This window comes from Miniopterus natalensis, chromosome 12, assembly GCF_054644295.1.
Source record: "Miniopterus natalensis isolate mMinNat1 chromosome 12, mMinNat1.hap1, whole genome shotgun sequence".
Lineage (NCBI taxonomy): Eukaryota > Metazoa > Chordata > Mammalia > Chiroptera > Miniopteridae > Miniopterus > Miniopterus natalensis.
Genome location: NC_142092.1, coordinates 36,417,787 through 36,561,965, shown reverse-complemented (window position 1 = coordinate 36,561,965; position 144,179 = coordinate 36,417,787). Strand labels below are relative to the sequence as shown.

Genomic DNA, 144,179 nt, shown 5'->3' with positions numbered 1-144,179 from the left:
TAAGGTTGGTAAACAGAAACTATGCAAGTGAGTAAAAAGTCTTTAAATCTTACACTAGTTAAGAAATCACAGCTTTACTTCCAGATGAAGCATTTGTTTCATTCTTTGAACAAGTTCAGCCAAAGGGGATTATGATTTAGTGAGTGAAGAGTACTTTTACTAGGTGTTGGAGCAAAACAGAGAGAACATCACTGAGACCAATAGCTGCCAGCCTTAATCAATAGATGACAAAGAAACCAAAGACAAATTATCAATAGGGCAAAACCCTGGGCGTTTTATGATCATTTAAGAAGAATGAGAGTTAAGATGACGCCAAGTATGAAAGGAGGCAGATTGTTAGTTCAGAGTAAAGGGAAAGTTGAAAGCAGAAAACCTTAGCCTGGGCTGATATCTGGACTAAGTCACAACACACTAAGGTAAAAGCCCTCACATTTGGGTTTGGTGGGGGTGGGGTGGATGGTGTTGTCACGGGACACAAGGCCACGTAAAGGAGAATAGGCCTTTATATGGCTTTGGATGATAGTTACTCCCATTGTCTTTCATTTGGCTTTGCATAATGGTAATGATGGAGAATACCTTCTCTCTTTTTCTGGATAGACTGGGGACACTTAAAGCTCCCACCTAAGTTTTCATTACATAGATCTCATTAAGAAGGGAGCTTGTCCTTGGAGCATGAGATTTCTTTCTTTCTTTCTTTCTTTCTTTCTTTCTTTCTTTCTTTCTTTCTTTCTTTCTTTCTTTCTTTCTTTCTTTCTTTCTTTTTTTTTTTTTTGGTCTCTAGTCAGAAATGCAAAGAAGGACATCTAAACACATAAAAATAAACTCTACATACTCATCCATACATCCCTCAAATCTCTATAGATGAACATTCACAGAGAAGCTGTTGTAAATAGCAGTTGGGCTCTACATCATGGATGAATTCAGTTACAGGTGCAATGATCTTTTGTGTGATATTGTTAAGGACCTGGTTATTATTTCCCACATTTTCTTCTCCAAAGGGGAAAAAAAAATCTCCAAATAACTGATTTACAAATTTTAGGACCCACGAAAGTGGGAACTATCTGTCCTCAGATTTAACAATCTTAGGTGCTGGTGAGAAGGGTGAAGTGTGCAGCCATGCAGACTAACTCAGAAGCACAGCGTGACACATACCCATTTCTTCCAAAACAAATTAGAGAAAGATGACTCTTGAAAGACAGAGGGGCTGATCCTTCAGTTACTCATGTAAAGTGTTTAACATGATGTCCATCCCACAGTAAGGGTTCCATCAATCTTCACTAACAAAAAAGGAGTATTAGGAAGCACAGTCACGGGGAGTGTCAGGAGAGGATGGCCAAATATTGGGAGAAAAGAATTTTGAGGAGATAGCCTTACTCAGTCATCTCAGATGACATAGAATCAATCAACATGAAGACCAAAAAGGGGCCTCTAGATCTGACAAGGAGTTCATTAGTGACCTTGAAGATAACAATAGTCATTAGAGTGGCTGAGACTGGAATCAGATTCCAGTGAACTAAGGAAAAGAATGAAGGCATAAAGGAAATTTTATTTATTTATTTATTTATTTATTTATTTGTTTGTTTGTTTGTTTAAAATCTATTTTTATTGATTTCAGAGAGAGGAAGGGAGAGGGACAGAGAGTTAGAAACATCAATGATAGGTTGCCTCCTGTATGCCCCCTGCTGGGGACTGAGCCCACAACCCAGGGCATGTGCCCTGAACAGAGATCTCCTGGTTCATAGGTCAATACTCAACTGCTGAGCCACACCGGCCAGGCCATGAAGGAAATTTTTGCAGGAAGGAGAAATCAGGGCAGATTAAGGCAAAGTTCTTTAGGACAGGGCAGAATTAAGCAGATAAGGAAACAGTTACTGTGGTAGCTATATAAAGATATATGCAATGATATTATATGTTAGTTGGAAGGGCTAAACCATATAGTTCTATCATATTAAGAATGCATAAACTTGGGACTTTTGAGGAATCAAATCTAGAGTCTAGATTTAGGTTTGCTGCCAGCCCAGGCAATTAATTAACTCTCCTGGGTCTCAACCCTTCAATAAATAATACCAAACATAAAGAGCGTATAACACTATATCCCACAGCCATTTACCATAAGAAATATATATGTACAGAAATTCATATATATATAGGTTATATACATATATGTATGTAAGGGAGTGCTGACTGTTATTAGCCAAGTGAGTGTTGCAATGATTGCTACTGTGTACTGCTTTCTACTAATGGTATTATACATTCTGGTTTTTCAAATTTCAAATGTTGGGGCTCTGGGACCTGGTTAATACCAGAGTAGGAAAAATTAGTATTCTTACCAGTGTGTCATCTTTGAAGCAAAGCAGTGACTTCGGGAATGAAGAGGTCACAGTAGAAGCCACAGACTAATAATGCTTCAATAATCAGCAAAATTATCTTGAGATAATGAATGTTTCAAGGAGCGGTGGGCGTGGGGGACTAGAGGAAGGAGGTGATGAAAACGGCCTAACTAGATTTCCTTGTAATAGAGTTATGAAATAATCTTAAATTAGTAGAGGTAAAATACAGAGTAAAAATCTTAATTCTGGTCACGTAAAATCTCTCTTCCCTGAAAGCATCTTTTATTTTGTAATTATTCTTTCAAGGAGAGTTTATGTAAGCTTTGGGCATTCTTATTTTTACTTTCCAACATACTTTTTGGCCTTCAGGTAGCTACTGAAACGTTAATAAAGTGGCAAAGTTATACCTAGTCAAAAAAGAAAGTGTGGAGAGAGCATGAGTGGCGGGGCTGGTGAAAGGAAAGGCAGAGGGTTGACATCCTTCAATCCTTTCAAGGCTTTAATAGAAACAGTTTTATAGCTGACACTTTATAATACTGAGTGCTTACCTGTGCTTCCGTTTTACATGATTGCTAGCTATGGAGTAGATGCTTTTATCACTCCCACTTCACAGGTGAAAAAACTAACACTCAAGGAGCTTAATTTGCCCAGGTCACATAGCCAGTAAGCGGCAATACCAGGGCAGCCAAGCCTAGACCCAAGTACACTCAGGCTCCCGAACACTCGTGCTTCCCCGGTGCACCCTAACTGCGGGTCACTTTGCACGGCCAGCATTTGGTCCTCAGGGCCTTTCCCAGTGGAAGGTCGCAGGGCAGCTGGGCACGGTGCTAGCCATGACTCACCCAGCAGCAGGCTAACTTTTCCATTGTTGACGTCTTCCCGGCGCTGTCTGCAGTTGTTTCCTCCTATTTATTTTTCGTAATGGAAACTAGAAGCTAAGGCTGTTAAATGCATTCAAATAGAGCTGCTCAGGGAAGCAGATTTTTATGAAGGCCATGCCCCTTAAAAGGAGATCAGAAGCCTTTTTTTTTCTTCTGAACATAACAGAGGGAAGGTGAGAAAAAAGAGAGAGACAGAGACAGAGATTGAAACTCAGATTCTATTGTCTGAACCTGGGCAGCAGACGGTCCCTGCACATGAAGAATGGGCTGCTGCCCCCTGGCCGGTGTGCCTCAGTGGATTGGAGCATCGCCCCATATACTGAAAGGTTGTGGGTTCGAAACTTTACTCTTATCTCGCTCATGGCTGGATACCGTCTATCCCCATACTTTTCCTAAATGCTGATGGTCCTGCCTTGACTCAAAAAACAGTCATGAGTGCTAACCCTGTGTCAGGCTCAGTGCCATGAGGATACACAAATAAACCATCCTGGACCACAAAGTAATGCCAGTCATTAATGATCAAGGCCACCAGAGAGGCACAGATGAAGGCACTTAGAAGATGGGAGACGACATTGGGAGGGGGACAGTAATTGAACCAGGTGAAGGTACAAGATGGAAGTACAGGAAAGGGGTGGGAAATAACATTCCAAGTAGAAGAAAGGGCGGGAGCAGGTGTAGAGAGGTGGGATAGCATGAGATACATATTTAAAACAGCAAATGGTTTTCGATTTAGAACAAGGATTTATAAGCTATGACCCATCTATCTTGCCATCTGTTTTTGTGTGACTCCCAGACTAAAAATGGGTTTTTATATTTTTAAATAGTTGGAGGAAAACTCAAAAAATGAAGAATAATGTGCCACATGTAAAAATTATATAAATTCAAACTTCAGAGTTATAACTAAAGTTTTATTGAAACACTGCTACACTCATTCATTTACAGGCTGTCATGACTGCTTTTGTGCTAAACTGTCAGTACGACAGAAACCATACGGCTCAAGAGCCTAAAATATTTACTATCTGAGCTTTATAGAAAATGTTTGTTGACTCGTGTTTTCAAAGAAACGTAAGAGGCATAAGGACGAATAGCGGAAGAAGACGTGCTGATTCCATATTCCCACTCAGCCCTTTGCAAGAGCCCACATTCTTGACTTTGCCTAGTTTTGTTTTGTTTTTACCACCCATCTAAATATACTGTCCTAAATCTCACTCTCTGAAGGCCTTATTTGGTTATTGCTAAATTACTTGGTAGCTAATTTTGCAATTCCCTTTAAGCTGTTTTTGAATCATAACATATTAATGTGTAACTTACTACTCCTTCTAGGTAACATGTTCAGAACTTTAGGAGAACCCAAACCACGGACTTGCTCCCCTAGAAGGCTGGTGGGACAGAGATATTTCTAGAGATGAGCTTTTCTTCAGCTTTCGTGATGCACCACATAGGCAGCCAATTCTTCTGCCAACCAAAAACAAATTTTAATTGGCTGTTAGTTTTGTTATTTTTTATTTAATTAGTTAATTGGAAAAAAGTTAATAGTGAGCCACTTGGTGCTAAATTGCCCCTTGGGGGAGGGGGAAAATGGCAGGAATCACCTTGCAATGATTACCAACCATTGAGAGTTGAGTTTCTGTGCCCCCTTTAGTTAATAAAGCAGCCCTGGGCAGCGATTATGAAGATGGTGATTTTTCCATGAAGGGGGAAACAGCTCCCTGATGAATTGGAGCCAAGATTAGAAATGCTGGAAGCAGTGTTCTCAGACTTTAGCATAGGAAAATACTGCCTGTTAAAAATGCAGATTCTCCAGTCTCTCCCTCAGAAAATCTGTGGGTCTTCAGTGGAACTCAAGGCTCTGCAGAAAGAGCTAAAGAGGGGGGGGGAACTGAAGACTCCAAACTTCATCCCACAAAGGAGCCTGTATATTTTGTTCTTCACTTGCTCCCAGAATCCCTAAGTTGTTATAGTTACAGACAATCAATATAAGTAGTCTGGGCAACATTCTGGATAATTTTTCTACTCTCCCATTCTGTTTAACTAACTTTATTCCTAGGTGGTAAATATGAATCAGTCTATAGTCTAAGTAAGAAATAACCTGATTTGAGAGAGGGGATGGGTCTTTGAAGGCAGTTATACATGCAATGGAATATTATTCAGCTTTTCAAAAGAGAAGAATCCTGCCATATGTGACAGAAGGGCTGTACCTTGAGAACATTACACTAAGTGAAATAAACTAGTTACAGAGGACAAATTCTGCATCATTCCACTTATATGAGGTCCCTAAATTACTCAGATTCATTGTGGTTGTCAAAAGCTCAGAGAAGGAAATGAGGAGTTGCTGTTCACTGTGTATAAAGTTTCAGTTATGCAAGATAAAAAGTTTCTAGAAATCTGCTGTACAACATTGCACTTATTAAATAATAATGTACTGCACACTTAAAATTTTGTTAAGAACGTAGATTTATGTTATGTATGTATGTGTATGTGTTTAACCATAATTTTAAAAATATGAAGGTGTTATAGAATAGAATTAAGAAGAGAACTCTAGAGAGACTGCTTGATTCAAATCTCACCTCTGTCAGCAATGCTGTGAGCTTGACTGAGTTCCTGAATCTCTCTGTACCTTAGTTTCTTCATCTGTAAAATGGGAATAATAATATGACTTATGTAGTGGAGCAGTTAGGAGCATTAAATATGTGTTCAAAGAGCATAGAATAGAGACTGAACCATAGCACATTTCAGTAAATATGAGCACTTAATGAAGAAATTCTGTGTGATCTCACATACCTCCTAAGAATTAGGAAATGTTAATATATTTTGAAAATGTATCTTTATTGTTGAAAATATTAAAGATGTTCCCCTTTTCCCCCCATTGATCCCCTCCACCCTGCACCTACCCCATCCCCAGGCTTTCCCCATACCAATATCTGTGTCCATAGGTTATGCATATAAATTCTTTGATTAATCTCTCCCTACCCACTCTTCCACCCCTACCTTCCCTCTGAGATCCCTCAGTCTGTTCCAAGGAAATGTTAATATTTAAATAAGTTATGATTATACGACCTACTCCAAGTTAGCCAGAGACTTGTTTCTTAGATATCACTCTCATTCTCTATATTTATCCATGAAAATGATCTCCATATTTATAAATCTCATATTTAACCATACTTCCATTATTTTTTTCATACTTCCATTTTTAATAACTAACATATATTGAACATCATATGTGAAAAACTGCATTATGTGTTTTAGCTCATTTTTTTTTTCCCCTCTCATAACAATTCCATGGATAAGTACTACTGTCAGACCCATTTTACAGATCAGGAAACTGATGTCACACAGCTGGTAGGGAGGGTGGAGCTGGGACTCAAATATAGGTCATCTGACCCCATTTTTCTAGAGCAGTGGTTTTCAACCTGGAGTGATTTTTGCCCCTCTGGTAGGCTGAATAATGGATCCCCAAATATATCCATGTCCTAAGCCCCAGAACTTGTGAACATTACCTTTATGGGAAAAGAGACATTGCAAATAAGATTAAGTTAAGGATTTGACACTGGAAGATTAACCTTGATTGTTCAAATTGCCCCATGTGATCACAAGAGTCCTTACGGAGACAGGAGAGTCAGAGCGGAGAAGGTGGTGTGATGACAGGAGCAGAGATTGGAGTGATGTACATTGAAGTTGGAGGGAGGCGCCACTAGCCAAGGAATACAGTAGCCACTAAAAAACAAAAAAGGGGGGGGAGGGGGCCAAGAAAGTGGATTCTTCCCTCAGAGGTCCCCAAAGGAACCACCAGTCATTTCAACGCCTTGATTTTAGCCCCATTAGGTTCATTTTGGAGCTCTAACCTCCAGAACTGTAGAATAAATTTGGATTGTTTTACACCCCTAGTTTGGTTGTAATTTGTTGCAGCAGCAATAGGAAACTAATACAGTCCTCCAGAGGATATATTGCAATGTCTAGAGACATTTTTGTCTTTCACAACGCAACTGGATAGGTAGAGGCCAAGGATGCTGCTAAATGTCCTGCAATGCACAGGGTAGCCCCACAGCAAAGAATTATTCAGTCCAAATGTCACCGGTGCGGAGGTTGAGAAGCCCTGCTCCAGAGCACTGCGCTGGCCCACCGCGTGGGACGCCAGACACCTGCCATCTTCATTTTGCCTCTGTCCAGTGTCACGCAGGCTGGTGATCTTTAGCACCTCATACATGTGGACATGGGCTTTCTCTGGTTTATTGTTAACCCACTCAAGTTAATTACAGTATCATAGGACACTTTTTATCTGCAGGGTAAAATTCAGGCCCCTCCCTCTGGTTTCGAAGGCTCACCGCAGCTGACCCCCAACCTATTTTTTCAATATTATTGCTTATTAGTCCTTCCCAACCAAACCACCTTGGGAAAGGGCTACTTCGTGTAGCTCAGTGGCTGGAACCAATGAACTATCTTAGTGAAATAGTTCCCTGCTGTTCCAGCCATGGGCTTTAGATTAAAATTCCACAGGAAGAGTCTGGTGTTCTCACTTAGTCATATGCTCTCCCCTAAACTAATCACTGTGACCAGAGGGAGGGAGGTCTATTCTCACTCTATTTGGAGAGAAACACTGGAGACTTTCAAGATACTGTTTGTGTCTATTTCATCCTGGAGTTTTCCATAGCACTCTCTCTGTCTAGTGCCTGCACACAGCACACATGAAAATACCGGTTGAATAATGACAGAATGAAACACTAACTCTTTGGGACTTAAATCTTGACATTTATCTCTGTCCCTTATTTTGTAATTATAGCATGTGATTGTCAATTTTTGTGACAGATTTAACCTAAGCATTATGTAGCAAAAACTTTTTTTAAAGGTAAAGTTCAGGTTCAGGAATATGTTACTATTAAACTAATTTTTAGAGCTTTCCTTTTTGTAATAAAATTGGACAGAGAGTGTTGAGAAGGAACCAGACTAAGATTTACTTTCATAAATACATAACTTATTTAATAAATCAACCAAGAAATGAGTTCATAGTTGATCAGTCAGGGCTCACTACATATTTCTGTTCACCCTAGTAAATATATTCAATTTTTTAGAATTATGGCAAACTACAGCCCATAAATTAAAACTAGTTTGTTGTTTCTTTTGTAAATAAAGCTTTACTGGAACACGATGATGCTCTTTAAAAAAATGTTTAGTCTGTGGCTGTTTTGGAGCTATAATGGCAGAGTTGTGCAGTCACAAAAGCAATCCTGTGGCCCATATGCTAAAATGTTTACTCTCTGACTTTTTACAGAAAAGTTTGCTGACTCCTGATTGAGATCTATAAACCTCTTTTTTTTTTTTTTTAAATATATCTTTATTGATTTCAGAGAGAGGAAAGGAGAGGAAGAGAGAGATAGAAACATCAATGATGAGAGAGTCATTGATCAAGCCCGCAACCCGGGCATGTGCCCTGACCGGGAATCGAACCCTGATCACCTGGATCCCAGGTCGACGCTCAACCGCTGAGCCACGCCGGGCCAGGCGAGATCTGTAAACCTCTTTATTGGTGATGTACTCCAACAATAAGAAAACGCTCAGCCTTTTTTCCCACTCCAAGAGTAGAAGATTGTGATCTGAATTAAGGACAGATGAAGGACACACAGAGGTTACAGAGGAGCTTTTGTTGAGAGGGGAAGGAAGCCAAATTATTTCCTATTCATGATTTATTTTCTCTCCCTCATGTTGTCTTTGCAGGTAGCTTGCAGAAATAATGTGGGGCCAAGGTGGGTAATGGAAAAGAATCATGTGATTGTTTAAAGCAGATTTAGGTTTAAGTTTCTAAGGAGTAAAGATCACAGCAGTGTCTATGCAGTTTGCACATGGCCCAGCCCAGTTGACCAGGATGGGCACTGGGGCCAAGCTGGGAATAAAGAGTGAGCCTATCACCAGCATCACCACTGTGTTCATTCTCTAGCTCTGTTCCATTATGGGAAATTTTAAAATATTACAAAATTTCCTTCTCACAATGAACAGAAATTCTCTTCATTGGTTGGTATTGATTCATTCCTCTATAGCTTTCTTTTCCATGTGTTATGGGCTCAGTTGTGTCTCCCTCAAATTTATATGTCCTAATCTCCAGAACCTCAGCCTGTGTCATCTTCCTTGAAGATAGATAAGGTCTTCAAAGAGGAGGTACTTATGTTAAAATGAGGTCATTAGGGTGGGCCCTAATCCAATCTATCTAATCTCCTTCTAGGAACAGGAAATTAGGACACAGACATACACAGAGGAAAGGACATGTGAAGACAGGAAGAAGACCATCTACAAACAAAGGAGAGATTCCTCAGGAGATACCAACCCTGCCACCATCTTAATTTTGGACCTCCAGCCTCTAGAGTTGTGAGAAAGTATTTCTGTTGTTTAAGCCACCCAGCTTGTGGTACTTTGCTATAGCACCCTAGCAAGCTAATATGTCATATATCAGCCTTCACATACAAGTTCACACCTCTGAGTTCATTGTCATCTTCTCTGACCTTTACAGTGCTGCATTGCTGTTTCCCTCTTATAAAGACACTTTTGGTGACATTGGCCCACCCAGATAATTCAGGATAATCTTCCCCTGTTAAGATCTTTAACTTACTCACACCAAATCCCTTTCCATGTAAGGTAACATTCCATTTTACCATTTTACCTTACAGGTAATTTCCCTGTAAAATAATATTCACAAGCTCTGGAGATTAGAAGATAGTCATCTTGCCTTAGCATGTTTGGCTCAGTGGTTAGAGCGTCAGCCACGAACTGTAGGGTCCCAGGTTCAGTTCTGGCCAAGGGCATGTTCCTCCATTGCAGACTCGATCCCCAGCCCCAGTTGGGGAGCATGTGGGAGGCAACCAATAATGGATGTGCCTCTCTCACATCAATATTCCTCTCTTTCTCTCTTTTCCACTCTCTCTGAAAAGCAATGGAAAACATATCTTCAGTGAGGATTAAGACAAAATTAAAAATATTTAAAAAAGAAGGTAGACATTTTCAAGGAGATATTATTCTACTTACCATACCTGGAAACACCATCTTGTTAACAAGATGTGCCTTAGTCTTGACATCTATTAAAAGAATAGAAAGATGTCCTCACTCATAAGGGTTCTATGAAAATTTATAGAGTTTATTCATGTGAGTGATGCCTGGAACATAGTGTATGATCAGTAGTATTAGCTATTTTATAACTGTATAGTTATCTATTTATCTTCTTTGCCCCACACTAGACTGCTAGTTCCTTGAAGAAAAGAACAGTATTTCTAGGGTCTAGCATAGGATCTGGAACATAGCATGTGCTCAATAAGTGTTTGTTAAACTGAATTTCTCTACCTAAGAGATTATTTTTTAGCCAGTAAAAAATGATAGAGAATTTGAAATATTATGAAAAACATCATTCTATTATGTTGTCATATTAAGTGATAAAGGCAAAATAAAATATGCATAGATAATCACAGCTGTTTTAAATGTGCAGAACTAAAAATTATGCATAAAAATAGACCGGGAAGAAATATGTCCAAACTTTAACAGTTGGTGGTCTTGGAATGGTGGAATGATGGATGACTTTTTACTTCCTATTTTTACTTTCAGACATTCTCTATTGAGCATATTTATTTTTAGTATGTATAAATAATTTACATCTGATTTACACACATGCATGCACCTCTTGCTCATTAAACATTAGAGGCGACATTGTACACTGAGTCAGAGCTCAGGCTCTGAATTACCTGGGTTACAGTTCTGGTCCATCATTTACAAGCACTGGGTACACTGAGGCAAACTGTTGTGGTGGATGTTGTTATTGTTGTGTTTGTTGTTATCGTTGTAGCTGGTGTGTTTCTGCTTCACTGTCCCTCCCCACCTGGGAACTAAGAATGATTGGCTGCAGTGGGCCCAGTGAGATAATGCACTTTATCGCCCAGCACATCCAGTGACACACAGTAGGCCCTGAATAAATGTTAGCTAGTCTTACGGAGAGGAAAATACTGATTCAAATACACATCTAAAGAGTTATAGGTAGGCATTTGTTCAGAGAAGGGAAGCACAGAAAATGGGAAGAAAACCAGCTTGCAGGATCTCAAGATCTATAAAGTTTATTTCATTTAAACCCCTCTCAGGTAAGAATGTGTTAAATCTGATATTACAAGAGTGCTTTTCAATTCTGTTTTTAGCAACAGAACTCTCCTCCCCCACTAAAAAGCACTTATGCTGATCCCCCAGATATAAACCAGATCAAAACAGCTGCTCTGGCAAAATGGGGGTCAAGCCATGTGTTCAGAGCTCCATGTCACCCTCACAGGTCTGAGGCTCCTCAGATAATAATTTGGAAAATGCTCTTCCAACACAATCCTAACTGGTTCACAAACTGTAACTTTGCAAACTTCTTCTGCTCTAGGGGGCATGGTGTCACTGGCACTCTATTGTGGCTTGAGAGGGCACTGGGGGTCAAAGGGTACATTAGAAACAGCTGTACCCAGGCTCCTGAACTACTTGGCACCGCATCTGGATGTGTCCAAGTCTGCTCCTTAGGAGCTGTGCCCTTGTTTCAGCCAGGACTACACAAAGGCATTGTCCTCAAACACTGGCCCTCCTTTCTTGACTGGCTCTTGTTTACCCATTCAGTAGCAGGTGGCAGCTGAAATGCTCCCCTTTGATTTTGTGGCTCAGGAGCAGCGGGCTAAGACCTGAGCTGAATAAACATCATATCATTTGGCACTGGCAGGATTCCTGGTAGCCCGGGTCAGGCAAGGTTTAAGGAGGATTAGGTTTAGATTAGAAAAGGGGTTGAGTTTTTCCCCCCCCCCCGTGGTCTTTCTTAAGTGCCTTGGGGTTTTGTAAGAGGAAAGTGGGCTGACAGCCTGGGCTCAGTTGCTCCAGAAATAAAAGCGGTGAGCTTGGTGTTATTTTCTGGAAGATCAAAGTATGTGTTTCTCCTGAATGTGGTTTCTCCCATGAAGCTCTTGGTTTTTTTGGGAATTTGCTAAAGACATTTTCTCTAGAAAACTGTGTGCATGTGCACACGTGTGTACACACACATGCATGCACGCACACACAATTTTACTTATTTCCAGGGTTTCCTGGAACACGCAGGCTGGAAGATTTCAGAGCCTTAAACACCTCATGGGTAGGAGGCTTCATTGTCCTTCTAAGTGAGCCTGGGGGGAGCCCCACCTGGCTGTCCTCCCCAGAGTCGCTCCTCAGTGACCACTGGCCGCGCTGAATGGAACTTGCTGTCACTACACCAGGTTTCCTTGGCAGTGTGGCCTTGGGGAGGCTGCCTGGGGCTCTGGCACTTGTTCTTGTTTATTATACAAGTCTTGCTCCACTCCCTGGTGACAGCTTGCAGGCCAAAACTATTTCATTTCCTAGTGACAACGGTTGGAAGGGAGGGGGGAAAACAAGGCTTACACCTTTGGAAAGCACGACTTCTCCTTAGATTCCCTAAAAGATTGTCTTTTCACCCTGGTCCTGCCCGCTCTGGCTTTGCTTCTGGGACAGTTATGGTTGTTCTGCCCTCAAAGGAAAGAAACTTCTGGCTGAACTTTTCCTCTTTGTTTTTCTCTCCCTCAGTGGGTTTATTTTCCCCACACCGCCACCATTTTAAAAAGGGTGAAGCTAACGTGTTTTCTTCTCAAATAAATGGATGTGCGCATTTATGGTTAGACCCTGGAATGCCCAGTCTACCGTTTGCTCATTGTGTGAGAAAGGTATTAACCTCCCTGAGCCTCAGTTGTCTCCAGAGATTAAACAGTACCTGCTGCATAGGCCGGTCGTGAGCAATCAGTGTGGGACAAGATGTTAACAACTCTCTCCTCCCAGTGAACATTTGCGAATGGTTTACCATTAATACACGCAGATTCTTACTCCCCCAATAGAGCACAATTTTCCCTCTAGGAAGCCCTGCTGGCACCTTAAACACAAACACAGTCTCCCTCCAATTTCGTATGCAGAAGTTCCACTTGTTACCTCTAGGATAAGCAACTTTTTAGGTGGCATCATTTTAGGGCCCTGTTGGTTGAAGGTTCTAATTCCAAATAAAACTCTAAGCATGAAGGTAAGGAAACTTCGTGTGTCCAACCTAATTTATAGTGTAATAAATATATTTCAAAACATTCAGACTCTGTTCTTCATTTAAGAACCACTGCCATACAAGGGGAGAAGACCACATAGGTGTCTATAAAAGTTAACATTCATTCGAGCACTTTCCACTGGCTTAAAGATGTCCCATAAGCAATTTGCTTAGTTTAATCCTTTCAATAACCCTCTTAATAGGTACTGTTATTATCACTGCCACTTTATAAATGGAAACTGAGACCCAGAGAGGTAAAGTAAATGGCTCAAGGTCACAGAGCTCGTACATCAGAGCTGATGGTAAATCTAGAGCCTCCTGAACTATGCTGCTTTGATCTCTCCAAATATTTATGAGACTGTGTTGCTTCTCTTAACACTCCCAAAAATAATAATTTTCTGTTCAGACATTTATCTTTGCTTCCTTTGATAAGGCTGACAGTCTCCCTGTAGCAAAAATCTCTGCTGGCTTAACGCTGTCCAGAGCAAACTCAGCTTCAGATTTATTTAAAATAGTCTTCACATTGTTTGTAAAGCCGCTAGATAATTTATTTTTTAACCTCCATGCAGAAGAAAATTATGTAAGTACACACATCCTTCAGTGCTCATCAGTAAGGAGGGGGAAATAATAGCGTCCATTTACAACATCCAGAATGCTTGCTGTGAAACATAAGAAATAGTTCTTAAAGCCGTATGTAGACTCCTGTCATGGTGCTTGCAGAGTTTACATCACGCTCACTAGCCTAGCCTCTTATTTTTATTGGCCCTGAGCAAGTTTTGGATCTGAACTAAACTTCTTTATGTGATTTTTAAAAAATTATAAAAGCTATATATATATATCCATTGTAGAAAATCCAGATGATACAGAAGAGTATAAAGAAGCCAATAAAATAGGGCTACCTTTCTTAGTGTTTAATTTAGGTCCAGATCAGAGCTCATTTGGGTTAGAATAATACCTTTGCAGTTATTTTTGTGAAAAATTACAAAGAAAACCCCTTTGATTGTAGGGCAGTCAAGTGAGAAAAAAGATAATTTTCCCTGCTCCTAATTGTTGCAGATGAATCTCCAAAGAATTGTTGAATGGGGGGAAAGTAATTTTATGACATTCCAAATGGTTCATATTGTATGACAAACTGGATTCTTGCCTTACTCTTTAAACTTCCAAAATGATCTGAATCTTGAGCTATCAAAGCTGTGGTTTAAAAAGACATAAGTAGAAATATGATTTACATTCTCCCCATTGTCCTTCTTATTTTTAACAGATTAAGCTATTAGACCTTAAAAAATCAAAAAAATTATGTTTTCCATTATCACATTTGGAAATTTGCAGTATGTAATAATTATGTCTCATCTGAATGTGAGTTAAAGGATGAGCTACCCCCACATATATTTCTTTCTCACTATAGTAGGCATTTTCAAACATTTGAAGTCTATTAAAAGTCACTTTCATGCACTGACTGCATGTGAACACAGAATAGAAAAAGATCATACCTTTTAGCTGTTCTTAAATCAACTATATTGAACTGACACTGTTCAGAATGTCTCCAGTGGTACGTAAAAAAACTAGGTATATTCGAACCTTAATTTCTCCTTTCTGCTTTACTTGGCTTCGAAGTCAGATTAGAGAGGAGTTGATTTCGTTCTAAACAACATCACTTCCCATGTTGTCTATGGGCCTACGTCTTGAAAAGCAATTAGTTTTTTTTTCAAATTTACAGTCCACAACTTGAGAGGCATTAATTGCTTGTGTAATTACTTATTTATGTAATATTTATTTACTTGCTTGTCACTTCACTTCATCTGAGACCCTCAATGTGATTCATAAATATTAATGTATTGTAATTATGTTTCATCACAAGAAAAATATGATGTACAGTCATTAGTAGTTTTAAACCATTATTAGATTTGTAGATGACCAAGAAAGCCGACATTTAAATTTGTGGTTGTGGCTAATCTCTGATGTAGAATAAATCATTCTTCTTTTTGTGTCAGTGATTTACTATCATACATTAAAAGGAGTCTGGATGATATTTTAGCATGGCCAAGTGATACCAGAAGAACTAGACAAAAATTTACTCTCACTTTTTAAAGATTTTCAGTGTTTGCCTCTAAGATATTAGGAGCATCTTCAATTGAATACATGAGATTTTATTCTTAGTGTCCTCTAAATAACTGACATCACACTTCCTAGACTGACCTTCAGGGACCAAGCAAACAAACAAAAAGCTAAGAATTATTTAATTATAGCATTTACCAGGATGGAAAACAACAAGCAAACAAACATTACTATGATACCTAGTTAGTCTGTCTGTGCTCATGACCTTTGCCCTTTGCCTTTTCCTCTGAGCATTCTGGCCTTTTTCTCCTAAACCTCAGATCCCTGACCTATGCTAGCTATTGTCATCATCTTCACTGTTGTTGCTTTATAGTTAATTTTCATAGGATGGTGGAGCTCCATGCTCTGAATTATGATTTACTATCTCTTGTCTTGTGTTTATGACATTCTGTTTCTTTGCAACATGATTTATTGCTGACCTTGCTTTTAACATTTGGACATAATGCCTTTATATTTCAAAGCTGACCTTTAATCTTTGTATGTTATATTTTGTTAATCTTAAATGATGGATCTGGGGAGTCACAGGTGAAAGGGGCTAAAAAAGGTCTCAGAAATGTAGTGGTAGCTGCTATGATTCAGTAGCAAAGACATGAAAGCTGATGCTCACAGCTGCTCAGAATAGGAACTTGTTAGGACTGTGAATCTGAGTCATTCCCTGACCTACTAATACTCCACTGGGGCCTCTGAGACTAGGAAAAAGATCTTCTTTAACTTTACAGTGAATAATAATGTCTGCTTTTCCAAAAGAATAAACAAAGAGGGGAGCCCTCTTGTCTACTTTTAATTATACATTTTTCCTAGCAACAAGCTAATTTAATAAATAAGTACCTGTGTATATCTCAACATGTTAATAATAGTAGTCACGTTCACATTAGCATGTTTACATGTTGACAACTGTGTCATTCTAGCCATTTGGGCTTGCAAGCTTGTAAAACAAATGTGCCCCCATGAGGATATATTTAAATGATCTTCTCAAAGTTTTTAATTTGACTACATTTAAATTAATATTAAATAATTAATTACATTATAAAATTATAGTTTCCCCAAATGCTTTTGAGTCCAGATTCCTAATGTCCTGAAAGTTGCAATTATTGGTCTTAAGTAGACCTTAGACACTGTAATAAAGGTTAATTCTATTATTTGCTTGGTGGTCCATCCTTATGTTGAATAACCCATTTTCTGTGTGTCATCTCTTAAAAGTAATAGACATTCCTATTGAAGCAATGTAAGACTGATATTTTTAATTTATTTTTATTTTTTTATTACAGTTGACAATATTGTATTATTTGGATGTGTACAACATAGTGATTGGACATTAATATAACTTACAAAATGATCACCTTGATAAGTCTAATAAGGATTGGTATTTTTAAAATTATTATTATTCTTGAGCAGTCTTTAGTAGAAGCAGAAAAAAAGTGATAATTTTTCTTCCTTTGTTCCTTCCTTCATGAGTTACACTCTAGTTAAAAGTACATATATGAATCCTGGACATAAGCCATGTGGCTAGCAAGTCAGTATTCTCTTATCTCTTATCTCTACCTGGTTGGAGATCCACCAAAGTCCACCAGATGAGGACCATTGAAGAACATCTTTTGTAAAAGGGAGAAAACAATAGCTAACTTGTAGAATGGTGATGAAGATTAAAGTAGATAAGAAATATAAGTACCTAAAACAATGCCTTCTATATGGCATAAACTCTATATTCTTTATATCTATACTCTATACATAGACCTAATTAGCTAATCTCTCAAATTTTCTTATAACTCTCATAAAAATCTCCTCTCTCATCATTTTCTCCAGTAGCTTACAAAAAACAATAAGAAAATTCCACCTTTCAAAAAGAAAATTGCACTTTCTCTGTACCAACAACTATTCCGTATTCATTGTACTTGTACAGCCAAAGGAGCATGCAATAATTGAACCACTTGAAGAGAAATCAAGAAACTCTGCCCTAGGTTGGGGTGGCCAGAGTTGATCATGAGATTTCAAAGAGGAGTAATATTGTAAGCAGAGTGAATTAAGAGATTTAACTGCAAAAGATCCAAAAGGACAAGAAGCTCTATAGAAGATAGAGCATCTAAAAAAAAATGTAAGATAAAATTCAGGCAAGGTGCTCTGATGTATTGGCAAAATGGAAGGGGTTGCTGGACCAACTCCTGAGAATCACTTGGTCTTAGATGTAATTATAAAGAGAGAAATCCTTCAGTAGAATGCCTAAGAAGATAAGTTTAAAAGAGGCACTGAAAAAAACACCCCACATGGTTAATCTTATCAAAGACAGTGGGCAGTGGAGAACAGCATAACTAAATTTCACCATTTCAAAAAGGTACATGTCACCTGTGTTTCTCAGAGCATCCCTGAAAGAGGGGAACCTCACTTATTATCATTATTTTATTTTATAGATGCGGAACTGAAGCTCGGGCACACCTAAGTGACTTTTCCAAAGTCACACAGCTAGTAAGGGGTGAGGTAGGACTTGCACATGACCTTCCAGTTCTAAGGCCATTGTACTCTGCACCAAAGAAACATCAGATGTGATGGTTTCACTGAGCACTAATGACTTTGACTAGCTCTATTTGTGATAGAAGGCAGACTATCCTTCTGCCTTGAAGATGTTCACCTGAATCTTTTAGGGAAATGTTTAGAAGTCTAAATTATAAACACCATCTTTCAGTCTGTTCTCAGTCTCTAAATGTTTCTTATGTCAATACACTAAGTTTCTGAAGGCTGTATATATCTCAGAAGAGACTTCAGGCAAACTAGACATATTCACACCAACTAGGATTTGACCCCAAACACATAAGGGTTTCCTACCCTGGCGACCTCAGGTAGGCCGTCTTCACCTCTGGGTGGATAAGACTTAGTATATAGGCAGACTGAAAATAGGTTCAAGATCACACAGATCTTGCTGGTCATCTTGCAAGATATTAAAATTAACTAAAGCATAACACTTATGTGAAAAAGAAAAAGCCTAAAGTATATAGCTTGATTTTTTTTTTTTTTTTACATATGTATATGTCTTGTAGCCATTTATATAAAGATATAGAACATTTCTGGCACCTGCAGGCCATTGCAGAGTATCTATGAAAGTGTACCTTCCCACTCTACACTGTTAATGGGTAGGAAGATGGCCTCGGTCAACACTTAATTGGGCAGGTATGTACATGCAATCATTTTAAAACTTCAGGGAGTCTTTAGATATTCAAAGTAAGGCCCTAAGCTGATTATGGGGTGTGGGTCATACATGTACCAGATATTGCTCTTTTGGCTATTGCTCTGGGATATTTCATCTTTCTGTGGCACTCAAAGCCCATTTTCCTTTGAGAAGCCACTTACAACTTCCACATGGTTTGAGTCGAGCTAACCCCACCCCCAGAGCTCCAGAGAGAAATGATGGGAACTAAGCCTAAGCCAGTGAGCATGTTCACAATGACGGGCCAAGGGAGAGACATGGGACTCACTCACAACCAAATGAGACTGCTGACACTTTGGGACAGAGACAGGACAACTTTTCCAGCTGGTGCTGAATGCTAGATGATGTGAAGAGTTAGCACAGTCATCTTGCAACAAAGAACAAAAGGCACCTGAGAGCCCTGGCCGGCTTGGCTCAGTGGCTAGAGCACTGGCCTGCGGACTGAAGGGTCCTGGGTTTGATTTCGGCCAAGGGCACGTACCTCAGTTGCAGGCTCATCCCCGGCCCCAGTCAGGAGGCCACCAATCAATGTGTCTCTCTCGCATTGGTGTTTCTCTCTCTCTTTCTCTCCCTCTCCCTCCCACTCTCTCTAAAAAGCAATGGAAAAAAACATCCTCAGGTGAGGATTTTTAAAAAAAGGCTTCTGAGAAGGAGCCAGTCTCAGGGAGAGGGAGCCAACAGACTGAGAGAAGGAAAGCTGATCTGCTGACATGGCAGAGCTCCCATATCCACCATGCCCGAAATAAGATCTAGCCCTGGACTTCTAAGTTAAAAGACTTAATCCGCTTCTCTTACATGAGCCAGCTTGAATTGGGTTGTCTGTCACTTGCAGTCACAGTGACCTAATAAGTTTCTGATAAGCCTAAATTATGATCTATAAGAGAATGAGGGGAACTTTTTTATTCTCTTAAGAGGCAGTGGGCACACAAGGGAGGGGGAAATGAAGAAAGGGAAGCCAGAGCGTGAATTGTTACAGAAATAGACAAAAGACTTGCTTTTTAAAGACAGAGATGATGAACACTGTATTTAGGGTTTTGCATTCTATGTAAAATAACTTTTACCTTCCCCAAACTCTAGTAAAGTTAGCTACATATAAGACTGCTTTGTGTGAATGGTGTGTTGGGGGGCAGAGCGGAAGGCTGGGTCCTGTTTTGTATTGATATGGAACAGAGTAAGGTGAGAGAATATCACCTCTAAACTCAACAAATTCAGCAGAATAGGAGCTTGGAGTCAGAGGAGACTGGGAAATTCATAGAATTGTTGAGAATACCCTGGGCTTTCCAGAAGTCACAGGATGAAGGATTGAGCTCATTTCCTTTAGATTTTAAGGGGCAGGGTGACCCCACTGAACTGGCCTATTATTCCTAAGTCTATTTGTTTGGCAATAACATTACTTCCTGGTAAGAGTTTTCTCAACCAATTCTAACTTTGGATCTGTTAAACAGGAACCAAAAAGGCCAACAAATAAAAATCTCCATGCAGAATGAAAAACAGATAATGGCAAGACCTTTTCCAAAAACATCTTGAAATGAGAAACTTGAAAATCAACAAACTATTCCACATTCTGCTTTGCAAGAAGTCAGTCTCCTCATTCCCTAATGTACCCCACAGAGACCAAAATGCATGCACTTTCCAGGGTTTAACATAACTGCCTGTGAATAATGCTAGGCCCAAATTAACTTAGTCACTTGCAGTCCTCTGAAGTTACAAGTTAGCCCCAAATAAGATATTTACCACTTATTTTGAGTAATAATACTCCCACTCACCCCACCTTGCAGCTTCTTCTGCTCAGTTAACATTTATTAAATGGTAACTCTACTAGATGTTCAGTGGGTATAGACTATAAGGTAAGCAGGCCCTACGTCCTCAGAAATTCCATTGGAAAAATATACATATATATATATATATATATATACACACACACATGTATAAATATATATATATATATACACACACACACACACACACACACATATATATATATATATATATATATATAATCAATACAGTCTCCATTAGCTAATTCCAATTGCAAGAAAGCAATAGTAGGTATAAGCTCAGGAAAAGGGGAAGCCAGATATTGCAGGGTGGCTTCCCAGGAAACAAACTCTGAGGTGGAAATTAGTGCTCAAATAGTTTATTGGGAAGTGTTCTCAAGATCAAAACCTGTGGAAGGGACAGGAAAGACAGGATTGGGAAGGGAAAGAAGGCATGCTACAATGCAGTCAAAACCAAGGCCAGAGGGGACCCTACAGGGGGCGCTGAAGCCGGGATGGCCTTTCAGAGTTGTTCTGAGCCAGGAGGAGGGAGCATTGTGGGATGGTGGCTGTCCCGGGAAAGGATGAGACATTGGGTGGAACAGCTGTGAGGACTGTCAGCTGACATTCTTCTCAGAAACAGCTGGAGAAATAAGTCCTGTAGTCTCGAAGTGCCACAGATCCACACCACCAGAAATTATGCAGGGTTTCGGAATTCAGTTAATCTAGTGATGCTCCAGACAAACTAACGCCCAAGTCTTTCAGGGGGTTGGAGTGATGCTCTTGGACAGATCGTCCTTGAGTGGGAAGAGTGGGAAGCCTCTTCATACTTAGCCAGCTATTAACCCATCTGATAAAAAAGTTTCCCAGAGGGAGATAACCACCATCACCTTGCTCAGGATAATGAAAAAAGTATTGACATTAGAGTGAATGGTTCAGAGTTGGTTCTGGAATCAGACAGAATCAGTCCTTTCACTGGAGTGGCCTAAGCTCTTTGAATATTATTAACTCACTTGGACCTGTGGGTATATGAGGGGCACAAATGGTTGACAATGTCTGTCATGGGAGGGGAGCTGAGATGCTGTTCAATTCCCACAGTTTGCAACTTAAATATCTGCTGTCAATGAAGAGAGCAAGCAAGTAACCAAACTTGTGGAGATAACCTGAGTTCAGACCTCACAACATATTTTCAAATGCATTATTAATGTTTGGTTAACTATCTGCAGACACTCAAGAAACATGAACATAACTGCTGCATCTGCTGATTGCACAGACATGGCTAGAATGTGCCCCCTTTCGGGATAATGGGAGTGGGTTCTCTGTATTTTTGCTCAATTAATTAATTAACATGATGGTCCCAACCACATTATAAAGGCCAGCACCTCACAATGGAAAGGCTTTGTGTAGCAGAAGCAAGTGAAAATAATACAGGAGAGACAGTTGTGGTTAGGCCCTGTGCTAATGTGATTCATGATCCCCTAAAAAATAAGAAACATCAGCTTGGCCGGGAGTGGCTCAGTGGTTGAATGTCATCCTAGAATCCAGGCGATCAGGGTTCGATTCCCAGTCAGGGCACATGCCCAGGTTGTGGGCTTGATCCCCAGTCGGGGGCGTGCAGGAGGCAGCCGGTCAATGACTCTCATCATTGATGTTTCTGTCTCTCTCTCTCTCCCTCTCCTTTCCTCTCTCTGAAATCAATAAAGATATATTAAGAAAGAAAAGAAACGAAACATCAGATGCTCTTAACTAGAAATTTTCTTTCTATTAGAGAAATATATCTTGCCATATCTTTATCTAAGAACAAGTATGGAGTTTGTAGGAAGTTGGGGACAGCTCTGTGCAAAGTTAATCACAGCCTGCTCAGTTGATTACAGTATGTATTCTGTTCGCTTGTCACGTGAGTAGAGGGAGCTTCAACTGCGAGACATAAAAGGATTGGACGTGCCAGAGAATTATGCATTGTGTTATTTGTTAAAACTGAGAGATGAGACTAGTGCTTAATGCAGAAAACCTCTAATCAGCATTGGATTGTTCAGACTCAAAGCTGTGTTTATAATAATAGCACGTAGTAGGATGGAGGTAGCTTCCATTTGCAAGTAAGTTGAAACATTGTAATTGAAAGCCCATTAAAATTTTCCCAGATAGAATCAGAAATTAATAACTGGATGCATTTATTTTTTTAAAGGAGAAATATTTACTAGAACCATCTTTGTCCCCAAGGAACACTGGGGGACTACCAACACACATAACTCACCCTCATTTACTATATTCTTCATACTGATAGGTAAATCACATCGAAGAAAATGCAAGATGTTGTAGCTACCACACTAAAAAACAAGATATTATAGTTACCACAATGTAGCATGAGAAAACACTCCCTTTTTCCTGCAGTACTTTATTAAAATCTGAATACAGGGCTGAGGAAATTTTGCATTTTCTCATAGTAAAGGGCACTAAAGTAAGGGGTTGGTTTTAGAGTAGTACCTAAAACCTTTAAGGACGTTTCACTTTGTTTTGCCCTGTTCATAACCTTATTAGCCATTTTTCTGACTGGAGTGGAGGGAGGGATCTTTTGTATTACTTACTTTTAGCAGATATTTTTTAGTAGAATTTATTTTTTAGAGTAGTTTTAGATTCACAGCAAAACTGAGAGGAAGGTATAGAGATTTTCCATATTCCCTTTGCCTATATGCATACATAGCCTCCCCCACTATCAACATCCCCCACCAGGGTGGTACATTTGCAACAGTTGATGAACCTACACTGACACATTATTATCACCTAAAGTTCATGGTTTATGTTAGTGTTAACTCTTGGTGTTACTTTCTATGGGTTTGCTTTCTATGGATTTGCACAAATATATGATGACATGTATCCGCTATTACAGTATCATACAGAGTTGTTTCACTGCCCTAAAACCCTCTGAACTCTGCCTACTAGGTAATTATTTTTAGCATGATTAAAGCTCTGAAGACAGCTCTTAAAAATCATCAGCCTGGAAAAAGTCTTGCTGTCTCATAATATCTGGATGACTTCTGCTTATATTTACCATGGATGTTTCTGTCTCCTGAGCTGTGTGCATCTCTGACTGTAGCTCACCATATATAGACCGAGATATCCACCTGAAATAAATTCATTCTGAGCTCACTTGAGGCAGTGGGGCGACGCTGATTTCTACAATGACTGTAAAGGGTGACAAGGAGATACATTTTCATTAATATTATTCAAATATTCAAGCAAGAACACCCCCTTTTTTTTGCCCCGTTTTGGCCTATGACTTAATTCTTTAGTACAATCTTTACCTCCTCTTAAATTCCATCTCATCTGATTAAGTGAAACAGAAAGTAAATTAAGAAAAGCCCAGAATACTTTGACGTGTTTAGGTCACTGAAAAGGCCTAAAGACTTTTTTCTCCTCATTAGAGGATTGAATTCATTCTTTTATTCATTTGTTCAGTCAGTTAACAAGTATTCCTCGAAAATCCATGTATTCCAAGCCCTGTAAGACCCTGGGGATATAACAATGATGAAGACATGTCTTCGACTTTGGGAAGAGAAGAGAAAGGTCTATCTCCTCTCCTTCCTTGTCCCATCTTCTTTATTTCTCCTGCTCGCCTAAGACACACATACTCAGGAATATGCCTATATGTCTATTTATTTCCTTGGGCCCGGCTCTACATCATTTTAATACGATCGTTTTATGACATTAAACAGCAATTGTTTAGGAACATTTTAAAAATCTCTTTGAGAAATCAAATATCCCTTTGCTAACACATCTTTCTGAATTTTATGTTACCACAAAGCCAAGTGTAGTGGATTTATAAATAAAGAACCGATTTTCTTTGTATCATCAGGGCAGTATGAGATGTGCCTTTCCTGTTAATCACTAATCACTAGTAATTAGTATGTGGGTAAAATACGTCACTGGATAGTGAGGGATAAAATAGGCAATGTCACATAGAATGTCACATAGAATATGATTGGGGTATTACAAAGACTTGAATTTGAATCCAGGCTCCATTACTTAGAAGCTGTGTGATCTTAGGCAAGATATTTACCTTATCCGAACCTTGGTTTCTACTCTGTAAATAAGCGATATTACCTGCTTCAAACATGCATGGGGAGAGTTAAGCAGCTCTACCCCAAGTTGCCCCAGGCCTCAGCAGCCTGGGGGCATGAGACAGACCTTCCTGGGGATAGTGTATTAGCCTGCTATGGCTGCCATCACAAAATACCACAGGCCGAGTGGCTTAAACAATAGAAATTTATTTTCTCAGAGTTTTGGGGGCTGGAAGTCCACAGGGGTGGTTTCCTCAGAGGCCGCTCTACTTGGCTTGCAGATGGATGTCCTCTCGTGTCTTCATGTTGCTGTTCTTCTGTGCATGTGTCCCTGGTGTCTCTTCTCCTTGTAAGACCACCAGTCATGTGGGATTAGGCCCAGCCTAACAGCCTCAAGTTAACTTAATCACTCTTTAAAGGTCTTATCTCCAAAATCTGAGGTATACTGGGAGCTGAACTTTGACATATGATTTTGGAGGATACAATGCGGCCCAAAGGGAAGACAGCAACCCAGCTTTCACTGTCTTCATTCATTTGCATGATGCGGGACCACAGCCCGATATGAATCCTGGAAGTTATCCATAGGTGCTCAGGGCTTTCAAGTTCTTCTACTCTTGCTCCTCCCAGAAAGCCACTTTGGGGTCCCTGTCCACCACGGCTCCTGCCTGCGCCTAGGGTGCCCTGCCTAGTGCTGAGGATGCCCAGGTGGCACAGCCCCTTTGCTGCATGCACTGTCACACAGCCAGGTGGGTGCAGTGGGAGGGACACCACTCCTCCCACGCCGTGTTTCAGCCTGTCGCTGGGCCTCCAGCCAGGCGGCTCACCCCTCTGTGTCTCAGCGTCCCCCCTGGAAACAGCTGCTTCCTCATCTGTCTACAGCCTCCTGTCCTAAAGGGCTTGGACAGTAGAGAACCAAATGCCATGCTCTGTTCCCTACCCTCATCTCTCCACATCGGACACCAGGGCACACCACCCCTCCCTCTGAAGGTTCAGCCCAAAATCTCATTGACATTGACTTCTGCCCACCTCTCCACTAGGTCTTCCCATGCTCAGACAAGTTGGACTCTCAATTCCAGTTTAGAACAGGACTCCTTTATATAGAAACCCTCGTACTTTCCCAACACGTTTCTTCAACAGGTGTCCTGGAGGAGACAATGTCCTTAGATCCTGGCACTACTACGTCTGCCACTTGGCATCCTGGGGTGGGTAAGAAGGTAGGCTCTGCAATCAGGTTGCCTGGTCTGTGAACTTGGGCTGAATACTCATCTTCCTTAAGCCTCGGATTACCTATCTATAAAATAGGTATAATAGTTCATATTTGGTAGGATTATAGTAAGAGTTAGATTGGTAATACATGTAAAGAATGTATCTCCAGCCCGGCCGGCCGTGGCTCAGCCGTTGAGCATTGACCTAGGATCCAGGCGATCAGGGTTCGATTCCCGGTCAGGGCACATGCCCGGGTTGCGGGCTTGATCAATGACTCTCTCATCATTGATGTTTCGATCTCTCTCTCTCCCTCTCCTTTCCTCTCTCTGAAATCAATAAAGATATATTTAAAAAAAAAAAAAAAAAAAGAATGTGTCTCCACGCCTAGGACATTATGGTTATTATCATTACTATCTAACAGTCTCTTAAGCTAACTCTTCTAGGTGTTTCTTTCAGTTATTATCTCATTTAGTTCTCAAACAACCCCATGAGGGAGATGCCATTCTGATCTCGATTTTACAGATGAGGAAACAGTTAAGTCAGCAGCCTGAGGTGGCCCAGTTAACAAGCTGCACCAGCAGGACTCAGTCCAGTTCTGTCTGGCTCGGCACAGACTGAGCTCCAAGCGCTGCGCTCGGTAAGTGATATTTATTATTACTGTAGTCACGATCAATTAGTCAACCGATTTTATATAGATGCTAAATGCACTCCAGTAGGTGGAGTGAGAAATACAAGGCTTTATAATAAGAAGTAGTGTTTTCTTACAAAGATCTATAATCTCAATGGAAAAACTTGACTATATATGTGAAAAGAGACTGAACTAAAAAATAAATAAATAAAACAGAACTGTGCATATAAAGAGTGGGAATGAAATACACTATGAGTTCTGGAGAAGGAGAGAAAGAGGAGAGTCCACGGCCAGGCAGATGGTCAAGGGAGGCTTCAAGACGAAGGTGGGAATGACACCTGAAAATAGGGGCTTTGTACTTGTTTGATGACTGAATAAATTAGGCAGGTGTTGGAGGGTAAGTAGAACCAGGAGAAGCTGAGGGTAGGGGGAAGGAAAAGCATTTCAGAAGACTGAGGTGAGAAAAGAAACATCTAAACTGGAGGAAATACCAATATTGTTTAGATTAGTAACTCAGAGTGAATAAATACATCTATTCTCAGTTGCATTCAGAGCAAAACTACTTTTGCAAGGCCCCCTAACGTCTTTAACTTTAGAGGACATTTAGAAAGTGGTAAGGTTTTACATTGGGGTTAATAAAAGAGGCTTCTAGAAAACAGAAGCCAGTAGCCAAGCACGGCCTCATCAGCCACCGGAGGGCGGACGGGAATGAGCATCTTGGTTCTAAGTGCTGTTCGAAACAGCTTCAAAAGTACTTAAGGAGAATAGAAATGTACTGATGTTCCTCAGTGTGTTTTTATGTAATTATAACCTGAAGGTTTCTAAAACGATAAGCTGCGCATTACCAAAGCAAATAGAGAAACTGTACAATTAATTTTACATTAACCTAAATGATGAAACTAGTCCAAAGGTTTAAAAGTGAGCCAGGAGAGAGGGAGCCAGCCGTGATGGATAAAAACAAATTAGAATTAGTCGTTTGCGTTTAAACACTCAACCAGCAAAAGTCAAACAATAACAAAGACAATAAAAAGCGCAGTTTTATTAGGTGATGCCTTGCCACACAAAATGCTGGGAACTAAGTATTATTTAAGAAATGTTTTTTCTGACAGTCCACCCGAAACAGCAGGCCAGCTAGCACATGCATGGCCTGCTAGCACACACATATTGGGTGGCGGCACATCAGCTCCTTCCTGCAAGGCTATTTGAAAGAGAACATTCCATGCATTTTACATGATTAGTAAGCTGGAGTGGACACCAAGGCACAGCAGCATCAGGTTTAGCCCCAGCCAAGAGGGGCCCTGTCCTGCCACACATAAGTTAGAAGAGGGTTCTGCTCTGGCTTTCTACAAGCAACATTCTTCCTTGTGGGGCAAGGAACTCATGGAGCCAAAGGGATGTTTCCGCCTGGAATCCAGCTGTCCCCTCCCCTCTATGACCAAATGTCTTCAGGCACTTTTGAGGGCTTCGGCAGACCTCATCCCCAAGCCTGTCTTTTGGAGAACAGATTGCACTTCTGGTGTAGAAATCCCTAGCCAAAGGGTAACCTAAACCTGCTGCCTGTGTGGTGGGACAGAGGGGCAGTCTGGGGTGTCTGTTCCACTTGCATAAAGCCCCTCGTGGTTGAGGACAGAGCCTGGGGTGGGGAGAGTTGAACAGGTGTTGGGGCCCAGCTCTCCCTCCACCACATGTTCCAACATGGAGCTTTGGGAAGTCTGACCATTCTAAATTCAAACTTGGCCCTCTAGGTCATTATAATGGGACATTTGTCAAGGTATATCATTTATTGGGCTATCTGCTTGATTTAGAGCTTTTAAATATATAGACATAAGGTATGTGGTTTTCTTTTGTATTCTTACCCCGGGCCCCACAAATGTTTGTAGTGGGCCCAGGATGCACAGAAGAGTAATAGAAGGCAAGAAAGGACAAGGGCCTAGAAATTCTGACTCCTGTCTCCTCTTAACCCAGGACTAGGACGTCCATGGCCTAAATGGGGACCCGTGGGTGCTGTGTCTACCACCAACACCATGTCTTTCTGTTCTCTTTCTTCTTCCTGTTCTTTTACTTTTTTCCTCATGTTCCAATTGCTCCCTTGCACAGGCTGGAAGACAAGCCAATAGCCACCTTGGTCATTGGTAGGTGGCCACCAATGGGTGCATGAAAATAAAACACAGTCGTTCAGAATTACAAAAATGTGAACCACTTAAACCAACAGCACAGCCCTCTTGGTTGGGGAATCCCAAGCTCTGCCCCACATCTAAACCAACTCAGGAGTTCTCTCTTCCTAAAATTGGCCATTCTTAGGCTTTTGGATCAATTAGGCTCGATTTTTTATTTTAATGGATGAGCAGTGCTCTTCTTTGCTTTCAGAGCATATCTGCTACCTCAGTTAGTATTAATATCTCCTACTCTAAATAGAGATTAAACCAGAGTCAGTGTTAAAAGTTCTTACATTTCACCCTAGCTGGTTTTTCTCAGTGGTTAGAGCATTGGCCTGCGGACTGAAGGGTCCCGGGTTTGATTCCACCCAAGGGCACGTACCTCAGTTGCAGACTTGATCTGCAGCCCCAGTTGGGGCATGTGTGGGAGGCAACCAATCATGTGTCTCTTTCACATTGATGTTTCTCTCTCTCTCCCTCTCTCCCTTCTGCTCTCTCTGAAAAGCAATGGAAAAAATGTCCTCAGATGAGAATTAAAAAAAAAAAGTTCTTACACCTCAATATAGCTTTAGTTGTAGAGTACCTAGAGGCAATTCTCATTTGCATTCTTCCAATCTTGATGTGTAGCTTAGGTTAGAAATGAAGATAAATCTGAAAGTAGACTTTGGATGTAGTTTGTGCCAGTGGTGTTAATTATTGATATCATTAACCTTTAGACTCTAGGATTCAGCAGGAATTTACACAAACTAAAAGGAAAAAGTATTCTAAAGTTTGCCTGTATCTGCTTCATAACTATAATAAATTTTTTGACAGGATGACTTTCAGTTTGCTTAAGAAGGAGCTAAAATACTAGTCAATTATAACTTCATTTTCTAAAGAGAAGGGAAAGAGGTGCTCTTGGGGAAGGTCTTAAGATCTGAATGCAGAAAATGTGTTTGAATCCCAGCTGTGACTCTTATTAGCTGTGCAACTTAGAATAGGTTACTCACTGTCTCGGAACCTCTGTTTCCTCAACTGCAAACTGGAAATAGCATCTATGGACAGGATTGCTGATTGTCTCAAAAGAGGTTATATATGATAAAATATTTTGTCACCTAAAAACCATTGTGAAAATATTTGTTACTAAATGTCCATTATAAAGCCATTTGCTCTCAAGTCTCTGTAAGAAGGGGCTAGGTAAGGACTTGCAGGGAAATAGAGAAAAATAAATGGGGAAAATTGTGAAGGTAAAGACAAACCAGAAACTCCTTTAAGTATTTATACCCAACAGTTAGACTCTCTGTCTGCAATAGGTGCTGAATAAATAGGATTGACCATGGGTGAAACTGATTTACTAATAAAATTTCTCCCAAAAGTGAGAAAAAAATTAATATTTTAATTTAAGGACCTTGAAATTTGCTCATTTCTATGTAAATATATTAACAGAGAAAACAAAAACTTCCCTAAAGTATTTCTATATCTTGTTAAAGTAGCAAACAAAAAACCCCAGTAACTATCCCCTGTCCCTACTCTCCACAAAATTTTGCCTGTTTAATTCACTGAAGTATCCCCTGTGTCTAAACCCAATGTCTGGCACAGAGCAAGTGCTCAATATACATGCATTGAATAGAATGAATTAATATGTATTACTGCTGTAATTTGGGGGCTAGTTTCCACAGCTAATTTACCCTCAAGAGAATCACTAACAAGGCCCATGCTTCCCATTCCAATGAGAAAAAAGTCTTTTGATGGTACATATAAGACCCTGTGCCCCAATGATCAAGATTTCTACTTAAAAGTTTTGAACAAAGCTGGCTTACCTCTGAGGAGGGTAATACTATGTCATTCACACAGACTTTTGGTCTTTAAGTATATGGTCTCCTACCAGTAGAACTGCAAGACCAAGTGTTTCTTGTTTTAAAAATTAACTTACAGGCATACAGCTTATTTATTTTAAAAGGCTCTTTTATATGAGTATCTCATTTGATTAGCTCAACAACACAGTGAAGTAGGCAAAAGATATTACCTCCATTTTGTGCAAAATGAAACCTAGAGAAGGAACATCATTAAAGACTAGTAATGGGGGAGTGGGTTAAAAGTAATAGTTGGGCCCTTGTCATTAGACCTACTTACCCCATCATGATGTATGCATATAGTAATAACAGTTTGCTCATTAGTTGTTTTTCTATGGAAATGCACTTCAATCCAAAAAAACCCAAACAATTATTTGGACTAAGTCAAAGCACCTTCAATTGAACATAAATATTACAAAAATGCTTTCAAATGGCATTATTTTTGTCTTGGTTTTCTGGATAGTTGCCTTGTCTTCACTTCCCCCCGGGTGCTTGAACACAGCTTCCTTGCTGGTTTCTGGTTTCTTAAAGCTAAGCTCTCATTACCACCTATTTTTATTCTTTGGGAAAGTGTTTTCTGACTCCTTGTTTATGATTTAAGGATTAACTTTTTTTCCTGTTTCCTGCACTTCTAAGCAAATTATGGTAGTAATAGATGCACAAAAATTAAAGGCTATGAACCAAAAGTAAAAAGGCTGTGGAATCTTATTTTCGAAGAAATTTCATTTTGAAAGCATGCCCCCTGCCGGAGTACCGGTGACATGACATCTGGACAGAAATAAAATCAGGAAGAACTGTGCAGTTATGTTGAAGGCCCAACCTGACACCCAGGGACTTTATTATCATTTAAAGACCATTAAGAGCATAGGTTGTGCTGCCTGTTCAGATTAACTTCACTCACATAGTCCAGAAAATTCAGAGTTCAGGAATAAGAACACCCTATGAGTTCTTTGTGCATATAAAACTCCACCTTAAGCCAAGGGGTTTTCTTTCACAAATTATTTACGACAATTTAGAGGCAAATAAAAAACATATTACCTCTTGAAATTTTTTAAATAAAAACTTAGAAACAAATTGTAGTAGTAAAAATGTAGAAAAATATCCTATCTCTACCCTGTCTTCTGCAGCTGGCAAACTCCTATTTGTCTCTCAGGCCCCAGCTTACATATCATCTTTTCTTTAAGATTAATCATACTCGTTAAAGAGGACCAGTCATTTTCTTTTCTTGACAATTATGCAAGAAAAGAAATAAAAGGCACTCAGGTTAGAAAGAAAGTAAAACAATCTCATTTTGTAGAAGACACAATCTTGTATATAAAAAAAACTTAAAAGAATATGCACACACACACACACACAGATTATTAGAATTAATCAATAAGTTCAACAAGTTGCAAGATACAAAATCAATATGCAAAATGCAGTTGTATTTTTCTATTTATTAGCAACGAACAATCTGAAAAATAAATTTTAAAAATAATTATATTTACAATAGCACTAAGAAAAGAAAATACATAGAAATAAATTTAACATGTTCATCGATTGGAAGACTTAATGCTGAGATGGCAATACTTTCTAAATTATTCTACAGAGTCAATACAGTCCTCATCAAAATCCTAGCTGCCTTTTCTACAGAAATTGACAAACTAGTCCTAAAATTGATATGGAAATTCAAGGGACCCAGAATAGCCAAAAAATCTTGCAAAAAAAGAACAAAGTCCGAGGACTCAGACTTCATGGTTTCAAAACCTACTACAAAACTACAATAATGAAGACTATGTGATCCTAAAATAAGGGTAAATAGAAAGATCAATGGAATAGGATTGAGAATCCAGTAATAAACCCTCACATTTCTTGTCAATTGATTTTTGACAAGGGTGCCAAGACTATTCAATGGAGAAAAGATAGTCTCCAACAAATGGTATTGGGCTAATCGATTAACCCCATGCAAAAGAACAAAGTTAGACCTACCTTACATCATATACAAAAATTAACTCAAAATGGATCCTGGACTAAAATGAAAGTGCTCAAACTATAAAAGTTTAAGAAGAAAACATAAAAGTAAATTTTTGTGACCTTGGGTTAGGCAATGGTTTCTTAGGTATAACAGCAAAAGCACATGTGATGAAATAAAAATAAATAAATTGTACTTCATCCAAATTAAATTTTTTGTTTGTTTCAAAAGACATCACTAAAAGAGTGAGAAGACAACCCACAGAATGGAGAAAATATTTGCAAATTATAAGGGAGGGACTTGTATCTAGAATATATAAAGAACCTTTCCATTTTAACAATAAAAAGGTAACCAATTTTAAAATGGGGAAAATATTTCAATAGACATTTCAGAGCTTGATTTTTACACAAATCCAGATGATTTTCTTTTAAAGACATGTTAAGCAAGGAGTTTAAATTTAGGAAACAAGTCGACCCCACACCCATAGAGCTGGGGGGTTTTCTGGTCACCAATAGATTAGGAATTCCTGAAAGTATAAAGCTTCACCCAAGGAGATGTGCATGGTTCAAAGGGCTTTGAGCTTGGTTTCATTAGGGTTAGCAGCTTTCAGCCACAAGCCTTTCCCACTCAGACCCTGAAATTTTGTTGGTGACAATATTTGCTGTAATATGTCAAGGATAACTGTCTTACTAATTGGGCTCTTGGCCTACATGGTCTCACCACCTGCTTGGGGTGAATTTTGATCAGGAAGCAGAAATAATCAAAACTTTAATGGAAAATTTCTAAAGAAAAACTAGCCATTTCTTGGCTCTTCTCTGGGGGCACTATAAAATATTCCTTAACTCAGCCATGTCATGAATGTTCTTTTGATATCTTTGGTATCAAGGATATAGATAAGGTGCTGTGATGTATTTGAGAATTTCAGGGCTGATGAAAGGAAACCCTAGGTATAAAGGGTTTCTGAACATTAAGATTTCCAATGCAAACTATCAGAAAATCATGTTAAGATATCCATGACTCCCCTACTTACAAGCAAGATCGCATTGAATAGATGAGTCAACTACTTTCCAACAGGCTGTCTGCAAAGATTGTATTCACTAAGTTGACTTGAAATCAGTTGTTTGGAGTGCAGAATGTATTTTCCCATAGAACCAGTTATTCCTAAGGTGACCAACTCATTGTGGTTAGCAAGGGACTTTTCCAGTTTCAGCACTGAATACCCTCAGTCCTGGAAAACCAACAGTCCTGGAAAATTGAGACAGCTGGTCACTCTTTATTTCTGTTAGTTATGCTTCTAGATTAGTTCTAGAAGCCCTTGGTATAGCTGAAACTTAGTCCTGATCATGGAGAAGTTCTTAATCATGGATAAGATAAAATAAGGTGCTGTGATGTATTTAAGAATTTCGGGGCTGATGAACGGAAAGCCAGGACCATGAGATGGCAGCATTGTACAACATGCTCACTGGGCAGCTCTAAGACAGGGCTGCAAGAGAGAGTATGTCCCTCATAGCAGGAGGCCTTCCAGAGATAGTGATATGGGGCCACCACTCAGAAGGGGAAGTGGGTGAAGGAAGTCTCAGGGGAGAGAAGAATTGGGGAAGGGCCTATGTGTCTAAGCAATGCCAAGTAGCAGCAAGGTGCAAAGTCTCTGGGTCAGAGAGCTCCAAATGACCCAGCAGTTTGGGTTTCCTATAGCTATGAGGTTTATCTTATGTATGGCTAGTAGTTGTTGGGTACAGTTTTATGGGGTCTGCAAAGCAAGCAGGCTCTAGATTGATAAAAATATGCTTATTTGGGCTATATTTAGACCAATTGGGTGTGCAAGAATTTGAGTTTGTGGTGCTGGTGGGCTTTAGGCTTTACAAAAGCCTAAATGGACCAATATGCAGACCACGTCATTGGCCCATTTGTATAGCATATGCATCTGGATTTCCAACCATGGGTATCTGAACATACAGTACTCCTGGGAGAACAAGGGTTTTCCTCTGCAGCTGGCTTTCTGCCTCTCTCTCCTCCCTTCCTGGTTCTTTCTTCTTCAAACATGAGTAAGGAGTGTCTCTTGTGACCTGGGGAGAAAGATCCAACACAAAGTGAAAGGAGATGGTGGTGGTGAGGAAAATAGAGTTATTAGTGGACCTGGAATGCTGAATTAAAATAGTAAGAAGGGCTTGGGCAAGAAGAAGGAACCAAGGCAGAACAGTTGATGTGAGGAACAAAAATGTTGTTCTAGGACATGAGAGGAGCTGTAATGGGACCTGTGAGTCAGAACCCACCTGCACCGTAGAGGTGAGTATTGTAAACAGTCTTTATTTTTATCCAAACTCTTCCATATTCAACTCCCTTTTTTTATTTACAGAATACTCCACCCTGTGTGGTGTTGGTAGGATGTGGTTTCCCAATGCTCACTAAGGAAACTCAGGATGAAGTCTTCCTACTTCATGCCCCTTGAAAAGGTAAGGGCACATGACACAGGGTAGCCCATCAGATGCCCAGGAACCAAAGGTGAAGGGCACTTAACAATCATTCACCTTGATGGTGTTCCACACAATGGCAATGGCTCCTTGTGGTGTTAGGCATTAGAAGTGTTACTGGAAGTGTCTACAGCTCTCATTGAATGGGTCCTGATTTCTCCAGCCTCTATGATGAATGTTTTAACTAGTCCGGGTGAGTTTCTGTTATTTACAACAAAGAATCCTGATCAATACAAATGTCATGGCCTCTTCTTGACCCAGAAGTTGTAAATTTCTAGGTCTCCAGGCAAACCCAGATTTCTCCTCAAAGTCTTAAAACACAGACAGATCAGGCACATTTTTTTTTTCCCTAAAGACAAATTCTTTCCAAGATTATCAATCCTCTAAATGTAATGAACAATCTCCATTACAATAAGTAAATAGTATATGTGTCAAACTCTTCTCTTGATGAATAGAAATAAAAACATGAATTAGCAAATATGAAAACATTTTTATTGACCTGCAGATACAGTAATTTTAGAAACGCAAAACAGTTGACATTATTTTCAATTATTATAGCAATATGCCTGCAAAATTCATATAATTAGATAGAGTGGCATTGTTAATGACTCTTCAGACATGTACAAATCTAGTCGTACACTTTAAAATTTGCAGAGACAAATCAATTTAATATGTTTTATTCATTCTCTGGGTTTAGCATTAGGCTACATCCCAATTGAATAAAAACATCAGATGTGCCGTAATTTGCATTTTTGCACACAGTATACTTTATGATTCTGCCTCATTCACATCATTATTTAGTATTGTGATTGTGTCAATTGTTTCTTAGGCAGGAGGACAGTAGTCACATTTATTATCTGCTGGATGATTTGACTCAGAGGACAGAAATAAATCACTCTCAACCTGGACAATTGAATATCAAACTTTTAAACTGTGGCCTACTTAGGTTAGGCAAAAGATTCTTGGTCCTAGCTACCCTAACTGTCCCTCCTTTCCAGGGGAACACAATGTCAGAAACACTGGGAAGTGTTGCTCCACATTCTTTTTACTGTTAAATTAGTACATTTGGAGGGTTGTGCTCATATCTGATAAGCAATAGGGTATAGATGATTTGTGTGAACCCTCTAGTCAACAGCTAATTTGTGATCATAAAAACAAAAATATACGGAAATGTGTCAGTTACAAACCTAATAGTAGCCCTGAAATTTTGAACCTGTTTGAGGCCCAAATCATAGGGTATTCATTGCTTCCAACCAGCAGTTCAAACAATAAAGAAAAAAATATACAAAGTACAATTCAGTAACTTGTCTGCCTGCCCTCCTTCCTCATAGTAAGCAAATGTTATATGTATTCAAATTAGCTGTATTAGCTATGCAACTGGTGAAAGCACATGGGAAGAAGCGAGCCAGGCTGGAGTATATGTCTGCACAGTCTGGGACTCCCAGCCACACTACCAATGCCTGAGTGAAGAGCTAGAGAAAATATGTGGTGCCCAAATGTGGAGAAAGCTGTGTCCCACCTCACATCTAGCAATGGACCAAGTTATGAAAAGTGGCTCTCCCAGAACCTAGTTAAGAGGTCCTGGAACCTCTCCTCTTGGAATGTTTCTCCAGCGCCCTCTACTGATAAAATTTAGCACTGTGCCAGACAAAGGAAGAATATGTATTTAAAAGGCCCACTTACATTTTCACAGATCCGGAAAAAAAAGCGTGAATTTGAAGTTGAGAGGCAATTAATTGATAATTGCCATAACACTGCATGTTTTTATCTGTCTGTCTGAGTTATGTATTGGACTTGGAAAAACATCTCAAAACACAGCAGCTTAAAACAACCACTATGTTGTGTTCTCTCATGGGTCTGGGGGTTAATGGGGCTCAATTGAGCTAATATTCACCCATGTGATGTCATTTGGGGCTGTGGTCACTTGGAGGCTCAATTGGGCTAGAGCATATATGGCATCTTGCAGAGATGACTGGGAGGCTAGACTCGGTTAAGATGCTAGAAAAGCTGAATCAGTCTCTCTCTCTTTCTCTCCCTCTTTCATCCCCACATGCCCTCTTATGTGGTCATTCCTCATGGTCTCTTCAATAGGTCCCTTTAGTCAGGCTTCTTGTGGCTTAGGGCTCCCAAGAGTACAAAGGCAAAAGTTTCCAGGCTTCCTTCAGGCTTGGGCCCAGAACCAGCACAGCCTCACTTCTGCCTCCTTCTGTTGGTTAAAGTGAGTCACCAATCCATCTCAGACTCAATGTGTAAGAGGAATACATGAAGGCTTGAGTACTGGGAAACATAGTTCATTGAAATCCACCTTTGGAGACTGGTTTGGCCACCTGATTTTTTTCCTCTATAAACAGGATTAATATTGCCTGACTCTCAATCACCATCACCTTCAAGGTCATCGCCTAATAACAAGGTTGTTGTAAAGATGAAATAAGGCTTGGGAAAATTTCTGGTGACTTCCTGCTATGGATGAAAGGAGGCAGGTTCATCCAACTTGAAGACAGAACAAAACTGGTGGGCATAGCAAATTCTGGTTACAAAGACTTCAACAGGTTGAAAGGATAGACTGACTCTAGCACCATGCAGCTCAATAGGGGTAGAGGAAAAATCCAACAGCTGGGTCTAAAACTTGTAACAGAAAAAAATGAGGATAAGAAGACACATGACTAGCAGAGCAATGTGCAAAATAATGAAGTTTAGGTGGATAGTACAGCTCACTCTGAGTCTACAAGGTCATGTCGTCAACACCAAAAGGTGATGATAGCCTCCATGGGTTGAAGTACTGTATCTAAAAAGAATTTCTAAAAGTCACCAAATAGTGAAATATTAATAGGTATCTTATGGAGGAAAATAACTGGAAGGTAGTTCTGTGGCTTAATACTTTTGGAAATAATGGGTAAACAAAGCTAGACAAAATTATTGGGCCATAGAGTCATTTTTTGACCGTGTTGAAGAGTTTCTCAGTATCAGTAATATGCTATTATACATAGTGAATTCTAGGGGAAGAAAGATGTGGATAAAGGAAGGAATATTTCCTAAACTTATTTGGTCACAAAGGCATTTTATTTTTTCATGAAACATCTCCCAGAACCTGAGTTCTGGGGAACATAGTTTAAGAAATGCTGGTCCAGAATTAATATTTAATAATTAATTGATATTTGCCTCTTGTCTTCATTGGCCACCCAATCCCCAAACTTACCTTTAATTCACAGCATCATATTTAAAAGGGTAATAGATTATCTGCTAAATTATTCTGGTAGAAAAGGTTTTAATGATAAAAAGATTTAAAAAACACAATATAATATGGAAACCTGGGGATGCGTCATCTGGAGAACTCATACTTCAGTGGGGTACAGTAGTTATCTTCAGATAGGTGAAGCCTGTCGCATGCAGATGGGTACCCTTGTTTTTGTAAGAGTCACCAACAGGGTAGGCTGAGGCGTTGCCATGAGAACAATTTAGCCTGTTCAAGAGAGGATTTTCCAACTTGGCAGTCCAAGAACGGAACATAGCCTTGAGCTCCCCTTTGCTCTAAGGGCTTAAACAAGGCTTAACATTCATTGTTGGAAATGTGAGGAAAGGACTCAAGCATCAGCCAGCTGGTCAGACAAGATGATCTTTAAAGTGTCCTCCCAAACCTGAGATCCTGGGTGTCTGAGTTTTGACTCTTAACGTCCTTCATGGGACAATGTCAGCACCATCTTCCCAATTTCCCTGCTGATGATTTCATTTGATTATAGAATCCTGGCAGAATGGGTGATGCCTGTTAATTGGTGGTTGGTTTGCATAAGCTAGAGCAAGCTTTATGGTTTGAATCATTATGTGTTCATAGGAATCTAAAATAATTGACTAAATTATAAGCAGTGTTGTTGAGTTTCATATTTGGTGATATGTAAAATAGTTTATATTACATTCTTACTTCTTAGGGAAAATTTAATAAGCCCATGGCAATTCATCATTTTGCAGTATCTCCAAAGATTCTTTTCTGATGGACAAGTCTTTGTTTTTCTTCTCATTTCTCCTAAGAACTTGGTTGACTCAAGCAAGCCATTTGGAATTTCATAATTTTGCTTAATTTTTTCTTGTGGCATTTTCTTTACTAAAGACAGTAAGTAACTGATACATTTTTTTTCTGTACTGAGAATATAATTTCCTTTAACCTGGTCTATTATAGAGTCTGGGTTCAACCTAAGAAATTATTTATTCATTTCCTTGCATAGGAAAAAAAACATGTCCAGCTTCCTTCTAAGAAAAAAATATTCCAAATTTTATTGTATTGTTTTAGACTTTTATGAAAATTATGAATTTCTGTTCTGCTGAGTGTCAAAATAAAATTAATGTAGCCTATGCCTTTTCTTCTGTGACGGCCCTTTTGGAGGGAGACCTTGGTTGTTGCCCAGAGCCGGCTGTTTAAGCTTCGGCCGCTAGGTGGTGCACTGGTTAAACATTCTCTCCACCTTTCTGGGCTGTTTACAATCTCACCTGGTATTCCAAAAATGACAATTTTATATCTTGTACCAAAAGCCCAGTTTTATTCACTTTGAAATAATTTTACTTATCCTAGAATTTGAAACACATGAAACTATATAATATTTTAATTTAATTAATAGTTTTCTAATGATCTATGTTGTCCCAGAATGAAATGAGCTGCTTAAAATAATTTCCTCATCTATGGAGGTATGCAAGCAGAGGCCAGAAAATCACTTGGCAGAGACAAGTTGGGGGCAGGGTGACATGTTATTTTTAAATGCTTTCACATGTATTTTCTGAAGGCATGGATATTTTCTAACATAACCAGAGTACATTTACTTGTTTAAACATCTCTTTCCTAGTATGTGCTGGGACTGCCATCAGCAACTCCTCCTCAGTGCCTTTACTGAAGGGAGACAAGAGCCTTGAGCAGAGAGCCCTGGGGTCCTGGCCATGGGTGCCCTAGTGGGTGTGGAGCACAGAGCCTCTGAGAAGGCTTGGCGTGGACAGGTGGCCAAACCCTGGTGAAGTGATAGTTGTTTCTTTTGTTTGTCATTCATTCATGTGTTGTTGTTTTTTTTAAAAAAAAACCAACAGTTTATAACCTGTTTCTAAAGAATTGAGCCATCTTAGGGGAGAGAAAAGGCTAGAGTGGATTTTAGTCTGAGCTCTGATTTGCAAGTGACAGAAACAAAGCTGGCAGTAGCTTAAGCCAACATAGGATATTGAGGTAACCCACAAAGTGGCAGAGCGGTCAGAGCTATGGCAGCCTTGGGACCCCCCTTAGGATCAGGGAGTCGCCCTGCCCAGGAGCTCTTTTGTCTGCCTCTAGTCTCAGAGTCAGAGAAAGCCTCTGGGTGTTTATGGGCAGGGTTCACCCTCTCAGGTTTCCCCTTGTGGCAGGAACAGGGCTGCCAGCAGCACTCTCCCCACCAGCCAGAGTGAAGCCATGTGATCTTTGCTAATGAGCTATCTACCCCATGAACAGGTAAATGACCCATGCTGCACACAGGCTCACAGTTTCTGGACTCAGCCAATGTGGCATCTTCCTCTTCAGCAGCTCACACCAGTGATCACACCTGGTCCTTGTCATCAGAAGGATGGCCCTCTTCACTATACCCTGCCTCTGGCCTTACCAAGGTATTTGTTCATAATACAGATTCATGAACCCAACTCCAGACTTTGAACCAGCACCCCCAGGGGCCCCGATGGTCACTGGACTAGTCCATTTCATCTTATGTAACCTTTCACAGAGGTTGGGTTTGTTAAAATTTACCTTTATTGTTGAAAGTATTACAGCTGCCCTCCCCCATCACCCCCTTCCAGCCCGTCCCTCTCCCCGCCCATTGTCTGTGTCCAAGGGTTATGCATATGTTCATATAAATTCTTTGGTTAATCTCTTCCTGCCCCCCTTCCCTCTGATGATGACTGCCATTGTTCCTGCTGAATGCTGCTTAGAGTACCCTTTTGAGAGTCTTCACGTGGAAAATAAATTCCTATTTTTCTTCTCAGCTTAGATGTCCCTTTCTCTGAGAAACATTCACCACTATCCTTTGCCCTCTGTTTTCTCCACTCACAGCATGGCCAACACACCCCAGCTTTCCTCTCTGAGCCCCCTTAGGTCTCTATACACCTGTCATGAACTTAATATGTTGATTTGTCTGCATAGTCCCCTTACCTGTCATCCCAGACTGAGTTTCTCAAAGGACAAATGTTGTTAACCCTCAAAACCGGCCTGTGCCTGGTACCTCGTGTGCACTTAATAAAGTATCACTCAAGTGAACATGCTTTAAAGTTTACCAGCCTCGTGATCAATAAATTAAAATTACTTAATAGGCTATAACTTATGCTTTCTGCAAGTACGGATTTTAATCTTTTCTAAAAAGCAACTAATTAATTACAAGTATTTGACTTTACCAACACACGAAAAGCTATGTACTTTCAGGGCAACCTGATTGATTCTTTTAGAATCAATTATGCCACATTAAATGGTCTACAGCACCACAAATGACATTAAATGAAGCTTTTATATGCATTTATGCTGCTTTCTTTTTTATTTTATTTGGGTAGTAATTTTATAGAGAACATGATTTCATACATGTTTCTATATAACTTTTTTCCCCCCTCCTCTAAGTTACCATAAATAATCCACTCCCAAGAGATTGCACAGTTGTCCTGAACATAAAAAAATAAAATAAAAATCTATCAATAAGCTTAAAATAACAACCACAAACAACCTAAACTCCATAGCTTCTCTGTTACACCCATACTGTTGTAGGCGGTGAGAGTGGCACCAGGTGTCAGACCACCAGTCAGACCAGACCTGGGTTCTGCAACCTCAGTACTTAAGTTCTGGTTAAGAAAAGAGTTCGGAGCCAAGACTCCAACTCGCTGAAGAAGATTTATTGGGCAGAGAGAAAGTACACTCCAAGGGAAATGGGGAGTGGGCTAGGGCTCCTTTAAATCCCTTGGACCGGGGTCAACTGCTTTCTTCCTCAAACTACCCATCAGGGCCTGTCCTGCCATTTTCTGTCCTTGTATGGAGGTTAGATGGGGCTTTCCCCAGCCCTCTAGTTCTCTGAGGATGGGGGTCCACCACAAGACTAGCCACCTGGGGGGGGGGGAGGCAAGATCAGGAGAATCTGATCCGTGGGCCCAGAGGCACTCCAGGGTACAGAGGGGTCTCAGGGCCTGAGTCTTGAATAACAATACTTATCTCCAGGATCTGCTCTATCAGCTCTTCTGCATTGCTAGGTGTCCGACCTGGTGACCTTCTATAACTCTCCCTTCGTCCTTGCTCTGCTCATGTCTCTCTAACTGGCCACCACAATACGACTTTACTCATAAATCCCATGCCCATTGCTCATAAATGCGAGATTTACTGGGTGCCTAGTGCGCCACTGCGCTGAGCCGGGACATGCTTCTGCTGCTGAAGAGTTCGTTGCCATTATGAAAATTAATCCAGGCTCCATAATTTGCTGATCCCAATTCCTCTTTCATAGTTCTGCCAGCAGGAGAGCGTTCATTAACAGAAAGACGTGTATACACTGCTTTTTCTGAGCCTCTTAATTTTTAGCCTTTGAAATAACAAAAGCCCCTCCTGTCGCTGTTTCTGTGCTTCAATCAAGGTTTTCAAAGCACTTTCCAAACACAAAGCCATCCCTGCCTTTGTTCCCAAACTCTGGCGTGGATGGAATCAACTTTTTCAGGAAGAAAAAGGAAAACAAAACACTAAAGCTGTTTAAAGTCTTTCAAGTGCTCCAGGAAACAAATTTAGAAATTAAAAAAATCAAAACCAAAACCAAATGAGAGCAAAACTCTTCCTTGGGTTACTCGCTTGGCGGCTTGGCTTTATTTGACGGCAGTGAAACAGGCGTCTGATTTCCAGAGACCGCCCATGATTCAAAGGGCAGAGATTCATTTCACCCAGAAGCTGCCAGTGTCAGTTTTCAAGCCCGACTATGAGAATTTCTTGTCATGTGATTAAAGTATAATCTTTCTTGGGCCTTTATTTCTCCTATGCTAGATTTTACTGCTGTGACTTTGAGCTGGATTTTACTGCTATGACTTTCCCCTACAGATGGGGAAACCAATGTTTGCTTAATTTCCTATAGGGATGGGCAGAATCTAGGCAATTGAGGGGGTGAGGGGCAAGTGGCCTGAGAAAAACTCCATGTATCTGTTCATGTTTTATCACTTTTACATTGGGATGAAAAATAATTTTTTTTCTAAGTTACCACTGAAAAATTTCCCAGCAAAGGTTTTTGCTGTAGATGTAGACGGTGGGAGAGGCACCAGGTGTTAGACCAGTAGGGTCACACTGGACCCGGGTTCAGCACCCTGGTTACTTGAGTTCTGGCTAGGAAAGAATTCAGAGCCAAGAATCCAACTATATTAAGAGAACATTTATTTATAAAATCACAGAAGTAATTCCTAGAAGAAATGGGCTTAGTAAACAACAGATAAAGGAAGGGGCCTAGGTGCTTGGAAGTGAGGAAGCTAATAGTAAGGTGTAGGCGGTGGGGGTTGAGAGGGGCTGGTCAGGGAATGGAGAGGGAAAGGTTCAAGCATGCTCCCAGGAGAGAGAGCGCTGGGCCCATGTCCTAATGGCTTTAAGGGTGGAGATTTGAGGGGATGTCCCAGGGGAAGATCAATAGAATATTCAGCAGCTTTCCAGGTGTGTCCTTTCTGGGTTGTGGTCTCCACAGATTGACTGGCCAGTGCCTGGGAGGGTCATTATCCTCTGCAGCTGGTCCTGAGGTCAGCCATGGCTGGTTTTGTTGCTTTTCTGGGCCTGGAGCTGAAATACAACTGAAGCCTAGATATTATCTCTAGGGAGGAAAGGTTAGAGGGTCCAAACTGCATGACCAGCGAGATGCTAGGGGAGGAAAGATCACCCTGGGGGCGAGGCCACACCCTACAATTGTCTCTTCTAGACCCCTGGGGCTTTCCACCCCATTACCTTCTGTACCTAGCTCAGCGTCCTTGGTCTTCTCATGTCTGTGTAATTGCCTACCACATAGAGAATGCTTTTATAGTGGCCTATCTTTCTCCCACCCAAAATATAGACTCAACTAATATAGAAGCATGAAAAAATATAGCAGTATGACAAATTTAATGTAATTTTACAATGACTGCAGGCTTGATGGTAAAAGCAAATGAGTGTGAATTAGTGAAAAAAATTAATTATACTTTAATGTTCTATCATGTTAAAGAACAGAGAATTCTTCACTTATCCCATTGCAAAACAAGATTTTAAAAAACACAAAAAACTCTGCTCCTGTTGGTAACAAGTACTTGTGAGTCCTGTGTCTTTAACTGGGTGGACTCCCCATGGAATCTTAAAACACCTCACGACAGGCCTTGTTTTGCTATTGGCAGGTATTTATTTAATGTCTAAACTTTATTTTATTTTATTTGAATCCTGAATTTAGTACCATGTGATAATTTGCATGTGTCTATGAATTACCTATTACCGAACTCACAGTGCCCACTATGTGTAAATTAGGCACATATTTTGCAAGATTATGCATAAAACTTCTCTTCTGGGTATTTTAACTAAGTTATCTTTAGGAGGAAAAAAAGGGTGCTTAGTAGGTTGCTCAGAACATCAAGGGCAAATGTACAGACCAAGCTTATTACTCTCTTATGCTCCACATTACAAATAAAAAATAATGAACATAACAGTGCCAAAAAATCAGATTTAATCCTTATAGAATATTTTTATGTACAGAGAGATCTGTAACATCACTTGATTTAGATTCTAAAAAATAGACTGGTAAAAACACATTTAAAATGATTTTTGTTTCTGTTCAGTGTGCATTCATTTAAAAAATAACTGCTATATGGTAAGCACTCACTCTGTCCCTGGTGCTATCTTAAGTGCTGGCTATTTTATCTAATTCTCATGACCCTAAGGTAGAATGGAGACTTAAAGCATACAGCTCAAATGACACTGGAAACTGCTTCCATGCAGGTTCGAGAAACCAAAAATAATTAAACAGAATAAAATATAATAGAACAGAACAGAATAAAATAGTACAAAAAAATAGCCCAGAACATCACAGACAGGAAAAGTATTATTTTTGATACTTTTGCTTTAAATATACATGTACATATGTATGTGTGAATTAATTCTTGATGTTAAAGTACATTCTCACTCTGGGTTGTGGCATATGTATATATAAAATATTTCACTATGCTGAGATCAAAAGCAATAGCATTTTGATTCTAAAGGGCTGAACATTTTAGCTTAATTTTTAAAAGTTATGTATAGTGATTATCATAGGTTGGAAAATACATGTTGGCCCACAGCTAAATATTCTATCCTGTTTTTTACAATCGTGTTAAAAGGAGAAAAACATTATAAGATTAATCCCCTTCTATCAGATTGATAGAACTCACAGCAACAATAAAATAATGTAAACACAAAATCTCATTTATTTTTTCTAAAACACAAAGGAGCTCACTCTGCACATAAACAATAAGCAAATCATACAAATATTGAGAAAAAATGTCCCCATGAATACAATACATACATATATATTTTTTATTCTTCAGAGCAGCAATCAGGAATTTAACAAGGTAAAGTGGTTTTCAGTAAAGAATGCTTCCTGACAGGCTTTTGAGTAGGAAATGGACAGGTGCACTACTGCCACATAACATCTGACACTCAGTCACCTGAACCCCAAGGATGGTGAAAGCCACCTTGGAATTTATATTTAGCTTTATCATCGGCCTGTTCAACTTTTGCATTTCAGTACATTTGAACCAGAATTAACCCTTCAGTGCTTGATCTCGCACACTCAGGGCTGTGGGAGAAAACGGGAGGAGAGTCTGGGCATGAAAACACGCGTGGGGACCAATGCCAGGGTTTCCTAATAGTGTCCATTCATTTGTGCACCTCTTTCAGCGTCTTTCCTGTGAGTGTTTCTGGCATCATCATCAGCTTTAAAACATGGCAACAATGAAACGACACCCAGTAGGCTACAGAAGCATCTGATTCTGCATCTCCTCAGTGTATGGCACAAGGTAGACCTGACCCAACGTGCCTCCCGGCTTGCCTTTAAGGCTTCCCGTATGTCTGGTTGAGGTGAAAAGATTAAAAATAGAAAGAGTTTGGAAAGGAGTGAAGATTCAAAATATGTTGCTGGATCTCAAACCCATTGTTTCCTTTCTGACATCTCAGCTGTAGCTGCCAACAGGGATATTCAAGGGCACAATTCAAACTCAGATACACATAACAGGCGTGTTTCCCCACCACTCTCCTTTCTTAACTGTGCAGAAGTCTCATGGAAGTAAAACAGAAAGTCCGTGGGCTTTGGTGCTCACGGTATTAACTTACAAAGACCTCCTCCTGGCATGAACAGGGCTTGTTCTAAGATATTATCTGAGACTCTCAAACTTTTGACATTGAATCAGAGAAGAAGCTGGGAGAATAGATAAGGGAGCTTGAGTCTCCTTGGCCTCAGCTCACGATGGCTCGGACCACCTCTCATGCCCTCATCCACACTTCACACTCTTTTGAATATTATATTCACCTTAGCTGATTAGCCTGATTTGTGTTCTGGTTGCAAAAATATTTTTAAAATGTGTGACAATCTTACTGGATACATTGTGTCCTGTTAAAGTGTATTCCATTAAAAATACCATGAAATCTGAGGCAAAATAGTGCAGGGTGAAGTGAGGGGGCTGATTAGAAGTTTTAATTCTTTCCTGTCAGAGAGCAAAATCTTCAAGCACAAAGTGACAAACAGAAATGGCTTGGAATACTGTCTCCCCACAATTCAGGAAGTCAACTCACACTAGGCAAAGGCCACATTTCAAGGTGCAGAACACCTGGGCCCATGTATGGCGAGTGCCCGAAGTACTGCAAAAAGCATACGCACCATTCAAGAACACGGCACTTGGAGACATGAAGCCCATAAGTTCTAAGTGATGCAGGAAGATCAAAGCACAGGTAAACATTTCAACACATTCTATTTTTACTAGAAAAGATGTTCAGGTCTTAACATACTATCAGGGCTAAATTTAACATTAGACAGAGTGGTCGTATATGGTCATTCTTCCTGCTTCTGACGCTACAGTTATTTATATTTACTGTATATGAATCCTAAATCTAAATGAAAGTGGATTTTCAACTTCAAAATGTATACTGTTAAGGATGGTAAAAGTATAGGCTCTTGCAAAGGGTGGGATCAGCTGCTGCTTGTTAGTGGATCTTGAACATCTCATCCAAATGCTTAAGCCCACTCATGAAGGTTAGACACCAGGTAACCGAGCTCCTTTGCCATGGATTGGGAGATAGAGCAGAAATCACATACTGGCACTTCAGAGAAGTGGGGAGAAGTCTGGTGGGCTTTCTTTGACCTGACTCAGGAATTAGAAATTCTGCAAATACAGCTACTGAGACTAGAAGTTAGATTTACTGAATTACTTATTATCCTAAAAAACTGTTATTAAAAGAAAAAAACTCCAAAATTTGTTCTATCTTTAAGTATAGTTATACACAATCAAATTTAGAAGTGTTTTCACTAGGAAAGAAAACTGGGTAAGTTATTGCTTAATTAGCATGATTATGTGAGAATAAAAATTATAGACAAGAAGGCGAATTTTTTTTTTAGTTCTTATATATGGAATTAGCTACACAGTGTAAAGTTCTCTAATAATGAGTCAAACCTAAGCCCTAGGTATGAGTGTTATGAAATATTAAGAAAATCTACTCCTTTTCCTTGCTAGTTTGGAATTAAATGAGAAATACATAGTCTTTAAATAACATTCATATCAATGCTTCTTAAGGATTTATCATAGTCATAATTTGTTTTTAATTCTAGGTTATGGAAAAGAACACTAATTAGTTAGGAAGCATAAAAATACTCTTTGCTTTGCTTAATCTTCCTAAATACCTGGTACAGATTAAGTCCTATTAATATAAACATTAAGTGGGATGTTTATATATTTTTCATTATACTAAAATTCTAATGCCCTAAAATTATTAGGAATTAAAAAGACAATAGGATAAAATTGAAAAACAGAGTGCTTTCAACATGCAAGGTTTAAAGATTTTTAACAATATTTATTTTTAAAAGATTTGTCTTTTATTTGAAAGTTCTAACAGATTGATCTGAGTATGAAACTGCCAGCGACTACGGCATAGTTTTTGGGGACAGCAGGTCAATCTCAATGAAATGCTTCCTCTAGTGTTGACAGCTCCTGAGTGCCGGGCACCTTCCCAATTTATGAAGACTTCAATCTACACAACAGTGGGGTATGGAATTTGTTTCCCTTCTAATAAAACTGAAGCGATAATAGCATCACACAGTTACACATTAAAGTGATTTTAAAGTACACAAGAATACAACTATTTATGCCATGTAGTTGTGTGAATAATATTCCTAAGAGACTTTAAATCTTTGCTACCCAACTCCTGACAAACACTTTGATGCACAGGGCTATATTAAAAAAGCTTGTGGCATTCAATTTCTGACAATTCATCCCCAAAGAAGGCGAAGCACAACAATAGCAAGTCTCTGAAATGCAAATTCCATTAAGTACAAATTTCCAGAACACAAAGTCAATCTAGAAGCACGTTTTAAAACTTAATGAGTTCTCTTTTTCAATTAGTAAGCTCAGGATATAATTTTCAAACAAGCTGAAGTGATTTTCCAATGTCTTTTCGTAGTCTGACTTTTTCTCCCTTGTGAAAATATACTCACTGGTTCATTTTCCATATCCAATTTTCACATTTATTAGCTTAGAATATCTAACCTAAATTGGAATATATTTCCTCTCCACAGTTCCAAACATGAAGTCGATTTTACTTTAATCTCATAATAACAACACCATTAGTAATAACATTCTCTTATGCTTAAGCTTAAAGTAAATCTGAACCGCTCAAAAAGAACTTTTAAACCCTCCTGACCACAGATTTGAGAATTAGTGCAACTTCCTTTGATTTGTCAAGTGAGCACTGTAAGCAAACACAGAAAGATAGTCATCCCAAGAACAAGGTACTATTTTTTGACTTTCTAACCCTGCCTGGGCAGAGGAGGTACAGAACCACGTCGTCCCGGAGACCTCGGAGACGCCCAGGGCCTTAGACTGAGCTTGAAAAGGGCACCACCTGCTTTCCGCCCACATAAACCTCCTCAATGTTTCGGTCATCTCCTGGAAGAAAAAGAAGGGAATCATTTATAAAGTGCTTTTGTGTTAATAACTATTTTCCTTGCCCCGGAGAGAGATTTATAAGCAAAACACACTTCTACGAGAGAAAATACAAAAACTGCCTTTCTTTGTCTCAGGTTGTTTAAAATACCGACAAGGGAGACATGACCAATAGAAGGTGCTGCATCTAATTCGAGGGTTGGGCTCTGAAATCCGTACCTGAGGCAGAAATCACATGTAGTTGAATTGACCCCTATCGCTGTCTGTTCAGCTGAAATGAGTTTGCCTTTCCAGCCCCAAACGTAAAGGCAGTGCTTATAATTACACCCCAAATCACACTCAGCACGGTGAGGTGAAGGGCCTGCAAGAACTGAGCTCCACAAGGAAACCAAGCGTCTCTCCATTCTCAGTTCACTCAGGACTCAGAGCTCACTCGGCGGAGTGGCAGGCAGAGTAGAATCTTGTACGTGATTTATTTCTCTCCCTCACTGAATATAGTGGCATGGGGTACGTGAAAAACCATGTGAGGCGAGACCCCACCACATCCTTACCACGAATACAACATGGTAGGGCAGCCTGGGGGTCGGGATTGAGTGTAGGAGGAAGAGGCCTGCTGATCTTCCCCTTGGCCTGCCAGCAGTTGAGAATTTATGACTGTATGCTCCATAGGAGCAAATTTCAAATTATGTCTTTAAGTATTGTGTCATAAATGGGCTCTCTCCTGAGGAAAGTTTAAAAAAAAAAAAAAATCAAAGCAATTGATCACACTTACGGTTTAACATGTGGTATCATAAATGCGGAAAGTCATACCCAAGATAGAGATAGAGAAAGATTTTATTTAGCATAGAGACATATTTTTACCTACCTAGATAGAGAAACTTCTGGATAATAGTCTAAAAGGGAAAATAAAGGTAATAAGAAGAAAAAATTATTTTGTGCACTTAGAAAAGTAAATTCACAGTCAATAGTGCATTAGCAAACCCCAGAAATATAAATTCATTTCTCAATGGTAAAATCTACTTTTATTAATGAAAAAGAAATAGTATTTTGCTGAAAAAAATACTAGTTATTAGTAAATGTTTATCTACTGCCTGAAAGTTCTTGAAATATTTAGAAGAAAAGTTTTACATAAATTAATTTAACAAAATAATGCAAATATTTTAAGAGATCTATAAGAAAAATGGCTGGATGAATAGGACTGAGCCCTATTCCCAGAAATCCACTCTAATAAAGAAGTAAAAGAATAAATAATATAAAAATAACAAATAATCAACCACAAATAATCTAGCATCTTTTTTCTAAAAAAACCTCAATATGTTATATTTACATATTTACTTTCATAGTGGATCATGTTATAAATGGTAATTAATTTTTTTAGAAAAACTCAGTATCTTATAACAAATTGTTATTAAAGTAAGAAGAACTAGTTTGTTTTATACATAGGGAAACATTTCATAATAGGAGGAACAAAGTAATAAAACTCATTTTCTTATAATTGAGAAAATCAGTGTAGCATTGTGGTCAAGAGTACAGACTCTGGAAGTCATAAAGTCCAGGGCTTGAATCCCAACTCTGTCTAATAATTACTAATGACTAACCATCAATCCTTAGGTAAATCACTTAACCTCCCTTACGCCTCATTGCCCCCCAAATTACAATATCAATAGTACCTATCTCTCATAAGAGTTATTTTGATCATTAAACAAAAATTATGTATGAAAGTTCTTAATGCCATGTCACGTAGCACCTAGCAAATGTGTTCAATAAGTGCTAGTTATATTATGGCTTCTTATAGCCCCAAACATTCAATATACAAATATATTCAAAATACAAATATTCTGTTAGTACCATTATTGCTAACATCATTGTCATGAAATTATGCTAACTTTTAAAAATCAAGCTTCCCTTTTAAGACCCTCCTGCATTCCATTAAAATGTTTCCTTCTATTTTGTTTTCTACAAGGAAGCTATTGTAATTGCTTCATGAAATAGATGCATTTTGATTAACTTTTTTTACTTACCTCAGGAATATCACCAACAAAATCCCCATGGAACAGGTCAATGGGAGAATCAGATGCTTTGGGGTTGATCAAGAGGGCATCAAATTCCTTGCCAACTTCAAAGTTTCCAATCTCTCTATCAAGCCCCAGGGCTACAGTGTGAAATAAATTAATAAATAGTCAACATTTTGATCCATCAGACAGTGCCAATGTCCCAGTTTGCAAGGACAGAGTCAACCAACACGTCACTAGGAAAAAAATTAGTATCTTAATAGTGAAGCAGAAAAGCTCTCTCATTCCAATAGCTCCCAAGACTTCAACGTTCAGAAATCAAGGAAAGCAAATCTGAGAATAAAACAGTTCCCTTCATCACATGATCATAATTCTGATGGTGTCTCTCTATAGGCGCTCTTCACAGTCCAACTGGTCTATGGTTCATTCATCCCTCCAAGAAACATGACAACTGACAAAATATCTTTCTTTTTTCCTTCCTAGTCTCCCCCACAACACTCCGACTCCTGTCCTTCCCCCTTTTGTTCCATGAAGTAGCTGACAAGAACTATTTTCATGGCAGTGGAATGAACTTCAAATAAACAAAAAGTAATTATCCTTTTGCACATTTGCCAATGCAGGCATATCCATCATAAGTTCCTTAGTTTAAATCTTTGAAATAGAAAAAATTCACTTCTAAAAGTAAATAGATGCTCATGACTTAAGAGTCACAATCCTTTTCAAAGCAGACCAATTTCTTTGCAACCTCAAAGATTTTCTGGTTGCAAGAGAAGAATTGTTTTCTAAAGTAGTGCATAGGTCAATAATGTCTATTGATTTGTTCTATCTCATAGCTAGAATTCATGTTCCATGTGTATTAGGTGCTGAAGAAGAACATCTCTTTCACTGATATGATTTAGTTTCAGAAGGTGCAGGGAGAAAAAAGGAAGATGGGGAGGAGTTGGCTTTCTTGGTCAATGAAAATATTGCATCTTTAACTCAGTAAAGCCTGTGATTTGAGTAGGTGTACACTGAGATACCAAATGGAAGCATGCATAAAAGGAGGGTCAGTTGGAGTACAGCATTATTTATTTGAACTTTTACATATTTTTTCATATTCTATCACTATCAAGATATGGTCCAATATGAAGATATTGAATGGCATATCCCTGTTAGACAATATTTGATACATTATATTTCTATTCATGGATATCCAGAAGTCTTTTGGCAATGCTCTAATCACTGACTTAAAAATCCTACTTATTCTTAAAAGAGTATTTAAAGGGAAACTCTTTCATTCTCAGAAACGAAAGATTTTTTTAGCTAAAGAATTCTTATAGAAAGACAGGGGTGCGAAAATAATTAGAAATGTTAAAAGCAGTTAGGTAACTTCTGCTAATATTGTGGAGAAGGACTTGAATGTAATAGAAAAAGCACTGGAAATTCTCTCCTCCTTCACCCATTTGCCCTTGACAAAGAAACATGAAAAATATAAGTTTTTAATGACTGTATTCAACATAAAATTATTGTGCATTTAATAGGTCAGATAACCAGGTTCATTTGCCAGACTTTGATAATATATAAACTAATTGAGCTATTTGTTGGAACCGGGAGAATTCAGGCATGAACTAACCAAAGAAGATACAATTGTTTTTGGTGAATTTGTAAATTGATCTAAATTCAAATTATTGCCGTAAGGCCCAGCTGGGCTGGTAAGCAACTCCAATGCATTTCAGGAAATACAGTTTTGCTGCTTTTGGAGCAAATGTTGGCTCTGTGAAGGTGATTTATGCACATCTTGAATATAAAGGTAGTGGCAAGCCGGGAAGATGCCACACTTTAAATAGGAATTCATTCACCTCATTTCACTCAGACTCTTGTAGAAACACAAGTTAAGGAGAAGAAATTCCAAAACAGTAAGCCCAGCAGCCCAGAAAATGCAAACAAGGTTGAAATGATTGGGTAAACATTCTACCCTGGCTTGATCAGACACCTAATCCTGATGAAGCAACTCACAGAGAGCCTAGAATTAAAAAAACAAACAAAAAACAGCCCACACTATTTAAATACAACTCATTGCACCTTGAAAATAAGAGGGTTGGCCAACTGCTTGAACTCATATGCACAAACACAGTGGCAGTGGAGGTGGGGAGTGCCATGCTTGTTAAAAGAAGGGTGACTTAAAATATGGAACTTCACATGAATTCCTAAGACTTGGAAGTGTGAACGGTGTGACCTCTACTTGTTTTTCTTGAAAGGTTCTTTATCATAGCCCAGAACATTCAAAGAAGAGTCAGGAAGCTTCTCTTCATGGGGTTTTCTTGGTTTTCATTATGCTCTATTTTTAAGACCCAGATTAGATATATATAAGTCTACCTATATATCTGTATCAGTCTCTATATCTATATTTTTATTTCTCACTAGCTACCTAAGGTTTCATGCTATGTTCACTATCATCCATCTAGAGTACACCATTATACTAAAGTGACTGAAAGCTAGCAATTATCAATTTCTATTTTTTCCCATAAAAAATACTGTTACATATGAGAACTAGGAAAAGCTGGTGAACAATATTTGCATATCAACCCACTATATTTTGACATTTCTCTCCACTTAAAGAGACTTGGGTAATTACTATACTTAATTACATAAACAAAATGCATACTCCAAGCTGGGATTTACACAGGAAGGTATCACAGTGAAAAGGTGAGAACCTCACTCTGACATCCTGTTTTGGATTCAAATCATGGCACTCTATAGCTTAACGGCTGTGTTAGCTTCCACCAGGTACCTTGATAAAATAGAACTAACAACAGTGGTTGAGAGGTAAATAACAACATACATAAAGCATGTTGCATAGTGCCTGTCACGTGGTAAGAGCTCTTGGCTATTATTTTTACTACTATTTCATGAATATTGGACACCTGCTAATGCCACTATCATCTACCTTCATAGTGCACCCAAGGACACAGGCTGGCATGGTTGTACATTGTTAGAGAGAAAAAAATGGTGATTACCTTGGCTGCCTCCAAGAGTAGCTAGTCTGAATACCTCTTTGAGGGTGAGGCTTTTCTCATTTATCGAAAGAACGTTGGAAACCATCATTGCGCTTCTGATTGCATTGAACATGGAACATGAATAACCGCCAGCCACGTCTATGGTAGAAGAAACCAAGACAGTAAACTTATGAGATAAATGGAATATTAAGTATATAAGGTTGGATTTTGAAATTCCGTTTTTCAATTATAGTTTACATTCAATGTTATTTTGCATTGGTTTCAGGTGTACAGCATAGTTGTTAGTCAATCATATACTTTACAAAGTGATCCCCCCGATATTTCAAGTACCACTTAACATCATACATAATGATCACAATATCAGTGACTATATTCCCTATGCTGCACTTTAGAGACTTGTGACTATTTTGGGGTGTTTTTTTGGTGTTTTTTTTAAATTTTTTTTAAAAAATATATCTTTATTGATTTTAGAGAGAGGGAAGGAGAGGGAGAGAGAGAGAGATAGAAACATCAATGATGAGAGAGTCATTGATCAAGCCCGCAACCCGGGCATGTGCCCTGACCAGGAATCGAACCCCGATCGCCTCGATGCTCAACCCCTGAGCCACGCCCGGCCGGGTTTGTGACTATTTTGTAACTACCAATTTGTACTTCTTAATAGGTTGGGTTTTTTATTTGTTTGTTTTTAGTGACAGATATTCAGTCTTTAATATACTTCAAATAAAAGATCTTATCTATGAACAGAGAATAGACACAGGTGAGAGTCACTGATCGGCTGCGGGCATGTGCCCTGACTGGGAATCGAGCGAGAGAGGAAGGAGGGAATCGAGAACAGCGTGGTCCCACCGAATCCAATATAGCACTGTGGGCAGAGGAGAGAGCAGTCACCTATGGCAAATACTGCGAGGAGTCCAGCGTAATAAGTACAGAATGTCCTTTGCAGCTGACAGCAAGACAGCACAGGGGCAGCAGCCCAAGGGAGGAAGGACAAGGATCATTACCATGGGGGGGAGCCAGCCTGAAGTGGGTGGGGGACCGCAAGAGTGCTCAGAAAATGGTAGCCATGTGGGTCCCCACTTTTTGAAGAAGTTTTGTGTTGTAGGGGAGTAGAGAGGCGGAGCAGGAGCCAGAGGGGAGTGTCTGATTAAAAGAGAGGTGTGTTGTTGTTTTTAAATTTCATTGCTTAGAAGATCAGAATATGCTAAAGAATATTTTTGTGATGATAGAAATGATTCAGTAGGGAGGAGATAAGGATGATGCAAAAGAGTTAGTGGTAAAAGGAGTTAATTTATTGAGATACTTGGAGAGGGAGAGAATACAAAACATGCCTCAGGGATTTTAGGTTTTGCCTGAAATAGGAGGGGGGACTTTGGGGAGGGGGGTAGGTTATTATGAGTAAAGCTGGTATAAACATTCTTATTCAACTCTTTTTGCAAATATATGTGTTTATGTCTGTCTCTAGAGTAAATTCCAAAATGGAATTACTGGGTCATATGTAGATTTATATTTAACTCAATAGGAAACTGCCAAAGAGTTCTCCAAAGTGGTTGTGCATTTACCCTCCCTTCAGTTGTGTATGAGAGTCTACATGCTTCTTATTCTTTTTTATTTTTCAGTTTTCTTCTTTCATTTTAAAAATTTCCGTTTCCATCACAACCTGTGGGCTTTTCATAGTGCCATGTGTTCTTGTACTCTGAGGAGGATGGTAATTTTCTGAAAATTTCTTCTGGATCCTGAAGTAAATCATTTGCAAAAATATGCTCACCCTTTTATTTATTTTTTTGATACTGCTGTTTCTTGTTTTGCCATATTTTCATTAAGCTTCGTGTTCCTCTAATATCTGAAGAAGTCCAGACCTGCCTACACTTGATATAGATACAGTGAATGACCTGCCCTTACAACTGTTCTCTGTCCATAATATCAGGCTAAATAATCTTCTAAAGCCTACAAGTGAAGGGCAAGTTCATACACAAAGGTCATGTTTAGGAAATAGTGGAGCATAGGGTGGCTACCACAGCAGAGACTATGTAAAATGCATTCTCCAACTTAATAAGCAAATACATCATATTTAATCAAATATTTGGTCAATGTACCAACACTGCTCTTTCCCTTTTAAGCCAATTGGTGTTGACTAGTACAAATGTGTCAGATTTTTTTTCCCATTTAATCCTGAAAACAAGTTTGTAAGATAGATATTGTCATGGTTGTTGTTCTTACTGTTATAGAAATTAAGAAATAAATTCCTAGAAAATTAATTTGTTCAATGTCTTACAGCTAATAAGTGACAGAACTTTACGTAATTGTTTCAGGCCACTGCCACACAATCCAAAGTCAAGAACTGGAAGTCACGTGATGTATTTAAATCATAGAAACCAAACTTCCAGAAAATTTTAAAGCAATACCAACTTTTTTTTTTAATATATCTTTATTGATTTCAGAGAGAGGAAGGAGAGAGTGGGAGAGAGAGAGAGAGAGAGATAGAAACATCAATGATGAGAGAGTCATTGATCGGCTGCCCCCTGCAAGCCCCCCACCAGGGATCGAGCCCGCAACCGGGGCATGTGCCCTGACCAGGAATGGAACCATGATCTTCTGGATCCTAGGTTGATGCCCAACCACTGAGCAACATCGGCCAGACTCTACCTTGTTTTGCATGTCTGCTAAATTTTTCATTAATTGACTATACTGTGTAACAAAAACTCTTGGCCTTTTTTCCCTTATCCATTAAAGCTTTTCTGTTGAGGTAAAATAGTTGATTTCCTGCTTTAGCACCTGCAACTATATTCAGGTATTACACAATCTCAATGACTCAAGGCTTAAATTAGAATTTTTTTAAAAATCTAATTTCTTTGATTCATGTAAAATTGGGGAAAACTTCTACATTAGCATACCTATTTTAAAATATTGATAAATCTCTGTATTACTGTGTGTCTTACCAAGGAGTCGCTTGGTACAAAGTTAACTGAGACTCGAGTTATTCCAGAAACTGATGGCAATCATCACTGTCAACATGCAAACATCCCGATGCTCTTAAATATCAGGAGGACAAATGCATAAGAATGGAAAGGAAGTCCTTGTGCCACACACACACTTTTAAAAACGTTTTAGTTTATTCACACACAATAGTAAAAGCAGGTTCACAGTGGATATGCTAGACACTTGGGCTTGACTCACACTTTCAAAGTGAGTAGCACTGCACACCTCAGGGAAAATCATTAAAATGAACTGTGAAAAAAAAGAGAGGCATCCTTAATTTACAAGCCACTGAGAATGTCCTTCAGCCTAGCAAACATCACGCTGCCCGTGGGAATGGAATCTCACTTTGCTAACCACTGCTTAAAAGCAAAGCAAGTCTTTTACATAACATAACTCGGAGTTCTCAGCGCTGGCACACACTGATTTTGTGCTTACTATGGCAAGGCCAAGTAATTTCCTTTTGAGTCGGTGTTTGTGATGGCACACTAATTGAAAACAAGAAACACACAAATCCAAACTATTAAAGCCTAGCCAGAGGGACAAAACAAAAGAGAAAAAAAATCAAGGACTTTTTTAAAAGAATCTCGAAAACACTAGAGAAGGGCTTATCCTTTATAGCCGCTGAACAGTAAATACAGATAATAGCTTTCAGAAGGTGAGTGACATCAAACGTCTTCTTTTGTGTACATCGTCTTACTACTTCCAACCCTACTATTTTATTAACTCAAGGTATTATTACCAGAAAATAAAACTAATTTTTTTAAACATGGAAATGCAACCTGAACATTAATCGCCTTAGAAAGTTATGCACTTAATCAACCACTTTGCCATGGCCCCAAATGGCCCACTACTGACCTGTACCCAGCCCTACTTTCACTTCATGCTTCAGCACGTCTAGCACATTGAGAAGGCCGCTCCTGAGCCTGTGGAGAGAGGAGATTGTCAGAACAAGGGGGCCTGTGTGGGCCCAACAGGAGAAAGACACTAACGATAGTGATGGCGCTGGCGATGGCGCTGAAAATGACATTCTCCATCACATCAGTCTAATGCTGACACACACAGTTGTCACATCACAACATCTGAGTCCTAGAGTAAAAATAGATCATGCAAGAGCTTGAATCCTTGCACTGAGGTTAATTCCAGGAGGAAACAAAGAGGCAAGAACAAAAACAGGAAGTAGGGGATCATTTGCAAGGAAAAATAAACTAAAGCTTGCAGTTAGTCCAAAAGTCCTACCGGTCTTTAATATATTTTAACCAACCCATCCTCCTATATTAGGAAGTAGAAATTATAAAGGATTGCCTTTCTCTCCGTCTGGAATAATTTGTTACCCTGAATGAGTAGCAACTATCAAGATCAAAGGAACAAGGGGTGTAACTGGAAAAGGGGTACATTCCGATGAGTCTGGGCCTGTCGGTTCAAATGCAGCCACTGGGGACAGCAGAAACTAGGAGAGATGGTTCCTGCACTGAATCCTGGTCCTTGTGACTCTGAGCTTAATAGATAAGCCGCTTTTCTAAAGAAACGAAGGAAACCAAAAGCAATCCTTAGAAGTCCGAGAAGATGCAAAGGTCAAAGTGGTCGGCTCGAAGACGCACGTGACTATAATTTTCGAAGCCCCAACGTACATGCAATAAATCTCTCAGTTGTTGAGGAAGAGCAGTTGCCATTTAAACAGAAATATATCCATAAAGAAATTTAACTTCAAACCTAAATTTCAATCATGCTTTAATTTAGATGTGTAACTAACGGAAGGGATGTTAAACCCTTCCCCGATATGGCCACTAGACCATAATCATGGTCACTAAGCTGTACCTAGGCAGGATTCCCTGTCATGTGTTACCACTCAATGTCTCAAAACTAGAAGTCTTTGGAACCTGTCAGACACTCCAGAAATAAATCACTGTGCCTCTTGTGCCTTCCCACATTGCCAGTTATGTATCATTTTTTCTTTCACAAAGTCCCTCGGCTTTTAACTGCCGGCACCTCCAACTCTTTGCCAAGGGCACTCTTGAGCTGATAGAACCTGCTCTGCCCTGGTTTGGGGAAGGTCAGAAGCTCCAGGGACTCAATGGCTCTTCACCCCACCCAGTGGTCCCCCAACAATGTTGTTTGGGGTATAACTACCCCAGCTCCCCCACCCCTTGGGCAGAATGACTTGGAGGTCTGCTATGGACACTGGCTCCCTGGGATTTCCAGAACAATTAAACTCCAGGAGCCCATGCTGATAACTTGGTTAATGGTGCACTCTTTACTGACTTCCTTCCCTTCTCTGTCTTACCCCACTAAAGGTGTTTTCTGAGATTGCATCCCTAATAAACTACTCGTACATGAGTCTTCATCTCATGGTCTGCTTCTGCAAGAACTCAAAACAAGAGAACACAAAGTAACTCGAGAGAAAACTAAAATCTAGCAGAAGCTAAATACATTTATCGAATGAATATATGAATGACCCACCCCAGCCTGCTCCTAAGAGGAAGCAGCTCTGTTCTGGGTTGAATAACATCAGAAAGGAGAGCTCCTTTCTCTGTCTAACCCTGGGCCATGAATTCTTAACTTAGCATCCATGGATCAGCATCACGGGATCCATGAATTCCCCAAAATTAGGTGCAGCGTGTTTATATCTCTGGGCGTTCTTCTGAAGATACAGGCCAAAATGCTCATGTGACTCACTTGTGGATCCATAACCTTTCAAAATGTTAAGAACCAGTTATGAATAAAGCTTTTGCATTCTGGCGAACTAGAATAGGGCAAGGTCCCTCCCATGTGAACTGGCATCCTGTTGGATCCAGCAGGTGACATGTACCGTACGTAGAGCGATGGCTTCCAGTAGCACTGCATTCTACTAGTTTGAGTGTTTCTAGCAGTTGGCACAACACAAAGTAATGGGCAATCAGAACCCTCTCCCTGGAACACCTGGCTGGTATGTCCGTGCTCTAAGTTCTGAATGCTATTGGCTTTGAACTCTTTCTGTTGTATTTCCAATTTTCTGTTTTGTGCAAACTCAGAAATTTTAAGAGATGTGGTGCTCTTCAAATGCATACTATGCAGGAAGAAAAAAAAAAAGGCCTGTTAAGTGCTCTCTTTCTCCCCATGAGAGCAAAGATACCTGTCTGTCTATCTAGCTTCTGTCCCAATCAAACCTAACTATAGAAGAGAGATTCAGGAGGAATGACTAAGAAAACATTTTGCAACCCAAACGTTTATAATCTATCAGTCATTGCCTACTTACGTTAAGTTAGAAGTGGGACAATGTGCGATCGATGCTCCTCGTTCCCTGAATACATCCAGTTCTTCTGCAGAAAGGTAGCAGCCATGGGCCATCACTGTCTGGAGAGAAGAGTGTCCTGTGTGGAGTTTACCACTTAACAATGCTTAAGTCAGTCCTTACTCACAACAAGACATAATAGGTACAGACAGAAGCTGTGGCATCTGTCCCTGTTCGTATGTACATGAAGATGTCTGTTAGCATCTTCACAAGAACATTTATGTCCACCTATCTGTATAAAATCACTCAGTATAAGTCACATCTCAAAAGAGCCTGTAAAAACATTGGATTACAAAAGTTTCAGCACATTTGTAGATCTTCTCATTTTCTTTTTTAAATCTATAAAATAAGGAGGGTTGATCCAGGTCATCTACAGCCTAGGACATCCACCCAGTTTGAAGATATTATGATTCCTTCACCTCCACGTTAGAAAATAACCGAGTTACTTTCTTTTCTAAATGGGCATCTGGTGGGGCTGTGCTTGTTCCTATTCTAATTAGAACTTTCTGGAAGTAAGCTTTCCTTTCTCAGTACATGGGAGCTATGGGAGTGATCCTTGGGAAGAGTTGCTCTTTATTTCTGCTCCCAGTTAGATATAGGCACCAGTGGTCTTGACACAAAACCAAACACACTTTATTTCATCACCTATATTTACATTTTCATAAAAATTAGGAAATGTAATATCTTATAAGCATAAGCTCAGAAGGTAAAATTGATCCAAGAAGGCAGGCACTGCATAAAATTCTCTTAATTTTAAGTCTTGGTAATATTTGTGGATTTTCCTGAATAAGACTTTACCCTTTCAAAATTCTTTTTCCCTCAGTACAGAACCTGTACCTGAATAGCTTTCTCCCTTGGGATGCATGGTTCAGAATTTTTGTTAAAATATAATTTTCCTAACTTCTGTGCAAATCAAATTAACATGCAAATTGAAGGTTAATTTATTAATCACAGGGATATATATGTAGTGAAGGATGAAGATTAAGGCATCGCATTTATAAGCTTTATGCAGAATATTAACCTTTCAAATTAGTCATATTCACATCTCCATTCACAAAGTCCCTAAGAATTTATTTGCTGCTGCAGTTAAACTCTCCATGCAGTTTGCACAGTTCATTGAAGGCCAAAGTCAAGGGGTATACTGTTCTAATGAGGTCTCTCCTCACTCATATTAATTTTAATTAACTTGAAACTATTTAATTATAAAATACACACTCATAAAAGCAACCTCAGAGTGTTTAAAAATAAAAAAGTAAAAAGCCCTTCTACTTTCTCCCCCACCTTTAACATTCAAGGTGTGTCTTCCATGCAATTTTTCTAGGTAAGCATGCATCCACACATATGTATATGTACATCAGACAATATTATAAGCCTGTACATCTCATTCTTTGTGAGTGTTGGATAAAGTCCTAATTATGTATATTCTATAATCTTAACAACCCCCCCATGAGAGCCATTTTTTAACTTTCACATGTTAACATTCCTATTCATATTCCTTACAGAATGGACCCTTAGAAATGATCTGCTAACTCCAAGGAGTGTACATTTATGTTCCAATAAATACTGACAAAATGTCCTTGGACCAAATGACATTCCCACCCTCCATGAAGCCTTTAGATTTATTTACTGGGATGAGAGTTCAGGCCTCTTTTTAACTATGTGCACACATACACATGCACACTCTGAGCTTTACTTTAGTCTGGAAAATGCCCAGGTCATGGAAGTCTGAAGAGCACTATGAGATTTTAATTTTAGATATATATGCCCTATTTGACACGATTATGTGATGATATGCAATTTACCTTATTTGTCAGAAGATTGTTTTTATCATACACATCTGTATAGTTTTTATAACTGGGGTATAAGGTTTTCACAGCTTCAGTTTCATCACGATTTTCACTTATATGGCTCTAAAAGAAAAAAAAATAATACTTTCAACTTTTCAATGTAAAATGCCATTAGAAATTATGTTTCCTATCCCAAAATTATGTGGATGGTTTCTACTTGCCTAGGTCAGGGACCACATAGAAAGACAATGAAGACTGTACATGTGTTTTATTTAAAACAATCATATGACAAAGAAACTATGAATGTTCTAACCCATGTAAAGTTCTTCCAACAAAGGCTTTTCAAATTCCAAAGTATAGCAAGAACAAACAAAAATAAATAGTATACCTTGAAGAGTGTTAAGAGCCTCGCTATTTGTGGCCGCCTACCTCTTCTGCTGTTGGCCATTTAAGAAAAGAGTTCAGTGGCCATTAATAAGACAGACAGCATGGCTCACTCATAAGAAAACTGGGTTTGAATAAAGAGAATTGGATTTTAACCCAAGTTCTGACCCTAGTTATGTGTTTTAGGGTGAGTCAGTTTTTTTCTTTGGGCCTCCATTCCCTCATCTCTCAAATAAAACGGTTGGGCTAGATAAGTAATTTTCTAAATTCTTTTAGTTTTGGACATGTTATTCTGATAAAAATTCATAGAAATCCAGTACATAAAAGGAATAAAACAAGTTGTCTCTAATGATGAAGCAGTATTGGGACTCTGGAACCCTGTCTCCATTCTGTCCCCTTTTTGGCTTCCAGAATGAGTTCTTCTGCAGAAAACAATTTGAAAATAACTGAGTTAGACAATCCTGCAGTCACCAAGAAAGAGCCCATAATGCAAGCAAAACAGGTGAGTGCCTTTTCCCACACCAACCTTTCTCCAGGTCACCACAAAACCTGAGAGCATGTGAAGTGTCTTTGAGACACAACACTTAAGTGGAACCACACCTACCTCTAGCCTAAAACAAAAATCATTTCAGACCAGCTGGTGGTGAATATATGTTATGGGAAACAACTCATGAACAAGTTACCACTTCTAAGAAGAGCAATGCCATTTCCCTCTCTCCATGAGGTAGAGTATGCATAGCCACATAAATAACAGAAAAAAACAGCAATATTATAAAAAAGGTGTTCTACCTATGGGGTGAACACTATACCTGGCCTTTAGGAAAGCCCAGACCACTGAAGAAATGCCTGGGCATAAGAGTAGGAGAAAGGATAACCAAATGATTTGTGTCATTTTGATAAATTTGAGTAAATGCACATACATACAAGTACTCCTACCCCCCAGCAAGGATATATTTCCTTTTGTTGTGTGTTGATGGGGTTCAGGACACATTGCCCCATAATATGGCATCTTGGTTTGTTAAAAAATGCCATGTTAAGCTGAAGGAGTTTGAGAAGGGCAGAAGCAGGAAGGTCACGCTGATGGCCCCCAATCCTTCTTTCCCTGAAATAGGTTAAAAAACCCACAGGGGACAGGCGCCTCCCCACACCCAGAGGAAAAGAGCACCCTTATCTCTGAAGACAAAGGGAGCCAAGAAAAAGCTGAACAAACAGGCCTTGCTAAGTTTCCTAGCCTTACCTCACAACCCTTAACCTAAGCTATTCCCCCACAACCGTGCATTCTTCATCACACCTAGCAAAAAATCTTTAGGTCGAACTGTTTCTCCGTAGTTTCACTTCCTGTGAAGGTCCCTGAGTCATGTAAAACTTACATTAAATACATTTGCATGCTTTTCCCCTGTTACTCTATCTTTGTCAGTTTAGTTCTCAAACCCACACAGGGACCCTAAGAAGGTAGAGGAAAACTTTTTCCTGCCCTACAACTGTGTGGGATTGAGTCAAAACTTCAAATATCACAGGCTGTAAAACAAAAAGCAAACAAACAAACAAACAACAGCAACAAAGAGAGACTTGGGAAAGATGAGAATAGTTAATGTGACCTATCAAGATAAATCTTTAAAAAATACAAACTACCTTCTACCCCACAAGTGAAAGAATCAGTGTGTTGCCTTTCCCCTGACTTTCCCTTTGTTATAAGATAGTCAATTCTTAAGAGGAGGAATTTTAGTGCTGTATGTAATGAAGCTTGGATGGAGGAAGGCAAGCTCCCAACTTCCAATTTTAACCCAGCTGGAAGCTTTAAAAAGTGTTTTATTCCTAAATTGCAACTGCTTAATGACAAAGTAAAATATACTTTTTTTTTTGTTCCTGATTTTAAATTAAGAAACTTGGAACAAAAGGGCTTTTAAATGCATTTTGTAAGGTGGAAATTCAGTTCTTATTGTTTTATTGTTTTTTAAATAATAGGCGGTTCCTTCAAAGATAAAGGACTCGAACATCGAGAAAGCATCAAATGAAAGAGTAGAAAAGACATGCATTAAATGTATCCTACAGACAGCAGGTACCCAGTCTGTCATAGATCTCGCTGGGTTATTTGTGATGGCCTCATCTCTGTAGGCCTGATCAGGGATGATTGAGAGGAAAAGGAACTTCCATTTTCTTAGCTGAAAAAATTAAAGAACTGGATTTAGCTGAGGTCTGAAAGGGCCCTCCCTGTCCCATGATGCCACATCTCTAGGAGATCTCAGGAGAAGAACTGAAGATTACTGCCAGAAAGCAAGATGATCTGGGCAGAGGTCTGGGCAGAGGCATGAACAGGAGAAAAATACCCACCTGAATGTGCAAATCATGGGTCTTCGCGATGTTTCCAAGTTCGCTCATCAACTGCTCAGTGCAGGAAAGGGAGAAACGTGGTGTCACTATGGGCTTCACTCTAGGATACTGGAAATAATAAAAAATAGTTGATAAGGAAACTGGATATTATGAATGCATAGTATATCCCAAAGTGCATATCATAAGAGATGATTTTATGTCTTGATATTTGGGGACAGTCCCCCTTTCTGAGAGTGGGTGGAAGTCCTGGGTTTCATGGGAACAACTCATGGCTGAAGAAAAAGAAGAGTATATTCTGTAGCTCCAAGGTCAATGGAAGAAGGTCTCCTCCCGAATTATGGCCACCCCTGGCTCCACATCACAGGAGGGCTCCATGGAGGCCTACACTGGTGGCCTTTGTGAAGAGACTTGAGAGGCAGAAGGAGAACTTCCAAAGGAGAGATCTGGGGAGACTAGAGGGAGGCAGTGGCCTATTTCCCTTCCTGCATCTTAGGGAGGTGTGTTGGTCATGGCACCCCCGAAGGCTGTTTAGTTGCAGAACTGGCTCTGCTGTCACCTGAGGTGAGGGTCTGAGCAGGAAAGAAGACTTCAGAGAGGGATGGTGAAAATAAGGATCCACAAAACTCCACCTAAGTCTCCCAAGGTCAGGTTGAAAGAAATTCTGAGGTTCCCTATGGTTTCCAATCAGACCTCAAAGGATGCTAAGGGAAGGTACCAGGGAACCATGAACCAGCCTGCTGGGGGTGGGGACAGGAAACAGCACTACTTCCATAGGCTCACCAACCCCAGGGCCACAAAGGGAGGTGCCTGGCCGAGTGCCCGCAGGCCATGTGACATGCCACATGTATGTATACGGACCAAGGCGGCCTGGGACAGGGGCAGCAGGGCTGGGTACCACCTGCCTTTCAGATCAGGTCAAGGGGTACAACAGGCCAGAGACAATATCAACAGAGCCCACAAACACCACGCCTCAATTTCTAGTTGCCACCAATCCATCCGCAGCCATGAAGCCCTCCCCCACCTCCCCAGAGACCAATCCTGTGAAATTAGAGAGGAAGAGGAGGGAGAGGAAGAAAAGAGAGAGAAAGAGAAAGAGGAGAGGAAGAGAAAACTGCCAGGAAAGCAAAAACGGCCTGAGCTCACTGAGCCGAGCTGACAGGCCCGCTGTGGAAACAACCTGCGGCTCTAGGGAAGCGCTTCTGCGGGCCTGGGAAGGAGCCAGAGGCCCGCATCTTTCTCTGCCAAGCGACCTAATCACAAATCCTACGACTAAGACAAAGGCAATCCCGAAACAAGCTGGCGACACGTTTACTTACGTTCTTTTGGAGCATTTCTGACACGAATCTGAAATAAGGCAACAAATGGGAAGTTAGAAAATGTAAGCATTTTCAAAAAAATTTGTTTCAAAGGATGAAAACATGATCTTTCCAAGTCCTGTTTTCCACGCAAACATTTCTAACACTGCGTATGTTTCACCACCACTAATTAAAGATTAACAAGTAGTAATTACTGAGCCTTCTCATTTGCAGAGATGGAGTGCAAAATCACCGGGAAATGCCATCTCGCCATGTGACATGAGCTGGGCCCCTCGTGAGCATTCCCGCAGCACTCAGGCCGCCCCGCCAGCCTGGGCTGGGCTGGGGGAATGTTGCCCTGTGCGATGCTCCGGGGATGTTAGAGTTCCCGAATCCTATGCACCCGGAGGCATTTAGAAGCCATGGGCTCTCTACTCCTGATTTCCCCGAAGTGGAAGCTACTTGCTCACACAATATCATCCTTTATTTCCAAAGGCAGAGTCCTACTCCTCCTGGATTTGGAGTAAGGCAGAAGATGAAGGCCAGAGCTGGTTGTGAAACGGATGGGGAGGGGGGTGGTGATCTTACCAATTATATCTCCAGGGATGGTGATACATGCATGGCCTATGAAATGGCTAATTTTGCCCTGACTGGGAATATGTACTAGCTACACTTTCCTATCCTCTGGTATTCCTTTTCCCTTTGTTTCAGAATAAAATGTGAATTAAGGCTCACTATGACCACAAACACACATTCATGGAAAAGTTGAGCTGATGGCCAATGCTAAGGGGAGGTGCACGCTTCCTTTTCCCTGGGAGCAGGGAGCAGCCCGTGAGCTTCCTTTTCAGAAGACACACTTAAATGAAGGAGGCCTGGGGCATCCAGAGAAGCTGGGCTTCTGAAATTTGCACTGGGATACATTTGGTCTTGAGGAAGACTTAAATGGGAAGAAATTTCTTCTATGTATATCTCTTGGGTGTTGAGTGTCATGCAACACAATTCCTTGTCAAATCCTCAAGGCACTATGAAAAAGCCATTAAAGAAATGTAAAAAAAGTAGTTATAGGATCAGTAGAACATCTCAATGTAAGATAAAAAGTTCAAACCCGTGTTCTTCAAGGGTCAACTGTAACTTATGAGCAGTTCTGTAAGTAGTAAATATCCATCTATCACTTAAAGCAAGTCCAATTTACAGGAGAAGATCAGATCTACATTAAAGGAGAGGGAGAGGGTAAACCATTTACTTCCAAAAAGAAGCCCTCATTTTACAATGGGGTTTACCCTAGGACTCCTATCACAAGTTCCCAGAAGCTTTAAAATATAGTTTGATATACAAAAGTAGTATTGACATGCAATGATTCTTAGGACCAGATCAACTTCATAAAGTTGGGCAAAACCACACTGTAACGTATGTGCATATCCTGCCTGGGTCAGTGCCGTCTCCAACTCTATCAGTGCAGCAGAGGGACCGCCCACGAAACAAATCAGGACAAACATACCTCTCTGTCTCCTTGATTGATTCCTCAGTGGTCTCCTTGTATTCCGGAACAGTGTCATTCATATCCATGCAGACTTTGCCCACAAATGCCCGCTGCCCAAATTTATCTGTGAGGTACACAAAAAAAAATCTGAAATTATGTGTCTTTCACACAGAGTAGCTTTTCTGAGCCTTTAAAAAATATGTTTAAATTCAAATCATTACAAAAACACAGGTGAGAATGTGAAAGATTATCCCTTAAGAAGAATAACAACAGCCCAGCCGGTGTGGCTCAGTGGTTGAGCGTCAACCAAGAGGTCACTGGTTCGATTACTGGTCAGGGCACATGCTCGGGTTGCAGGCTCAACCCCCAGTAAGGGACAAGCAGGAGGCAGCAAACGGATGTTTCTGTCTTCTCTCTTATCCATGTTTCTATCTGTCTCCTTTCTCTCTCCCCTTCCTCTCTTGCTAACAATCAATAAAAACATATTTTTTTGAAAAAAAGAACAATAATAAAAAACCCCCATTAAGTTCTGTGAGTAGTAAATATCCATCTATCACTTTAACTACCCCCTCTCCTATCCCCATTTCTAGGCTGGCCAGGTAATATTTGGGTGTTTTTTACTTATTACTCAGCTTTTCCCTTTGCTTACAGTTTGTCTATATTTTTACTCAGTCATAACTATCCTTGTTCCCATTTTATCGCATGGAAAAAGAGAGGGCAGCCTTGGATCCTGGTGAGACACTATTCGACCTTGACATGTCTACCCCTTGCTTCTTCTTTCTCCCTTCTCTTTTTCCATGGCCCACAATCTCCCTCCTGTCTCCTACTGCACCCCTGCCCCCTGGATGGACTCTCTCTAGCCTTCCTCCACTCATGGCTTGTGGTAAGAGACAGGGCACTGGAGTTCAACAGACCCGGTTGAATTTGACCCCTTACCCCTCTAATTACTTCAAGGATGGTGGATATTATTTGTTTAAGGTCTAAACCTGTGTGTCCAGTGTCCTCCGCTATGTGCAGGGCCAGAAGGAATATACCCAGTGATGTATATAAAGTGTCTGGCACACGCTTAGAAAAGATACTGCCTCTATTCTTAACTGTAGCTATGCCAATATTGTTATCTGTAAAAATTTTATTTAGTCCTGCTAGCAGCTCCCAACACTAAAGAACCTAGTTCTATTTAGAGGTTCTAGAGGGATTCTATTTTAGCTAGGAAGTTGAATCTACAGTGGGCAGTGTTAATTTTTTTACAATGTCTCCACCTCTGTCATAAGAATCTTACAGGAGTCTTACTGCCTCTCTTTTTCCCTGTAATTCATTTTATTTTTATTTTTATTTTATTATTACTTTTTAAAATATATCTTTATTGATTTCAGAGAGAGGAAGGGATAGGGAGAGAGAGAGATAGAAACATCAATGATGAGAGAGTCATTGATCGGCTGCAGCCCGCAACCCGGGCATGTGCCCTGACCAGGAATCGAACCCCGATCCCCTGGATCCTAGGTTGACACTCAACCGCTGAGCCATGCCCGGCTGGGCCCTGTAATTCATTTTACTAACTGGCCATTAAATTACTCTTTTTTATTTTTTATTTTTATTTTTATTTATTTCTTTTTTAAATATATCTTTATTGATTTCAGAGAGAGGAAAGGAGAGGGAGAGAGAGAGATAAAACATCAATGATGAGAGAGCCATTGATTGAGCCCACAACCCGGGCATGTGCCCTGACAGGGAATCAAACCCCGATCGCCTGGATCCTAGGTCGACGCTCAACTGCTGAGCCACGCCCGGCCGGGCTAGATTACTCTTTTTTAAAACACCGCCTTGATTACATACCTCATCTGGCATCAAAACCTTTGAGTTGTTGATGCATGTTCAAATCTCTCCACAGTCTGGACTGTCCCATTTCCCCAACCTCCTCTCCCACCCCCACCCCCCGTTCAATGAATCCTGCCTCCAGTTCAGCTACTCTGCTCCCTACTTCCAGTGTCTGCTTCGCCTTGGCTCATGTCATTTTCCCTGTGTGAAGGACATTTTCCTCTTTCCCCATTTTATCTTCCCTTCAAAGCCAAGTTTAAAAATCCCTTCCCTTCCATGAAGTCTTCCCAGATGTTCCAGTTCTGGGTTCTCTCTGTCTCCTCTCAAAACAGCAACAGTGTCATCCTTCAGGCCTTGGACATCAATGACTTTGGTCAGCAAGCAGCAGTGTCAGCATATCAGCCAACACCATTTACTGAGCACCTGCCATGTGCTAGGCACTGTGTTTCATACAAGTTTTAGAATCATCAACCTAAATCAAGTCCCACCTCTGCTTACTAGTTATGTGACTTGGGCATGTTTCATAATCTCTCTGAGCATCAGTTTATCCATCTGTAACACAAGGACATAATAACTACCTCAGAAGGTTGTCTGCAACTGAGCTGACATAATCCATGCAGAGCACTTCGCACAAAGCCAGGCATCTTAGTAAGAGCACTACAGCTGTTCCTAAAGTTACTAATCAATGTGTATAGTTATTAATCAATTAGTCCTATCAAGCTCCTCAAGGGCAGAGGCTATGTTCTGTTTCATTGTGTTCCCAGCAATCTGCACAGTGCTCTGAGTTTAACCAACACACAAAATATTTATCTGTTGATTATAATAAACTGTTGCCATTACTAGAATCAATAAACCTGCTCCAAAAAGCCCTAAATTAATACACAAAATTCAGACTTATACACATCATTCTGGAACCAAAAACCATAAGTAAATAATCAAATTACTTATACAAGAAAAACATTTAAGGGCCACAGTAATACACAGACACCTAATTACTTGCAAGAAATGCAATGCTCAAATTCTAGCAATTAAAAGGCAAGACTGAAAACTAGAATGACTCCCTGCCAGACATGGTCTGGCTGGCTTTGCTGGATATGCCCATAAACTACGCTTTCATCTCCTCACCTGTAATTTCCGCAAGAAGCAGAGATGAGTCAGTGTGTATTGTTCCAAAGTAACAAGCTGTGGTTGTTCCATTCTTCAGCGTTCTCCTCTAAAAATACACCACAAAAACCATGAGTCACGTGTGCCAAGAAGGTCACATGGCATATACAGATGAAAATAGAATTCTCATTTCCAATTTTAAAATGTTTTAATTTAAAGGTATGCCATCTCAATACGAAATACAGTTCAGGTAAATGGCAAAAATACTGATATTCTAGAAGTGTGAACTGGAGAAGTTGGTACTTTTGATTCCCTAGATTCACACAGTTCTGTGTTGCAGAATTCATAAGATGTGATGCTCATTAATTCCTTATCTTTTAGGGTTGTGTAAAGATATGCACACTTTATTGCATTTGGGAGTGAATAAAGGAGATTTTTCTATCTATTATAGGGTAAAATAATTCAACCAGACTTCTAGTTCAACTTGGCAGATTGATCACATATATCTCTCTCTCTGTCTTCCTTAGCAAATTTCCACTAAAATAACAGTAAAAGAGTGCAAAATTTATTCACTAGCAAGAAGAACATAAGAAGAGGCAGGCACAGAAGAAACATTTCAACATCTTCTTGGAAGACAAAAAATATGGATGAGAACCTGAAAGCAACTTAGGAAGAGAGAGAAGCAAGTGGTTGTTAATAGGGAATTGGCTCCAAGTCTGTCTACAGATGAAGCCCAGGCAGGACCCTTCTGCTCCCTGTTGAAAGCAGCCAACCACCCCTAACCTGTTCCTTGAAGGAGACATTTACTCTTTGTAGAAACTGGGTAGTGTTTAGAGGATACAAGCCTCAAAGGACAAGGTGAGGCTAGACTGCAAAGAAGAGATTTAAGAGAAAACCTGGCTCACCTCCAGGGCCCCTTGGTCAGCTTGCCCAGAGTGCCATCTATATTACCACCACCACTCCTGGCAGGATTGAAGGTCTCTTCCTTAGAGAAGATGAGTGGCACTACAAGAAAGATGCCCTCACAATGATGTGTGGGACCCATGTTTGAAAAGGCTGTTCACTACTTTCACTGTTTATCCTATGCTGAAGTTCACTAGCCAACAAGAGCTGCACCGCTCCCCCCCCCCCCCCCCCCGGCCCCCAGACCTTCCAATCACATCTTAGGGCATCACCCTTAAATGTGAATGTACGTTCAAAGTTCAACAGACACTGGAGGAGAGCTGCTATGAAAAGGAGAAGGGGGAAGAAAAGTCTAGAAAAAATATTGGAGGAGCCCTAGCTGGTGTGGCTTGGCTCAGTTGGTTGAGCACCCTCCCATGCACCGAGAGGTAGCTGGTTTGATTCCTGGTCAGGGCACATGCCTGGGTTTCGGGCTCAATCCTCAGTAGGGAGCATGCAGGACACAGCTGATTGATGTTTCTCTCTCCCTTTCTCTCTCTCTCTCAAGTGAATAAAACCATATTTAAATATATATATTGGAGGAAATAGGGTCAGAAAGAAGCGTGATTTAAAAAACAACTATTGTTAACATTCTCAAAGAATTAAAGAAGATATCACTTCTATAAGACAAGCACAGAATGCTATGAAAATCAAAGAACAGGAGCTCTCCAAAAGTAAAACTTTTATAAGTGAAATTTGGAAGACAATAGAAGGGTTGTAGGATAAATTAAAAGAGAATCATTCAGGTGAATAACATACTGTGAACTTAAATAATAAGGAAGGACATACCCTATATCTCAGACAGCAGTCTCTACTCTGCATCAGCCAACTGCTGAAAAACGCAGATGAGAGCCCAGTGATGTCAGTTAGTCCCAAAGGCCAAGGGAATTTGAAAAACTGGATTTTTTTTTTGTCAATCTTTTCAAATTTTAAGACACTTTGCATATGAAATAAAATACATCTGGCTGCTAATAGAGGATGATTACGGCCAGTCAGCTGAAGACAAGGATGAGCTCTCTATCAGAATCACAAGTCCAGGAGGAAAGGTAATACCATGGCAGAGAGACACCTAATTCAATCTCTAGCAACTCCAAAGGTGTCCGGATCCTGGTGCACTCAGTAAACATTTACTGAATGAACACCTGAGGAAGCTGAATTACTAAGCAACAAGAGACATAAAATGAACTAAAATCAGTATTCTTAGATAAAGAAAATACGACATGATGTCCTTGAAAGAGGACAGGCTATTATAACAGTAGAGTGAATGAATGACTTGCAAAACTGGACCATTGGCGTTCTTTAACAAAGTAATACAAAGTTATACACAGAAGTTACAACATTTTTCTAGTAGGAGTTACCGAAACAAAGAACAGATTGAAGGGAAGGATATACTCAGAGAGAAAGAAAGAGAAATACATTTCCCAAATTGGAAGACAGGAGTTCCCTTATTGAATGAACTACATATCAAAGATAAAAAGTTGAAAAAAAATCTGTAAGTGAAATTTCAGAACATCCCGAAAGACAGCAAATTAGCCAGAATGGAATGAGAATCAGATTGACATCAGCACATTGGATGCTGATGGGCAAATCATTCCAAATAGAATTATCTCTACAGTGAAAGTGCATCATTCAAGAGTCAGAACAAAGTAAAACCATTTTTGGTAATTCAATGATTTGGAATGTTTATCACCCACTTTATTGAAAAAGGATTTCAAGAAAATTTAAAAAATGAATCCAAAAGAAAGACAGGGGATCCAAATAGCAAAAGGAAAAAATAAAGCTCATTGTTAAATTAAGTGCAGATGTTGAAAAATAATAAACTGGAATTAAATTAAAAGAAAATTAATATTAAATTTAAAAGTTAAAGCTTATTTTAAATATAGTGTAGATGGTAAAAAAATAATAAACTGGAACTAAAATCTCAGGTAAGAACATGGTGAAAGGGGTCATAACACAAAGAAGGGAAGGTTATGTAAGATTCTAGTGTTGTTATATGAGAGAATAGAGAGGAAAATGCTAGAAGACTTGCTTAACGCTTTTAACAACTTAGTCTAATAGAGATGTAAAAAATGTCATGTTGACAGAGAAAACACAATCTTTAAAAAAAAAAGTGTAGATAACCATAAAAATTGACCTTTTGTTAGATCTTAAAATAACAGTTAATTAATTCCCAAGAAAAATAATCATACAAATTACATTCACTTACCAGAGTAAAATAAAACTCAAAGTTAAAACAGAAATATAATCAAACATTTTCTAAATTCACAAAATTTTAAACACCTTTCTAAAATCTGGGCCTGAAGATGAAATCAAAATGAAAAATTTCAGCTATTTAGCAATGAGGACAATGGAAATACTATCCATAGATGTAAAAAAATCTATCGTGCAAAACTCTGTGGTCTTGATGGCCCATTTATTGAAGTATAGATGTAGAACCATTTTCTGAGGGAGAAAATAAAAAAAACAAAAATATCTCGATTTTATTCATGGTTACTGCCTCAGCACCCCTATGCATTGCCATGGGCAGTCTTCACCCTAAGGACAGGATCTAATTAACAAATCTTAACTTTCTTTTTTAAAAAAAATTATCTTTATTGTTGAAAGTATTACAGATGTCCCCTTTTCACCCCACTGACCCCTTCTACCCCGCACCCACCCCCCACCCAAGGCCTTCACCACACTATTATCTGTGTCCAAGGGTTATGCATATAAGTTCTTTGGGAAATCTCTCCCCCACCCCCCACCCCCCACCCATCCTCACCTTCCCTCTGAGATTCCTCCATCTGTTCCATGCTTCAACGTCATTAAATCTATTTTGTTCATAAGTTTATTATGTTCTTTAGATTCCACATATAAGTGAGATCATGTGATATTTTTCTTTCTTTGCCTGGCTTATTTCACTTAACTTAATATTCTCTAGTTCCATCCATGCTGTCCCAAAGGGTACGAGATCCTTCTTATAGTATGTAGACTTGCTCATAATCAGAAACATTGGGTGTGTGAACTGCAAATACTTGTTGAGAATAACAACTATTTTGTACTCACTGACATTAAATTCTTACTCAAATCTCTGAATTAATAAATAAAATTTAAGGAGTACGGCCTGAAGGATACATAGTTCTAGATACTCTCTCTAAACAAAAACTGACATATCTGGACTTTTTGATACTATAGCACCTAGATAGTATATATTTTGATGACATAGCATGTAACTACATTGGAATATTGGGAATAATATTCTTACATTTCAGTATGAGAAATAGATGTGCTTTACCTTAACAAATGTTCCTTTTTAATCATACCGACAGTGTAAAATTGAAAACTGACTTTCCTCTCTGGGTCAGCTGCTAGATACTTAAAGTCAAATTTCTGACAAACTCTAACAAATGTGTGGACTCCCATGGGATACATTTACCTCTTGGTTTCATTTTATTTTTCCTCTCCCTTTTTCCTTTGCTATGATTTTGTGACTCATTTTCTTCTGTTGGATACTATTCAATTTTAAGAAATCTCAAGCCCTTTTTAAAACAATTCAAGGTATAAATAAAATTTGAAAATAAAAAGATCTAGTGTAGTTAACACAATTCATTCACAGCCCTAGCCCTTCTCAGTTTTTCTGGTGTCATGTGGATGCATGCTAAATATGTAAGATCCACAATTGCACTGCATTTATAATTGAGGCAAGTGTATACATGATAGCACTTGTTTTTATCCTTCAAGGCTTGAATAATGCAAAACCAGGAAACTGGCAAGATAACTGGTCACTATAATGCTTATAATATTGTCGCCATCACATAACCATCATCTTAGGAGAAAATCCATCAATGAGTCCAACAAAAATGCAGCAATATTTATACTAAGTGTACTGAATAATAAGAGGCAGTGGTCAGGTAAGAAGGTATTTGTAGCTTAAATTCTCAACTGCAGAAGCTGTTTCTGGCTGCTAAGTGGAGTGGGTATAGGGTTGGGGTGGAAAGATGGGAAATGATTTTCTTGAGAGAGTGAAAGGAAGGACATTTTCCCAGCTTTCAACATAAAGTTGGCACACACTACAGACACTGTTCAAAGACTGAACTAGCCCCATAGTTCCCTCTAGTGGTATTGACTCTTGTCACACCCCTAAATGCCCTATAAAGGGACCATCCTATTTTCTCTCCTTGTGAAGCTACCAAAATAGTGTGACAGTCTTCTAATTGTAATTTTAATTTTTAATTTCCTTGGGTATTTTTTAAAGCAAACAGAGCACTTACCATATGTCAGGCACTATTTTAAGAGCCTCACAAGTATTAGCTTGCTAAATTATAACAATCCAGTGAAATAGGTACTATCGTTATCTCTATTTTTTTTATGGATGAAGAAGATGAATTGAAGAACTTTTCAAAGGTTGCACAGCTATTCCATATGGTCTCCAGAACAGCACTCTGGATTAGCAGGAGTAAGGGAACACACATATACATTAAACCTAAATTTAGTAAAGTAAAACACAAAAAGCAAAAGACAGAGTCATGAGATCCCACCTGATTGGGGATCTGGGAGTTTGAACTCAAGTCCTCTCTTTGCTAGTGACCAGTTGTGTAGGTCAGGTGGTCCCAAACTCACTGGGCTGTGGAAGAACTGAAAAAATCTCTAAAGCTCATTCTAGCCTTAACTGCCTGTGTTTTATGCTTAAAATAAGCTCCAAGAAATTGATATTTCTACATATGACCAAACACATACACTAATACTCACAAGCAGGATACTTACGACAACTTTGGTATACACTTCTTCAGCAAAGTCGATGCTCTGGAAGTTGAGTTCTGTAGGAAATGTGTACTCAGTCAGCCACTCCAGAAGCGGTAGGTCCACCTTACTCCCAGCAAAATAATACTGAGGAGCATGGATGTGTGTATCAACCAGCCCGGGCATGAAGAACTCACTGGAAATTAAGATGAGAGAAAAAGAATTTCATAGCATTCCTAGTCGTTTTCCATACCTTTAGCAATGGTTTCTCTTAGCAATGGTTGAATTGTTTACCCCACATAGGTTTAGAGCTGATGCAATCAGACAACTAAATTCTCCTATTCTTTAGAGATCAAGATATAAAAATGAAGCTCTGCTAGGAGAGATATGGCTCCTAAGTTGGAATGACTGGTGTGAGGGTAATCACAAATGATGGAGGGAGAGAAAATCACAGCACTGGGCAGGAACAAAGCAGTTGTGGCACAAGAAAAGCGTAAAGTTATGCTTTCATTCTATGAGTCTGCTCTCACATTGGGGGTTGTAAGACAGGGAAAAAAGGAGAGAGGAGGTATTCAAACCTTCTAGGGCCACGCTGAGGAATTAGATATAAGTCACTCAGGATGACCGCAGATGAGAACTGAAGCTATGACTGCATTGCCAGCCATTCTCTAGCTGTTTCTGACCACGCCTGCTCTTACCCTAGTCCACCAACTAATTTTCGCATTTCTATGAACACTTATAAAAAAAGTCTTGGAAAGATGTTTTTAAAAGTTTTTGGAGGCCCAGCTGGTGTGGCTCAGTGGTTGAGCCTCGACCTATGAACCAGGAGGTCACTGTTCAAGGTTCGATTCCTCGTCAGGGCACATGCTGGGGTTGTGGGTTCAGTCCCCAGTAGGGGAGGTGCCAGAGACAGCCAATAAATGACCCTCTCTCATCATTGATGTTTCTATCTCTCTCTCCTTCTCCTTTCCTCTCTCTGAAATCAATAAAAACATACATGTTTTTAAAAAGATTATACTTTTTAAAAAAAATTTCAGAGGCACTACTCATAGAATTGAGGCAGCCCAATGCTAACAGATACTTAAAACTTTTCTAAAGAAGCATTTCTGTTCACTGGTATTTATTAAGTGTCTAATGTCATCCACCAAACAGATATTTGTTAAAAGATACTATCCACCACCACCACCACCATCACCTCAAATAAATATTATATTTTTATATATATAAGGGACTTGAACTCAAAACAGGACCAAACAAAAAATCCCTTACACTACCAATTCAGATGTATACTACCTCAGTGGAAAACAAACAAAACATGAGTATCTATAAGTGCTTATTTTTTTAAATGATAACTATAAATGGTGGCAATAATGATAATGACGATGGTGACAGCAGGCAATGTAAACCAAAGATATACATAGACTGAACACTGGGCACAGGGTTCTATGGGCATCACCGTATTTGCTGATTATAGGGTTTTAGTATATATATTCTTGACTTAGACTGCATGATTATGAATTCATGCCCCACCATAAACCAGCATTGGGATATTCAGCATGTCATTTAATATCTCTGTGGCTCAGTTTCTCCTTATGTAAGATGGAGTAGTAGTAGAATCACATGGCTTTTATGAAGATCGAATTAGCATGCATAAAAACATTACTTAGGTGATCGAAAACACTGAAAAAATGTTACTTGTGATGGTGATGTAATGCTCACAACAAACTATGAAGTAATATTGTCATTCTCATTTACCTAAGAGTAAGCTGCAGCTCAGGAAATTTAAGTAGCTTGAAAAAAGTAAATGTTCAACTAGTCAGCTCTGCAACTTGGATTCAAACCTTGGCCATTTGTCAGTAGACTCAGTACTCTTGCTCATTACCTTCCACTTGACAAGACTTCTAATTCACTTTAGAAATGAAGAGTAGTGACAACCTGTAAGCATGGCAAGAAGGTGTGTGTAGTGGGCCTACCGTGTATGGGGATTGCAGAGACAAAGGATGAAATATGGATCCCTCTTAGCTCTAGTCACTGACCTCTCCTCCCCAGGATACTTCAGTCCTTGCGTCTTCTATTGTCTCTACCGCCATAAAATGGAATAGCAGTGTGACTTCTGCATGTAGTTGAATTGTTCAAACAAATATTATTTTCCGGGTCTCTAATGTGTTTAAGAAACCCTGCTAAGCTTTGTGGGGAGTACAAAGAGAAATAAGGCATCTTCTTGTCCTCAAAGAGATTATAATCTAGTTGAGGAGATTAAGGATGAGTGAGGGTGTGTGTGTGTGTGTGTGTGAGAAGAGAGAAAGAGAGAGAGCGAGAGAGCGAGAGAGAGAGGGAGAGAGAGAGAAAGACAGGGTAAAAAAAGATAGGTATCTGGTCAAAACATAAGTGAGCAAATTTTTTCATGTAATTCATTTCTAGTTTCATACCAGTGTGGTTGGAGAAGATGGTTGATATGACTTCAATCTTCCTGAATTTATTCAGACTTGTTTTATGTCCTAACATGTGGTCTATCCTAGAGAATGTTCCATGTGCACTTGAAATATACTCTGCTCATTTAGGGTGAAATGCTCTGTAAATATCAATTAAATCCATCTGATCTAGTATGTTGTTTAAGGCCGCTGTTTGCTTGTTGTTGTTTGTTTGTTTGTTTTGCCTGGAACATCTATCCATTGTTGTCATTGTGGTGTTAAAAACCTCTCCTGTGACTGTATTACTGTAGATCTCTCCCTTTACACCCAAGATTTTCTTAATATATTTAGGTGGTCCTATCATTGGCCGCTTAGATGATCACAAGGATTATACCCTCTTGTTGGATTGATCCCTTTAGCATTATGTAATGTCCTTCTTTGCCTCTTGTTATAGCCTTCGTTTTGAAGTCTATTTTGTCTGATATAAGTACTCCAGCTTTTTTTGGTTTCCATTTGCATGAAATATCTTCTTCCATCCCTTTACTTTCAGTCTGCGTGTATCTTTTGTTCTGAGGTGGGTCTCTTGTAGACAGCATATATATGGGTCTCATTTTCTTATCCATTCAGCTACCTTGTGTCTTTTGGTGCATTTAATCCATTTACATTTAAAATAAGTATTGATAGGTACTTATTTATTCCCACTTTTTTCTTTATACCCCGAAGTCCACCTCCACCTGTCCACAGCTCCTCCACCCCCTGAGGTTGCCTGGTTTTCCTTGAGATGCCTCCGTAGAAAAACTGTAGAGTGGGCCCAGGCTGCCACAACACACAGACCCTTTCCACAGGACACAAGCTCCAGGGAGACCAAGGCCCAGAGGACGGGGTTAGTCAGTCTCCTGCTTGGGGGCAGCGTGGTCAGGTATGCAATGGCAGGGGGTACTCCAGAGCCACACCACTCAGTCTCTGCCCAAGTCTCTGACTCTAGCTCTCCCAGAAGGAGTGCCCTGAGGTTCAGGCTGGGCACACTCAGCTGACTCCTCTTCAGGAGCAAGCTCAGCACAGCAGGTCCTCTGGGCGTCAGAAGGACAGGTCAGTGAGTCTCTGGTTGAGGGAGTGCCTCAGGCTGAGCTTACAAGTGGGGTAAGAATGGCCCTAGGAGCACAACCCAGCACTCCTCTGAGTCTAAGACAAGTGTTTCCCAGGGAGACACACTCCAAAGATCCTAACTGTGCAGCACTCAATTCCCCAGCAACTGAGCTCAGCAGGGCAGGGCCCCTGGTTGTGGGAAGGACATGTCCAATTAGTCTCCCATTGGGGGGATGGTGAGGGCTGAGCTGGGGTGGGTAAAAATAACACCCCCCTCATCCCATCTCCACCCCTGCAGCTACAGCCACATGACCCAGCATTCCCTCCCTTTTAAGGAGTAGGTCTGAGGAAGAGACCGTCATGCCCGATCTAGGCAGAGTCATTGTCAGGTAGGTAGAGGGACACCCAGAATAGAGTTGTCAAGGACAGACAGCAATGAAGGGAAGGAGTACAGGACAGTGACTAGTGTCAGAAATGGCAACAGTCAAGGATGTGCAGCCTCAAGAAAGACTCTGGGAGCTCTCATTTCTAAACAACGATTAGGAGACACCGATTTCACATGGACTCAGTCCTCTATTATGTAAGTACTCACCAAGTCTCTAGAATAGTTTAGTTACTACCCTAGGTGCTGAGGAGGGAGCCATGGCCATGAAGGACAGGTGTTAGAGAAACTACTGGACAAATGGAGAGCTCGCTTTGAAAATATTTGATAGTGAATGTTGGAATGATAATGTAGGGGAGGAGAGAGAAAGTCACATTTTGTTTACCATGTAGGAGAAGCCCAAGCACGTTCTGAAGGTAGCGGAGATAAAAGAAGTAAAGGAGGTAATCCAGCGTGCAGAGTCTTCAGGGGCAACGGAACACCAGGGATTCACTGCCTCAGAAATGTGACTTTCACCCAGAAAAGCTAACAACCCATTGTAGGAAACAAGGAGCATTGTGGAAGGCTTATTAATAGAAACATTCACATAATCAAGGTATAGTTGGGGACTTATGTTACAGATATTGGAGGGTGCTCGAGTGCGGACTGTCAGAGCTGAGTGTGCGATGAGAGGTCACCGAGCCCAGAGGTAAGCTCAGAGATGCCAAGGTCGTTTTCAGACGCGCACTTCCTTCGTGGCTGGTCCAGCCAGGATCAGAACTCAGTTCTCCACCCCAGGCCTCACTTACGACTAAAGCATAGCCATCAAGCTGCAGGCAAAGCAGAGATGGGGCTTAGGCAGAGAAGCAGAAAAGGTGAAAAGCTCCCCTTTCTTCTCCTTTCTGCTTTCCTCTTTTCACTTCACTTAATCACTATCATAATTCCCTTAGAAAATCTCGGCTTCCACCCGAAAAAACCATCAACTTCATGTTCCAAACCTGCAGCGCAGGCCAGGCTGTATCAGAACCTGAGGAGAAAGAACAATGTGTTTCCTACATACACTTACTGAAGCATCCCGACCTCTAACGAAGCAGAAAACCTTGATAAAAGCTTTAGAATCAAAACATATGACTGTCTGCAAAGGCCTGAGCTACCCAATCTGTTTGAACACCGTTGTCAACCTGCTCTGGGAGCCCAGGGCTGTTTGAAAACCACTCTTTTCTTGCACACAAAAATTTAAGGATATGAAACAAACAACAACATCTTTATTTAAAATTTTGGCATTTTGTTCATCACAGATATTTTTTGCATTAATTTCGCTTTTTTAAAAATATTGCATTAAACTGTTATTTATCTTGATTCCTAAGTTTTTTTGCCCATAAATTCTGTGCCCAAGGTAAATGCCCCACTCGTCTCACCCTAACCTTGGCCCTGCCAACCTCTCTGCGGTCTGTGGCCATAATCTGAACCACTCCTAACAAAGCACTGCTCAAAGTTGTAATTTTCATATTTTTAAAATACACATCGTGCTGAGATAGACCTGTAGATACATGGAATCTATGAAACAGACAGTCAGACACATCATCTTCTATGGTATTTTAATCCTGGCTTAAAGAAATTCAAACACACATATCTTACGTGTTTGATCTACAAATTACTGTGCATTTTAAATAGGATTTTTCTTCAAAGACTTCAGTCTTCCACCAAAGTTTAAATTTTTTCTTACTTTACCTCTTTTGGTGTTTTGTGCTTACAGGTCCCTTTGCATCTGCATTTGTTTGATTAATTTCATTCCAAAAGCAGCCTCATAAAGAGGGACAAAAAATGTGAAGACCCACAAACGTGTTCACCCATCTCCTCATCTGCCAATCACTTCGCCACCCTCTCCCTCCCTCCCAGCCCCCATCTCAGCCACTCCCAAGCTCTCTTTTAATCTCTCATTACCAAGGCACACAGGCACGTGACCAGAAATGTCCTTTGTTCCTCAACATATATTCTCATGAAAATTTAGCAACAGGGAGCAGACGGTAACAGCAGAAGTCACTGTAATGATCTTTCTGCCCTGGATTCATCTCTATGCCCATTGCCTGCAAGCTTCAAAGCCCACAGAGAGGCAGCAGAGAGAGGGAAGGAGGCAGGAGAGACAAAATAAATGCAAGTGCAACAAAACTTTATGACCAGTCACCTCCGTCTCTCTGGACGGCGGCCAGGCCCTCTGCCTCAAAGCCTTGAGGGTAACCCAATTCACAGATCTGTGGCAGGGGACAGTGTCACCTAGACAATCCTTTTGCTAACAGCCTAGGACACGAGCTCAGAGAAGGAAAGTGGCCTGCATTACATTTAGCAGCCACGAAGCCGCAGCATTAGGATTCACACCAGGTGTTCTAATTCCTACTTCACTGTTCTCATTACATTACTCTCAGGTCACTCCCCAGGTTATAAAGATGTTTTTAGAATGAAAATGATTTTGATTGACTTTGGAACTCTCAATGACTTTGGAAATACACTTGGCCTGAAACAAGATAAAATCTTTGAGTTAAAAAAAAAAAAAGTATCTCTATTTCTATGAAATAAATCAAGTAGGCTACAAAGAACGTGGGCCAATCACAAGAAACACATTTTGAACAAATTATTAAAAACTCCTAAAAGAAGTTGGAACATAAAATCTCAGCTCAAATGCACTTTTGGAGATAGGTCTTACCTAACCATGATGTCAGAGTTATCGCTCCCCAAGCCTCCCTCCCAGCCTCCCGACAAGCATCTCTATCCTGCTCTTTCTTTCCTTCCTTTACAGGTTCACAGCTATCACTGTCATACTCACATACCTGCGCCCTTGTGAACCCTCTGTATTCCCCAGGGCCTGCCAGGGGCTGTAACCCTGGGAGAGCAAAGGCTTCGTAGAGCATTCTCACCTCGGGATCCCAGTTCCTACATGTACTAAGCTCCACAAATGTTTGGTGAAGAATCAAATAAATGATGGCAGCCTCTAGGACTCAGAGTTTCCATCCCTCAGCTCCTTGTTCTCTACTCACTTCTTCCTTGTACCTCACACCTTAAGAAAGAAAAAGAGCCCCTCTGTCTCTCAAGGCAGGTTTCTTATCATTTAAGACTAGTCAATGGACTCCACAAAAGGGAAGAAGCTGGCTGTTACTTACTGGTGGCTCAGTTCTCTTATCTCACACGGCTTGAAGCACCATTCTTTGGCCAGCTTTTCTTGTTGAGATGCTTCTTCTAGAAACACTATCTTTAAAAGAAAGAAAGAAAAGAATCATAAATTAATGAAACATCATTTGTTGCTACTCAATATCTAGATCTTTTAAAAAGAGACTATACTGTAGCTGAGTTAATTTTAAAAGGTAGCTGATAACAAACAGGCTTGAGTCTAGAGGCCAAAAAGGCAGGTGTTTGCCTTTGGTTGCCCAAAGAAGTAAATTGAATGATATTTCTCCCTTTCTGCTGTTCTATAGATATAAGCAAGGCTTCAGAAATTCTAATTTGGAGACAGTATTAAAAAGGGCTTGATTTTTTTTCTTTCCCACTCCTGAAAATGATTAAAGGAAACCATTGTTCATAGAAAGTATGCCGCACTACAGATGACTAAAAGATTTTTGTTAGGCTATTATAGGAGACTCAAGTCCAGGGTACCGTAGTAGTGTATCACGGGGCAACTTCTTAATATGGAATATAGCTGCTCATAATTGCCTGACAACTGAGTCTTGGCATGAACCATGTTGATGTTTTGATACTAGACGTCTGCTACATTCCTCTAGTACAGTGTATGGAACACGAACAGAGTGATCTCTCGTGTTAGACTTGTGAGGTCTGAAACCCACGGGCCATAGCTGGGAACCTCAATGGGTCTCTTATTCTTTTTTGGTCTGTTTTTTCCCATCAGTGGGTAACACCAGAACATACTTCTCAAGCCTATTGTGAGTCCTAAATAGAATCATTTGAGTAAAGACGATAGCACATCCTTGGAATATGTTAAATCCTAGATACATTATATCTATTGTTGATCATTTTAAAAGTGTAGTGTGATTGCTTTCTCTATCAAAAAAGATTGCAAAGCAAGAAAGGACAAAGAAGAATAAAATATATGTGCAGCTTTCAAGTGCATCTATCATCTCTTTTTGTTCTCCTGTACCAACCTTTCTCATGTTCAAATCTGTTGACACCTGCCTCACACACTTTCTCTAATATCCCAAGCCTTGTAATACCAACCTGGACAACCCTGTTGACACCAGGGCCAGCTAGTTCCATGAACTCATCTTCAGTGATTGGTTTGTGAACATATGAAGTTCATGAACTTCATATTATAACTGCTCTACCTCCCAAATCACACATCTGACCACAATTTCTTCTTTTACCTGTTTGTCATTCCAAATACTTCAAACAATCTTCTACCTTAAAAAGCCCTCCCTTTACCTTCCCCCCTCCACTTTTCCTCAGTCCATCAGTGGTCTTCTCTTACCATTTTTCCTGGTCCAGCTTAGATTCTACCATGTGTTATTTCATACTGCCTGTGAGTTTTAGTTAACACACATCTGGTAAAGAAAGTTCAGCCCGGCTAGCGTGGCTCAGTGGTTGAGCATCGACCTCTGAGCCAAGAGATTGAGGCTCCATTCCCGGCCAGGGCACTTGCCCAGGTTGCAGGCTCAATCCCCAGTAGGGGACGTGCAGGAGGCAACCGATCAATGACTCTCTCTCATCGTTGATGTTTCTATCTCTCTCTCTCTCTCTCTCCCTTCCTCTCTCTGAAATCAATAAAAACATATATTTTTTAAAAAGTTCAACCTTAACTGAATGCAACTGTCCCCTTTTCTGGGCTGCATGCAGATGGTAGATGGAATATCCAATCATCGAGCTCAAATGTGCTCCTACCAATGCCTACGCCTGGCTCCCTAAGCTATTTCTCTAGCACTGTGGACTTTACTTTCAATAAAATTTACAGGAGACCTAATTGCTTATCTACTGACAGATTATTAAAAATATTTTTGATGATAGATTAATATACAAATTTTATCAAATAACTCATGAGTTCAAAGAATTGAGCAATATCACTACTGTATAAGGAACGCCTCCCAGCCCCATCTACTTGATTTATGTGAAAATAATTCTCAGCTCTTACTTCTGTAAAATAAAAAAAATTAAAAAAAATTGATGGTACTGGCATTTCATTCTTTCTACCAAGTAATTCTCATCTATAGAGATATTTATCTAGTAGTAAAAAACAGCCTTTTAATTTCACATTTAACAAATTACCTTTCAACATGTATAACATATATTTTTTAAATTCCTTATGGTCCTAGGAAATTTTAAAGGTTTAAATTTATGTGCACAAATTTACACTGGTTGATCAATAAAAGATGTTCAAGCCTAAAACTAGATTGCATTAGCACAACTCTGTAAGGGAAGGAGAATATAATTAGTAATTCAAGAAGAAAAAGGGACTGGATAGCTTTTTAGATCATTAAAGAGGAGCTAGCTCATGATTTTTAGAAAATAGGTTAAGGTAGATATCAAATCACTATATTTTCATTCCATCAGATACATTTGAAAAATAATGTCACAGTATCCATCAATAGATGGATAGATAAAGAAGTGGAACATATATGCAATGAAGTATGACTGAGTCATAAAAAAAGAATGAAATCTCGCCATCTGCAACATGAATAGACCTAGAGGGTATTGTGCTGAATGAAATAAGTTAGACAGAGAAAGACAAATCCCAGGTGATTTCACTTATATGTGAAATCTAAAAAACAAAATAAACAAACAAGCAGCCAGGAAACTGATTCACAGATACAGAGGACATTTTGATGGTCGCCAGATGGGAGGGGGGTTGGGGGACTGGGTAAAGAAGGTGAAAGGATGAAGAAGTATAAATTGGTAGTCACAGAATAGTCATGGTGATTTAAAGTAGAGCACAGGGAATATAGTCAATAATATTGTAATAACTAAGTATGGTGGCAGATTGGTACTAGATTTATCGGGGTGATCACTTCATAAGTTATATACACTATATGTCTAATCACTGGGTTGTACACCTGAAACTAATATAATATTGTACATCAACTTTAATTGAATAATAATAAAAAAATTTTTAAAGTAACATCACAGTTCAATTTTAGCATGCAATATTTACAATTTGCCAGAAATTATGAGCTTTATACATATTTTAATCTAATAAAAATTACACATATCAGCTTTTAAAAGTATGAAAGCATATAAAGCTTTTCAAAATTCTTTTAGGGGCATATTAGTAGAAAAATGTGCAGAGCATTTCTCTAGTCAACTCATATTCTCACCTTCCACCATAAAGATTTCAAATCTGCGCTTTTACCCCCAAAATATACACCAGACATGTGCAATAGTGAAAAGCTGCAAACAACTTCAAATCAGTCATTAAGGGATTGGTTTAAATGCAAATAAACATTGCAGGAATTAAAAGTGACAGTGAAGACATATACGTACAGAATGGAAAATTACCCTTAATACAATCTTAAGATGTTTTTTAAAATGCAGTTTGCTGGATAACATTTATGGCATGATCACATTTTTTACAAGAATATGGGGTGTGTGTGTGTTGGGGTGTTGGGTCAAAATGTTCACAGTGGTTAATATCTCTAAAATAAAATTTGGGAGTAATTTTTGCTTCTATATTTACACTCATTTAGATTCAAAATTGTTAATAGTAACAAATGTTTTATTTTAAAATGTTAAAGTTAATTTCATTTTCAATGTATATGCAAATGTAAAGTAAAAAATAGAAATACGTAATCTCCAGTCATAGAGCCTAAGGTTGGGTAGTTAAGACCCACAGAGAGATAATGAATCAGATGGGGAAGGCATGGTGACAGGGTGCAATGGGCGCCACCAGTACCAATGGAGAGACAGTGGGCATGGTCAGTGAAGGTTACAAAGGAAAGGGAGAACTCCAACAATGATTTGACACATGATGAATACCCAGGGTTGAAGAGAAAGGGGTGGAAGAGGTAAATAATGACAGAAACAGAGGCACAACGTCTAAAAGCTACAAGATGTGTTACAGACATGAGTATACTTTAATAACATTAGAGCACTGGGTTGGGGAAAACTTTAATTCACAAATAAAGTATTCTGTAGATTTTTTTTCCCTGTTCTTATTCATGTAGTCACTCAACAATTACCGCCTGAGGCCTACTGTGTGAGAAGCACTCTCCCAAGGACCAGGAACAATAAGTCGATAGATGAATATAAGGTATATTGCATATGTAAGTGAGAACGATGAAAAATAAAGCAAGGTAAATGGATGTAATAAAATGTGGGGTGTGATGTTATCTCTGAGAAATTATTTCGAGCACAGATTTATATGAAGGAAGGGAGTGAACTACTAGGATATTCTAGGAAGAGAGTTCCAGAGAGAACAATCAGTACAAAATCCCCCATGTGTGTGTTTAAATTAGCTGCTTGGCATGTTTTAAAACATCAGGGACCCAGTGGCGATAGAGTACAAGGACTAGAAGAAAGAGTGGTAAGAAACTGGATGGAGGAGGTAGCTTTGTAGGTCATGGCACAACCTTGAGATTTATTTTTAAGAGCTCCCTAAAAATATTTTGGAAAACAAATATGGCAAAACTACAAAATAATATGGATGTTTTCTTTATGGGGCAAGGGGTCTTGCAACCTGAAGTGACCTGGGTTCATGTGGCCATTCATTCACTCATTCAATCACTCACCATTAAGAGTATCTGCTATGGCCCACGGTCTCCTCTTCACAGGCCATAGTCTAGGTGGGCTGCCAAGCACATACAGCAGTCATTAAAAAACAAATTTCATAAAATCATAGGTGGTGCCAGCTGGCAGGAACCTTTTCATCTGGCCCCCTTGTTTCCCAGATGAGGAAATTGAATCCCTTCTGTTAAGCAATGACTCCAAGCGCTCTCTTACTTGAAACTGGAACTATTTAGGATGAGCAATAACGAGAATGTCAAGAATACTAAAGCCAAAGCAGATGAGTAATGACTACCAGCTAAAAAAAAAATAAAATAAATCTCTGCAAAATAGAGGCTTCACACACCAGATGGCCAGTTTGGGCAAGAGGCTTGTTGCTATGGAACAGAGTAAACTGCTCTTCGGACCATTATAAAATAGCTCGGCCAACAAAATAAGGTAACACATATTGCAACCCATTACACAAAATCCACTCTTAGGCACTGTAACGGGAGATAAAATCAGATAAAAATATGTGATCTCAAGATTTCTGAAGCTTTTGGACAGAGGTGAAAATTGCCATATTAACGCAATTCACCTCAAACAGATTAATGGAAGAGAAAGATGAGGTGAGATTGCCTTAGAAAAAATAAAAGCGAACCTATAAAGGTAAAATCGAGCAAATCCACATTACAAAGTAACCAAAGAGAAGCATGAGGGACTTAGATCCTCAGGTCCGAGATTCTCACCAGGTAATGTGAATCGCCTATGGTCACAGAGAAAGCCAGGAGCATCTGCTGGTCTTGACCTATCTTCGCAGAGATTCTGTCATACCTCTATGACTGCTTCTCTAACAGGATAAACCAAGGGTCAGCAAACTTTTGACAAAGGGCCAGACAGTAAATCTTTTCAGCTTTGCAGACAGAAAATTGTCTCTGTTACAATCCTCAACTCTGTAATTGTAAAGTAAAAGCAGCATATACACAAATGGGTGCAGCTATGTTTCCATAAAACTTTATTTATAGAAAACAATTTACATTTTATATAATTTTATTTTGTTAAAAAATATTCTTTTCCCCAAGCCATTTAAAAAGGTAAAAACCATACTTAGTTCACAATATAAATATATTGTGGATAATGAGAGCCAGGCTTCTCAGAGGGGAGGTACAAATATGTAATGCCAGAAAGCATTCTGTGGTATTGGATTTAAATTGGAGTATTGGTGTCAACTCATGGTTTTTAATTTATGTAGACTATATATATATATATATAAAAGTTTCCTTCCTAGCTCTACTTTCTGAGAGGGCCAAGAACTAGAAACAGTGACACCCTGTAGCATTCAGCACCCCTAATGCTCAGATATTGGTTTCTATGTGTCATTCTCCAATAGAAAGAACCAGAGTGATAGAGTGATTCCAGAGCTGGAGCAAAGAAACTACAATTCCTTCTCAACACCATATATAATATGTTAATGTATTTCAAAAATACTCAACATTTTAAAATATTTTTTAAAAACAGAAGCATTTTAGAAACATCCCCCCATCTTTTTTTTTTTTTTTTGCTTAAATTAAAGTCATCGTGATTTTTCAGGGGCTTAAATGCAGCAATGGAAACTTCCCAGGAAAATGCCTTATAACTTGAGTAGATAAGTTCTATAGCACCTTTGGCCACATTAATCAACACAACTGAAATATGGTAATGAAATAAACTTTCAATAAATTTGTAAAAACAAATATAGCAAAAACACCAAAAAAAAAAGAAAGAAAGTAGATTAGTGGTAGAAAATAGCTTAGGGTTGGGGAGCTTGGGAGGAAAGCAGGAGTGACTGCCAAGGGGTTATGGGGTTTCTTTGGGGGATAGAAAATGTTCTAAAATTGATAGTGGCAATGATTGCACAACTCTCTGAAAAGATAAAAACCCACTGAATTGTATTGTATCTGAATTATATCTTAATACAGCTTTTTTTTTTTAAATCTACAAAAAAAGATAATTCTGAAATACAAATTTGTGTCAAAAAATAAGGATGTGCTAAAAATATAGATGGAGAGTAGTAAAAAGCACACAGGCACCACCTTGAAGAAGCCTCTACTAGCTAAATAGGGCTAATATGAGGATGAAAATAAATAATAATAGTAATGAATTAAATCTCAATGATAGAAATCCATGAGTCCATAAGTGAATGAATGAATGAATTAATAAACAAGTCCTTCCTACAGTAGAATACCAACTAATACATGTGCAAGGAATGAGAGAATTCTAAAAATGAGCATTTGACACCATCATTTAATAAATTATTCATGCAAAAATTATCAATGAATGTTAAAACTAGTGAGAGAAAATTCATTGAGGAACAAGGTATTTATATAATTTCAAATTATTTCCTCATAAAACTTACTTTACAGAAAAAAAAATAGTAACTTTATGGTAGAGAAACCTGGTAAATGCCACTCTAACAAAGTGAACAAAGCTAACATCAAGAGTAATGGCATAAATCAGTAACATGTGCCTCCTGATATAATGCCCTGAGAAGAACACAGCATCACTTCTGTGATAATCCTGCCCCAAAATGCATAACCTGCATCTAACCATAGGGGAACACCAGGCAAACCCAAATTGAGAGACATTCTTAAAACAAGACAAAACTTCTCCTATATTCTTGAAAATTATCCAGGACATGAAAGACAAAGACAGACTGAAGACCTATTCCAGATGGAAGGCAGCTAATGAAACATCACAAGTAAATGCAACTTGTGATGTGATTTTGGGGGGGGGATCCTGAACCAGAAAGGGGGAGAAGCTATCAAGGACAATATTGGGCCTATGGGAAAAGTTTGAATGGATCTGTGGGTTATGCGGTAGAATTATATCGATGTTAATTTCCTGATCTAGATGATTGTATGTGATTATGTAAGACAGCATCTTTGTTTTTTTAAAGAAATACACATCGAAGTATGTAAATGGGAACGGCATGTCTATACTTATTCTCAATTAGTTCAGAAAAAAATATAAGTGTGTGTATTTGCATATGTATATCTACATATGTCTGGAGAGAGTGTGGAAGAACGATGGAGCAGATGTAAATGTTAACACTGGGCAACGTGGTTGAAGGCTATAAGAGAGTTATTTATACTACCCTTGTAACTTTTTTATAATTTTGCAATGACTTAAAAATAAAAATTTAACTACAAAACCAAACACTATATTTGTTTTGGAATACAAATATTTTAAGTGTAAGGAAAAGCAAGGACTTGAAAACATAAGATTTAGGATAATGGTTTCCTCAGAGTGGGAAGGGGAAAAAATGGGGTGGGGAGGGATATAGGGGGCTCCAAAGGTAACTGACAGTTCATCATGTCTTTATTCATTACACCTTACACAGACATTATAACTATTCTTTTTTTTTTTTTTTGAGCAAATATATGAGCACAAACAAACTCTGCTCACACACTAAATGTTATTTTTTTAAACATCAAACTCTATATCATATAAAATGCTCACATTGATCATCTGTAGAACACCCAAATGACCAAGAAGAGAAACTTCAAGAGGTGTAGAGGAGATGAGAAAACAAAATTACACAGATCAAACATTTATAGCATCCCAGCATCAGCAATCTAATTTGCCCCTTGTTTTTACAAGCAGGCAATAATATGCTACACAACCTTTACATGCACCTGAGTGCTTGTGAATGTCTTTGGGATACAAATGGATACTCTCTAATTTATTTTTTTCTAAATTCAGAATTCCTTAATCAATTTGTGGACTAAGGAAACTGTTTGGATGGGTGTATAATTTTCACCAAACACTAAGTTGAATTCAACACAGGTCTCAGAGCCAAAGTTAAATGACACATTTGAATCCTGAAATCATTATATAAGCTAATAATTTCAACATCTGCCTCACAAAAGACATCTTCAGATACTACATTCAATGCTTGGACAACTGAGAATGAATTTAGGAAAAGCACTCTTTCTTTTTATAACTGAAAGCTGATATCAACTGACCAGAAAGTTGACCTCAATAGACTGCATTAAGTGCGGAGACATAGGTAAGAAAATGCAGGGATGCACAAAAGTACTGCTACACAAGCCTACTCCTTTGGTAATTTTTAAAATCTGCCTTAGAGAAGCATTATAGGCTGAGTTGTGTTTCCCCAAAATTCATATGTGAAAGCCCTAAACCCCCAGTACCTCAGAATGTGACTGTATTTAGAGATAAGGTCTTTATGGAGGTAATCAAGTTAAAATGAGGTCATTAGGGTGGGCTCTAGTCCAATATGACTGGTTCCCATATAAAAAGGAGAAATGTGGACACAGAAACATGCACAGAGGGAAGATGAAATGAAGAGACACTGTGATAAAATGGCCATCGACAAGCCAAGGAGAGACACCTAGACAGATCCTCCCTCACGGCCCTCAGAAAGAACCAACCCTTCTGACACCTTGACCTCAGACTTCCAGCCTCAAGAACTGAGAGACAATACATGTGTATCGTGTAAGCCACCCAGCTGTGGTGCATTGTTATGGCAGCCCTCACAGACCAACAGAAGACCCTACGAGAAGGGGGGATTGTAAGACTGGTCTAGTAAATCAACAACAAAAACCTGCAGAAACTCTTTTCTGTAGGCCCCTCATCTCAGAAGCTTAAGGTGGTAAAAAATACACTAGACTTGCTGAAGAGTCAGATTCTAATCTCACCCTGCCGAGTAGCTCAGTTGGTTGTAGTATCTTCACATACACCAAAGGTAGCAGGTTCGATTCCTGGTCAGGGCACGTGGAGGAGGCAACCAATCGATGTTTCTCTCTCATATTGATGTGTTTCTCTCTCTCTCTCTTTCTCTCTTCCTCTCTCTAAAATCAATAAAAAAACATGCCCAGCAGGGTGTGGCTCAGCGGTTGAGCATCAACCTAGGATCCAGGCGATCGGGGTTTGATTCCTGGTCAGGGCACATGCCCGGGCTGCGGGCTCGATCCCCAGTCGGGGGTGCGCAGGAGGCAGCAGATCAATGACTCTCTCATCATTGATGTTTCTCTCTCCCTCTCCCTTCCTCTCTCTGAAATCAATAAAGATATATTTAAAATAAATAAATAAATAAATAAATAAAATCAATAAAAAATAAAAAAGACTTTACTCTCTACTCTCTCTGTGAATCAAGGCAAATCCCTTAACCTTTCTGACTTACCATTTTTGAAAATTGGTAATATCTGCCATATCACCTTTCCACTCTATCAAGACCAAATATTTTTAAAGGAAGCTATATAAAAATTCCATGAACTGTAAAAGTTCTTCATAAACATAAGATATTTCAGTACTGTTAATTTTTTATATGGTAACCAGAGTGATATTTCAGGAGACAACTGCTGACATGGTGTGCTTTGATTTCAGAGAGGCATCTTACGGCACCAGAAAATTAACTTTGTTGAACAAGCTAAAAAAAAAAAAAGAAAGCATAGATGACAGGAGAGTTGGAGAAAATTATATTTGGTTGTATATTCTTAGTCCCAAAAAGTTGATTAACAGGATGAGAGAAGCAGGGCTGGAGAGCTCTAGAGACATATCACCAGGCTCTGCCCAAGCCCTGTTCGTATTAAAAGCTTAGGTGTGAAATGGACAACAATTTGGAAGGGACAGTTTGTTCCTTAGATAGCAAAATCAAGTTTAAAAAGACATCCACAGAATAAGAGTAATAAGATGAAGCTTAACAGGAATGTAAGTAAAACCTGACACATTTAAGAAAAATCAAATGCATAAAGAAAGATGTATGAGACTCTAAATTAATGGTATGGAATAGCTGCCCATAAAACAGATTCCAGCTAAGGTTAAATTTGTAGAAATATGGGAGTCCTCACTTTGCATGGTTTCCAATATACATAAATTTCAGACGTCACAGTTTAAATAACACCAGTCCCTTAACAACATGGTTCAAATACTAGTTACCACAAGCTGTTAACTTTGAGTGACTGCATAAAGGACAAACCTGGCTTCTAGCTCTTCAGTCCACAAGTCACTACACACTCCACAGACGTGTGTAGGGATCAGTGACCAAGCACGTCAGTTCGTCCCACGTCTGTGATCACCGGTCACTGTGCACTGTTAACTCAGTTCACAGAGACAGCAGAGCATGTGGTTGGGTTGCCTCTTCACCTCCCAGCAATAAACTCACATGGCACTTTACAAAAATGAATAATTGAAAAAGTAAACTGCTTAACAGTATCGCAAAGAAATGAAAAGTGATACCACAAGAAGTGAAATTTGAATCCAACATAAATGGAGCCATCGAAGGAACAGTTGACCATGGAACATGGACATCAGCACCGTTCGAGAAACTAGATCTACAGCCAGAGAACTTTAGCAAAGTGAACTTATTCACATAAATGAACATAGTGATTGAAGATGCCTCAGCAGTGACACCAGCAAAAAAAAAAACCCAAACCTCCCATTAAAGGCACTCTCAGAGGAATATCTCAGAGGTATTTCACAACACTGAGAGTTCAAAGGACATATTGTTGGAAGGTGCTTCAAATTTATAAAGCAGGTGGCAGTGTCCAAGGCAAACAAAAGATGCTCACTCTACTTTATAAGCCACATGACGACAAGAAAAAGGCAAGCACTGTTGAAACTAGTTTTAAGTTTTTTTTAATAAAGAAATAAAAGTTTAATTCTCTGTTTCTAATGTTTTAAATTACAGCATACTAAATGAACACTGGTTTCACTATTTTTTTTCATTTCTACATGCATTTAGATTTGAAAGAGACATTTTAATGTTTTAACAGAAGTTTTTAAAGGTTTCAGAATAATTGTAATGTTTTCCATTGATTTTTAAGATCGCAAGTATACCTCGTTTCACTGCACTTCATTTTGTCGGGCTTCCACACACGTTGCGTTTTCACACACTAAAGGCCAGCCCTTCCACCAGCAAAAAGATCACACTTTCCTTTATTGGGATACTCACTTTATTGTGGTGGTCTGGAACCAAACCTGTAATATCTCCCAAGTATGATTAGTTGTACTTTGCAAGGTTTCAATTTTCATGGTCATTTCTCTCAGCCTGTTGTGCAAAATGAGGGCTGCTTTGTCATGTCCTGTTAGACTTAGCTTGGGGTACAGGACGAGCTGCTGGTTTACAGCTGTGGAAGGATGTACTGAATTGAAGTGTTTTACAGGAAGGTGATCAGGATGTGGGAAAATTCTAAAATCAAAACTTCAGAGCAAACTCTGAGTAGAACTGACACTATTTTGTCTAAAGAAGAAAGAAGTCCAGATTGCCATCGCTGTAAATAATGAAAAAACCATCTCTGAAAGTGCCATCCTACAGCAGCAGAACTAGCGTCAATAACGGAACACTCAGCAGTTGAATTTTCAATTTCATGAATAAAAAATCTTCTAACAATTGATATGAATGGGATTCAGTGACTCACAACATAGTGAACTCCTCATGGTTGGAAGTACCAAGCAGAGGCTGACTGACCATCTGTCAGGGATGCTGCAACAGAAATTAATCCCTACGCAAGGTGAAAGGGAGGCTCCATCCACAGCTCAGATTCCAAACATCAATGTGGTGGCTTTAGAATATGTCCATAAATTCTTTGACACTCCCCTCTTCTTCAAAAGGTGAACTCTAGTTCCTTCCCCCAAACTTGAGGTGGGCCAAACTTAGCAATGTGCTTGGAACAAATGTTCACAATGCTATGTGACCTCTAAGGCTAGCTTAGAACAATGCTTTCCACCTGGCTCTCTCACTCTTGGATTATTATTCTGGAGAAAGCCGTTAGTCATGTCATGAGGGCACTCAAGCAGCCCTGGGAGCAGTTCTTATGAGGAGAAACCAAAGATTTCTGCCAACAACCATAAGCACCAGCTTACAGTCATGTGAATGAACTTGAGTGTTGTAAGTGGATTCTTCAGCCCTAGTCAAGTCTTTGCATGACCACAATCCTAGCCAACATCTTGATGAAATGATCTCATCCCACAAGAGCTCCTGAGCCACTCAGCTAAACTGCTCCTGAATCCCGAACCCAAAGAAACTATAAGGAGAACAAATGGTCGATGTGAGCCCCAAAGTTTTGGGATATTTATTATGCAGCAATAGCTAACCAATACAATCCATTTTTATCTGAACACTGAGGGTGCACTGCAATCTTAAGACGCCTGCTCACACAGCTTTTTTTTTGGGGGGGGGGGGGCTAGTTTCCTTTTAACTGACTCAAACTACAATTCCAAAAGCCAGTTTTCTGTAAAGTGGGGATACTACTTATGAACATGTTGAGAGGATTAAATGATACAATATATGTAAAAAACTCAGAATAGGGCAAGGCACATCACAGGCATTACATACTTCTGAGCTATTGTTTTATCATGGCTACAATTTCACATGTATTCATAATTATTATTTTATTCATATCTATCTCTATTATTAGAAGGCAAATTCTACAAGGGTGGCGATGTCCATTTTTACTTGCTATCATGTTTCCACTGCCTGCCACAGTCTTAGCACATGAGAGATGCCTGAATAAATAAATGTAATGTAAGGCCTAAATTCTAGTGAACTTTAAAGTGCCACACTAAAGAATTTAGAATTGACTCCCTAAACATTTTTTAAGCAAGAGTCTCATATGAAAATAAATGGAGCCATGACTGTAAGGTATGCCAGGAAGAGTTTGAGACAGAACCCTTAGTGAACCATATGAATGATTCATCTGGGTGGAGGCAATGGCCAGTGTAAAGAGGAGCCGAGAGAGAGGTGTCATGTGGGCCGAATGTTAAGGAACTTGGTAGTATGCTGGATCAGGTCTCTGACCCCCAGAAACGTAAAAGAATCTCTGTGTTGTTTTAACCCACCAAGTTTGTGGTAATTTGTTTGAGCAACCATACAAAATTAATACAAACACTTACCTCACTGCATTACAGTTCGGAATTAGGGTATCTGTCTCCCCACTAAAGTATAATCTCAAAAGACAGTGACGTTCTTGGACCTTTGTATTTCTGGCACCAAAGTACTAGACCCACAAAAGCACTGGTTGGCAAAGGCGTATCCTTAAACAGACATGCGAAAGTAACACTGTGGAGGCGGAGAACCTGGGCAGGACTGAGCTTTGCACCCCCAGTTGACACCTCCCCCAGGCAGCAATCCCAAAACAGACTGGGGCAGGCTACATCCAGGCAGGACATGGGGAACAGAGCGGAGATCCTAAAGTGCACCCTAACTCCAGTCTTCACTCTAACCCTCACCCTAACCCAGTACAGGGGGGCTAAGGGTGTCGATCTCTCAGATAAGCCAAAGGCAGCACCATCCGAGGGCTGAGCGTGCAGGCCCACAGGACCACGAAGACCTGGGTTTGCATGCAAGCTCTGCCTCTCACTATCTGAAAATCCCTGGACAAGTTACTTAATTTTTCAAAGGCTCAGTTTCTCACCTATAAAATAAAACTAATAATTATTGAGAAGATTAAAGGTAATTAAATGAGAAGTACCAGGCATGGACTAAGGATTCAAGAAATACTAGTTTATGTCTTTGTTATTTTTATTTTTCTATCAAAACCAGACAGAAGAGAATAGGGTAAGGCCCAGGTCCATGAAAGTTGGGAGCCTGGAATAAGGCAAAGGGCAGGCCCAGGTCAGAGCTGCAAAAATTCCGGGTGAGGCCGTGCTGGTGGTTGTAATGGACAGAAGATGGAGGTCAGGTGGAAGAATTATGCGATCACCTTGCCCACGTGGTACACAGGGAAGTGGGAATTCGTGTTAATCTTTGAAAAGAGAATCTCATTTTCAAACTCATCTCCCTCTAAACTTTCCTCCTTGAGGCCACCAGTTCTCTTTCAACAACAGAGCTCTGGTAACATGTCACTCCATTTCCTATCGCCTCATCATTTCCAGAGAAGACATCTTAGCAGAAAACAAATGAGGTTGGCAAAGAAATAGAGATCAGGAGTCAGATTATCTGAGTTCGCGTCTTGGCATCATGCTGTTTCTAAGAGCAAAACAGATGAAGTAATTTACATGCTCATCAACAGGGAATGGTCAAATAAATTCTAGCCCATCCCTACAATGGAAAAGCATGGAAGAGTGAAAGAATGAGGCAAATCTTTAGGCACTGATAAGAAAGGAGGTCCAAGGTATGTTAACTGGTACATGTGTGCGCGTGTGTGTGTGTAGATATACATAGATATGGTATGTGGCAAAGCATTAAGCACCATATTTAGTGTACTGCCAGTTGTAGGGGGAAGTGAATATATAAAATTATCTAAGTATTTTAATACAAAACATATATATGAGCTTGTATATTTTGTATACTATCTCTAGGAAAATACGGTATCTCTAGCAAAAAACTGCTAGCAGTGGTTGCCTCTTGGGAGGGGCAATGTCAAGTCTTTGGGACAGAAGCAAGACAAGGACTTACGAGCCACTACGTAGCATTTTGTGCACTTGGAATTTCCCATCATGAGCATAGATTTTTATTTTTTATGTTTTTAAGGTATTTTTTTGAAAACCCATTCCAATATTTAATCGGCTGGGTAATATTGGCAACTTCTTACTTAATGTCCCCCTGGACCTCCGTTTCCTCATTTATAAAATGAGAATAAAAATACTACCTTCCTCTTAAAGTTGTTGTGCGTATTAAATAACACTAGTAAAATGCTCAAAAGAATGCCTGGCCCAGAATAAGCCTTCAATAATGTTAGCAATTTTCTCCTTCGGTAAATATAGTGAGCAATATACTCTGAAGGGCCCTCCAGCCACAAAATAACTATAGTCTGCATTTAGGTAGCACTTGCACGATATAGGGAAAGTATAAAGGGTTTTTTTTGGGTGCTTTTTTAAAGTGAAAATGAAAAAAGAAGCTCTAGGCTGAAAGAGGAGCAGTGAATACTAAGCTCAGACGAAATGCGTGGTGACACCAATAGTCCCTACAGAAGAAAATAAAAATCCTTTCTGAAGGACCACATTCCATACCCATTTCACAGATGAGTGAAGAAGAAAGATGTACAAAGGATCTTGACTAGCCCATGATGACAGTCCTCTGAGTAACAGAAGCCCTTCTCTAGTTCAGGTACCCGACCTCTAGCCTAATATATTTTTTCATAATATTTCATTTATAAAATCTCCTTTGCATACAACTCCTCAAGAATCTAGTTATCAAGTTCTAAAAAAGATCCGTGGTGGATGAAGACAGCAATGAGCTTTTATTTTTTCTCTCTCGGTCTTTAGGTCTATTCCTTGCCTTTTGCTGTATCCTTTATATAGTACAAGGAGAGCTATTTTTGCCAACCTGGATTCTATCTTTAAAATTAATATATGCAAATACCTCAACCCCCACCACCCCCCACCCCCAGCCACTGCAGTTGGTTCATTCCAATAGCTCAGGGAAAATTACGTGTTTTCAGGAGCACAGCATTCATTAGTCAAACCTGGGCGTCCAGTCCAACTTTCCTGTTATATTTTTACAGCAACCAGAGAATGGTGTTTGATGCCATATTTCCTAATTTTAAAGAGAAAAACATCTTTATGCTTCATTCTGTTGGTCTGATTTACAATTCAGCTCTCTTCACCCCATTTGGTCACTGGGACACAGCTGTGAAAAGAAACTACTTTGATAGCAGCACATCTTCACTTGCTCATCAGTTTTCCAAGAACCTACAGCCTTTCATAAAAATCAAAAGTTTTGGTTGTTTTTTTCAACTACTTCGTGAGAGTTAACTGGGGATACGACAAGGGTAAGAAGTTGCTGAGCTGCTGACACTGCCAGGCCAGCTGAGCTTGCTGGCTGGTTAAGCTGGTTTAGTCCTCCTGTTTTCCTTCTTCCTACTGGATTGTCTGGGCAGAGAAAATAAAAAAGAATGATTGTGAAGGCCTCCATTCATACGTAAAGAGGTGTAGTTTTCCTTCTTAATGTGAGTTATTTAGAAGTTGTTTTCTAGCTGGATTAAAGCTTCTGGTACAGTCATCCACCCAGCAAGGAGGAAGAGAGTGAGGTTTTTTCAAAGCCTCAGAGAAGGCAGAAGTCCAGAAATGATTCCCACCAGTTGAAGACCTTAACAATGTAACTTCTTGTCTTGCACCCTCACACATATTGGCCACCCCCAGCTGAGAGTGTTGATGAACTCTTTCATGCCTACTCTGCCAGGACAACCTGTGCTCCTCCCCCAAGTAACAGTCCATTCTATCCATTCTTCCACTCGAAAGCATTTATTGAATGCTGACTTTGTGCTCAAGCACTAAGCACTGTGAAGGACAGGAGATGGGCAATAAGAGCCATTCTTCATGGAAGCTCTACCATGTTCCAGGACTGAAAATTATAAGTGGCAATTTACAAACAACGTATCAAATAAATTATTATTTTATGGAGATGTGAACATTTAACAAACCATACTATCAATACCAAAGGGAATAACCTACATTATTCCAGATCCTCAACACAGTCCACGATAAAGGCATTTGAGAACTTTATGATGGTCTCAGAGTTCCAATTATAATCTACTTTTCCAGGGTTCTTAATTATTCACTAGGACATGAAACTAGTAACAGCTCCCAGTGGCCAAATACATTGTATTAAGCTCTATATTAGAAAACTCAGAGTCTTAATTCTAATAATTGGTAATTTGGAAGATATTTTTAGCTGGCTGTACATTTTGCTGACTCCTAAAGTGAATTTTTCCAATCTGGTCACCTGTGGTTAAAAAAAATCCAAGCACCATTTATCTACCAAGTATTCATCTGAGTAGCCACCATGTGCTAGGAGTTGTGGATCTGAAAGTGATAAAGTCGTAGTCTCTGCCTTCAAAGTTAGGTTAATGGGAAGGCTCATGAGATGAAGTCAGAGCCGTAAAGAGGTGTCAAACAGAACGTGGGGCACAAAGGAGCCAGGGTTGAGCTCTGCCTGTCAACAGAAGGGCTGGAGAGGTGTCAGTGATTGGTCTGGAAAGGTATTAATACAGCAGATGAAGGGTGAAGGAGGAACAGAGACAAAGACACAAAGGCATAAACAATATAGAAGGCTGGGCAAGTAGTCTCACACCTGCCACAATATGGACAAACCTTGAAAACATTATGCTAAATGGAAAAAAAAATAGGGACAAAAGGTCACATATTGTATGTGTCCATTTACATGATCTACGTTCAGGGTAGGCAAATTTATAAAGATAAAAAGCAAATTAGTGGTTGCTGAGGGGTGGCGAGCAGTGAGGGGAAGAATAGGGAATGACTGCTTCATGGCTAATGAGTTTTCCTTTGGGTTGATAAGCATCTTCTGGAACCAGATAGTGGTGATGGTGGCACAACATTGTTAATGTAATAAATGACACTAAATTATATACTTTCAAGTGGTGAATTTTATGTTAAATTATAAAAATAAAACAAAAACAAAACAAAAAATACAAAAAGTTACAAAGTGAAAAGTAAAAATTCTCCTCCACATCCCCAACCCTTAAATATTATTTAGGTTTTTAATTTTAATATGACCTTCCAGAAATGTGTTTTATATGTGCATGGAGGGGGCTGAATGGTCATACCATATACTTTTTTTGTCAGTTTAAGTCGTTTGGGAACCTCAGGATTTTAAGATTCTTACATCTATGTAAGCCTAGAAGAGCTCACTTTAAATTAGAATTACCTTGTAACTGTTTTAGCTTTGTAGGATTTTGTTTTTAAACTCATAAACCAGAGGGAAGATGAGGGTATGAAGGACTGGATGAAAGAAAGTGAAGGGATTAACAAAAAATATATATATACATAACACATAGACACAGACAACAGTGTGGTGACAGCCAGAGGGAAAGGGAGCGGGAAAGAGATGGAGGTGGCGAAGGCGGGGGAAAGGGCGGCGAAAGGGACTGCACTTGGGGCGGTGGGCGCACGATGCAGTGGGCAGATGCTGTTTTATTGGGTTGTACCCAGTATGGTTTTGCAAACCAATGTCATCCCAATAAATTCAATAAATAAACAAATAAATAAAATGGAACGCATGACATAAAATAAAAAAAAGAAGCAGGCCTTGAAGAACAGGATTGCATTTTCACAGAGGTAGAGTAGAAAAGGGGATATAAAAGGGAGGGCTATTCCAGGCCAAGAGGCTGACACAAACAAAGTGGAGTTTTAAGGGCCCGTGATATGCTGTGTAACAGTGAGAAACTGGCGTGGATACACAGCCCTTGGCTCGTGGATCCCTCATGGCGAAAACCAGTCACGGTAATCCCACTCCCAGGTGTCAGAGAGGAATGGAGCAGGAGGAAGTATTAGAAAAGCAGACTGGGGCCAAATAATGCCACGCCTAGAATGTCGTCCTGGCGCATTGGGACCTTAGAGGCAGCAGGGAGCCACACGTGCTTGGAAAAGAGGAGACACATGATAGTATCTATGCCCTGAGAAAGCAACTGTCAGCAATGCGGAGGAGGCATTAGAATGGGGAAGAGAAAACAGTTAGGAGGCTCCGGTAACACTTTAGGCAAGAGGCAATGAATGGCTGGATGGAGCCAATGGCAATGGAAAGGGGTGGGCACAGAGATGTCCCAGAGGAAACTGGCTCGGTTTGATTGCTTGACGTGGGTGCCTTAAAAGACACTGACATTTGTGGCCAATAAGAAAATAGAAATGGGAAAGGAGAAAGCTAGCAGTCCTTTGGAAAATAATGTAATTCTTTGAAAAAGCAATGTCACCGTTAGAGATGTCCTGGGCTACAATTAACAGAAGTGTGGATAATGAAGATATTATCTCCCAAAAGAAGTCTGAGGGGAGTAGGCAGTTCCAGGAAGAGCTAACTATTCAACGTGGTTCAAAGAGGAACTAGGTTGGTGCCTCTAAAGCCCTCTTAAATTTTTCCTCATAGCCTCAAACACTGGCAGCAGCAGCTCCTCTCCTCACGTGGGAGCATCCAAAAGGGAAGGACTTCTCTTCCCACAGCTGTGCCTGTTGATTAGGAAGACAAATAAGAGAAATATCCCCCAGAAGCCTTGAGCCGATTTCCTGTATGTCAGAATGTCATGTCATCTTGGCCACCCCAAGCTACCAAGAAGCTGGGAAAAGAAATATCCAGCCAATGAGATCATGATTACCAACACTGGCTTACACCACGGCGTATCCAGGAGCCAAGTTTGTCACAGGCAGCTCAAATTCAGATGTGTCAATAAGGAAGCAGGGTTATAGCTACGGAGTGGGTAACCAACAGTGCCTGCCATGAGCATTTTGAACAAAACAATCTGCGTTCCAGAAAACAGGAATTTACGAGATGATAACATGATCCTTGGGCATAAACATATGTTTCTAATGAAAGCAAAGCTCTGATCTGGCAGCCTCAGAAGGGAGCGCTTAGCCCAAATTCCCTCTTCAAGTTCACAGGAGAGACTGAGGTCCTGAGCTGGGCAGGAAGATGGGTCTTCACCAGCCCAAGCAGAAAAAAAGGACAATTCAGAACCAGTTAAGACTTTTTACACTGTGAGATATGGCAAATCAAGTTCTTTATAATATAACCCTTGTTCCTCCCAGCAGTTTGGGGAAATAGAGAACATTGACTCACTCCCTTCACCAGAGCCTTGTAACCCTTTTCTGTCCAAGTCCTATGTGTTCTTTCATGTGCAGCTCAATTTTGGCTTCCTTCGTCAAGCTTTTTCTGTCAGCAGCCAATCTGTATCCTACCATACAATTTAACACATTCACAAACATCGTTCCACCCTTGTCATCAAATCCAGGTGACCTGACACAAATAGCTACCAACTTTGTGCACGTCTCTCCATCTCCATTGCTGATAATAACTGCTGGTGTTTATTGGGCATGTGCTACATGCAAGGCATTAATCTATGTATTTTACAACTATTAATCCATTTAATCCTTTCAACGACCCTATGAGGTAGGCTATAGTAATATTTTATACCTGAGGGAACTTGAAAATAGAATTAAGTAACTTGATCAAATTCACATAGGTTGGAAGTGAGCAGGTAAATGATAAAGACAGACCTTGGACCCAGGTCTCTGTTTCTCCACAGGACTTTCTCTTCTGCCACTCCAGGACATTACCTCCAAAATGACTCTCTCCCTTGTTCTTGCTCCCTTGTAAGTGTTCCTTAAAAGACCCAAAGCATCTTTCTGTATCTTTGAAGTCAACCCGACCCTGTTGCATGTGAAAAGAATCAGGCAATTTAGTAACATTTGAGCACACAGTGTCTCAAGATTAATTAAATATCTGCAAGTGAATTACTCATGCTGGGGTCTTTCTTTTGAAAAGCTACATGTCACTTGAGTAGAAAAACTAACTCTGAATTCCAAATGTCCAATACTAAAATGTTGACTAAAGAATTAATTTTAATTAACCTAATTTTGAATGAGCTTTAATTAATTCATTAAAAGTAGTGAGTCAGTGCCATTCTCTGGGCCTAAATGAAGTAAGGGGTGAGATCTAGAAGAGAGAGGGTTGAAGGACGGAGGCAGTCACGTCCCCTCTCTCTGAGATGCTACCCCAGACCTGAGTCTGAAGTGGAAAACTAAGCTCCCAAGACCCCACACAACTCGTTCCATCCCACAACCTACACACTGTGGTTACCCAAAATGGATTCTACCCACTCCCTGTGCTGAAATCTCCTGGGATCTTTGTTGCAATGTCACTTCTTGGGGTAAAGATGATGCTCAGGAAGGAGCATTTTACTTTTATTTCTTTTTATTTTTTATTTTATTATTACTATTTTTAATCCTCACCGGAGGATATTTTTCCATTGCTTTTCATAGAAGTGGAAGGGAGAGACAGAGAGGGAAACATGGATGTGACAGTGACACATGGATTGGTTGCTTCCTACACACCCCTGGTTCTGGGGATCGAGCCTGCAACCGAGGTACGTGCCCTTGGCAGGAATAGAACCCGGGACGCTTCAGTCCGAGGGCCTGCACTCTAACCACTGAGCCAAACTGGCCAGGGCAGGAACCAGCATTTTAACAAGCACCCCTAGGTGTTTCTGATTCATCCCAAGGTTTGAGAATAGCTTTCAGAGCTCAGTAAAAATGTAAAGATCATGTTGATTCCTCATATTTATTTCATGGAGACATAATTTTCTGTTTAGAATCTCGAAAATTTTTAAGGAAATAAGATACTTATCCCAGCAGCTCTAAAGGCGAGGCATTCGCACTTGGAGGGAAATCAAGCCTTGGCATATATGTGGCACATCTTCACTTTACACAGTCAGAAATCAACTGCTTTGCACTTAGGAGCAGAGCAGTAAACAGTAACTAATTCAATGATTAGGGCATTTTATACTATAAATTGAAGCCACTTGATTACCTCACCTTTGTATTCAATTTCTAGTTGATTTTATCTTGTGCTGGGAAGGCATTTTTCTAAATTTATTACTTCAGTATGTTCCACACACCGTTAGGAATAGACTTCTTGACCAGCTACTAATTGCATGTTCAGGACACTCTTTCTTGTCTACAACACCTAGCAAAGGCAATTTTTTAGATAAATCACTCCCTTTTCTCATTCCTCTCCACTGGTTAAAGCCATTCCTCAAACTCAACTCTCTTGCCTGCTATCCTACCAATTAAAATCCGGGATATGGGAAATTAATTTTAAAAAAGAATCCTAAGAGTTGAGCAGCTCCTTGTGGTTAGGAAAACACCTTTGAGCCTTCCCCAGCTTGGCAGTTTCTGTTCCTTTGCCACTTGGGACTTTTCTTAGCCTAAGGGATCCCTGAAACTTTTGGGTAAAGTACACAAGGCAATAATTCACCATTCTCGGGGTTTATGGGAGTCTCCCCATTTGGGGGAGCTCTGAGAGTCTGATCACCTTGGAAACATAACAGCAGGCTCCCTGAATATGCACGGAGAATATTTTTTTAAGCACCATAAGAAAACAGGGGTTAGTTATTCCCAAATGTGAGACTCACGAGGCAGACCTCTGACGGACTGGGAAGAATCTTTAGTCAGGAATAGTATGGTCAAGCTGACAAGTCACAATGCCTGTACTTTTGCTAAGCAAACTGGTAGTGCAAAGCTCAAAAATATCCCATCCCCACCTTAGTTTCTTTCTTCTAAAACTGGAATGCCTTTCACTTAATCAAACTGGCCAGGCCACTCCAGATACAGTTGCCACCCCTGAGTATGGAACCGTTAATATTAGACATCAAGTTACCCAGGTCGTTTGCAGAAATCCTGGTTTTGGAAAAGGAAGTATAGAAGATACACTCATAGAAGACATTTTGCACCTTAAAATGGAACTGCTTGCCTGAATGCGAATAGCTATGGGTGTGTGTTGGGGGAGTGGGATGGATACTTTCTCCCAGGCTACCTTTCTAGTATTAGAAGCTGTTTAGTTCGAATCATTAGTAAGTGTATTGTCTGTTGAATGATCGCGTGAATGAAATTAGCACTTTGTTTCTTTTGTGCACTGAAAGGACTAAAGAACACTGATCAGACTTCCCCCTCTGTGATTCCTTTCACGATAAATTTACTCAACGCCTAGCCCGTGCCAGGCGCCTGAAGCCCAAAGATGAATGACAGGAGGTTCTAGTCTATGAATGCGCTCTTCAGATTTGCAAGGGTAGAGTCTCGCTCCCCCTTCCACTGCAGCCTGGACGGCTGTCCAGCCAGTGGCTCGGGGCCCTGGGACTCCCGGCGTCTGGGCACACGTCCCCCCCAGCCAGGCCGAGAACCCAGCGCGGGGATTCGTCGGGCATCCCCGGCAGCCGAGCGCTCAAGTTCAACTCCGGAGCCGCCGCACTCGCTCTGCGCGGAGCGAACTCCGAGCTCGCCGGGGCCCCGGGCTCGATTCCTTTCACCCGTCCGTCCGTCCGTCCGTCCGCCCGCCCGCCCGTCGGGCTGCGCCAGCCCCCGCGCCCGCTTACTTTGCCGCCGTGGCTCACGCCGAGGAGGTGGTCCCGCAGCACCTCCATGGGGCAGGTCCAGGTGGAGTGCACGAACGTCCCTCGGAAGATGTGCGCCAGGGGCCGCATCTGGGCGGCACACATGGCAACGGCGAGCGCAGCGGAGGGTGAGCGGGTCGGCAGGGCGCCCCGGGGGAGGCGCGGCGAGGGCGCGAGCGGCTGCGGGCGGCGGGGCTGCGGGCGGCTGCTGAAATGGCACCAGCTCCCGCCTGCTTCTGCCCCCGCTCTCCCCGGCGGTCCTCTGCCCCCTGCAGGCCGCGCCCAGGGGCTGGCTCCCTGCCTCTTCAACACCAACAGGATCTTCCTGCTTGGAGTTGGCACCGCGCTCCCGTGGGTGTGGTCTTTCTCTCCTCCTATGCGTTAGTTTTTTTTTGTTTGTTTTTTTTTGTGTGTTTTTTGTGTTTTTTTAATATATTAACTCTTTGAGTTTCCAAAATCACCGCTCATGTTGCAGTTCTTTTAATCCGTGGTGGCTGTCGTGCACCCAGGGGGGCAGGAGACGAAGGAAGGAGCTGGTGGAGCCGGGATTCTAGCTCTGTACCTTGAACTGGTCACTAAATTCGCTTTAGCTCTCTGGCCCCCACCTCCTGCGCCTTTCTTTAGTTGGCACGCCTAGCTAAAATTGCATCTGCCTGTTTTCTCTGTTCTTCAAACCCTAAGGCTGTTTGTGCCAAACCCTGGACTCTTCAACCTGTCACACTCACACCGCCTGACCTGACACAAGTTCAGACTAGGGTGAAAGGTGAGTTAGGGCGGCCAGCCTTGTCCACAAGTTTCACTGCCAGCTTTTGCCAGCTGCAGAATGTGTCCTCACCTGACCGTCCAGAAACATGTCTTACGGGGCTAATCTGGACCCGGAAACACCTCTCTTCACCTTGAGGCCAATATTTTGGTCCTTCTGTCCATCCACAAACAATTCCAATTCTAATCTTTCTCATACCTAAGCTCTTTGATTTATTTCCAGTTGTGCAAGGGGGGTGGAAATAAATACTGAACCCAACTAGCTAGGAATGGCAGTGTGGCATGGCTTGGTGGAAAACTGCTGGGTGAGGGACCAAGAGACGACAGTCGATGAAGGTGGGCCTCGGCACCCTTTTCATCCTCACCTGTGGAAATGGAACTTCCACCGGGTGGTTGCCAAGACTGCCTCTAGCTCAGTATTCCTTTCCTACACGACACCCACAATGTCCTTTACTAAGTTCCTCCACAACCAACTAGTGTCCACTCAGGGCTCTGCACCTGTGGCTCCTTCTGCCCCTAGTGCCTCTTGTGGATCTTCACATGGACAGCTCTTCTTACTACTGGCTTACTTCGCTTGTCAGCTCTTCGGAGAAACCTTCCCCCCCACCAAGCTAGTAGCAATCCCCCATTAATCCATCCTATATCTGCCGTTGCATTTATCATATCCATCCTCATGTATTTCATGTTTTTTCATTTATTTATGCTTCTCTTCCCCCAACACACACATACACACACACACAGCAATGGAAGTACCACAAGAACAGGGGTTTTGTGCCTAGAACAGTGCCTGGTGTTTCATACATATTTATTGAATAAATGAAGAAATGGTTTTTCCAGAAGCAGAGCAATATCTTGAGATAAATACCTGGTTTTGGCTCTTACGTAAAGAATAAACGTTCCATTGCAGTGCATGAGTAAGCTTTTCCTGAACTGCTGGTTTTATAATATAAGGCTAGCTTGAATAAATTATTTTTCCAGTCCCTTCACTCCTCCCAATGTCTAGGGTGACCAACTCATCCCAGTTTATGGGGGACTTTCCTGGTTTTAGCACAGAAAGTCTCAAAATCCAGAAAACTCCTCAGTCCCAGGTCCACCAAGGTGGTTGGTCACTCTGCCAAAGACTCAGATTAGGAAGTCCAGAAGCTGAAAGCATTGCACTTGCCTTGTGGGGACATGAGCCCTTTCTCCCTGTCACTTTCTCCTGATTCTGGAGACCACACTGCCTCCTGGCAGTCCCAACAGCCAGAACACTGAAAACATCCTCTTGACCTAGGCCTGTATACACACAAACCTCAAAAAGAAAAGTGAAAAAAATGTCTGGCTGTTATTGTAAAAAAAGAAGTCCATTAAATGTTCCCAAAAGATGTGTTAGTTCCCTAAAACAGATACAGCCAATATATTTCTAATGACTATCCAACTATTGAGACTAATGAATTAGAATGTATCTACTTAGTAGAATTTAATGCAGTTATTAAAAACAATTAGGGAAAACATGTAGCCATGTGGGAATTACGTAGAATAAAATGTTAAGTGGTTTTCTTTAAATGACATTTATGCTTGGTTAAAATCATGAAACACCTATAGGCATACTGGCTAGACTTGAAAAGGTCTAACAAACAGTGGCTATTTTCTTGTTGGGGTAATAGAATTGCTATGAATTTTTTTTTAAATATGTTTTTTATTGATTTCAGAGAGAGGAAGAAGGAGGGAGAGAGAGATAGAAACATCAATGATGAGAGAGAGTCATTGATTGGCTGGGGTTCTAGCCCGAAACCCTGGCATGTGCCCTGCCTGACCTGGTATTGAACTGAGATCTCTTAGATCACAGGTCGATGCTCAACCCCTGAGCCACGCCAGCCGGGCATTTTGTTTTGATGCTTACTGATATTGTTGCTTGTGCCTCATGGTGTGAGTAATTATAGTATAGACTTACGTAAAGCTATTCTTAAATAGAAGGAGCGGCCACATGCCTCCAGGTGACATGGCATTTGCATTCCTCAGGTAGGTGCTCACGCTCCTGAGCAGTGCAGTTCTGCTCCCATCCTCAGCGCGGCTGTAGGCCCCCTGCTCCCTCAGCTCAGACCCAGCACCCTCAGCTCAGCCCGTCAGGGAACTGGCTTCCTGACGGCTCTCCCCCCTTCTCCACTCTCAGACCCAGAGACCCCTTTAAAGTGCTGGTCCGCCTGCCATTGCGAAGCCCGTCCCGGTCTCCCCAGGGAAATGTTCTCAAGGTTGCTGAGGTTTGGAGGGGGAAAGGAGTGTGGAGCTTTTCCACTCGCCTCTGAAACATAGCCCAAGCACACTGCAAGCCAGCTTCTGGTTAATATGGTTATTCTGACAGGGCAAAGGATGCCACAAGTGGTATTTACTGTGCTTCAAAGTCTCAAGGAAATCACAGTTTCTGTTCCTCAGCTCTTTCTACAGCCCGTTTACATTCATGCATTAGAGCTGAACCTTGGAGATTGTTATTCAATGTGCATTTCACTGCTATTCTCTAGTATTCCCACTACCTGTCAGTAATGGCTCCTTTCAACCCTCACCGACTCAGTTTCTCAAGAGGAAATCCACCAATGGGATGTGCTGCCAGGGCCCGACCCCCACATTTCACTTCCTTCCGAAGAAAAGGACTCTCCTTTGCATGGGTGCTTCTCGGGCCCTTCCCCCCTCCCACACACCGTGCGTTTGCTGGCTCACCACCCCTCTGCCTGCCGGGCCCGTATACCGCCTTCCGGGGCGCCTGCCTCGCTTTACCACCCACCCTCCCCGATCCAATCCTTCAGCCCAATCGGTGCCCCCAGCCCCTCCAGGAAACCTTTGCTCTTCCTCTCTCCCCGGTGTTAGGTGCTCCCCTGTTCGTCTCCTCGGAAGACTGCGGGATCCTAAAGGACCACGCTCTCTTTTTCTCCTTCCTTCCTCTGTATCCCCTCACACAGGGCCTGGCCAAGAGGAGATGCTCAACAGATTTATATAAATGCTGAATTTCAAGAGATGGCTCTACTGCTTGTATTTTAGTGATTAAAAAATAAGGGGCTATAGTAAGCATATTAATGGTGAGATTTTCACTGGGACTAGAACTTAAGAAAGAGCTTTAGCCCTGGCCAGGGTGGCTCCGTTGGCCAAGCGTTGTCCCATGCATTGCAGTTACATTCTGGGGCAGGGCACATGCTCAGGTTGTGGGTGTGATTCCCAGTATGGGGCATGGAGGAGGCAGCTGATCGATGTTTCTCTCTCTCCCTCTCCCTTCCTCTCTCTCTCTAAAAATCAACAAAAACATTAAAAAAAAAAAAGAGCTTTATTCTCTTGACTTCATTTTCCAACATTTTATTATGAAAATTTTCAAACCTACAGGAAATTTGAAAAGCTTCATTTCTTAACATTCCATTTCTCTCTACTTCAGATGGAAACAAGTGGTCTCAAAACTTCCCAACTACTAGGTGGGACCAATATATTCTGAACTCTAATTGCTTGAGGCAAAAGACTGGGCCATAGTATGATCAGTTTTGGCATTTTGGTCACCTTATTGGTGTAATACCTGCAGCTGGTCAACCTGTCCTGCTAGGTAGAACTTGACCTGCTTTAAAAGGCTTTCTCCTCTATCTCATTTTGAGCCACACAACAGCCCTATAAAATAGGGAGAGGGTGTACTTTAATCATTTCAGAGATGGGGAAACAAGTTCAGGGGCATTGGCTTGCCTCTCCACTTAGTATAGGATGGACCTGGGTCTTGACCGCAGTTACTCTCACACACCGTCCCCTCACAGGAGACTGCGAAGAATTTTTCATTCAATTTTTTCATGACTCACTGGTCATTGTGGGTTGTCATCTACAACTTTCCCATTGTCCATGGTTTTCCAACCATTGCCACTGGCACACAGACCCACCCTGAAGTAAAACCAAAGGAGGAAAATAAACGTAGGACCTCGGGGAGATAAACAATCCAGTCAGCACAGGCTAGTAAAATGCTCCAGTGAAAATAAGGCGTGTTTTCATGAGGCACAGAGAATAAAGGGCTGGCGGGTTAAATGGGAAGCCACGTTCCTCTCCTATCCAGGAGAGAAGTTGTCACTGCACAGCGGAATAAATGCCTGCCTATTTTATTTATTCTTTTTGTGTAGCTAAATCTATCAGTTTCCATGGTGCCCATGTTCACCATGGAAACTCTGACAAGCTCGTTATACTTTAAGGGGGAAAAAAAAAGAAAGGCACTCCAAAAATCTGAGATGGAATAAGTGCATTCCTTCTAAAATTGTGTTCTTCTGAGTAGGAAGCCTTGATGGATAGCAAATCATAATGATCTCAATTTTCCAGTACTTAAGTGAGAATGTAGGTTTGCATACCCAACGAAGGAGTACCCTCGCCCCCCCAATTCTTTATCTGTGTAGCAGTAGTTATGTCTGTGCATACTCACTTCTGCATTTACTAGAAATAGGGAGAGAGATGGCTCAGTCCTCATTTAGCCAATTTTTATGAGACTGTAGTGCTAGCCCTTATATATTTTATTCTGTTTGCTCATGAAACCAATATAGGAACTCTATAGCATGACAGGCATTATGCCAAGCAATGTGGATAGAAGAATGAAACAGATGCTATCCTGCCCATACGTAACTTGCAGAAATCTTCCTTCTCACCTCTAGGAGTGGAACTAATAGTTTTCACACTGTTAGCATAACATTTCCCCGGCATGACTGGAGAACAGCATATTATCATATATACTGCATATCAAGTTTTGTGATATGAACATAATAAATGGCACTTAAGATTAGAGCCGAAGTCACACATACAACCCAGAGGTGTGCGACTTCTTTAACCGTCTTTGTTTTAAAGAGGTCTATATGTTTAAGTAGATACTTCATCATTTTGTAAAATTGTATACGTTCGTTTTTAAAGATTTGAATATTTTTAAAAATACTCATACCTCATAACCCAGATCTGTCATCAACACTAGCATTCTTGAGGTTTTCTTAGAAAAGTTTGAATATAGAAAAGACAAAAGATAAGAGACTAGAGGTTTGTAGAGGGAAAAGTAATCTAGGAAAAAGCTACCTCTACTTTGTAGAACAGAAGTTAAATTTGGAGAAATTTGGGGAAAGGCATATGTTTTACCTGAATTTTAATGAAGAAAGAAAAATTTCAAAACAAGAGAACTGAGTTTCAGTTGAATTAGTTTTTATGCCAAGCTGGTGCAGGAAGATTTTTTTCCTGGATAGAAAGCTTTCAGTATCCTATAAGTGACTGTCTCCACCACCTGCTCTTACTGCTGATCCTTAGGATCACATAGCGCCTTAGCTATGACAGCAAGCTCAAAACAAATACTATTGACCTGCTGTTACTTAATCTACATTTCTACCCTAACATGGGTTATAAAAATATTCTACATTTAATATCAAAGGACAAGCAGTGGATAGAATTGATATCTATGGGTTCCTATTCCAGCTCAGCTTCTAGCCAATGATGCCTTGGGAAAGTCATTCCACCTCTTCCATCCTTGGTTTCTAAAATATGAGATCACATACTATCACTGGTTCCTTACTTCTTTACTCCCCAGAACTAATTTTCTTATTTCCCCTGCTCAGACCTTAAATTTTAAAACATTTTATCTATAAAGAAGACAAGATAGATGCCCAATATAAGTTGTTGTTGAATGAATTATTTCCCCATTTTCTTTCATTAAAGACCAAATTAACTACCAACCACAGCTCCCGATCAACATGAACTGTCTAGTGTTATCATGCTGAATTAACATAATTCAAACCAAAAAAACAGATCTAACATTTGACTTAGCTCATACATCTATCTCATGTTGCACAAATGTTAGAAATAGCTGAAGAAATATAGTTTTGAGTTTGTTGAAGCAGAGTAGGAAATCATTAACATTATTTCACATATTTCTGGGAACTAGTTGCCAATTATTCTGCCTTGAACTAGGAGAGTTTACTTTACACATATCCAACATGTCACAGTGACAATTGAGACTTAGAGAATGAAATCCTATTTAGATGCTAATTCTTGAGACAACAGGGAAGGGTTGGTTTTCCTCACAAGTGTCCATGCACAGCTCAGATGACTTAAGCTGACAGTGGTGTCCAAGTTGGGAAGATGCTCAGCCTAGCTAATGACGTGATAGGCTATACACTGAGAGCTGTTGCATGCATGTGAGTCCATGCTCCTAAAGCCAAGCCAAATTTGGGCTTCTACTCCAGCAGAAAACAAACTATTATCATCCTTAGAAAAGTTACACAATTAGTGCCCCTTTAGATAGGTGTACATTTTATATGGAAACTAAAAGCTAACTGAAAATCAAATTGATAATGATGTTTTTAAAGAAAAAAAAAAGAGTTATGAGAAATTCTTAGTCTTATTTGAATATACAAAATTAAACTTATTTGGGAAACTATAAATAAATGTCAAAAATTCCTTCCTCTGCATATTTCTAAAGGGATGATTTTTAATATTATATATATATATATATATATATATATATATATATATATATATATATAAAGGAACTTACCATTTATGGAGGCTCTTTTATATGAAAAGCAAAAGACACTAATTATAAATCTAGCCCAAATGGGAGAGGAAAAGCATCTAAGGGAAGCACCTTTTTTTGTTGCTTTTATAAGTTTGGTTTGTGTTTTCAGGATTCTTTGTGCAAGGGCGCATAGTAGGAACTCAGTAAATAGTAGATGATTTAATGTTACATTATATCTAATAGCCCAATTCAAACTCACTCATCTCTTTCCTTAAGCATTAAAATTGCTATAGTGTACAAAATACTATCATATGCTGTGAAGTAAACAAATGTAATTTGAGTTTGGGGCATGTGTAAGTAAAGACTTTAAGTTGAAAGCAGCAGAAAACCAGCCCCAAACATCAGCAGTGCTGAGGATGAAACACCTTTGTCTTGGGTAAGAGCCTCAACTACAGGATCTTGAATGCTGAGTGAACTTCGAGCTACTAGAAGCACCATAAAGTCTTGTAGAGTGATGGAGTTGAAAAAGACTTAAACTTCTAAAGAATCTTAAATTTGACTTCAGTCCTCCCTTGTTATTTTAATGTTCATGTTGTATATTATATTGAGCTGAAAGTTGTATTTCAAAATGTCACACAATTTGTCCTAGTTTGACTTTCTCGAGCAAGAAAGAAATCAGTACTATCTCCCACATGTTGACCTTCCAAGACTTGAAGATGGTGGGGACTGTCCCAAGTCTTTTTCTTTTTTCCCTACCACATTCGTCATCCCACTATTCTATCTTTTTTTAAAATATATCTTTATTGATTTCAGAGAGAGGAAAGGAGAGGGAGAGAGAGAGATAGAAACATCAATGATGAGAGAGTCATTGATCGAGCCCGCAACCAGGGTATGTTCCCTGACCGGGAATCGAACCCCGATCGCCTGGATCCCAGGTCGACACTCAACCTCTGAGCCACACCTGGCCGGGCCCACTATTCTATTTTTATGTTTCTTTTTTTAAAAATTATTATTATTTTTAATCCTCACCTGAGGATATGTTTTTATTGATTTTTAGAGAGAGAGAACGGGGGAGAGAGAGAAACATCAATGTGAGAGAGAAACACGGACCAGTTGCCTCCTGTATGTGCCCTGACCAGATGTGAAACCCACCACCTCGGTATGTGCCCTAACCAGGAATCAAACCCACAACCCTTTATTTACAGGAGGATGCTCCAACCCACTGAGCCACCCAGCCAGGGCCATCCCACTCTTCTTCAAGATAGTTAAGAATGGTAAAGAGTACATTCAGAAATACTAGATGTGAGCAACTGGTAGAATGTGAGATGTCTTTACATGGTTCAAGAGATGATTTTAGCTCTCTCACAGACACTGCATTAAACAACGTTGAATTATATATAATTATAGTGAGAAAATTACTTCTATTTGAATTTTCAATCCTTCTTAAGTCAAGAACTTCTCAGTTAAGTACTAAAAGGTTTAGTAACCTGCTGAATTCCTTTTTTAACAGAGAGAGACCTCAGAACTAGAATCTTCTGTGGGCAACAGTATCTAGCTAGAATCCACATCATTATTTTGTTTATAATGTGTTTACGTTTACTGCTTCTTCCTGCTTATGGCAAGGGGTGCTGGCTTCTCTTTCATAGCTTTGGCATAGTTGGTTTCTCATTTACAGATTTGTATAGTTTTCTAGTTAATTAACTGAGTTTAAGTTTTAAAAAGTGAGATTTTTAAAAAAGAAAATCACAATACAAATTGGGCAAAATCAATATGTGTGCCATGAGTAATATCTGAAGTTGGGAAAAGTCAAACAGATGACTAGCCTGCTCTTGAGTCTACCACTTATTAGGTGATCTTAGGTGAGTTGTTTAGCCCTTTAAACCTCAGTTTTCTCATATTAAAATGCAGATGTGATAATACCTATTTCACTGAGTTACTGTGTTGTGACAATGTATGCAAAATGTCTAGCAAATAACAGATGCCTTATAAAAGTTAATTCACTTCTCTTCTGTACCTACCTCCATTCATTCCTGGGCCTAGGTCGCTCCCTTGAGTGCCCTCAGGGAGCCTGATGTAATAGCGTAGATATGAGCTTTAGAATTAAATCAATCTGAAATCATATCTCAGTTTCATTCCAAACAAGTTATCAGCCTCTCTGAGTTTCAGTTGCTGCAATTTTCTTTAAAAGTGCTTCACAGGGATGTTGAGATTTGGGTGACTCCTAGTTCAAAATCTGGAACATAGTAGATCCTCAAAAAATGTAGTCTCTGTTGCCTCAGTGCCTGGTCAATATCTTATTTAAAGAAGACACGTGGAACTGTTGTAATATTTTTTAAAAGTATAACAGATGATGGATACAGTGACTATTTTAGACCCCATTCATAGAATTACAGCTGTACAACTTCTAGTATTGTTTGGGTGAATATCTCTAGGAAGCCAGTTAGTGTAAGAAGAAATGAGGTAGCTTTCCTAATTCTTCTTAAATTGTATTTGAAGTGAACAACTATTCTGCCCACAGGAAATCAGGATGATGGAAGGCCTGGAGTTTAAAAACAAGTGACTAGGGAATAATTTCCATGTGGGCTAATCTAAAAGCAAGCATTCTCAACTCAACATTCCCAGAGAACAATGTTCATGTACATAGGAGATGTCCAAATAGTATCTAGACTATACACATTGCTGATTTTTAAAATGGCAAAGAATTTATCTAAAATAGTTGAAATGCTAGAACCTGCAAATCAATAGATAATATAGATTGAGGACAGAAAAAAAGAAAGCCCAGAGATCACTTCCTAAACAAAAATTACTTCTTGTTATCAGGGATGAATTGTTCCCTGAAATTATCACACAGGGTACACTGAGCTGCCTCCTTTTCTTCCTCAGTTATGCTTTGTCCTTGAAAATGGTGGGCCCTATTTCATAATCAGGTACAAATATCCAGGGCTGCCCTATATAATGAGGTCTTGTAAGCCAGAGGCACAAATCAGAACCATTAGATCAGGTACAGTATTGTTCTGGTTGAGGATAGGATGCAGGGAGGTGAGGGGACTCCTAGAACTATAACTACATAAGTCCAGCAGAACCATTAATGGCCTGGGAGTCTCTTGGTGTGTCTGGGCTACTGTGTCCCTATGGGTTCTTAGAGTAGTACTATTGACACTAATCTGCATTTTCTTGCTTGGTTTGGAGACCTTCAGAATGAATAGCCATAATATATATACACTGAGATTGCTGCACATGTCACTTACCATCAAATTAGGCAAGAGAACAGAGGTGCCAAACACATTCTTTCCTTTCTCTGTTGTGTGACGCTGTCTGTCACAGCAATTCCATCATTTCTACCTCACTTAATATGAGCCATTGCTTTTTTTGTTTCTAGGTGCCATCCTACCACATACTCACACCCTCTCTTGGCTCCTTGCCAGGGTATTATCACATCCTGCATTTAGGGGAGTGCTCTGATATCGGTAAGCTCTCTAGTGTCAAAATTTATCTTCCACCCACCTTGGTCGGGCATCCTCAGAGTCAAGCCCCATGCATATTTGCCCTGTAGGTTAGTCTTGAAATTGGACCAGAGAGGGTATAACTCTTCCTCCTTCATCAGTTGTAGCAGGTCCTTGGCTGAGTTATTTTGTGACTTAACCCCAGTTATTGACCTGGGACTTGGGTGGGGAGATGGTGGAGGCCCCAAAGAGAGCATATAATGTCCTGCAGAGGAGAGACCTCTTCACTAAATTCAAGCACGGTGTGTGTGTGTGTGTGTGTGTCAACAGAGAGGAAGAGTGTACCATCTGTGCAGGGTCAGAGGGTTCAGGGTAATCTGGAGATACAAGATTCTTAGGAGACATCAACACAGATGTACCCATACCTTGTGTCAGGAACCCACTTGCCCAAACTCGGCATAGAAGACCTGCCTCAGCTACTCTTACAATTAAATCCCGGCCTTGGTCCTCACATTTGAACCCCTTCTTCTCTCAGTTTAAGAGATGAGAGCCTCTTTTGTATGTTTCCAGGTTGGCCCTCTGGCCTGCACATTGAGCATTTATTTGCTGATTAATCAATCTCAGCTTTTTGCTACCTTTTCCCAGGGCCTCAGTGGAACTTAACAGCAGCCAGTCAGTTCAGTCCTTGTGTTTCCTATCTCCCTCTTATTTCTCAAACCCCTGACACCTTGCACCAGCCAGTCCATCCCCTTCTGTTCATATACAGTACATCCCAGTACAACTGGTGGAAGTGTTAACATCTGCCTGGGCTATGTGTGTTCCACTACCAGTGACAGCATTCTCATTGGCAGCCAGGACATGGTGATCCACTCCAAAATCCCATCTCAGTATCTCTCTTTGTGGACCAATCCTAATGTCGCGAGCTGGGATCACTGAAGGCAAACCCTGAGAAGGAGCTTAGAGAGTGCTCTTGGGATCAACACCTGTGAATTGAAGTAGAATTGGGCATAAGAAAAGGGTGAATTTCTATGATCGATAGGGAGCTCTGGTGCTGAGATGGCTCTTTGGGCAGATCCACGTTGGGGGTTGAGGGACCAGGTTTTTATACTTCCCAGAATAAGACGTCATTAGATGAGGACTGCCCCGGAAAAAAGTTACAACTTGAAGTTTTCTTCCAGTACAGCATAAGACTGACAGGTGAAAGCTATCTTTTGACAACTGGGGAAATTTATGTTCATTCTGAAGAGGGATCAGGGTGGCACATCACGGCACCCAGCAAATTACACAGCATCTCATTTAATCATTATAAAAACATGCTGCAGCTTTTATAATTATTGCCATGCTACTCGTAAGGAAATTGAAGCGTGGAAGGGTTACATAGCAATTATCTCAAGGACACACAGCTTCGGAGGCCACACCATCTCTGAAACAACTACACTCCTTAATTCTGCTCAATTTGCCATTGTAAGGTGGAAGCAGACACAGACAGTACTTAAATGAATGAGTATGGCTGTGTTTTAATAAAACTTTATTTACAAAAACAGGTGGTAGGTGAGAGTTGGCTCACAGGCTAGTTTTCCAGTTTAGAGGTAGAGCTAGAGGCCAACTAGAGCTAGACCTTGAAGGACAAGTAATCTTTTTTTTTTTTTTTTTTAACTGATAGAAGAAAGGCATTGCAGCAGGGGAAATGCATGGTGTGGTTAGGAATGGCAAGTAGATACCAAACTACAGCGTTGGGCTCATAAACCCAAGGGTGCGATGGGATGGAGTTACAGTTTAAGACCGCGGTTATGAGGTAAGGGTGACAAATGAAAACACTGGAAACCGCTGAATGTTTACTTTGGCACTTTTATTTGCCTGGCACATTTTCCCCACATCCTTTGCCTAATTAAACTCTACTGACCCTTCACAACTTGGCTCAAGCAAGGTCCATTTACATAGTAAAGCCTTCATGGACCTTCTCCCCAGCCTCAGGCTGGATGAAGTGCCTACCTCGTTATGCCCATAGCCCCTTAGGAACCTTAATTATATAAAAGTGCACCAGCCCGACTGGCGTGGCTCAGTGGCTGAGCATCGACCCATGAACCAGGAGGTCAGCGTTCGATTCCCGGTCAGGGCACATGCCCAGGTTGCGGGCTCAATCCCCAATAGGGGGAGTGCAGAAGGCAGCCAGTCAATGACTCTCATCATTGATGTTTCTAACTCTCTCTCACTCTCCCTTCCTCTCTCTGAAATCAATAAAAACATATTTTTTTAAAAAAGAAAAAAGAAAAGCAATGTAGAGTCCCCTCTGCCTCTACCCAATGTGTGTATTCAGTTCTGCAGGTCTTAGCTTTTTCTTACGTAAAGTTCTTAATTATCATTTTCTACAAATCAAGCTTTAGACCTCACCAAAAACTATTCATTTAAGTGTACTGTTATCAAAATTAGGTAGATTTAATCCCTCCTTGGAGCATCTGTTTCTTAAAACAACTCTTCTCTATAGAAATAAGCCATTAAATGACATGAAAGAGATCTATTTAGGATTCGTAGTCCTCTACCCCCTTCTCCCCGCCCCACAACCCACTCACCCCCTCACTTCTGTTTTTATTGTTGTTCTTTGTTTAGGCTTACTTTAACCTACTACCTTTATTCTCTCACTAGATGAATCAAAGAAAACTCCTTGGCATCTTATTTCAGAAAGATGGACAATTTCTAATGTGAATACACAATTTGAATAAGGTCATTCTTTGTTGTTTAAGTATCTTTCATGCCTGCTTACTGCATGTGCTGGTGGGAGGTGCCAGAGGCCAGCAGAAATATTTCCAGTGTCATCCAACAATTTCTAGCCGGCCCAAGTCACCTACGGTGCAGGAACTTTCTAGGGGAAGAAATGCTCTGGCTCAAGAATTTGCCTGTCCCAGCAAGAGTCTGGTCCCAGGCTGATATAACCTGCTACCTTTAAATATTCAATTCATTTTGCTAACTCCATTACCTTGCTTTCAAGCCTACCAAGCAACCCTCTGATTAACATCAGACTTCACTAGCAAAGATTTGGGGGAGCAGTTAAATTTCTCATGGTCAGTTAAGTACCGTAGCATTTTGGTTTTTACATGGAGTCTGTTGTGAGCTAGGTGAGCAAAACCAGGTGGGGGAGCTGCCAAAATCCTAATAATGCAAATAACTAACCCACTCTACATCAATACTAAATGCTTATTATATGATATTCTATATAACAGCATTGAAAAGTGAATAATAGTCCTGGCTGGTGCGGCTCAGTGGTTGAGCATCAGCCCATGCACCAAGAGATTGAAAGTTTGATTCCTGGTCAGGACATATGCCCAGGTTTCAAGCTCAATCCCCAATAGGGGGAGTGCAGGAAGCATCCTATTGATGTTTCTCTTCCATTGATGTTTCTATCTCTCTCTCTTTCCCTTCTTCCCTCTCTAAAATTAATAAAAACATTTTTTAAAACCATGAAGAATAGCCCGGCCCGGAGTGGCTCAGCAGTTGAGCGTCGACCTAGGATCCCGGAGATTAGGGTTCAATTCCCAGTCAGGGCACATGCCCAGGTTGAGGGCTGCAGCCGATCAATGACTCTCTCATCATTGATGTTTCTATCTCTCTCTCCCTCTCCTTTCCTCTTTCTGAAATCGATAAAGATATATTTTTAAAAAATTAAAAAATAAAAATAAAACCATGAAGAATAGAATCTGTCTTCCACTATTGTTAAGATAAAAGATATAAAATGCCTAGCACATGGCAAATGCTCAAAAATGAGAGTAGTTGTTTTGAAATGATCATTATTACTAATACAATTAGCAAAGAGATTGTCAGTGTAAAGCAAATTTTCGGAAGAATGAAGAGAAAGCCATCCAACACACTCCCACTCTGCCTCATTCCACTGAGGCAGGATAGTAAGTAAGAAGCTAGGAAAATTCCCTGGCAATTGGAAGGGGAAAACTGAAACTGATAGCTGAACAAACTGGCCAAGCAATTTACAGGCAGATACAGAGCGTCACCAGGGCAGAAACCCCACTGGTTGCCTAGCAAAGTGCAAAACTGGTGCGGGACCTCCCCCACCCAGGATGGACTTTCCTCCCCTGGCATATTGTGGGCCATGCAGTTTAGGGCCCCGACCTTTCCCCCCTAAAGATAACATCTACGCCTGCGGTTGTACCAGCCCCAAGCCCAGAAAAAAAGCAAAACCACGTGGGGCGAGGCCAGGACCAGCTTCAGTGACTAATGACTCCTTGCACTGGTGACTCTGTCAGGATACCCCTGGAAAAGCTGATGAATATTCTATTGGGATCCTCCTCTAAGAGCTCCCCTAAACTCCCAGCCTTTAAAACCCTCAAGACAAGGACCCAGCGTGTCAAACCCGAGCCTTCTCCTTTCTCCTCTTACTCCCCCACAGGCATGCAGCTCCTAAACTATAAAGGGCCCCACGAGACTTGCAACAGGAGCAACAAAGCGCAACAGCAGCTCGCCCCAGGCTGACCCCCTCAACCTGTCCCCGAGACCCCCTTTTCTCTGACTCTAGTGAGCTGGCAGCAGCCCTGCCTTGGCTCACCTTTTCTGTAACTTTCTAGAGCGCCAAAGCAGCCCTGCCAAGGCTCGCTCCCGCTGCTGCTTCTACCCTAAGCCCTTCCTTGTTGCACTGTCCCCACCTTTAAGAAACACACTCTCAAAATCACCTGGATGGTGATGTGAAATCTTTCATGCATGAAGTGAAGCACCCACATATTACAGGCCAGCCCGAGGCAGACATGCTCCAGGCCCAGGCCCCTTTCCGGTAACACCACCATTCCAGTATTTGAGCCCCTTATTTAAAAGAACATGGAATAGTGAATAAACACATTTGCCATTCACTTAGTTATAGAAACAGCTTTGTAAATGCATCAAGAATAATACAGTAGTAACAGGTATGTACAAAAGCAGCCATACAACTCTCATTTCTCTTACCTATTAATTGCTATGCAAGTTATATTCATCTCCTTTTAATAGGAAATGATTTTCTATTTAAATCCCTTTTCTTTAGGGATGTGGGTAACTGATAATCAAAATCCAGTAATCCAGTAAACAGGAAAATCTGGAAGTTTTTGGCTCAATTAAAACCAAGCAAAACAGTTGAACCTCAATTGAGATAGGATTCAAAGTCCTTGCTGATAAGTGGTTTACAGTCCTACACGTAGATTAGAAAAGAACAAGCAGACTAAAACGAAAAAATAAACAGACACATGGAAACTGAGTGTGGAAAGCCAACTAAGCTCTTTTGGAGGAAATAACTCCCAAGGTCATCAGTTGATAGTGACAAGACCTTATTTTTGCAAAGAACAATAGTAGCACTGACGAGGCCCTGTCTCATACGCCATTCATTTGATCCTCACGATGACAATGTAGGCAGATAACCTGAGAGAGTGTCCAAGGACTAGCCCGAAAGGAAAGAACAGCTAAATCTAGACATTGTAGATTCTTCCAGGAAAGATTTACTTTCATACTAAATGGAAATGTAGGATACAACAGATTCCCCAACGATCTTAAAACATGCAGATGTCCATTTTGTGTTATTAGGGTCATGAAGAATTTTTTATTCTGGGATGTTTCCTAGGAATGACTTTTCATGTTCTCCTTGAACTGACCTATTACAGGCTGGCAGTTTGCTCAAAGAGGGGCCCAAATACTCTCAGAAAAGATTGGGCAGTTACAGGACAAACTTGAAATAGGGAGCAAAAAACTAACCAGTTCTTCAATATCCCTTTATACTTTCTTGTAAACCTCATTTCTTTTTTTTCTTTTTTTCTTTTTTAATTCTCACCCTAAGATATTTTTTCCATTGCTTTTCAGAGTGAGTGGAAAGGAGAGAGAGAAAGAGACAGAGAGAGTAAAGGCGCGGGGAGAAAGAAAAAAACATTGATGTGAAAGAGATATTAATTGGTTGCCTCCCGCACGAGCCCTGACCAGGGCTGGGTTCGAGCATGCAACCGAAGTACATGCCCTTGGCTGGAATCAAACCCGGGACTCTTCAGTCCGCGGGCTGATGCTCTAACCACTGAGCCAAACAAGTTAGGGAAAACCTTTCTAATTTGTTCTAACTGGACAAGCAGATGCAGTCAGACTTTAGGTTGAAATGCTGCTTGTCTGTTACTACAGGTGATAACCACTACTCAATATCCGGCAAGTTTGCGAGTCACTAACATTTAATAGATACCCAGCACGGTGTCTGGAGTATAGCAGATGCTCAAAAAGTGTTTGTTGAATGGGTGGACAGATGGATGAGTAAACTAGGTACTGAAGAGCCCAATAAAGGAAACATCACTTCATTCAGCCAGGTTAACAAAATCCAGTAAACCAGGGTCAGAATACTCTAAAAAGCCACTGTCTTTATTGAAAAACATTCCTGAATCCAACCTAATCACATGAGTCCTTAAAGCAGAGAACATTTCCCAATGAGGTCAGAGTCAGAAGGAGATGTAAATATAGAAGAAGAGTTAGAGAAACATGATTTGAGGAGTCAATCCCCTGCTGCTGGTGTTAGAGATGGAGAAAAGGCCCGTGCCCCAAAGAATGTGAGCAGCCCTAGAAGCTGGAAACAGGTTTTCTTCTAGACTCTCTAGAAAGAAATGCAGCCCCATCAACATTTAATTTTAGTCTGGTGAAACCCATGTCAGACTTCTGATCTATAGAACAGTAATATAATAAATTTCTGTTGTTTGAAGCCACACACACACACACACACACACACAAAACATTCTTGAACTTACACTATACTTTCCTAAAAGGCTGTGTCCATTATATATATATATATATATATTTGTTTGTTTGTTTGTTTGTTTGTTTTTTCCCCTCCTCTAATTAATTGTTGAGGACTGAACTTTGGGTAAGATGGGGACAAAGTTGGAAGTTTCTAGGGACTAGGAATAGAGTTCATTCAATCTAAGAAGGTAGAGAATCCTAAATGTTCTCACTCTAAGACATTACCTACCTTGAAATATCTCTCCCACCTTCACCCCAAGCCATCCTAATGTTCATAATTCTGCAATTAACCTGCTGATCATCTTGTTGTTGAATGTGTTGATAATTATCTCTATCACTGTATCACAAATTTATTCTTTTAATATTTTAATAACGGGATGTCATATAATTGGTCTCCTTTATAATTCTAAGTATTTTACTTTATGCATATAAAAATATTATTTTAAGAAGGAGTCCTTAGGCTTCTCCAGGCTGCCAAAAAGATTTATGGGGGGAAAAAATAGTAGAAACCACTGCTCAAAAGACAAGACCCTAATTTGCATACTTCATGTCCACTGTCATCCAACTGGCAGAACTGAGTCTCACAGTCACACCTCACTGCAAAGGAAAGTGATAAATGTAGTCTTTATCTAGATCAATGTCACTAATGATGATTCCATTGAGCGCTATCTTTCAAATTGCCCGGCATTCAAACATAGAATATGAGATAGCACTGAAAATGGATCTCATTTGATAATAACTATTTTATAATACTAGAGGCTAAAACCCTCCTCACCAGTGGTTTCCAAATGAGACTGATCACCAGAATCATCTGAGAGCTTTAAGATATACATATTCTTGACTCCCGTCTCCAGAGATTCTGATTCAGTAAGTCTGGGGAGATATCCATGTACATACACTTTAAATTTCTTCAGTGATTCTGATGATCACCAGATTACTCTTGATTACTATTTACTGAGTACTAATCTGCTGAGTGCAACAAGTCCTTCTTAGTGAGTAATTTATATTAGTTACTTTGAATGATACTATTAATGAATACTTAGGCATGTAAAATCTTGTGAAAATTCAGGTTTCCTTCTTTTAAAAAAAAATTCAAGCATTATCACTCCCCTTTCTCCCTCTCTTTCCTCTCCCTCTCTCTCTCCCTCTCTCTCTCTCTCTCTGTTGTTTATCCATAATGGCTAGGGTATCCAATGTTAAAAATAAAGACCATAACATCATTTTCTCACTTAATGGTGGAGTGGCTGGTGGCCTACATAATAATTATGAAAAATAACCTGAGATGGCATGATAGTGTCTGTATGTGTAAGACCTGTTTTTCTTAAATGTGTGTGTTTGTATGTGTACTCAGCAAGTGCAGGTGAAGTGAGGAAATGGAGGCCCAGAGAAATGAACACCCAGACATACATGATTCAAGGGGGTAGTGCCAGGATTCAAACCCAGGGGTCTGTGTCTAGATGGGATGCTCTCGCTACTTCACTCCTCCAGTCCTATGCCTGTGGGACATGTAAACTCAGAAGTGAAATAAATAGGCAGCAGATATTCAGGTCTGAGGGTCAGGATAGAAACCTGGGCTCCAAATAGAAATGTGGGATTTATCAGCAAATGGAAATAAAACCACCAGAGTGGGTGAGATCTGCAGGACAGTATTAGCAATGAAAGTATTTGCATTTGTAATGGAAAGAAGACAGATTGGGGGAATTTCAACATATAAGGAATAGATAAAGAAAAAAGAGGCAACTTCCAACCCCAAAGATTAAGCAGGAGAAACACTAGCAAAGTAGGTGTTTTCTGAAAGTCCATGGAAGAGAATGTTCCAAGGAGAGAGCTGTCAGCAGAGTCAAAGGCTGCTTGCTACACATCAAGTTTCAAGGGGGACTCAAGATCCTTTGGTTTTACAAGTGAGAAGATACTTGATGATGTTGCCCAGAGTGGTTTCAGTGATGTCGTGGACACACGCCAAGCTGCAGTGGGTTGGGGTGTGAGAAGTGGAGACAGCAAGTGAATACAAGCCTTTCAGGAAGTTTGTCTATGATGAGCTCCAGACTGGGTCCAAGAGAGGGTTTTTCAGAGATGAACAAGGGCAGAATAACAGAATGATTAAGATATAAGCTTGTAATCAGACCGACCTTGGTTTGAATGCTTCCTTTGCCACAGCGCAATCTTAGCCGGTGCTTACCATTTCTGAGCTGCAGTTCCCCCATCTGCATAATATGTAAAGCAGCATCAGCCTTTAAAAGAGATTTAAAAAGTAAGTTCATAGATTTCAAAGCCTTTAGTTCCATATCCGGTATAGACTAAATGCTTAGTAAATGGGATTACCATTTTATTAATTCTATTCATATATCTTTCAAAAGGGTGTTGAAAGGCCCATGATTGAGGTAAGAAACTGAAGATGTGGGAAAGGGGGCTCATTTGTAGGGCGCAGTCCCTGAGAAGGCAGGGGCCGAGGGGATCCCAGGCACAGGTAGAGAAAGGAGAGCGGTGGGGGGTGCTAAAGTAGGTAAGTTTGTAGGTGCTGTGCAGCAAAGTAGAGTCATTTTCTGCCTGGTGCCTTCTATTTTCTGAATGATGCAAGGGTCGAGATCATGTGTTAAGGGGTAGGAGGTAGAAGCACAGGATTGAAAAAGCAGAAAAATCTTTAAATGTCCACCATGGAGATCCCAGGGAACTACTTTAAGGTTGCTGGTAAACATGGGCCTTACAGAACAAGTTAGGGAATTTTAATCACGTCTTAAGAACAATGAGTTCACACCAAACACAATGCGCGTCATATGGTTCGTGTTTAAAATGCCATGTTTTATGTTTACTAGATCACTTGATTTGTTTCTCGCCTACAATATTGGTTGATCAAAAACAACAAAAGACCCCACTGCTTCAAAACAGCCTTCCATATCAATCAGTTGCATAAAAATGACATTTTGCTTAGAGTTTTTAAAAGATGGTGCACATCTTTGATAAAAGTATTGCTGTTGCTCATAACTATTGATATGACTCACACATCCTATTGATAAGTGTGCTTACACCACTCTTTAAATAGCACTGGCAAAGAGAAAGAAGCAAGAAAGCAGCTTTTTAAAACATTAACTTGCTGTTCTTGCATAGGAGGTGTACAAGGTTGAGGTTTAACTTTAAATACAATAGATTAAATTGTGAATGCCAAACTAAAGGAAGTGATTCTACAATAGACACAGAAATTTGTGATTCCTTTTGATAATCTTTACAATATCATTTAAAAACCTGTATCTTTGTGGCAGAAAAGTGGAAAAACATCTCACTTTCACAGTGGGAAAACATCCCACAATCTGTCACAAAAATGCCACTGATTGGTTCTTTATGTTTAGTTTGGTTGATAAAGTGTATATCTTTATCAAGCCATCATTACCAAAATAAAATAATGCCATTTGATTAGGAGTAGTCAAATGGAGAGAAATTATTTTTCAGATCACCCAGTTGAAGAGAAAGATATTTATTCTTGTCTTCCTTGTTACAAAAACAATATGTGTTAAGTATAAAAACAATAAAAAAGAATAAGCTATATTCCCATCATAGTGAAAGAATCAGTTCGCATTTTATTGCATATACCTCCAACATTTTTCTAAGCATTTCCATATATCCATGTTTTTAACAAAAGAGATCATGCTATTTTGAAATCTTTTTTGACTTGCTAATGTACATTTATGAACATCTTCAATGTTATTAAATAATCTGCAGTCTTTGTATTAGCTGTCATCTGAATTTCTAACATTTAGAATACTAATTCTTTATTACTAAATATTATTTTTTTCACTGAATTTATTTTTGTTGTTGATGCTATAAATTACAATAGGATAAATATCTTTATGGACAATTCTTGGTATATAACTGTTATTTTACAATGGGATACTATTTGGCCATAAAAAAGAAGGAAATCTTACCTTTTGAGACAGCATGGATGGACCTGGAGAATGTTATGCTAAGTGAAATAAGCCAGTCTAAGAAAGACAAGTATCATGTGATTTCACTTACATGTTTGAATCTAATGAACAAAATAAACTAACAAACTACAAACAGACTCATAGATATAGAGAACAGGCTGGCAGCTGTCAGAGGGGAGGAAGATTGGAGGGCTGGGTGAGAAAGGTGAAGGGACTAAGCAAACAAACAAACAAACAAACAAACAAACAAGCTCATAGACACAGACCACAGCAGGGGGATTATCAGAGGAAAAGAGGGATGGGGGAGGTAGAAGAGGGTAAAGGGTGAATAAATGGAGATGGAAGGAGACGTGACTTGGGGTGGTGAACACAATACAATATACAGATGGAGTAGGACTTTATAGAGCTCATTTACCATTGTAGCACCATAAAGAAGAATGAAGGAGGAGCTTTTATATGCATTATCATAAATTATAAAGGTATTTGAATGGTTCTAAGGAAAGAAATGAGGAATCAGTTTCTCTTCTCTTAATGCCTGATTTATATTCTTAATACCTTTATCTTCCATGTATATTTTCACTCCTCTCTATTCATTCAAACAGTATTTCACGCAGGAAGACCCCCTAGAATCAGTCTGACATAGTGGACTTTAGTGGTTGTGTATTGACAACCGTTTTTTCCCTTCTTTTGTGTTTGCAAAGCCCGATTTTGTTCTGTTTTCCACTCTTCAGGGAAGATCAACCTACACCCAACTTCAGGGTACATACTAACCAATCATGTTTCACCCGTTCCTTTGCCGGAGTAATTGGCTTGGGTATAAGCATCTGACACACTCTTAGCCAGCGAGTTGAGGGAGAAGTCTGCTGATTGACCTCTGAGAAATATTTCCTCACTTTTACAAAAGATAAACACAGAAAGTATGTCTCTTCATGCTGTCAAACACCGGCATGTTTGCTCATGACACCTAGAATGATGACTGCCACCTTGAAACCAAAGCCGCCCTACTGACCATGGCTGAGCAGGAAACACAGGAAGAATCTGGGTCCTTGATGACATCATTGACCCATGGAACAAATCAAGTCTCATAGGAGCCTTTCTTCAGGACCTCTTCATATATTTCTTTATTGAGAGAGACAGAGAAAAGGAAATTGTTGTACACAGTGGTGCCTCGGTTTTCGAACACGCCTCAGAAGTCGAACATGTCACGCGGCTTCCGCTGAGGGCAAGGTCCTGAGGCCCAGCTGTCAGCTGTGGATCCCTCGGTTTTCCAGCGTTTCAGAGCTGGAACGGTCTTCTGGAACTGATTACACTTGAAAACTGAGGCACCACTGTATATCTCAAGTCATCATTTTATAAAAAGCAAAGTCATTTTAACATTAAAAAAAAGGCATATTCCCATGAAAAAAATTGGAGGTTGAGTTAATTAAACTTTTTTAAAAAAACAGCATTCTACCCTTATTTTCCTCACTTCTTTGTGGAGTATAAAATCCCTCCAGACTCAGGTTGGGAAATCATTTAGTGGGACAAGTCATATATTTATAAACTAAATAATGGTATGAATAAAATTTTGATTCCATATAAGATAAGAGTTCTGAAAAATCAGAGATCACGAAAGACAGGAAGGCTGGGGAAACTTCATGGAGGCATGAGGCTGTTAGCCACGTGGTCAGTAGGAGTTAGATTGATTTCTGAAAAGAAAGGGGTAGAGCATTCTAGGCAGGTGAACTACAAAAACAAAAGCACCCAAGGCCAGGAATAATGATAGTGAATGAACAGGCATGGGGGAGCACTCAAGCTTGTTAAGGAAGGAGATTTCATTTAGGGTGATGGTTCCTAAAATTAAGGTTTATGGACCTTCAGGATTATATATGTTTTTTCCGAGGTCTTTGAGTTTTTAAAGACGATTTTGACATTTAGCATTTTTATTTCAGAGATGATTTAAAACATTAGTATAAGTATATGTAGATCATCAGGATGGTCACTTAAACCTAGTCACTGCTACATTATTATATTCATTACATGAATACATTTTAGTATTCATTTTTATAATCTGGTTTATATAAGAACTAGTTCACTAAAAAACAGTTTTTCATAATGAGGAATATCCTGCTATATATTTATTGTTTCCTTTTTTAGCACACAGCTGGGCTACATGTACTAGCCTCTGTGTATGGCCAGGTGACTGAGTTACGGCCAATAGCATGTGGGCAGAAATTATGTGTACCGTTTCCAGGTCTGGTCCATATAAGCACCCACTCCCCCCAGCATACATAGTCCTTGCTCTCTTTTCCCATCTGCCAGCAGAAAGGCCACTGAGTACTAAAGGCAAGTAGAGCCATGAAATGGAAGGAGACCTTGTCCTTGAAAGATAGTATGGAAGGCTGCCTGACCAGAAGTGTCATGAGTGAAAAGTGAGCTTTTATTGTGCTCATCCATTGAAAATTTAGGACTTACCTCTTGTAACAGCTAATACTATCCTTAGCTAGTACACAAAAATTTGAAAAGAGAAAAGAGAATTGAGCCATGACGAAGCATAGAGGTAGTTTAGACTTGCTGAACCCAAGTGAATCTGCTTCCTGGCACCATCAGGACCAGTTTGCAGTGGTTCAAGAATAGTTTTGTAAGGCAGTTAACACATGATGAGAAATTTTTATTTCACATTTCAGTGATAATTCACTTAGCTACTCTTTAATGTAGATTTCCAAAAAGATAGAATGCTAATCTTATCTTCAAGTGAGTAAGATTGCTTACAGAGCTCTAAATGACTCCATTAAAATGGGCATTTAAGCATTTCTCACAGCCTTGAAATTATTAATAACATTCTGAGCAGTACATTTATATGAATACCTCATTGCTGCAGACTCTGGTTATCTATAGTAGTGATTAGTAGATAACTTTTGACATGTTTCAAGCTAGTATGAGCAATTTAGTTTCAGCAAAACAGCATCTTCTATGATATTAAGGCAACCAATTTAAATTTTATTGGTTTTTTAATTTGCTTGGTATTTAATGTATAATGCTGCTGTTTGACTTTATGGTTATATAAAAAATATGGACATAAGAGAACATATTTTGTACTTATTTAAGCTTCATATAATAAAAACATTTTATATCAATGCCATGAATGCACATGAGTTCGTCACAAAAAGTTCACCACTTGAGTTTGAGAAACACTGGACTAGCTCAACTCTAAAATCTCTCCTAGTCCTAAAATGAAAGCATTGTAAAGTGGGCACTAGGAACAAAGGGCCTGCAACCAAGTCCATCTCGGTTAGAGCCCGGGTTCTGTTATTTACTCACGTGTGGCTTTGGGCCAGTCATTTAAACTCCTCAGACACTGTAACTTCACTGAAAAGTTAGGATAATAATAATTGCCTCTTAAGATTCTGCTGTTCGTATGATACTAGCACAAGATATATAGTAGCTGTTACTGTCATCTGTGGAGGTCACCTTACTTGCCTTCTCCCCATTTTCCAGCAGTTCAGCCTGGTGGAGTTGTGATTTACAATTGTACAAGATTCTGATTTTGTAAATTCATATGTTATTGAAGATCAATGACTTACTTAAGATAACAGCCTATATTTTTAAGAATTTATAGTATTATTTTAAGTATAAATTAGCGATCCTAACCAATAATGCATAGCCTCTACATATAAAAGCAGATTTAGGTGAATCTCAACTTGGAAATACTTTAGACTGAAGTAATTCTATTTTTTAAATGCAAGTAAAAGACAAGTGTTCTTTCTAGTACATTAAACTACAATTCAGAGTTTTCCTTAATTCTGGCTGACTTCCCTCCAGACTCACCCAAGCTTATAAATCATGCAGATTGAGAAGCCTATGTTCACAGTCCTTGCTCTGTGCAATGCTTGAGTGGATTCCGCAGATTTGACATTCTGGTATCACACCAGGAATGGGCCAACTCGCCCCCCCTTAACCTGGGTTCACATTGCAACCTATGCACGACACAGGACAAGTCCTCGAATCATTGGGTTGAAACTAATCTGAGACTCCTAGACACAGAGACTTGTCTCAGCTGGAACAGGCAATAATTAAAGGAGTTTTTGGACACAGAGGCATAAAGGAGGCATTGAAAAGAAAGAAGGTGTAAAAGGAAGGAACAAACTGTCACCCAGAGTGGTGTCAACCCAGGAGCTCTTGTCCATCTGGAACATCTAGCTTTACATTCTGAGAACACAAGGCACTCTTTCTAGGCTAAAGAAATAAACACATATAATTTCTCATGGACAGCAATGAGCATCCCAATGCTTAGGCCTCTTAGGAGTTTACAGCAGAAAACCACTGGCATTGGTGAAAGGCCTCCCTTCAGAAAAAGCTCATTAAGGAATAGCAGGGGAGCACTTTCCTTTAGAAAGGTGTGTTCAGAGCCATTAGAACTGGTTAACTGAGGGCACTGGGACTTTTCCTTGCAGAGACAGAGTGGAAGGCATGCTGTGCCATAGTCACTTTTGGCCACTATGGAAACAATCTCTCAGAGTTGGCTTCCAGCTTCATCTGTTTTAGTCCAGGGTGACTCAGGCCAAACAACATAAGGATTTTTATATTATTTTAAATTCATCAAATGCAAGCAGCTTCAACCAGAGTTTCAAGTATCACCAGAAAATTGGAAATATTTGTTGAGACAGTGGTTGGTACAGGTGTGGCAGTTAGCACGACATTGGAATGAGAGGTGCATCAGTCTAATTTCCAGCTCAGCTGCTAAGAAGCTCAGAGATCTTGAGTAAATGACTTAATTTTCACTCAGCCTCCTTTCCCTCCCCCGTAAAATGTGGATCAAAATCCCTCTGTGGTTATTTTTCTTGGAATTAAATTCCATACCAACAAAGAGCCAAAACATAGTCAATACACAATAATTATTCATTTCTCTCTTCTTGCCCTTCTGTCCCCTCCAGCCCTTTTTCCACTCTCTTTTCCTCTCTTTGCCATTCTCCACCTATTTCTTTCTCAATATAAACCTGCTATAATTAGGCAGATAAAATGAGGAGGATGCTTCAGAAAGAAGAAATGCGATTGTACAAGGCAGAGGTTCATTATAATGTCTTACATGACAAGGTGAAGCTGGACTGCGTAAGTAAAGGGAGCTGAAGGTAGGGAGGTAGGATGAGGCAAGACTGTGAAGGGCATCGTTTGTGATGCTGAGGAGTTTGGATACGAGAGGTGATGGGAACCATCACCTGCTGAAATTTTTAAGCAGAAGAATGAAACTATCATGTCTGGGATTTTAAAAATCACTCTGTTGGCTGTGAAGCACATGGATTAGTGCAGAAATTCTGGAGGCAGGGAAGCCAACTTGGAGGCCTTGCTATATTCTGGTTCCAAAGATAATGAGGATCTGGATGGCTGGGCTTTTTCTTCATTTAAATAATACACAGGCCAGCTATTCTGCCCACTTCTATCCAGTGAAAGACTCTTTAAAATGAGGGCATGGTTGATTATTTTATTCCAAAGACCAAAGTGTGCTACAAGTGAGGAAATGGAACAAATACAAAAACTGGGTTTGAGGGTGTTGGAAGGGGTGTGGCAGACGTTGTTGGTTAGCAACCCCACAGACAGTCTCTCCTTTTTTGCTACCAATTTTGTTCAGGCTGCAAAATGCTCAGATGAATCAAGATTGGCTTAAGAGCTATGACAATCCCATATCTCTCTTACAGTGATTGGTCTAGCAATGGGCTTGTAATATACTTCTGGGTAATGAAATATAAGTAGTCAGCTGAGGTCTTCCTGCTAAGAAAGGTACATGTGGATAGAGTCTTTTATCTTCCAGCATCCTTTATTCTTGCTCTGGTCACTGCCATATGAGAACATGATGCTTAGAGAAGCTGCAGCCACCTTGTGCTTGTGAGGAAAGAGCCAGGAGAATTGCATAGACATTCATTTGTTCAAATATTTGGATAAATGTTTATTGGGCAGTTACTATTATTAGATGTTGTAAGCTTTGGGAGTACACTAGCAAATAAAACACAGTCTTACATTGGACATTTGACTAAAGCATACTGTGGAGCAGAGGATATCAGTATTGTTTGAAGCACTGTAAATAAAATGTTCTGTTACTTGCAGCCCAAAGCATTCTAATTGACACAAAAAGTTTATTATTACTAATATTAAAGGGTTAATGAAGTATCTAAACTGACCATAAGAAGATGCTGGGAACTTCCTCAAATATCCAGCCTCAGATATTTATTCACATACATCTCTGAAAAAAAGTGGTGTGAAAGAAAATAAAAGAATGTCTGCTATTCACCCCGACTTTCAGGATCACCCTATAGAGGGCAGGGCTTATAAATGAAAGCCAGAGCGTTATGATAAGAGCCTTATAGGACAGATGGCACAGGCAATAGCATTTGGTGTCAAGTTGCTACCTAGAGAGAAAAGCGTGTCCCCAGTCTCTGCACAGCACAAGATAACATCTGGCAGGAATCTCGGGGCAGCTGTGGAGCAGGAATGCCAGGAGGCAGCACTCCCACTGAGGATCTTGCCCATGTGGTTGAGCTGAAGAACTAAAATACAGTGGCTACTGGCAATGGACTTCGTAATGATACATTGGAACATGTGTGGATTTATTTCTGAGCCCAAGTGAGACACTCATGAAATTGCCAAAAAAAAAAAATTGGAGAGGAGCTGATGTCCTGACATGTGACAGGTAGGACCACAAGAAAGCTAAATTCAGGCCTTATTAATGTTCTAGTGATCTCATTTATATCCACTGGCTGGTGAGCTGGGGACATTTAGGTAATACTGCAATATTAAAATTCAGAAAAATGACCACAGCTTCTTTTCCTTCATTAGTTTTAATTTACGGTTAGCTTTTCTCTGTTCCTTAATTTAAAATACTCTCCCCCTTAAAATGTATTAATTTATCAAATTTTATATATTAACTATCCCAATAGAATTTAATCTTTTTCTAGAGAAGGGATATACACATTTTTCATTAGAAAGTATAGGACATAGGACATTTAGTTAAGGAGGATGCTATGGAAAACATTGAAATTTCTTTATGGTCAGAAGCTATTAAAGTTTGTTGGGTCAAAGACTGCTTTGAGAATCTAAGGACACTCTGGGCTTCTGTGGAGATAAAGCCTGTTTGCATTAGTACATCTGAAGCTCAACACCTGACCCCCCAAGATTGAGGGGTCAATCTTGGATGCAATCTAGGTTAAAAGCTCTTGCATCAGAACTCTGGTTTCTAGCAGTATTTCCCAGTGGGAGTTAGAGTGTGATGCTGATGAAACAAAGTTCATAAATTTGACCTCCCTGCTGGTCAGTTAGCATTCCATGAATCACCAGTGCATCCCTAAACCTCACCAGGATCCAGCAAGTATAGATGGACTCAGTGCTAACAAATCATCTCTCCAGGAAAGCATCTTTGCTGGCACAGTTAATAGCTTCGTATTCCACTGAGCTTGACCAACAGCCTCTTTGTCCGACACAACTGGTCACCATCAAACAGAAGGGCCATAAAGAGTAACTGACACTTTGTACACACAGAAGAGTCTTATAAGAGCTACCTAAACAAAAAGCACTTCATAAAATACTTTAGAAACATTGTCCCATTTCATTCTCACAGGAGCCTTATGAGATTATGAAATATGACTCCCATTTTACAGATGAGAAAACTAAGGTTAAGTGTCATGACCAAAGTCACATAGATAATGATTGGCAAAACGCATAAGCCAATATTAGGATCTGAATGTTTGAGTCTTCTCCCCTCTGCCTCCCAAACCCATATATTGAAGCCCTAACATCCAATGTGATGGTATTAGTAGGTGGGATCTTTGGAACATAAGGTTTAGATGAAGTCATGAGGGTGTAGCCCCCATGATGGGATTAGTGCCTTTATAAAAAGAGGAAGAGGTGCCAGAGTTTCCTCTCTCTGCCATAAAACAAGAAAGTTGTCGCCTGCAAGCCAGGAAGAGGGCCTTCACCAAAACCTAAACATGCTGGCACCCTGATCGCAGACTGCCCGGCCTCCCGAACTGTGAGAAATAAATGTCTGTTGTTTAAGCCACCCAGTCCATGGTATTTTGTTATGGTAGCTCAAGCTGATTAAGACACCAGGCATGGCTGAGCCTGTGTTTTTCACCTCTATGCTGCATTCCAACTAATATAAACATTATATTTTGTAATCTTAGTCCCAAATGGTAAACCTAAATTAAATAGGTTCATAAAAACTAAACATAAGCACTCCTAAGTCTCCTGAAATGATTTCAAATAATAAAACTGGTGTTCGAAAGACAATAATATGTACTGACTTTGAAAGGAGACAAGGAGGTCTTTTCACTTAATTGTTAAATCCCCCCATCTATACCCTGCCCACGATTCTCGCTAATAATAGCCTATTTCACTCAGTGTCAGCAAAGAATACAGAATGCTGTAATCCACGTGTGTGCTACTTTGTTGCACATGCCCACAAACTGTAATTAACAGATATCGTCTTCAAACATCAAATTGAACATTTTTGATAGCTTTTTCTTGCTTACAGAAAATTCAGGCGCAAAGAGCTTTGAAAAACTTTTTAAAAAGAACATAAAAAACAAACCGTATTCTATCTTATGTCACGATTTGACTGAATTTATCACATTTTCTAATTCTATTTAAATCATGTCTGAAATAGGTGTGACTTAAAGCAAAGAATATACCCATCATAATGCAAACATCAAAGAAGATGGCACAAGAGAGGGCCTTGTAAAAAGAGAACTTGAAAAAGGGACTCAATGGACTTAAAGACATGAAGGTGACTAGTGACCTTAACCAGAGTCATGTCATTGTTGGTGACTGCAGAAACCCAACTGCAGTGGGTTAATAAAATTATGGCACCTCCATACAATGAATTGCTCCGAAGTGTTTAAACTGACTGAGGTGCATTTGTAAGAGCGAAGTTAGAAGTATGTCTATGAGAAAAAGCACCAAACAATATGAACAGCATGATTTTATATTTGCAACATTAAAAATATTAGCCTATAGAAACATACGTAGGTATAGATACAGATAGTCTTATTCGTATATTTGTAAATCCATGAGAGAATGGTCAACAAAAAAAATAAGCATATTACTGATAAACACCTAGAAGAGGTAAATGAAGTTACTACTAACAAGGGGCTGCTCTTATTCTAATAAGCCTCTTGGTACCATTTGATTTTCTAACTACTCTTGTATATTACTTAGATATTAAAATGGTTAGTCTTTTTCCTAGAGTTTATGCCCAATTTTTGCATGTGCCCTATGTTTCTTCTTACTTTCATGTCAAGCTTCCAAGAAGAAGTCTATGCCCGCTGTCTCTCTCCTCATTTCCCATTCACTCCTCAACCCACAGCAAACAGGCTCCCCCTCCCCCTACTCCACAGAAACTCCTTCCACTAAGGCACCACAGGTGCCCTCCTAACGCCTCAATCCACTAGGCACTATTCAGCCATCATTTCACTTGAAATTCTTTGGTATCTGACACTCACCTTCCTTGCTTCTTTGCCTTCTCTGTATGATAACACTAATTTCTGGCTCCCCTCTGATTGTTTCCTCTGTTTCTATTTCTTCTCATTGTCCCTCAAAAGTCAGCATCCCCAGAGACCTGCCCTCTGTCTTTTTCCCATTCTCCCTGGGAATGTATTCATGTGTCGCATGGCTGCTGATTCTATCTCCAACCCACACTCTGTCTTCATGACCCACATATATAAGAGCCTACTGGATTTCTCCACTCCAATGCCCAATAGACATAGTCAATGCAGTAATTCTAAAGTTAAGTTTATACCATCTGCCTCCAAATCTACTCTTTCTCCTGATTTCTGTACCTTGGTTAATGGCACCAATATATTTCCAGTCACATAAACTGTCACATAAACTCACCTCTCCATTTACCCATAGTCCAAACTTACATCAATCAAATCTTACCTTTTCCACCTCCTAAATATCTTGATTCTTTCCAACCCCTTTCCAGTCACCTCCAAGTGGATGGCTAAGAGGGTCTTGGAGCTGAGATAAATGTGCATCAACCCAACAGTTTAGGGAAATAAACCATGTCAGATTCCTGGGAGAAAGAGGTCCAGATACTAGGAAAGCAAGTACAAATGCCAAAATCAAAGGATCAGAAGAAGTCATGAAACCCAAAGTTCACAAAAAGGAAACCAAAATCAGAGGGAAGTCAAGTGGGGAATGAAGATTCCAGGTAGGCAGGAGGTGAGGTTAGACCTTGATTAGGCAACAGAGAAGAGAAGGGGCATCCTGAGAAACTGGTGAGGTTGCTTAACTTCTCTTTAAGGACTGACGGATACATAGTACATATTTATGATGTTAGGATGAGTTATGAGCTAAAAGCCAAAGAAAAGAATCTTCTCATTTCTGTTTTCCATTCCCTCTCTCACTCTTTTTTTGTTTTTTGTTTTAAGAATGGTTTTTTTATTGATTTCAGAGAGGAAGGGAGAGGAAGAGGGAGATAGAAACATCAATGATGAGAGAGAAACATTGATCGGCTGCCCCCTGCATCCCCCGTACTGGGGACCCAGCCCGAAACCCAGGCATGTGCCCTGACAGGAGATCGAACCATGATTTCCTGGTTCGTGGGTTGATGCTCAACCACTAAGCCATGCCAGCCAGGCATTTTTGCCAGTGTTTGAATTTAAATCTTTATCATTTTTCTTTTGGACGATTGAAACAACACTCTTACCAGCATCCCTTCTTGTCTCGTGCCATGTCACACACTGCTACCAAAGTCTCCTTTGATATATACAAATCCAATGACCTTCATGAATAACATTCTTTAATGCTCATATTTCAGTTTTCTATTTCCCTAGTGACTTAAAACAACAACCATTTATTTAATCACAGTTTTGCAACCTGGGCTGGGGTGGGGAGGAAGTACTGTTTGTTCTTGTCTAGAGTCACTTTCGTGGCTACAGTCACCTCTCAGCTCAGCAGGAAATGCAATATTACTCTTAAATCTGGAACCTTGGCTGATATGGCTGGAAAGGCTGGGACCTGACCGGGCATCTCTCTGTGTTCATATGTTCTCTCCCTCAGGATCACTGGATCCCTTTGCATGGTGAATTGGGATTTTAAGAAGGGGCATTTAAAGAGGATAAGCCTCAATGTGCTTATCAAGCCTCTCCTTGCATCACATATGCTAATGTCCAATTAGTCAAAGCAAGTCACATGGCAATGTCCAAAGCCAATGCGAGAAGAGAGAATCGGAGGGTGTGAATACTGGGCGATGTGGTTCATTGGAGGCTACCAATTTAACAGTTTACCACAGATGTTCATCACTTACCAAAGTTTTATCTGAGCTTACAAGCCCTTTGCCCTGTTCACTTTGGTTCAGTGACTAGAGCATCAGCCTTCGGACCAAAGGGTCTCGGGTTTGATTCCCAGTCAAGGGCTTGTACCTGGGTGGCAGGTCCCATTCCTGGCCCCAGTCAGGGTGCATGTGGGAGGCAACCAATCAACTTGTTTCTCTCACTTAGATGTTTCTCTCTGTCCCCCATCCCTCTCCTTTCCACTCTCTCTAAAATCAATGGAAAAAATATCCTCCAAAGAGGATTAATAAATAAATAAATAAATAAATAAATAAATAAATAAATAAATAAATAAATAAATATAAACTTACAAGCCCTTCAAGATCTAGCCCTTACCTACCCCCTTAATGCTATCTCTCCCTACTCTGCCTTCTGACTTCACCTTTTATCATAGTAACAATAACTAACTCTTAAACTCACTTAGTATGTATCAGACACTGCCTTAATAACAGTTTTTATTATTTTCATAACAACCCAATCTGTAGATAAGTAAACTGAAGCATAGTTATGAAATCCAGCTACAGATGAGGAGACTGAGGCACCCAGAGGTTAAATAACTTGCCCCAGATCCCTTAGATAGTAAGTGGTAGAGGCACTTCAGAGTCCACATTCCTTAACACTATTTCATATGGCCTCTCTGGAGAATTTTCAGTTTTGTAAACATCCTGGACTCTATTTAGCTGTCCTCTGGAATGCTCTTTTTCTGCTCTTCTACAGGAAAAGGCCCATTCATCCTCCAATATCAACATGTAAGGTGAAGACTTCCTGTCTACCCCCCAAGTAGAGCTAGATGCTATCTTATTTACTTCCATTGCCTACCTGCAGCCATTGAGACAATTATCATCTTGTATTGTTCTTATTTATTTTCAAAGATAAAGGAAAGGAGCTTACTCAACATACAGATTCCTAGGTCATCCTCAATGATTTTGACACTTTGAGAACCACTGACCTAGATTGGCAAATTTTTCAGGGCCAGCTAGTAAATACTTTAGGCTCTGTGGGCCACTTGATCTCTCTGTCACAACTACTCAACTTTGCCACTGTAGCAAGAAATCAGCTGTAGACAATACATAAATAAATGAGCATGGCTGTTCCAGTACAACTTTATGGATACTGAAATTCTAGTTTCATAGAGTTTTTGTGTGTCATGTATTATTATTCTTTTAATATTTTTCAAGCATTCCCAATACAATAAATATTCTTATTCTTGGCTCACAGGTCATATAAAAACAAAGATCAGGCTAGATTTGGCCTTTGGACCATAGTTTACTGACTTCAGCCCTAGACTATAAATAAGCTTTTTGTGTTGTCTTCTTAATATTTAATAAGTTCTAAATAAGTATCTGTTAAATGAGTGAATTGAATAAATGAAAATAACAATAAATGAAATTTATTGTTTGACATAGTATAGTCATTTTATTTTTAAAATGGTGTCTTGCCAGCCCAGTATGGCTCAGTGGTTGAGCCTTGACCCATGAACTAAGAGGTCACCAGTGTGATTCCCATTCAGGGCACATGTTTGGGTTGTGGGCTCAGTCCCCAGTAGGGGGCACGCAGGAGGCAGCAGATCGATGTTTCTCTCTCTCTATCCTTCCCCCTTCCTCTCTCTCTAAAAAAAATCTATAAAAATATATTTTAAAAATAAATAAATAAAATAAAATAAAAAATGGTGCCTTTTTTTCACTTTTGGACAAATCTTTAATTCTGATTCCTCATCAGCAAAACAAAGTGTTAGAATCTATAAGAAGTTTTCCAACTATGCTCCATTAACCCTACAGGTTCTCATGTTGTATTAGGATGCAGTGTAAGGATCCAGCTAAGTGGGGGGAGAGAGTTGGTGAGCATCAGTGACCCATATATTCACATCAACTAGAACAGCTTTGCTGCTATTTCTTGTATGTGTTTGGTTCCTAAAAAAGAGTTTATTTGAAAAATAAGTTTCTTTTATTATTTTATTATGTTCTGGAACTCTAGCTGGTGTGATTGATGTAATTAGACAAGAGAATAAAATAAAAGAAATACAAATTAAAAAGGAAGTGTCTAAGTGATCATTATGTGCAGCAGATATGCTTGTATATCTGAAAAACTTAGAAAAATGCACTGAAAAACTATTACAAACCAAAACAGAAATCAGTAAAATGAGTTAATCTATTTTTCCTATATTTAGAAGTAATCAATTACAACTAAAAGATAAACTGAACAATAAAAATGCAACATCTATGTAAAGAAAACTTTAAAATACTACTTTGATAAAAAACTCATCATAAAGATTTTATTTTCTTTTAAATAATCCATAAATGTCAAAAGGACTTTTTTTTTTTTTCCATTGAACAAGAAGATTCTTGCCCAGCCGGGCATGGCTCAGCTGTTGAGCATCGGCCTAGAATCCAGGAGATCACGCTTGGGTTCCCGGTCAGGACACATGCCCAGGTTTCGGGCTCGATCCCCAGCAGGGGGCATGCAGGAGGCAGCCGATCAATGACTCATCAATGATGTTTCTATCTCTCTCCCTCTCCTTTCCTCTCTCTGAAATCAATGAAGACATATTAAAAAAAATTCTAAATTTTATTGAAAAAATAAGCAGGCAAAAATAGCTAGGAAATTCTGAAAAAGACAAATAACTAAAGGAAATTAATGCTAATATTATATATAAAAACACAGTATAAATCTACAAGGAATTAAAGCAGCTTAGTTTGGTAGTGGTGCCTGAATAAGCAGATCAATGGAACAGAATGAAGAGCCCAGAAATAGACTGAGATACACATGGGAATTTAGAATATGATAAAGGTGGCATTAAAATTCAGTGTGGAAGAAATAGGTTATTCAATAAATAATGTTAGTACAGTACAACTGGTTAACCATCTGGCAAAAAGTAAAATTGGATTCCTCCTTCATTTCTTATAAGAAAATTAATTTCAGACAGAAAAAAAATAAACTTTAAAAAAAAGAAACTATAAGTGTACTAGATGAAAATATGGGAGAATGTTTTTTTAAGAGTTATTCTTTAGTAATAGAACCTCAGATGTTGGCTAACCCCATGGCTAACTGGGGTCACATTTCCCAGCTTTTTTTGCAAACAGGTGTGGCTCAGTTCTGGCCAACATTGTGTCCCTTAGAAGGGGGCTGTGCTCTTCTCCTCTCCCATTGCTTTATGCCTGCCGGACTGTGGACCTGCTTCCTGAGACTCAAGGCGCTTGCTTGGGGCCTGGGAGAAAAGCCTCATTTTGACAGTAGCAAAGCAGCACTAGAAAGGAGTCGATGTTCCTGATTACAGCGGCTTCATCATGCCAAGCTTGGACTCCTTGCCTTGGGGCTTTGTCTTACTGAGAGAGAAATAAATTTCTATCTTTATTTAATCATTGGCATGTGGGAGTTTGTGTCATTCATAGCTGAACTAACCCTAACTGATTCAGAAAGGGTGGCTAGGTAATTGGGGAGCAGGAGCAGGGGTTATTACTGAGTCCATTTTGCAGTTTAAAACATGCCAAAGTAGAAACAATACCATATAAAGTCTTCATGAAGAATATTATCCCAGTTTCAGGATATTTTATTCAATCAAAAAGCCCAAAGCTCACATGCTAGTCCAAATGATTTCTTATGGAATATTCTCAATCTATGAAAAAAACAGTGTGTGTGTGTGTGTGTGTGTGTGTGTGTGCGCGCTCCATAAAGAAAGGAGGGGAGAATGTTCATTTTAGCACACCTCAATCTCAGTTGGATTCTTCCTTACTTTGGATATTCTGAGACTGAGGCTTTTTATACCATCATAAATCAAGTTGTTTGTTACTGGATCAGTTCTTAGCTGGAGTCATTCCAGTGCCTTGCTAGGAGAAGCAATTATCTTATTTAACTTAGGATGTGTGGCAAGACTCCAAACATCAACAAGAACCAAGAAACATTCTCAATCAGAAGGCATGATGCATTGCAATGATGTCAGTAATCTCTGTGCTTGCAGTTTTGATTTATGGATATTGTTTTCGGAAAGTCAAAGAAAAGAAAGTAAATTTGGGAACACTGTCCAGGATGCCGAAGAGCAGGATACTGATGTGGCTCCGGGCCCCGAAGTAGGCCACTTTGACACGCTGATTAGTTTAAATTAAAGTTACTTAAGAAATAGCCAGTGCAAAAAGGACACTCTGACCATCCTTTGTCTCACTGACAGCAGAAAACACATCTCTCATGTGAAAGGTGCCCTGCGTGCACCGAGAGGTAGAGTGACAACCTTATGGCCAGAGATGGGGACTTTCGGGCCAAGATATAAACAGTCTCTGTTTACATTCCTCACTGATTTAGCACCCAAGCCTAAATTTCTTTGTCTTGTCAGCTCTTCATCAACGTATGGTTTCTTTGTCTAAAAAGTATAAAAGCTGCCTCCTTTTTTCATTTCCTTCAGTCCCATATCTATGAGACCTCTGTATGTATGAATTAAATTTATTTTTTTCACCTGTTAATCTGTCTTAATTATTAGACCAGCCAAAGGACTTAGAAGGGTAGTTTTTTTTCATTAGCTAAAGATGGCATTTAAGTGGTGGTTTGAGCCACCATGGGGAGATAGATATATATTGATATATATATGTATATAGAGAGAGAGACAGAGATCTCCATGTACAATTATAGCATGAACTTCAGGATATATTGTTGTATCATCTGTTTATTGCTGTATGACACACTACCTTGAAACACAGCTACTGTATGTAAAGCAATGCTTTATTATTTCTCATGACTCTGAGACAGGGACTTGGGCAGGCTTCACCTGGGTAGTTCTTTTGTTCCCTGTAGGTTTTTGACGCAACTGTATTCATCTGTAGCTGAGTTGGGCTCAAAGGTAAAAGTAAATAATTACTTTACATGTATATATTTAATTATTTTTTTAAGACAATGAAAAGATAAGCTATTTTTTAAATAGCTAGTTACAGGAGGGAGAAAGGGGACATAGTAGAGAGAACAGAAATAGATTTTTCAAAATATGTCTTGTTTGTAGGTATGGCTTTAGAACTATCTAAATATTTTACATAAAAATAAAGCAAAATTAGATAATAAAAGCAACATCTAAGTTTAAAAGTATCAGGAAACACATGGACATAACTATATATCTAGCTGGTAGAAAAATCAGAGAGAGAAAGAAATTATAACAATGGATTTTAAAACACAATACCTGTCTATTCCTAAGAGTGTACATTAGAAATACATTCTAAGGACAGAAAGAGCTGCAAAAAAATAAAATAAAAAACAAACAAAACACAAAACCTTCAACCATTTTCAGTAATCATGTTGGAGGTGGTAGTGTTAA

At 39.9% G+C, this 144,179-nt stretch overlaps 1 protein-coding gene across 1 annotated transcript; it reads right to left on the bottom strand.

Moving 5' to 3' along the window:
* Positions 1 to 48,700: 48,700 nt before the first annotated feature.
* Positions 48,701 to 106,365, bottom strand: GDA (guanine deaminase). Its single transcript, XM_087823184.1, has 14 exons — positions 106,243 to 106,365; positions 82,891 to 82,979; positions 75,902 to 76,073; positions 70,238 to 70,325; positions 67,316 to 67,421; positions 65,839 to 65,866; positions 64,523 to 64,630; positions 61,823 to 61,930; positions 59,985 to 60,082; positions 57,608 to 57,675; positions 53,777 to 53,914; positions 50,790 to 50,920; positions 49,634 to 49,661; positions 48,701 to 48,771 (listed from the first exon to the last, which is right to left on the bottom strand). Exons 1-14 carry the CDS (start codon positions 106,363 to 106,365, stop codon positions 48,701 to 48,703), a joined length of 1,356 nt encoding a protein of 451 aa, XP_087679310.1.
* Positions 106,366 to 144,179: the final 37,814 nt, after the last annotated feature.

Bases quoted from the DNA above. Each gene is read 5' to 3' on its own strand.
- GDA (XM_087823184.1), bottom strand. From the start codon at position 106,365: ATGTGTGCCGCCCAGATGCGGCCCCTGGCGCACATCTTCCGAGGGACG. The intron at 65,867-67,315 runs GTATGTTTGTCC...GCCTTATTTCAG, and splicing joins TCAATCAAGGAGACAGAGAG to ATTCGTGTCAGAAATGCTCC. The intron at 48,772-49,633 runs GTAGGTAAAAAT...TTTTTCTTCCAG, and splicing joins CCAGAAGTTTCTCTATCTAG to GAGATGACCGAAACATTGAG.